Genomic DNA, 144,179 nt, shown 5'->3' on the forward strand with positions numbered 1-144,179 from the left:
CTCTGGTAATCAAAAAGGAATATTGATATCTTGTGACCCTACTAATAATGGGTGAAGCATTGGTTCTAGACTAAGAAAATGTATTTGCTTTTGCAAGGACTCTGGTGTAACATGTGGCCATGAAAGCAAGCTAACGTTTCCTCTAGAGAAGCTACCAAAATACTTCCAAGTACTGATTTTTATGGTCTATTGAAATGCAAATATTTGAATTATGGCAACCTTTAATATGCCATGCCCATGTCTTTATCAATGTTGACATTTCATATCCTCTCAAAATGAATAAATGAGATGAAATACAACACCTATTCATTTATTTGGAAAAAGAGGCACACTTTAAAATAGATATAATGCAAATTGTGCTAAGAAGTTAATTTTAGAATGGCCAGACCACAACAGAGTAGATTGGAGTGAAGTGAAGATTATCATAGATTCAGTTGATCACAATAACATTCATATTATACAGTATATGTGGAAACAAACAGGTTTTCTTATTGAATACAGTATAAATTAGCATCTCAGTGGGCGGCAGGGAGGAGGGGTGTGTGTGGTGGGGGAAAAGCAGGATATCCCAGATGGTATTGCAGCTCTGGCAAGATTGGCATCATGGAGATGGATTTTGATTTCCCAGTAGCATGAATGCGCAAATTAAACTGGGAAGATTTTATTTGTTAGGATATGAATGACCCCCGCATGCAGATCGTTTGTTTTGGAAGCGTCGCTGATGCTGACAGTAATCCACAAATTCAAATTTTTACCTACCTATAATTAGCCAGATATTCCAATAGTTCAAAGACCAAAGGAATATTTAAGTCTGATGTATGTGCTGTCTCTGCAAGAGCAGTAAATCATAGTGATGAAACTTGAGGGTCCAAGTAACTGTTTAAAGAGATGCAACAATTCTGTGCAAAATCCAATCCATAAAATTAGATTAATCTCTGACAACTAGTTTGGAAGTTTCCTTATCTACTCCATTTAAAGAACAACTATTTGACTTCATGGGCTTAGACAATTCTTTAGGCGAGTTCTGGTAGTTTGCCAAACAGGAAGAGGTTGTGACAATGGTAGAGAGCAAGTGAAATAATGGGCTCACCTTATCAAAACTAATACAAGTTTTTCAGGTCTTCATTCAAATACTTTCAATGCATTGCCTAGCTTTCCCTTGTGTCCTTCCTGTGCTAAAACTAAATTAGGATAGACAATATTAAAGATCCATGCAGCCACGTTATTTGGAAATGTAAAGTTTGGCTATTTTCTGCTCTCTAATTCAATACCTTATGCCTGCTGATGACTTGCATCTATCATTCAGAGCAAAAGTTCCTCTCTATTTGTTATTCTGAAGATAACGAATGAATCCTACATGCATAGACTCTGCTACAGGTAGGTCAGGTGGAACTTGACAGCTGTGGTGACTGGGTTGTTGTATGCCTGGTCAAGGTGTCATAGCACAGCACCTTCCAGCCTACTAAGTCTATGACGAACTCCAGCCTGTCACAGTATGCGCTCGCAGGACTGGACCCGAGTGCGGAGGAACGGCAGACTCACTCTGTCACGGTGGACACTGGCACCGACTCAGCCCAGGAGCAGATTCCCAGCCGACTCCCCATGAAGAGACGGAAACAAGAGGATAGACATAGGAATACCCTGAGATCATCAGAGGCACAACCGAGCGACACTGCGAGACGAAACATTCCCCAACACACAGTAGGATTCTGCAAAAAAAGCTAAACAAGAGTCCCCTTTAAATAATTATAGAATGCGGGAAACATATACCAATTGCAATTAGCTTGACAAGGTAAAGCTGCAAGCAGCTAGGCCTAACAGGTCAAACCATAGTAAATACATAAGCTCGAGGAACCCAGAAGGCCAGGTGCTCTACAGAAAGCTGCAAAGGCCTTCAGTGCTCATGACAACAACCACCTTATTACATTAATTTTACATTAATCCCATTCATGTTATTCTCCCTTCTTGCTTGTCTGCTCCCATCGGCTTCTACCATACAGCTACAGGCTAAGATCAATTCACAGGGGCAATTAATTTCTCTTCCAGCACATTTGTTTTTGCACATCGGGGTAACTAAAACATCTGGAGGAAGGTGGTCACATGTAGAACTTGAAAGTCCTCCTTTTTGAAAATGTGGAATAACTAAAATGCACAGACCAAACTCCAGTAAGGAAGGACTGAAATTATTTTGACCACACGGTAAGTGGTAAATACAAAAAGGACACAAAACCTGCAGATACTGGAAACTGGATCAAAAGAAACTGCTCCAATTGCTGGAGGAACTCAGCGAGTCGAACAGCTTCTATGGAGGCAAGAAGTGGTCACGTTTTTGTACTTGTTTTTGAATACAGTCAGCACACATCTTTCTTTGTTTATTATACCAGTGAATTATTACGATCTCTTACAATGAATCAAAATCATTCCTGATTCCTCCTTTAACAATGCTTTCATGTGGTGTTTGAGAGGCTGCTACATTAGGGTTCTCTCGGGGAATAACTTGAATTAATATGGTGACATTGTAAAGAGCTTCACAGAACACAAGACTGATGTGCAGTGGTTGTCATTACATAGGCAAATGTGGTAACAATTTTTGTAGCACAATTCTATAAATACCGAGGAAATGAATGATTGTTTAAGCTTTTTATGTTAATTCTGATTGAGGCAGAAATGTTGGACAGGACCAATGAAAGAAAAATACTAAATGCTTGCTATTTTTCCTTTAAATAACAACATGATGGTGAAATGCTTTTGTGAGCCCTGAAAGGTTAAATCCAATACTGTCACTATTTAAATGACATTTACATTCCTCACTGTACTTAAAAATGCTTTCTTTACTCACTTTAATGATTCTGCATACCTAGTGAGTGGAACGGAACTAAATTCTATCCTCATAAAGAAGTCTTGTGCAGTATTGAGAAACACTGCCACTTCTTTGCTGAGGAACTGAAGTAAGCTGAGCCATGGAAAGAACAGATTCCTAAAAGTCTGACCTGCTGAATTCCTTCAGCATTTTGTACATATTGCTTTGGATTACCAGCATCTGCAGTATATCTTGTGTTGCTAAAAGTCTGCTTTTTTAATGGTTAAAGCTGATTTCCTTTCACACGAAAGGAAATTCGGACCAGGCAGTAACTTTTTAGGCTATGCTTGCCCTCCAGCTTAATTATTTTATAAAGTTTCCTCCTTATGACAGAAAGTTTGCTGCATTGTTTTCATTTATTTCATTAATTAATGGCTCCTCATTTTTAGTTTGTTAGTTCTTTCCATCCTATTGTTGGAGGAAAGACTTTACTTTATTGCCACCAAACAATTGATACTAGAGCATACAATCATCACAGTGATATTTGTTTCTGCTCTTCGTGCTCCCTTAAGTACAAATCAAAGTAAATATAATAAAAATTTAAATTATAAATCATAATTAGAAAATAGAAAAGGGAAAGTAAGGTAGTGCAAGTCAGGTCCAGATATTTGGACGGTACGGTCCAGATCTGGGTCAGGATCCATTCAGCAGTCTTATCACAGTTGGAAAGAAGCTGTTCCCAAATCTGGCCGTACGAATCTTCATGCTCCTGAACCTTGTCCCGGAGGGAAGAGGGACAAAAAGTGTGTTGGCTGGGTGGGTCATGTCCTTGATTATCCTGGCAGCACTGCTCCGACAGCGTGTAGTGTAAAGTGAGTCCAAGGATGGAAGATTGGTTTGTGTGATCTGCTGGGACAAAAAAAAAATTAATGCACTGAGGTTTTAATCAACTATTTTATCAAAATAAATTTCTTTGTTCGACACACATTCTATACTGTTCTTTACATCTGTAAAGATCAGCCCTTGTTCAAACAGTCTGTCTTCCAGACATGTTACTTGCAGAATTTTGTGATGGGACAACAGGATGTGAAAGAAATTAAGTATTTAGCACAACCTAATGTCAGATCTAAATAGTCAGACGATCCAAGGTCATCGGCTGTCAGCTGAAGTGCCAACAGAGGTTGTCACATAGCAGATAGGAACTGGTGGATAAGTGGGGATATAGCTCAACTATTATTTTGGATACTTGACTTAAACAAGGTTAGAGTAAATGTTGAATTACTGATGACCCCTGGGCCCTGTGAGCCTGAACAGTACTTGGATGTTCGCTGTGCTTTCAAATTATTGTTGGCCTATTCCATTCAGCAATAATGCATCATCTGCAAAGTGAGATCAAGCACATTTAAACCAAATAGACAGACCACCCAGTAAAAATCACACCCACCCCAACCCCCTGAGCATGGAAGAAAAATAGTTAGCTGACTGTGAGAGAATGCTTGATCATTTTGATCGTTTCTTTCAACTTTTTAAAAAAATATGGAATAAACTTGTTAATGAGTTAGTGAAGGTACAGAACAATTCTGTTCTTCACTTTGGACGTGGTTGAGTCAAGATGGAAGTGGCAAATTAATCATTAACTGAAAAAAGCATAGTGAGTACAAAATTATTACATAAACATGTTTGCCAATGTGTGTCTTGTGTTACTTTGTTTAAAATGAACTCTAAAATATCCTTCAGCACAGCTCACAAAGGATTTTATTGAAACCTGATATCACACACTGCAAACAGATTGAGGTGTGTTCTCCAGTAGATTTCATTCTGATATGAGAATTGTGCTAAGAAGTTGGGAAACAGATTTAGAAGTTGAATAATGAGTTTACAGCCTCGGGCTCTTCCAAAGAATAACCCACAGCATTTCACATTTTTGACAGAGCAGAACAAAACAAACAGATACAGTGCTATGTTTCATTGTTTATCTCTGTATCCCTACACTTCTGTTACATCCCGGATAAGAAGATGAATATACATTATTGCACTATTTAGAACTAAATCTCTCTAACAAATGCTCAACTGGGCAAAATCCTGTCCAATCCAATAAATATCACAGAAGCCTCTGAAAAAGGATCAGAAGGGAATGTGATTTGAGAACAGAACCATCTGACTTAAGACATATCATTTTATCATGAATATTTACATTTCACCTAGTATGATACTTCATTTTCTTTCTGTTTTATTTCTGGATCAACCAAATGCTATTTTTATAGTTTCCTTCGAGATCCGGAATTTGCAGCTTTTTTGACTTACATTCATTTATTTATTTTTTGTTGATCATGATCTGTCCAGTGTGATGTCAGCTGTATCCTGGGCTGTTGTGAAAGTAGGTAGCAAGTGAGTACTCTCCACTGGTAATTAACAGTACTATAAAAACAGAAGTTATTTTCTTTTTCTGATACAATGAATACCGTTCAGCTTAGGGTCAGCTAATGAAAACACTCATTTTTTTGATCCAGCTGAGAATTCCAATCTTGACACTCTGGCATATTTATACAACCTCTGGCCAGTGAAGTGAAGTCATTGCTTAATATAAGGAGAGCTGGAGCTCTAACTCTAGAGAGGATGGACCATGAGGTGTGCACTGTACATGGATGAGCTTCTTTGAGTATACCTTTTAGCACGTTTGTCTGCGTCTGAGGCATTGCCAAAGCTATGGGACTTTGTTGGGTAAACTTTGGTTTTTAAAAAGTTATATTTGTAGTATCAAACTTTAAGTCCAAGATCCCCAAACTGCATGGAATCACATTCTTCACATTCATCATGTGAACATAAGACAATTCTACACTGGAGTCTTCTTTTAGTTCTTTCTATTTTGTGCTTTCTTCATCTATTTTCATACGGGTTGTTAAACCCAGTAATTCATCTATCTTCTCAAATAGAGGGAATTCTGGTGACCTTTTTTTTCAGGAAGTCTTCCAGCATCCATCCCCTAAACTATCACACTGCGTTATCCCTCGACCATTTCTGGGATCTCACTGGGCATAAATTAACTGCTGCCTTCTCTAACTCTTTGCAAAGCTTCTCACTGGCTGTGAAGATTGTTGGAATGTCCTGATATCAGGAAAGATTCTGAATAAATGAAATCCTTTGTCACTTTATGAATTCCAAAACTAACAATGTTAATTCTCTCTACAGTTAACATAGAAATGGGTAAGTCTGACACAATAGAATGATTCATTAAAATGACACCCTCTGTGTGATCACTGCATGCAAATACATCTGAAGACAAAGCAAATTGAAATGATGCTTAATAAGAACTTGATAGAACTTGGTTTCCAGATGAGCTAAAGAGCTTTCTGTGAAGTATGTGGTCTGACAAATGGCAAGCAGATTTAAAGTTTTACCAAAGAGTCAATTGGCTATTGCAGACAAATGAGACCATATTTTTAGTTTAGGATTAAATAAAATGCAGACATTCATTTCAACTATACATCTGGTAGTTCCGAGATTATGCATGCAATCCACTGTTCTCGCTCAAGAATCAATATTTACAGATGATAAACAAAAGTTTAGAATTGAGATGTTGATGCCTTATGAAATGTTGAAGAACATGAAGTTTCACAAGGAAAGGAATTTACAAGAATGGAATAAATGCGTCACTTCTATCTTGTAACATTTTATAACCTTGGCTATATATTTGAGTGTGCCAACTCTTTCTGTCTTTTAACAATGTTATGTGCTTAGAATTAACATTTTGATCTATGACATTTTTTAAAATACCCTTTGTTCTTCTGTCTATTACATCCTGTTTGTAGGCAGAAAAACAACAGGAATATTACAAAAATGACATTCCAATGCAGAAGAAAATTGGTTGCATAATTTTCAGATAGAAAGAATCTGCACAACTAATAGTCTAACATTGTCCATTTATTTCCCTCCATAAGTACTGCCTGACCTGCTCTGTTCCTCCATGAAATTCGTTGAAGCAAGCAGTCATAGGGTGAATATGCAAATTCCCTCGAACAGCATCTAAGTTTTAATTTTGTACCTGGGTTCCTGGAACTGCGAGGTAGCATCTCCATCTGCATTAATTGCTGTATTGCTGTGCCTTCCTCAAGCACTTTTGCTCTGCAAGATTAATTGTACACATTCTACTATCTCATCAATTGCTGCAGTCAGCCAAGCATCTTCTGAGAACTTCCTAAGATGTCACCTCTTTTTTCAATATGAGACACATTGTTCTGACCTCACATAATCTGGGTTGTGGTTTGTATTGAGCCACAATTGTCTTCTGCTACAGTATATCTGGTGTGAACCTCACCTTTACTTTGTCCACAACATTTAACTGTGGCAGGACTCTAAGCACCTCTATTGAAAACTATTTCTGTCTTTTAAGCATCTCCAGTTGGCCTCATAAACTTTTTATGCACGTCTATTTCAAACAACCTTTTTATTGTTGGGATAGAGCTGTAGCTTGGCTATTCATGGATCTGCAAGGGCCTGTTTGTCACCCTGTGGTAGTGCATTGTAGAAAGCTAGAATAATCAAATGAAGACCTAACTGGAAAGATTTGTCCTTCATCATTTCTGAGGCCACCCTCACAGCATTTCCTACCATTCTGATGTTCTATAGGAAGGTAGGAAATGCTGCCTGGTGGTTGAAGTCGTTTCAGAACATAACAAAGTTGTCTGCTCTGAACTGTGGTCAATTACTCATAATCAGAAGCTCACAGATGATGCACCTAACAATCTGCCCTTTGAATTTGTGAATGAGAAGTGTTTTTTTTAAAGAAATCTATCTCCAAATACCTTGAAAATATTTACCTGTCATCAGACATATTTTCTTATTGATGTGAAAGAGATTTGATCTGCCATTTTCACAAGGTCCTGATGACAGAGAAACACTTGCTTTGGTTGGCACCATTCTGGAGATTTGTGGGTCTTGCGTTCTGCATGTGCTTCCTGAGCTCTCCATTTGTCCTTAGCCAGTAGGTACGTTCTCCCACTCGGTGGAGTCAACTATTCAGGGAAACATTGCTTGCCTCTACCATTTTGTTATCAGCACTTTAGCCTGAGACCTTCACTACTCATTGCATGGACAGCACAGTGGAGTCTCTTGAAGTTGGAGAGGGGGTAGTTGGGGTTGAGGGAATTTACCCCTAACATTCTGGTAGCTGGGTACATTCCACCCCTGGCCCAAGTCAGGCAGGCACTGTGGGAACAGAGCACTGTGATCAGCAGTCACAAAACAGCATAACTTCCTGATCACTGCGGGGGATTTCAACCAGTCCAGCTTGAAGAAGTCTCTGAAAAACTGCCATCAACATATCACCTGTAGAATCAAAGCCAACCAACTTGACCACCGTTATACTACCTTCAGAAACACTTACTTAGCCATCCCACGTCTGCCCTTTTGCAAGAATGATCACCTAGTATACTTAAGCTTCCAGCATACAGGCAGAGTCTGAAGACTGCAGCTCCAGTAGTGAGGACCATGAGGTATGGTCAAGGAAAGTGAGGGAGTGCTTACAGGAATGCCTCGAATCAGTTGGCTGGACAATATTCAGGGATTCATCCTTGAATTTGAGTGAATATGCCACAGTTATCACTGACATCATCAAGACCTCGTAGATGAGTGTGTGGCTTCAAGAACGTACTGGACATACCCAAACCAAGACCTGTGAATGAACTCGGAGATTTATAGTCTGCTGAGGGCTGGAACTGAGGCATTCAAGACTAAAGATCCAGACAATGCAAGAAGTCCAGGTGCAATCTACTGAAGGCTATTTTAAGAGCAAGAAAACAATTCCATTTGAAGCTAGAAATGGAATCAGATGCACATCTGCTCTTGCAGAGTTTGCAAGCCACTACTTCCTACAAGGTGAAACCTAACATCATGAATGGCTGTGATGCTTCACTCCCAGCTGAGCTCAGCGCCTTTTATGGGTGCTTTGAAAGGGAGAATAAAACTGCACTGGTGCGAATCCCTGCAGCCTCTGGCAATCCTGTGATCTCTGTCTTGCAGGCTGACATTGGAACATCTTTCAAGAAGGTGAACCAGTGAAGGGCTCGGAAAACCTGTGCCAACCAACTGACGGTAATGTTCAAGGACACCTTCAGTCTCTCACTGCAGCAGTCAGATGTTCCCAACTGCCTCAATCATATCAATGCCCAAGAAAAGCAGGGTGAGTTGACACAATGATATTTGCTCATATCTTCTGTGATGAAGTGCTTTGAGAAGTTGGTCAAGTCCAAAATTAATTCCTGTCTAAGCAAGGAGCCAGCCCCCCTGCAATCTGCCAATTGCCACAATAGCTCTACAGTGGATGCAACCTCACTGGCTCTTCACTTGGCTTTGGACCACCTGTATAACAGGCTACTGTTTTTTTTATCACAGCTCAGCTTTCAAAACCGTCATACCCTCAGTACTAATAAACAAGCTTTAAAACATGGACCTTGTTACCTCCCTCTGCAACTGGATCCTTAACGTCCTCATCAGGAAGAATAGAATAATATAGAAATAATATCTTCTCCTCACTGACAATCAACACAAGCACACTTCAAGGATGCCTGCTTATCTCACTGCTCTACTCTTTCTACATCCAGGACAGTGTGGCTAGGGACAGCTGGAGTGCCTTCTGTAAATTTGCCGATGACACCAGTGTTGTCAGAATTACAAATGGTGATGAGGAGGCCTACAGGAGTGAACTAATCAGCTGGCTGAGAGATGTTGCAACAACGACCTTGCACTCAATGAGAGTAAGACTAAGGAATTGACTATGAACTTCAGGAAGGAGAAGTCAAAGGGACACATTCCAGTCCTCATTGAGAGATCGGCAATTGAAAGGGTGAGCAGTTTCAAGTTCCTGGGTGTTAACATCTCTGAAGATCTATCCCGGGCCTAACATATTGATACAATTACAAAGAAAGCACAACGCTGGCTAGATTTCATTAGGATTTTGAGGAGATTTGGTATGTCACCAAATACCCTAGCAAATTTCTACAGATGTACCATGGAGAGCATTCTATCTGAGTCCATCACCGTCTGACATAATGGGGAGACTGCACAGGATTGGAAAAAGTTGCGGAGGGTTGCAAACTCAGCCAGCTCGATCAAAGGCCCTAGCCTCTCCAGCATTGAGGACCTCTTCAAAAGGCGGTGGCTCAACAAGGTACATCCATCATTAAGGACCCCCATCACCTAGGACATGCCCTCTTCCCATTGCTACCATCAGGGAGGAGATACAGGAGCCTGAAGACACACACTCAATATTTCAGGAACAATTTCTTCCTTCCACCATTAGATTTTTGAATGGATAATGAATGAACCAACCAACACTATGTTTCACTCTCATTTTGCACTACCAATTTATTTTAAAAAATATGTGCACACTGTATATTTCTTGTAATTTATAGTTTTTTTACGTATTGCACTGTACTACTGCTTCAGAACAACAAATTTCATGACATATGCCAATGGTATTAAACCTAATTCTGATCGTGATTCTGATTCTGATCCCATTCACTTCTAGATTTAAGAAGGGAAAACATTTTCTCCTGCTCTTCTTTCATAGTCCTGGAATAATTAAGTTTTTTCTTCTTGGAAGATCAAGCAGGAAATACAGAAGGCAGGAAGGATGTACCTTCACGTCCAAGGGCACAAAGACTATTGTTCTAAGAGTATTGATTGGTACCCTACAAGGACAAGATAGATTCTTGTCTTCTCAGTCTACCACAATTTGAACTTATGAGGTGATTGCTTATATTGAATCAATATAATATGGCAGAAGACCAAAGCTGGGCTTCCAAGAAGATGAGCAGGGCTGGAGATGGGAGAATGGGTTATCAGTGTGGGGAGGGTAATTCTCGTCAAAGAAGTAGGCTGAGGGATGGCTGTGATGGAAGAAGAGCTGGGTGTCGTGACAGGAATGGAACTCACTGAGGTGTGGACACAGGGGTACAAAGGTAAAGCCTTTGACAAGGACACAATGTCCCACTTGTTAATAACCAGCACTCTGAGTTGCACCCTATCCCAGCTACTGCACAGATCATCTCACCCCCTCTATGGACTTTCAATGTCCATTTCGCTGTGCATCAGTTCTCGGAATAATTTTCCAAGTGACATTGTGTCCTATCTTTCTCACATGTATTTTACATGTATTAGTCCACAATATCATCGAAAAGTTGGACTTCTTATCCCTCTCTGCCTTATCTCTCACACTTCATGGCAAGTACTTCTTTCCGTTGGTGACCCGACATTGCTAGTTTAGTGTTCCGTGTTCATGAGTTAAACCTGTCTAACTCCAACATTATTGGATTCCTGTGTTTGACTAACAATCCAACCTGTGAGCAGATCCTTCAAATATACGTAAGTGCTATTATCTGTCAACATTCTTTGCTCTGTTACGAGAGTACCAAAGGATTCGCCCTGTTTCAGGTTGCATGTAGAAACCTGGAAACAATCAACTGTTTTATTTATGGATGGCTTGTAATGTGTTTGAAATGCATTTAGTGCGTTCCCTCGGGGTTCATTTGAGGATGTTCTGCTATGGTCCAGTTCTCTGCTTAAGTGACTCCTGAGATACAATAATATCATTACGCTTTTTTTTGCTCTGTTTCGTCTATCATAGTCAACTCAGTGTGAATTCTTTCTTTCACTCCCTCCATTATTTAAGCAGGTTACTTGCCAAGAAATCCAGTGGAATGGGCGTCTTTCATTTGTACATTTGTTCTCCATCTCGTTCAAATCACATAACTTGCTGTCTCTTGATGCATGTCCACGTGTTCTCTATTGGGAGGCATCAAGTGTGAAGTCCAGTATTCTGATTCCAGGAGGAACATTCAAATTACATAATTTCATTACCTGGTATAACTGAAAGTACCTCCATTATTCACTCTCCGAGATACTGGAAATAGCTAGCAATTTGTTCTATCAGGAAAAGTTCTTTATGCACGCAGCATCTAATGAGGCTAATTGGCACTGTACAGCTGCATTCTTTCCAATAGCTTCCCTCTGTAACGCTCTTCACCAATAACTGTTACAACACAAGCCAGAGGAGAGTCACAAAAAACAATCCATAGAGGCGTGGCAGTATTAACAAATTAACTATTGTCATGGGCTGATGCTATCCATAAAACACATGTTACAAAAGCAGTTGTCATAAAACACTTGAAGTTTAGCAGGGTACGGAGTTTGAAATCTAATTTTATTTTGCTTTAATACTCGCTTTACTTCGGAGTATTCTTTGCGATTCTGGAGAACCGCGGGGGGGAGGTAATCTTGGTCGAAATATATTAATTTATCCTCTAAAAGCACTCTCTTCTTACCCCAGGCCCTTCATAGAATCTCCGCCTTGGTGCTGTACCAAAAGAATTTAATTATTATTGAGCGTGGCTTCCTATCCTGGGTAGGATTTGGGACTAACACGTGGTGGTCCCACTAACACTGCTAATATATAATAGCAGTTGTCCTGCTATTTATCCCAGATACAACACTGTGTATTAATAAAAACTTATCTGCAAATTGTTCAGAATGAAAAGTTTATGTGAATTCCCCTTGTCCAAGTTTCCCTCAATTAGCATATGCTGGGCGCTTACTCATTGACTGGATACAGTAAACATTCTAATGATAGTCAAGGGGCCCAAATCAGTCTGCAAAATTTTAACATAGAAACACGGGAACATAGAAAACCTATAGCACAATACAGGACCTTCGGCCCACAAAGCTGTGCTGAACACATTCTTACCTTAGAAATTATCTAGGGTTGAGGTTCTGGTGACGTCATCATCGAGAATGGCAGTTTAAGTCACTAGCTCCTCCAGAAAAATGCGTATTAAGCCCCATTAACCCGTCAAATATAATATTTTTTGAAAAATATTTGAACTGAAAAGAGGGGCAAGAATGGGGAGAAGAAATGGAAATAAAAAAAGTGACACTGCGGAGCCTGCGTCTGAGAGGAGTGCAGTGAGCGGCTCTCCAACCTGACCACGTGCGAGTGAGGCGGCTGCTGGGCCTCGTTCAGACGAAGTGGCAAATGTCTTCGAAATCCTGAAAGAAATAATGGAGGTCCAGAAAGATATAAAGCAGCAGCTCTGTGATATTAAGGCAGAGCTCGCCAGCGTTAATCAAAAGATAGCGGTGGCAGAGACTTGCATTGAGAAGATGGAAGATCGCGTTCAAAATGTGGAACGGATACTGAGCAAGACAATAAAAATAATACATTACTAAGAAGGTAAACTGCTTGACCTGGAGGGAAGATCACAGCGGAAAAATATCAGAATCTACAACGTTCCCGAAGGAACGGAGGGCTCATCTATGACGGAGTTTGTCGGAAAGTTACTGCGGTACGCGTTGGATCTTCCCCCAGCTATGAAGCTGGAAGTCGAAAGAGCCCACCGTGCGTTAGTCCCAAAACCTACCCAGGATAGAAAGCCACGCTCAATAATAATTAAATTCCTTCGGTACAGCACCAACGTGGAGATTTTACGAAGGGCCTGGGGTAAGAAGAGAGTGTTTTTAGAGGATAAATTAATATATTTCGACCAAGATTACCCCCCCCCCCCGCGGTCCTCCAGAAACGCAAAGAATACTCCGAAGTAAAGCGAGTATTAAAGCAAAATAAGATTAGATTTCAAACTCCGTACCCTGCTAAACTTCAAGTGTTTTATGACAACGGGACGCGGTTGTACCAGACAATGGAAGAGGTGACTACAGACATGAAGGCCAGAGGGTTGCCCGTCAGCGTGACCAAAACAAAGGAAAGCCTGGCTGAGGAATTGTCCCACTCCGCTTGGGAAATAGTGCGAGAATCGAGAAAGCAGGAGACGGGAGGAGGTCGAGGGAAACATATCAGGAAGAGACCAGGAGTTTTCCAAAGACAGTCCTCACCCCCTTCAGAAGAGCCATAAGGTTTGGCTAACTTTAAAAATGTTGAAAAGCTAAAGAGAAGCAAAAGTACACGGTGATATACCTATCTTGAGAAATACTTATTATAATGTGGATTTTATATTACTTAGTTGTTATTCTTTATTTGCTCACTTACTCCTTTTTCCCCACCAAAATGAGAATACATATATATATGGGTGTGTGTGTGTGTGTGTGTGTGTGTGTGTGTATATGTATGTATATATATATGTTTATATAGGAAGAGTACACAGGGAAATCTTTTCTGTGTAATGGATTTGTTCGCTAACTTTTATGAATATTGCAATGGGGGCTCTCAACTCACAAATAGGAGGGATTATCCCCCACAGCTAGACATTTCCTTTAGCTCAACGCAGGGTCATTTACTAGAGACCTCAGCCTTGGAATCACATGTTTGTTGCCATTTTTGTTATTATTTGAGTTTCTTGGTTCTTATTTGTTCAGGGAGTAGATCAATTAAGTTTTATTCTAATTTCAATGATACATTGACAGATAAATACAGATGTCTAAGAACAAGGTAAAATTCATTTCTTTTAATGTAAATGGGCTATTAAATCTAATCAAACGTAAGAGAATTTTATCTAAAATGAAAAAAGAACAAGCCCATGTAGTATATTTACAGGAAACTCATTTAAGTGATAATGAGCATAAAAAACTAAAGAGAATGGGCTTCACTAATCTGTTTTTCTCCTCATATAAATCAGGACATAGGAGAGGAGTTGCTATTCTTATCTCAACTAAGCTAAATTTTGATATATTCTGGTAAGGGGAAAATAGATGGCAATTCAGTTACTCTATTGAATATATACACACCCCCGGGAAGTGATATTGGTTTCTTTCAGAAAATTACTGATATTATGGTAACGGAAACAGAAGGTCTCCTGATATGTGGGGGAGACTTAAATTTACAATTACAACCAAACTTAGACTCTGCCAATAGAAAAACCTATGAAACAAAATCTTTACATAAGAAAGTTAATACACTTTTTGAGGATGTTGGTTTAATTGATATATGGAGGGACCTTTTCCCTGACAGAAGGGATTACACTCACTATTCTGCTTCACATTCTGTATATACAAGAATAGACTATTTCATAACATTTGGAAAAGACGAAGACACAATAAACACCTGTGGAATTGGGACAATAGATGTAAGTGACCATGCACCTATATATTTATCTGTTGATTTTGACCAACAACCAAAGAATACTATTTGGAAACTAAATTCAAGTCTACTCAATGATCCGTACTTTAAGGAAGAATTTAAAAAAGAAATTGGTCTCTACTTAGAGTTTAATGATAATGGACAGGTTTCACCTCCCATTTTATGGGATACGCTGAAGGCGGTCTTAAGAGGGAAAATTATAGCGATATCTTCATATAAGAAAAAATAAGGAATAAGACGTTAGAGGAATTACAAAATAGGCTGAAGGAACTAGAGAAAAAACACAAATTGAATTTGGCACAGGATACATTAAGGGAAATTAAAAGAATTAGGAATGAAATAAATAATTTGGCTACGCAAGAAATCAGGAAAAATTTAATGTTTCTGAAACAGAGACATTATGAAAGTGGATCAAAATCTATGAAAATACTGGTGTGAAAACAGAAAGAAAAGATAGCAGAAAATAAAATTCATAGAATTAGGGACCCAAGAACGAAAATGATAAAAAATAAGCTAAGTGAAATTCAAGAAGCTTTTGAAGTGTTTTACAAAATGCTATATTCCAAAGTTCCAGGGGGAAGCATAACCCAAATTGACACCTTCTTGAATTCTCTAGAGTTACCCACTTTAAGCAAAGAACTAAATAGAAGGATGACTGCTGACATAACTGAAGTTGAATTAAAAGCTGCAATTAGCAGGCTTAAATTAAGCAAGTCACTAGGATCAGATGGTTATACAGCAGAGTGGTACAAAGAATTTAAAAATGAGTTAATTCCTGTTTTACTCCCCACGCTGAACTGGGCTCTAAAAAAGGCACAAATGCCACCCAGTTGGAAGGAAACAATAATCTCAGCTATACCGAAAGAAGGCAAGGATAAAATGGAATGCGGGTCATTTAGACCAATATCCGTTCTTAATGTAGATTATAGGTTATTTACCTCCAGCATGGCCAAACAATTAGACGAGTTTCTACCCATACTGATACGGAATGATCAGACAGGTTTTATACGACAATGCCAGACTCAAGACAATATACGAAGGACACTTCACATTATGGATCATATACAAAAAAATAAAATCAAAGCAATAGTGATAAGCGTGGACGCTGAAAAAGCATTTGATTCGGTTAATTGGAATTTTCTTTATAGAGTTTTACATAGATTTGGTTTCCAAGACACAATTATTAAAACTATACAGACACTATATGACAATCCTACTGCTAGGATTAAAATCAATGGATATTTATCAAATAGTCTTACCCTAGAAAGGGGCATGAGACAGGGTTGTGCATGGTCACCACTACTCTTCACGCTATATCTGGAACATCAGACAAAATGAAGATATCAGGGGAATTACTATTAAAGGGACAGAGCATAAATTGGCTTGTTATGCGGATGATATTTTGATCTGTCTAGGTCAACCAACATACTCTTTACCTAAATTGATGCAATCCTTTGAACAATATGGTCAATTATCAGGATAGAAGATCAACATAGATAAAACCCAATTACTTTCATATTACTATAGCCCACCAAGAGAAATTGAAAGTCAATACCCCTGGGCATGGCACACAGAGTCTTTCAAATATTTGGGCATCAATATGCCAAAAGATTTGGCAAAATTATCAGAATGTAATTATCAGCCACTATATAAAAAAATTAAGGAAGATGTGGCAAGATGGAGCCTGATTCCTTTTTTCAGTCTCAGTTCAAGGATTGAGTCTATTAAAATGAATATACTGCCCAGGCTGTTACTGTTATATCTCTTTCAGACCCTACCAATAGAGATTAATCAAAATCAATTCAATGAATGGAACAAGATGCTATCAAGGTATATTTGGCAGGGTAAAAGGCCTAGAGTTCGTCTCAAAACTTTGCAATTGGCAAAGGAAAAGGGGGGATGGGGCTTGCCTTCTCTTAGAGATTATTATTTTGCAGCACAGTTCAGAGCTGTGATATGTTGGTGCAACCCATCATATGACGCTCAATTGAAAAACATTGAGGAGCGGGTACTTCCCATCCCCATACAAGCAATTTTGGCTGATAACAACCTGCAAAGGTACATAAATACTATTGATAACCCATGGGTGAAATTGACTCTTAAAATATGGAAAACTACTATAAAAGAATATAATCTAGAGGGAGATATTGCAATTCTTAAATGGTGTGAATATGACTCTGATTTTACACCAAATAATTTGGATGCTAGATTTAAGGACTGGACAGCTAAAGGAATAACAGTTCTTTGCAACATAATGAAAGAAGGAACACTGTTCAGTTTTGAAATGCTTAAAGAGAAACACTTATTAGAAAAACAAGATTTTTATCGGTATTTACAGATGCGACAATATGTTAATAAGACTCTTAAAAATGTAACCAAGGCAAATACATGCTTGATAGAGCTCTTTAGAAAAGCATTTAATTCAGATAATGGTAGTAGAATCATTTCAAGGGGTTGTCAAATCTTAAAACACATTCGACTTCATACATTAAAACAAAATGGGAGAAGGAGGGATAATTATATCTGAGGAAGAATGGACAACAATATGGAGATATCAATGGAAGTGTACCAGTTCACAGAAATGGAGGGAGCTTGGATGGAAAAACTTGATAAGATATTTTATTACACCCTCTCAGAAATCCCATTATGATAGTAACCTCCCTGTTTGCTGGAGAAATTGTGGAAATCAAAATGCAAATCATTATCATATTTTTTGTGTCTGCCCTGTTATCAAAAACTATTGGAGGGGGATACACAATGCCCTACAAGACATCTTTAAATGTGAAATACCCTTGGAGAGTAAGACCATATATTTTGGATATATACCTCAAGAATGGTTGAAAAGAGATAAATATTTAATGAATATACTGTTGGTGGCTGGTAAAAAGACTCTTACTAGGAAATGGTTAGCCCAACTTTAAATACATGGATGGAAATTACAATGGACATTTACAAAATGGAGAAGATAACAGCCTCTGTTAATCATAAGCTGGAACAATTTGATTCATACTGGGAAAAATGGTTTAACTACATAATGCCTCATAGGCCTGATTTTATTCTCACAAATCAATGAATCTGTTGTTAAAAAAAGATCACTCCCTACTTGTCAATAGTTCTTTCCTTTTGCTTGTTTTTTCTTTCCAATCTTTTCTATAAGTGTATACCCCAGATAAATACTTTGTGGAGATTTTGTGATATATATGATTATATGATATATATGTACAATGTCTGAAATACATCTTATGGAAATGTTTGTTTGATGAACTTCAATAAAAAAATAAATTACAAAAAAAAGAAATTACCTAGTGTTTCCCATAGCCCGCTGATTTTCTGAGCTCTGTGTACCTGTCTAGGAGTCTCTTAAAAGATCCTGTCCTATCTGCCTCCACCACCATCACTGGCAGCCCATTCCATGCACTCACCACTCTCTGTGTAAAAAACTTACCTCTGACATCTCCTCTGTACCTCCTTCCAAGCACATTAAATCCGCCATTCAGGGCCCCAAACAGTCCTTCCAGGTGAGGCAACACTTCACTTGTGAGTCTGTTGGGGTAATCTATTGCATCCAGTGCTCCTGGTGCGTCCTCCTCTACATCAGCGAGACCCGATGCAGATTGGGAGACCACTTTGTCGAGCACCTCCGCTCCATCCGCCACAACAGACAGGATCTCCCGGTTGCCACCCACTTGAACTCTCCTTCACATTCCCATTCGGATATGTCCATACATGGCCTCCTCTACTGCCATGATGAGGCCAAACTCAGGTTGGAGGAGCAACACCTCATCTACCGTCTGGGTAGTCTCCAGCCCCTTGGTATGAACATCGAATTCTCCAACTTCCAGTAATCCCCTCCCTCTCCCTTCCCCTATCACACTTTCACTCTGCCTCCTCTTCTAGCTGCCTATTATCTCTCTCATGATTCTGCCTTCTTCTACTACCCATAGTGCTTTCCCCTTGCATTCCTTTTTCACCTCTCTGGCCTATCCCCTCTCTGCTTCTCCTCCCCCACCCCTTGATCTTTCCTCTGATTGGTTTTTCACCTGCACCTTCCCCCTCCCCCCACCTTCTTTATAGGGCCCCTGCCCCCTCCTTCTTCAGTCCTGACGAAGGCTCTCAGCCCAAAATGTTGAATGCTCCTTTCAATAGATGCTGCCCGACCTGCTGAGTTCATCCAGCTTGTTCGTACATTAAAACTGTGTCCTCTTGTGCTAGCCATTTCAGCCATGGGGAAAAGCCTTGGACTATCTACACGTTTAAAGCTTCTCATCATCTTATACAGCTCTATCAGGTCACCTGTCCTCCTCCATCACTCCAAGGAAAAAAGGCCAAGTTCACTCAACCTATTCTCATAAGGCATTCCCCTCAATCCAGACAATGTCCTTGTAAATCTCCTCTGCACCCTTTCTATGGTTTCCACATCCTTCCTGTAGCGAGGCGACCAGAACTGAGCACAGTACTCCAAGTGGGATCTGACTAGGGTCCTATATAGCTGCAACATTACCTCTCGACTCCTAAACTCAATCCCACGATTGATGAAGGCCTATGCACTGTATGCTTTCTTAACCACAGAGTCAACCTGCGTAGCAGCTTTGAGTGTCCTATGGACTTGGACACCAAGATCCCTCTGATCCTCCACACTGCCAAGAGTCTTACCATTAATATTATATTCTGCCATCATATGTAACCTGCCAAACTGAACCACCTCACACTTATCTGGGTTGAACTCCATCTGCCACTTTGCAGCCCAGTTTTGCACCATATTAATGTCCCACTGTAACCTCTGACAGCTCTCCACATTATCCACAACACCTCCAACCTTTGTGTCATCAGCAAATTTACTAACCCATCCCTCCACTTCCTCATGCAGGTCATTAAAAAAAAATCACAAAGAGTAGTGGTCCCAGAACAGATCCCTGAGGCACACCACCGGTCACCAATCTCCATGCAGAATATGACCTGTCTACAACCACTCATTGCCTTCTGTGGGCAAGCCAGTTCTGGATACACAAAGCAATGTCCCATTGGATCCCATGCCTCCTTACTTTCTCAATAAGCCTTACATCTACAGCTCTACCCTCATCAGTATGTTTAGCCACATTCTCAAAAAATTCAATCAGGCTTGTAAGGCACGACCTGCCTTTGACAAAACCATGGTGACTATTCCTAATCATAATATGCCTCACCAAATGTTCATAAATCCTTCTTCTCAGGATATTCTCCATCAACTTACCAACCACTGAAGTAAAATTCACTGGTCTATAGTTTCCCGGGTTATCTCTACTCCCTTTCTTGAATAAGGGAACAACTTCCGCAACCCTCCAATCCTCCGGAACATCTCCCGACCCTATTGATGATGCAAAGATCATCGCCAGAGGCTCAACATTCTCCTCCCTTACCCCCCACAGTAGCCTGGGGTACATCTCGTCCGGTCCCAGCGACTTATCCAACTTGATACTTTCCAAAAGCTCCAGCACATCCTCTTTCTTAATACCTACTTGCTCAAGTTTTTTAGACTGCTGTAAGTCATCCCTACAATCGCCAAGATCCTTTTCCGTAGTGAATACTGAAGCAAAGTACTCATTAGGTACCTCTGCTATCTCCTTTGGTGCCATACACATTTTTCCACTGTCACACTTGATTGGACCTATCCTCTCACGTCTTATCCTCTTGCTTTTCACATACTTGTAGAATGCCTTGGGGTTTTCCTTAATCCTGTCTGCCAAGGCCTTCTCATGGCCCCTTCTGGCTCTCCTAATTTCTTTCTCAAGCTCCTTCCTGCTAGCATTATAATGTTTTAGATCTCTATCATTATCTAGTTTTTTTTTGAACCTTTCATAAGCTCTTATCTTCTTCTTGACTGGATTTACAACAGCCTTTGTACACCACGGTTCCTGTACCCTACCATCCTTTCCCTGTCTCATTGGAATGAACCTATGCAGAAACCCACACAAATATCCCCTGAATATTTGTCACGTTTCTTCCATACATTTCCCTGAGAACATCTGTTACCTATTTATGCTTCCAAGTTCCTGCCTGATAGCCTCATACTTCCCCTTACTCCAATTAAATGCTTTCTTTACTTTTCTGTTCCTATCCCTCTCCAATGCTATGGTAAAGGAGATAGAATTGTAATCACTATCTCCAAAATGTCCTCCAACTGAGAGATTTGACACCTGACCAGGTTCATTTCCCAATACTAGATCAAGTAGAGCCTCTCTTCTTGTTGGCTTATCTACATATTGTGTTAAGAAACCTTCCTGAACACCATAACAAACTCCACACCATCTAAGCCCCTTGCTCTAGGGACATTCCAATCGATATTTGGGAAATTAAAGTCTACCACCTTGACAACCCTGTTATTATTACACCTTTCCAGAATCTGTCTCCCTAACTGCTCCTTGATATCCCTGTTAGTATTGGGTGGTCTTTAAAAAACACCCAGTAGAGTTATTGACCCCTTCCTGTTCCTAACTTCCACCCACAGAGACTCCGTAGACAATCCTTTCATGTCTTCCTCCTTTCCTGCAGCCCTGACACTATCTCTGATCAACAGTGGCACGCCCCCAACTCTTTTGCCTCCATCCTTGTCCTTTCTGAATCATCTAAAGCCTGGCACTAAAGTAACCATTCCTGCCCTGAGCCATCCAAGTTTCTGTAATGGTCACCACCTATAGATTCAAATTACATTTAGCAGCTTGAGCATGCAATTGAAGTTGGTACTCGTTTGCTGCAGTACTAGAAGGCACATCTTTAAGAATGCAATGATATGGAGAAATATCATTAAAGTTTTAGAGCTGGCTGACATAATTAGGCATTCTCTTAACATCAAAGACAGCTTTGATTCCTTAACATTAAATTACAATATTAGTTGTCCATTTCATTAACTATATATGTTATGTTTTTTGCAATGTTGATGTTATATTTGTCACTAATGATTGTGCGAAATATTTTAGGCATCTTGAGGGTGCAAAATGTGCTCAATAATTCTTTGCTATTTTTGCTTGGCTTTGGACCACCTGGACAACACAATCACCTATGTTGGGATGCTGTTCATCAAATATAGTTCAGCATTGAATATCATCATTCCCACAATCCTGATTGAGAAGGTGCAGAACCTGGGCCTCTGTACCTCCCTCTGCAATTGGATCCTCGCCTTCCTAACCAGAAGACCACAATCTGTGCAGATTGGTGATAGTATATCTTCCTCGCCGATGATCAACATTGGCACACCTCACGGGCGTGTGCTTAGCTCACTGCTCTACTCTCTATATACACATGACTGTGTGACTCAGCATAGCTCAAATACCATCTACAAATTTGTTGATGATACATCCATTGTTGGAAGAATCTCAGGTGGTGACGAGAGGGCATACAGGAGTGAGATATGCCAACTAGTTGAGTGGTGTCACAGTAACAACCTGGCACTCAACGTCAGTACTATGAAAGAGCTGCTTCCGGAAGGGTAAGACAAGGAACACATGTCAATCCTCATAGAGGGATCTGAATTGGAGAGAGTGAGTAGTTTCAAGTTCCTAGGTGTCAAGATCTCTGAGGATCTAACCTGGTCCCAACATAGTGATGCAGTTATAAAGAAGGCAAAACAACGTCTATGGTTTATTAGGAGTTTGAAGAGATTTGGTATGTCAACAAATACACCCAAAAAATTCTATAGATGTACCGTGGAGAACATTCTGACAGGCTGCATCACTGTTTGGTATGGTGGGGGGGCACTACTGCACAGGACCGAAAGAAGCTGCAGAGGGTTGTGAATTTAGTCGGCACATCTTGGGTACTAACCTACAAAGTACTCAGGACATCTTCAAAGAGCGGTGTCTCAGAAAGGCAGTGTCCATTATTAAGGACCCCCAGCACCCAGGGCATGCCCTTTTCTCACTGTTTGCATCAGGTAGGAGGTACAGAAGCCTGAAGGCACACACTCAGAGATTCAGGAACAGCTTCTTCCCTTCTGCCATCCGATTACTAAATGGACATTGAACCCTTGGACACAAACTCACTTTTTAAAAAATATATAGTATTTCTGGTTTTTGCATGATTTTTAATCTATTCAATATACATGTACAGTAATTGATTAACTTATTTATTATTATTATTTTATTTTGTGAGTTTTTTCTGTATTATGTATTGAATTGAACTGCTGCTGCTAAGTTAACAAATTTCACGTTACATGCCGGTGATAATAAACCTGATTCTGATTCTGATTCTTTAACATAACATAAGAAATAGGAGCAGGATTCAGCCATCTGGCCCGTCAACATGGCTGATCTGACCATGTACTCATTTCCATCTACCTGCCTTTTCCCCATAACCCTTAATTCCCCTACAATGCAAAAATCTATCCAAACTTGTCTTAAATATATCTGCTGAAGTAGCCTCCGCTCATTCATTGGGCTGAGAATTCCACAGATTCAGCACTTTTTGGGAAAATCAGTTCTTCCTCATCTCCATCCTTAATTTACTCCCCCGAATCTTGAGGCTATGTCCACTAGTTCTAGTCTCACCTACCAGTGGAAACAACTTTCCTGCCTCTACTTTAACTATCCCTTTCATAATTTTATATGTTTCTATAAGATCCCCTCTCATTCTTCTGAGTTCCAGTGAGTATAGTCCCAGACAACCAATTGATCTCTGGAAATCAGCCTAGTGAACCTCCTCTGCACTGTCTCCAAAGCCAGTATATCATTCCTCAAGTAAGGAGACCAGAATTGCACACAGTACTCCAGATGTGGCCTCATCAGTATCCTGTACAGTTGCAGCATAACCTCCCTGCTCTTAAATTCAATCTTTCTAGCAATGAAGGCCAACATCCCATTCAGCCTCTTGATAGCCTCCTGCACCTGCAAATCAAGTTTCCTTTCTTGATCTCTCCCCACTCTCAAGGTACAACTAAAATGATCAGATTGAGCTATGGCCTGAATGTTGATTTCTATGGCTTCATCCCACTGAAGTCACATAGATGTAGAATTGTATTACCTGCAGCAAGTCCACAGAGAATTCTACTATTTTCTTTGCTTGATTTCTAATTGTTCCTTGATCCCAAGATAAAACCCTTCAAAACTCTCAACTACATATCCCTCCATAGCTTTCTTCCTTCCCACTTCTGCAACTTCTCTACATGTACACCTTTTTCACTTTTTGTGTCAGCTTCCATTTTCCTTCAACAGCAAAGCTTTTCCCTGCTCAATACAGACACTTTGTAACTCTGCTGTCATATTTTTGCCCCATCCCAGTCCTCAAAGGGTTCTGGAAACCTTACTTCTTTAACCGAGGTTTCAAACAACTTTTTCCTACTTTTTCTTCTTGGTCATGTTCAGCTTTAAACCTGACCATCTGACATCTTAAGGATGGTTGGCTATTAATTGTAATGCACATTTTAAGTAGCTTGTACCTGCTTGGCACGAGTCAAAGATTAACTAAAAGGCATGTCATCATTGCCACTTTCCCGTTGCTCATGATTTTATATTGCATAAGTAAGTGCACACCTTGTCTATTTACAAGAATTTATGAAAAATTTATTTAATGATTTCTTATCTGAAAAGCAAATAGAAACAAAATTATTATTTTTGGTGGATAATCATTCCATTGTGTGTCGTTTTTCAATGTCCAAGCTAATTCTATCAGACCAGAGCTTGAGGTAATTCCATGCCAGATGAGGTATTATTCACTTTTCCTTCTTAAATTAGATGGCTTAAAAGTTTGCAAAGGTTGTTTGATTTAAATTATTGTTGCCTTATTGGTAGGTAAGTCCAAAATCTGTGAGTATGAATAAATGATTTTTGCAAATTACAAAATCTTTGTATGTGACTGCCCCATTATTGAGATGTTCCTCACAGTCCATGATCTAACTTTAAGTACTCGTAATCTCATTATCTCATGTTCTTGCTATTTACTGCTATTAATATTTGCGTTTGTACAGTATGTTGTCTTCGGTTGATCTTTTGCCAATGCTGTAGTAGCGTAGATTTGCTGAGTCTGCCCACAGAGAAATGAATCACAGAGTTGTATATGGTGACATATATTTACTCTGATAATAAAATTTACTTTGAACTTTGAACTTTAATGATGTCAGGAACAGACTCTGTGGATCTGAAGACCCCTGGTTTACTATATGACTGACTAAGATGCTATTATAGACATCAAAGAAACTTTATGACATAGTAGGAGGCTATTTATCCCCATAGTGCATAAGTTAAAGGAACGTTACTCAACATATCTTAACTTCTATCTTAGGTTCAAGCTTAATTGCTCTTCAACCATACACATCAATACAGCTTGAACAAAGCAGCGGTCTTCCTGGGCCAAGATGCAAAACACAGTGCTTCCAGTACTTGATCATGGCCTGTGGGTCGAGTGTCTTCAAATTCATATTCAGGGACATTATTGTTGGAGCAAGACATATATTTGCCACCCTTTCAATAACTGAGTTCTAAACACTCACTAACCTCCCAAGTAAAATATCAGCACACCTCTAATCCTTCTACTAGTCACCTTAATCTAAACTCCCATGTTTTCTCAACTCCGCCCTCCTCCCACTGCTAACCCCCAACTAAGGGAAGCAAGTCCTTTCTATTTTCCACTGAACCTTCATAATTTCCTGTCCCTCAATTAAACCTCCCTTCAGTCTCTTCTGTTGCTAAGAAGACAACGAGAACTTTGAAAATTCAATCTGTGCACATGGGAAGAATTTTCCAGTCTTGACAAGATCTTTGTAATTCTCCTCAGAACTTTCTTAAGTACATGAAATGGTAATTAACTGTAATTAGTTGTCTTAAATTAATTATTTGTGTTGTGATGCTAAAAGTAAAGCAGCCCATAATCTTAATCTCATAATTGCAATTGGGAGCTATTCAAATGCTTTTCTGAAGAGGCATTCTGCTGTTGGCTGAGGGTTGAGATTGTTAGAAATGTACTATTGAGAACTACTACTAGAAATAATTTAAACAAAAGAATAAGTTATTTAAACTTCCTATTTATGAACAGGAAACTGTAGGAAATTGCATTACTGAATGGCTTCAAACTCTCTCATTAAGTTTATGTCCACATACTCAGCAAATGGTTTATTAAAGCAATACTTCTTTGTTCCAGAAAATATACTTGTGAATGATTTATCAAAAAAATCTACATGATTCAGTTGGTCTTGTTGTTATTTCAGGCAGTCACCCACAAGCACAGGTAGGGAAGGAACAGATTTTATGCCTCCGATGCTTGTCATGTACGAAGTATCATTAGAGCTAAACTCAGAACAAACACCTTGAAAAACCAGGTCAAAAGTGTTCAAGTCAAAAGGCAAATTAATTCTTCTCAGAGTATAGAATGCAACACTACTTTTGACAACTGGCTTGGGGCCCGTTCAGTAACTTCTGTGACCTTTGGGTCAATTGTTCATAGAGTTTAATGCAAGTATTATTTGTATAATTTATATGAGAAATGGAAATGTCTGAAGCAATGATTCTCTGTACATGAACACCAATTGACAGCATAATTGTCATTTCTAGTTCCAATTCCTTATCTGGACTGTAAATACAAAAAGGGCTCCCAATGTAATTCAGGAGCTTAATTAATGGAGCATAAAATTTATGTCAAGCCAGATGGAAAGTCAACCTTTTTTTCTGTACTTGTGAAGTTGATGGGTTAATTTGAAGAGACAAATGCCCTTGCTATGATGCCAGTGCATCTTCTGCATCCATCTGAGAACACTGAGAAGTATTTTTAAACAGCTTCTTTCATTCCCACCTGGAACTCTGGCATTTGCTTTCACAGACGTTGGCCCTTCATCAAATCATAGTAGTGTGTGTAGCCCTCCGTTAGTCTCAATAGTCCATGGATTTGCAGCTTGGAAAGTTTCCAGGGCACAAGCCTGGGCAAGGTTTTTTTTTATGGAAAACCGGCAGTTGCCCAAGCTGCAAGTCTCCCCTCTCCACGCCACCGATGTTGTCCAAGGGAACGTCATTAGGACCCATACAGCTTGGCACCGGTGTCGTCGCAGAGCAATGTGTGGTTAAGTGCCTTACTCAAGGATACACATGCAAGCCTCAGCCAAGGCTTGAGCTAGCGACCTTCAGATAACTAGACAGATGCTAGACAACTAGACAAATCATAGAAATATATGGTTAAAAAAAAAGAGGATATCTGGCTCATCATACTGTGGTATCTAACATGAATTTTAGGTTAATCCTGCACAGCAAACCTTGGGCCATAAACCCTCTATGTTATCTCTTAATCTATATTATATTATTATATCAATCTCTTTAAAATACACAATGGATGAACACTTAAGATGTTTTTGATTCATTCCGAAATAATCTGTCCTCCAGCATCAGATCAGAATCCAGTTTAATATCACCAGCATATGTCGTGAAATTTGTTGTTTTTGCTGCAGCAGTATATTGCAATACATAATAATAAAAACATCAGGCAGTAATAAATCAAGGCAGCTGGACTTGCTGTGTTGTCTAGAAGATGTTTCATCACTCATCTGAGAGGCTTCTTCAGTTCTGATCCATGGTGGGTAGTTTCCGGCTATGAGTCGTTCAAAGGTATAGCAATCACATAAGGGATGGGCTCCACCAGGTTTCAGATGCCCAAGACATGCCGCATGATAAGCACACCAAAAAGCAACTTCACACCAGATTGGTCGCAGCCCGGGTTACCAATGACCACGCTATCCGTCTGACGCCAGGGCGGATGCCGCGATAAATGTGCTACTGGTGATACGACACCGAAGACCTGTGGCAGAGAGAACGTCACAATCGCCACATGGAATGTAAGAACACTGAACCAAGCAGGGAAGCTCAAGGAACTCATGCAGAAAGATACAACTGGCACCTCCTCGGGCTCTGTGAAGCTAGATGGAAGAACGCTGGAGAAGTGTATACTGAGGAAGGACATGTACTCTATTATAGCGGAGAAGAGAACAGACATGAAAATGGCGTGGGGTTCCCAGTCAACAAATCCATTAACAACGCTGTCCTAGGATGCCAACCAGTGTGAAGCAGGCTCATGACCATCCGCCTGCGAGTAAAGCCATTCAACATCACAGTGGCACAAGTCTACGCCCCAACAACAGACTACGACGATAAAAACATTGAAGAATTTTATAAGAAACTACAAGATGTCATCGACAAGGTGCACAAAAAAGGTATTTTGATCGTTCAAGGTGACTAGAATGCCAAGGTGGGTAGAGACACACAAGTTGATTGGGGGGATCTCATTGGCCCCTCATGTAATGACATCTCCAATGAGAGGGGACTATGCCTGCTGGAATTTGCCAGTTATAACAACATGGTGCTATTGAACACACTTGGAGAGCACAAAGCATCCCGAAGATGGACTGGTATGCCCCCAGTAGTTAACATCACCAGATTCACTACATCCTAGTGCAAAGACAGCACAAATCCGGTGTGAACAGACCGAAGGCCAGAACATTCCCAGGAGCGGACGTGGGCAGTGACCATGACCTTTTCATGATGAACATCAGAGTGCGCTTGAGGAGAATCAATAAGCCAAAAAACAGCCGGCTGAGATTTGACCTTGAGAAACTGAATGACCCCACCATCTCTGAAAAATTTCAGGCAGCAATTGGGGGGAAGTTTGCACCAATACTCTTCCTTGACGGGGACCTGGAAACCACCACAAATAACTTTAAGACAGTGATGACGGAAACAGCAAGCAAGATTCTGGAGAAAAGCTGCGGCAAGTCCAAACCATGGGTCACTAACAAGATACTGGATATATGTGACACAAGAAGGAAATTAAAAAAAGATAAAAGCGCAGCAGAGGGAAGAACAGAATACAGGAAAATCCACAAGGAAATCAGGAGGGAAATGAAGGAAGCAAAGCAAGGATGGATAGCTGAACAATATGCAGACATTGAAGACAGCCTCCTCAACTACAACACAAAGAAGGCATTCCAACTGGTGAAAGATCTTACCAAAGAAAAACAAGCCAAAGTGAACACCATCCAAGACAAAAATGGCAAAAGCCTCACAGAAGAAAAGGAAATAATGGAAAGGTGGACAGAGTACAGTTCAGAACAGTACAACTACCAGAGCAAAGGGGATCCAAGCATGCTGAATGTAAAGGAATCTTCCAGTGAGGATGACTATCCAATCATGTGCGAAGAAGTTGAAGCTGCAATACGATCACTGAAGTGCGGGAAGTCAGCAGGGGTTGACAACATCCCTGCTGAACTGCTGAAGCATGGAGGAGAGCCACGATAGACACGCTTACCATCTTCTGCAATAAGATCTGGCAGACAGGTGAATGGCTGACACCTTAGACTCAATTGCTGATCATTGTGCTTCCCAAGAAAGGCAATCTCCAATGTTGCCAGAATTACCATACCATCAGTTTGATCAGCCATGTGAGCAAGGTAACGCTCAGAATCATCCTGAACAGACTGAGACCTCAGGCAGAAGACATCATTGCCGAGGAACAAGCTGGCTTCTGTAAGGGCAGAAGTACCACTGAGCAGATTTTCAACCTCTGTGAGAAACACGTTCAGCATCAGAGAGAGTTCTAACACGTCTTCATAGACTTCAAGAAGGCGTTTGACAGAGTCTGGCATGAAGCCTTATGGGCCACCATGAAGAAATTCAACATGGGGCAGAAGCTGACAAACAATCCATCAGCTTTACACCAAGGCAACCAGAGAAGTATTCACTCAAGGCACCATTGGGGAGTGGGTCCATACCTCTGTAGGAGTCCATCAGGGAGCTCCTCTTCCTCATCTCTTCAACGTCTTCCTGGAATGGATCATGAGTGTTGCCCTTGAAGATCATGCAGGCACAGTCAGCATCGGAGGGAGGAACATCACAAACCTAAGATGATGACATTGATGGGCTTGCAGAAAAAGAGGATGAACTGGCTGACCTGGTCAGCCATCTTGACAGAGACTCCACAAAGTTTGGAATGGAAATAAGTGCCGAAAAAACCAAGCTCATGGCAAATGCCAATGGTGCCATCACAACAAACATCTCAGTCCATGGTCAGAAACTTGAGACAGTGCAGCAGTTCAAATACCTGGGGGCAATCATCAGTGATGAAAGATCAAGACCAGAAGTCCTGGCAAGAACCACACAGACAATGGCTGCACTATCCAAACTCAATACAATATGGATGGACAGCAACATCACCATGAAGTACAAGATCAGATTCCTGCGTGCATTGGTATTCTCCATCTTCCTGTATGAAGGCGAGACATGGACCCTCAGAGCAGAGCTACAGAGGAAGATACAGGCTTTGGAAATGAGATGCTATCGCAACATCTTGGGCATCTCATACTTGGACCACATCACAAATGAGCAGGTCTGCAAGACCATCCAGCACCACATTAGCCCCCATGAAGACCATCTCACAACAGTGAAGAAAAGAAAGCTGAGATGGTATGGCCAAGTAAGATCCAGTGGCCTTGCAAAGACCATTCTACAAGGAACTGTGGAGTGGAAAAGAAGGAGAGGCAGACAGAGGAAAAGATGGACGGACAACATTAAAGAATGGACAGGGAAAACATTTGCAGTGACCCAGGTCCTGGCACACAATCGTGACAGATGGAACAGACTGGTGCAAAGCTTGGCATGATGGTTCCCTGACGAGTCCACCAGGAGATAAAGGCGCAATAAGAAGAAGAATCACATGAGGGTCATTAAGAGTCATAGAAGTAATGAGAGGGTTATTAGCCTTAGCTTTGCATGAATGGAGTAGTGAACTGTTGTGGAGATGCTGAGGTAGAGATGTTTGGACTGCATTGTAAGTAGCTGATAGGTGGTGTCATACCTCAACCCCTTTATTCAGGGATGGGTTTTCCAGTTTGACAAAGATGTTTTCTTTAACCCCTCTTTCAAACCACTTGTCCATCCTGTCCAAAATGTGCACATTGTTATCATCAAAGGCATCTCCCTTGTCCTTTAGGTGCTGATGTACAGCCGAGTCTTGACCTGACACCATGACGAAGCGTCTCGAATGAGTGGCAAAACATCTTCTCGACAACACAGCAAGTCCATTTGCCTTGATTTACTACTGCTTGATATACAATAACCTGGATGACTGAGAACCTTCATAGACATAATAATAAAAACTGTGAATTATGGTATTATATTATATTCATAATATACTTATATATAATAGCTAAATTAAATAAGTAGTGGAAAAAAAATAGCGAGGCAGTGTTCACGGGTTCGATGCCTGCCAATGGATGGGAAGAGGCTGTTCTTGAATTGTTGAGTATGTGCCTTTAGGCTCCTATAAAACCTTCTTGATAGTAGCAATGGGTGATGGGAGTCCTTAATAATGGATGCTGCCTTTTTGAGGCATTGTTCCTTGAAGATGTCCTAGATGCTACGGAGGCAAGTGCCTATGATGGAGTTGACTGAGTTTACAACTTCCTGCAGCTTCTTTCGACCCTGTGCAGTAGCCCACCCCCATGAACGATACTTGATTTGTTAAAGATGAATAGTTAGCAAGAACACAATGTGCTCATAAGTGTAAGTTTTCAATATCATCAGTGCAAGGGTAACATTCTCACATATCCGAGGAGAATGTTATTCTGTGTAGAAACCTGTCTTCAAACCTCTTTTCAAATGCATAACCAGAAGGTACTTTGTAAAGAATGTTAACTTGAGAAGTAATGGGTATTACCTTCTCAAAAATCAAATGTTATTGATGTTGGAAGGTAGATCATAATGCATGGAATCAAAAACATCTTACAGACCATGGACCTGGCTCTATTCAACACTGCTGCATGGTTTTTAGTGACTCCTGCCATGAAAAAGAAATAGTACCCTGTAGTTATGGCTTAAATCAGGAAGATGCATCAAAATTCCACATCTGAATAGTGTGGCTAATCTGCCAGTTATTTGTACAACCCAGAGGTTAATCTAGCATTTTATCTGCTTCCAACATCAAACCAGGCTCAGGTAACAAGTCGTGCTCATCGACTACATCGTCGCATAGCTACAGAAATTCAAATGGCTCGTTCATAACCATCTCTGTAAACAAATTGTTTCCCCAATTAAACCTGCATTAAGAGTTGAGAGAGATCTACAAAAGTCTGCTTTACTGAGGAGTTGAAAGCCTTATCACCTGAAATAGAACACCATTAATTAAAGCCAAGAATCTGTTAGCTCATTCATTTAATTATATGTTAGTTCAGTCCAATCTTCCAGTTAATGGGATGGTATGGCTATGGTTGTTCATTCATTGCCATTGCTGCAGTACTAAGATACTGTAAGCTAAGATGCCTCTCAGGTAAATTGATGTTGATTTGTTATTGTTATGTTTTGTAACTCCACAACATAAAACCTAATTGGAAGGACAACATGGAGTCAGGAATAACACGTGTACGTTCAGACAGACAGACAGACATACTTTATTGATCCCGAGGGAAACTGGTTTTCTTTACAGCCGCACCAACCAAGAATAGTGAAGAAATATAGCAATATAAAACCCATAAATAATTAAATAATAATAAGTTAATCATGCCAAGTGCAAATAAGTCCAGGACCAGCCTATTGGTGCAGGGTGTCTGACACTCTGAGGTAGGAGTTGTAAAGTTTGCTTGCCACAAGCAGGAACTTAGTTTTACTTTTAGTGAGATGTGTATCGATGATATGGTGGCGTGATGATGTATGCCATTCATGCACTATTACATATAACCAGTAATTAATTTTTAAACAAGCAAAGGATGCTTAATCAAACAACAGATTTAAAACACACAAAATGCTGGAGGAACTCAGCAGGCCAGGCAGCATCCATGGAAGAAAGTACAGTTGACGTTTAATGCTGAGACCCTTTGGCAGGACTGGAGTAAAGAAGATGAGGAGTAGATATAAAAGGTGGGGATACGGAGAGAGAAACACAAGGCAAAAGTTGAGTCCATGACCTCCTCCACTGTTGCAATGAGGCTGCACTCAGTTTGGAGGAAAAGCACCTTGTATTCCAACTGGGACAGCATGAACATCGATTTCTCGAACATTCGGTATTGCCCCCCTCTCCTTCACCAGTCCCCATCCCCTTTTCCCTCCTGACCTCATCTCTTTGCCTGGACATTTCCTCCCTCTGGTGTTCCTCCCCCCCTGTTTCTTTCTTCCATGGCCTTCTGTCCTTTTCTATCAGACTCCCCTTTCTCCAGCCCTGTATCTCTTTCACCAAACAACTTCCCAGCTCCTTACTTCATCGTGTCCCCTCCCAGTTTCACCCATCACCTTGTATTCCACTCTCCCCACCTCTACCTTTTAAATCTACTCCTCAGCTTTTTTTTCTCCAGTCCTGCCGAGGGGTCTCGACTTGACACATCAACTTTTGTACTTTTTTCCATAAATGCTGCCTGGCTGGCTGAGTTCCTCCAGCATTTTGTGTGTATTGGTTGGATTTCCAGCATCTGCAGATTTTCTCTTGTCTGTGAACATATTTAAAATATAACTCAAATCCCACTGCAATATTAGATACTAATATTAGATAATTCAACTAATATATAGACATCCACAGCATGGTAAATTTTAAATTGACCAATTCAAGCCTAAAGTTTTAATTGCTGTGGAAGATTAGCTACTCCATCTGCTGATCAATCCCAGGCCACCTTACAAAGCTTCGAGCCAACGCTTTCACTTTGACCGTGCTCAGGTGACTGGCATGTAGATTCTCCAAGACTTTCATTCTCAGCTTGCATGGTACAACAGCTCTCAATCTCCACATGTGGTATCCGCTGTAAGGGGAAGTCCAACTCAGTGCTGGTAAAAATGGAGGAACTGAAGTTTCTGCTGCACATTCCAGCCATTTTGGGTTGTTACGTAGAACTGAAACAGTCTGGGGTCTTTTCATGTTTCCCTTTGGATCATCTCTGTCACAATAGGGAGACTTTAGATTTGAGTTAGGGCAAAAAGGTCAAGAGGGGTGTCCTCTTTTGTAAACTTTTCAGGTATTTTCTTTCAAGCATAAACAGTGCAATCAATCAGTATTTCCATGATTAGTCATCCTTGAATTTGATCTTGTAATTATGTTCTCCAAGAAACAGAGCCCATCTCGGCACTGGTGCTGCTGCTGTTCATAGAACACTCTTCTGCGCATTGAAAATGGGCACCAGTGGCTGATGATCAGTAATGAGGATAAATACTGTCCCATACAATGAAATGTTTTAAACCCCAAACCAGACTCGAGGCCTCCCTGTCAAGCTGTACATTATTTTTCTCTGCAGCGTTAAGGGGACATGATGCAAAGGCTATGGGGTGTTAACTTCTATCATTTATAACACGTGACATGACTGCATCTAAACCATAAGGCGTGGCATCACAGGCAAGCTTCACTGGATGACTTGGATCATAATGTGCGAGTACAGTGTCTGCCATCACCATTTCCTTTTCTTTTTTGAAAGAGTCTATTACTGTTTGTTCCTGATCTGTCCGAATCAGAATCAGGTTCAATATCATCGGCATGTGTCGTGAGTTTTGTTATCTGTAGTAAGCAGTTCAGGGGGTGTAACACAGCAGCCAGATTTGGGAGGAACCTGTTATAGTAATTGACAAATACTGAGAAGGACCTCAACTGTGACACGTTCTTTGGCCTTGGGGCATCCACTTGCTTGGTTTCTCAGCACACTTGTGTAATGCTTGTGCGTCAATGTAAGTGATGCTTGGTTTAAAGAATTCACACTTGTTGCATTATGCTCTGAGCCCATCATCTTCGAATCTTTTTAACACTGTCTTGAGGTTTTGGAGATGTTGCTTGTCCTCCTTACTGATAACAATGATGTCATCAAGGTAACGCTGAAAACCTGGGCAACTTGAGGCACCTGGTCTACAGCTATCTACCATAGTGCAGATTCAGATGCTACTCCACAAATAAGCCTATTAAATTGATATAGGCTTTTGTGAGTGCTTATGATGAGAAACACTTCAGACATTTCCTTGATCTCCATCTGTAGGTAGGCCTCAGCTAAGTCCACTTTGCTGAAGTATTTTCCTCCTGAAAGGGTTGCAAAAATATCTTCTATTCTGCCAGACCCAGTCTTCTTTGCTACTGGGACCATTGGCATTGCCCATGGGCACCACTCAAACTTAGAAAGCATTCCTTCAACCTCCATGTGATCCACGGACTACCTTGTCATGGATGATATAAGGAACCAGAAGGGCTTTGCAAAACTTGATATGTTTGAGTTTTCCATCACCATGCTTGAACAGCGCTGTGGCATCATCCAGTACCTTTCTTAATTCGCTTTCAGTTAACTCTTTTGCAGGGATGTGGCATGCAAACGGTGGACAGATCTCTAATCAAGTTGTAGTGGTCTCAGCCAGTCATGCCCCCCATAATGCTAGCCCTGCTGTTTTTGCTACATACAGTGCTTTCTTGTAAGATGCCACAAACTAAGTGATCTCAGTGCATCATTAAGCTCATTACAGAACTGACAATGCTCAGAAAATCTCTTCAATTCAGGGCGTACAGTAAAATGGACTCCCCTTCCTTTTGATTCTACTTATGAAATCAAGAATGGTTTCAGTTCTAAATGTTCCAGCATTTCTTTCACAATATCAACAAAGCTTATTACAGCTGGTCTGGTTGGAGCAGTCAACCTTCTAAGCAAACTGTATGCTTTTAAACCCAATGCACTCTGCAAAATTGGCACTTGTTTCTCATTTGCTATTCCATTTACTTTAAAACATTGCTCAATCTGCTCTGTATACAAAATCCAGTTATCTCTTCTGCAATCAAACACATCAATCTTTCTAATGTAGCTAACCATTTCTGTTCTTTTTCTTATTTATGATTATTATTATTATCCGGTACTCACTGTCTATGCACCCATGAATTCTTACAGTTTCTGCCTTCTTTTTAACATGATAGTCTTTCCTTTTGTGAAGAAAACTTGCTGCTCTGAAGAAAAAAAACCCTGTTGCACATTTTTTAAAATTTGATCATTTCTTGCTGCGCTTGAAAAGGTAGGCAGTCTTCCTGGGTTTGTTTAAGACTTCCTTGTTACCAATATTATGTTTAGTAACTCCAAAACATAACAACTAGTGAAAGCAAAGCATGGAGCTGGTCATAATTTGTGTGCATTCTCAGTCTTATTTCTAGTGGGACACATATGAAAGACGTGATAACATGATAATACATGCATATACTATTACATATAACCTAAATTATTTAAACAAAGAAAGGATGATTAATCAAACAGTATATGTACAATATTACTCAAATACCACTGACATATTAAATACACAACTATTGTTACATGTGCTGCGATAGATGTGCAAAGATAGATGTGCAAAGATTAGTCTGGCAATGCCATCCAGACTGATCATGCCATGCTTAATTACATCATGGTAGTGAAAAGAGACTGAATTGCAGAATATCGTGTAGCAGTTGCAGGGGAAGTTCAGTGCAGGGAGATAAACAAAAGGCAAGGGGAATGATGAGATCAAGAGTACGAGAGTTTGCCTTTCAGCATAGAGAAACCTGTTTGAGAGTCTGATAACATTGAGATAGGAACTGTCTTTGAATCTGGCTCTCAGACTTCTGTGTCTTTGGCAGGAGAGATTGTCTGGGAGGGGGAAGTGCCTCGATTATGGTAGAATCAGAATTGGGTTTATATGTGTTAATATGTCATGAAATTTGGTAGCTGCTACCCCAAGGCAGTGTGGGAAGCAAAGACTGAACCAATGGGGGAGAGGCTGGTTTGAGTGATGGACTGGGCTGTGTTCACAGCTCTCTGCAGTTTTTTGCCAAACCGAGATGAGATGCATCTATACAAGATGGTGCATCTATAAAGAATGGTGTAAAGTGTAAAGTATGCTTTTTACCTCTTGGTATTTGTAAGATAGAAACATAGTATGGTGTAGAACTTTGAAACAATATTAAATATACAGTACATAAACAAACCAACTGTGTGTGAATGAAACTGAAATGTATTTCAAGCACCTCCACAGCCTGTGGCAGTTAACACTAGCAATATTTGGGACTCATTTAAAGGATGGAATCTGTGTTCTTCTTGAATGAATGTTTGAGTGTTATTAGGATGTACCTGTCAATTCTTCACTAGTTTTGTTTGATTCTTTAAATGATTGAAGATGTGAGTTCCTCATACAGTATAATGTTAAAAGAAACTGGAAAGGTTTAAAATGGGATTTTCCCCATGAAAATCAGGAAAATTAGCAATGTCTACACTGCAAAGTGGGAGTATTCATTTGAAAACGTAGTTTGTAAATCATGAGGAGTATTATTTTTTCTTTTGAAACTTCTCTGGAAATATCTTCCTAAATCACCTCTGCTTTCCCCTTTATTCCGTAGGCCGCCTTTAAGATACAAATCTTTGGCAAAGGTTTTGGTCACAGTTCCAGATACCTGGTTTGATTTGGTTTACCTCCTTTATGAAATGTCTTGAGAGATTTAGTATAAGTTGTTGTCACGATAAAATAGTTGTGTACCATCTAATTCATTGATCTAATTTGTGTCATATATCCTTAAATATTTTTGGAGTTAACTTTGTGAATTTTCTCTAATGATACTTGTCTATTTTAATATTTTACATGCTGTAACTTTTCTATTCTGTCTTAATTGACCAAAACTCTGGTCAATTATCACAACAGTCATTTTTGTTTTAATTACTTCTCTACATTTAAAAGGACATTTTAATTTTAAATCTCACAGCCATTTACTCAGTTTAAAATGAAGGACATTTGTTGAATACAGATGTTCCAAAAATGATGCTTTATTCATCCTCAATGTTAAACTTTACTAGAATTAAATCAAACTCTAAATGGTAATATGGATTCAATAGTTGGTAGATGATTCAGATTTTAGTAGCGTGTCTGTCTTTACAAAGATTAATTATTAAATTATAGAAGATTAATACTGAAAACCCTTTTAGAAAACTTCTGAAATTCTTTCATCAAATTAAGCGAAATCAGCAGAGATGTGAGTCATTCAGTTGAAAAGAAGCAAAATTAAATTTCTTATGGTCATTTGCAAAGGATTGGCATTCAGTTCCCTCAATAATGGCATACAAAATATTCAGAAGCAATCAATATAAGATGGTGGGTGAAAATTGTTAACTTTGTTTCTTTTTCACAGCCATTAGATTTTTTTTGTGATAAATAGAGGCCTAAGCTCCTTCCTTTGGATTCTCAGAGAGAATCGACACAGCTGTAAAATTCTCCAAGGCACAAAAGGAAAGGATCAGAAGTAAACACAACAATGGAGGTTAATGGGGTCCAGGAAGCATTTTGTTCAAACTTGATGGACAATGCGTGGTGTCAATGAAAGGATTAATGATAGAAAATTCAATCAGCTCTTCTCGCATAGGTCGGTCATTTGTGCTGTATTTTTCCTTCACCAGCAGTTCCACAGCATCTTATTAAAAATGTAGAGCGTTGGCAAATCTCAAGCCATATACATCTGACCATAATGTCTCAGTCAGAATAGGACACAGAAGAGTCTTTTTTGTTGGTGGTTGAATAACATCAAGACACAGCCACCAAAAGTAACCCTGGTATGCATGATGATATGCATTGTTTGGACTGAATTGTGCAATGAACTAAATGTTAATGGAAACACAAGAGGAATAAATAGGGGATAATGTTGAGGAGTGAGCTCCAAGGTAGTGATGAGTTACATACCAAGTAAACCTGAGCTACATTTAAAAGCCAAAATTTCTTTCAGATTTACTGCTGGAACATAATATGGTTGTGTTAGTCTTGTTAGAAGTGGTTCTTAAGAGATCTTCTTAATCTTTCTTATTAAATTATATTGGATACTTGGAAAGCTATAGAGTAACATATATGTAAGGTTTTGGTGATTGTGGGGTAAGGGGGTTCCTCCATTGTTTTAAATGAAGGAATATTGACTGCTTTATAATCCAATTAGTTTAGCTTTAACCAAAATGACTTCGATTTTCAAAGAAAAATTAACCATGCATAATCTGAAGTTATGTATCAAGTACTGTAGTAATCTGAGGCTCCTAAAGGAGAAAAATGGAGTACAGAACCTGTAGGATACATTAGTTGTGCCACAGTAATTCAAGGAATTATCCAACAACTCGTTAAAATAATAAATGTTAATTCCAATTGTCAAATGCAGCGATGATACCAAAATACTTAATGAGGAGCAATGTATTTCTTAATGTTGCAAATTGATTTCAAAATTATCAACCAAATATGCAGCACCATTAGTGTAGCTCAGTAATAGCTACTATTAAAAGATGGCAGGAAGTTTTACAACTTTGATTGCCTTTCTGTCCTGGATATGCCAGATCTAGCTAAATAATGCTGGCTGCCTCAATAGTCCTTGAGTTAGGAAGATGGATTTCAATCAGCATTTTTATCTGAGTTTATATGTGTGTGTGGAAAAACAAATGGAGATAAGAAAATGCAAAGAATGCAGCCTAGCTTAATAAATTGCTGGCACTTGTTACTGGGACTCACTCATGAATAATGGCCACTTGAAATAGATGTCTGAGCCACAATATTTTATGGGTGAGTGCTAAAAGAGCTGTTGTTTATTTAGCTTTGCCAAAGATATACCACAGCACAACAGAAGGAAAAACAATTAAAATGAATCAGGAAATGTTTTCTGGTATATGAGTTCCACAAATCCTCACCCTCTGCCTGAAAAAATTCCTCCTCATCACTGTTCGAAATGGTCATTCCTCTATACTGAGGCTGTGCACTCTGTCCTAGACTCACCCACTATAGGAAACGTCCTTTCCACATCCACTCTCTCCTGGCCTTTCAATGTCCAATAAGTTTTAATGAGATCCCTCCTCATTCTTCTAAACTTCAGTTAAGTCAGGCCCAGAGCCATCAAGCGCTTCTCATATGTTAACTCTTTCATTCCAGAAATTATTCTTGTAAACCTCCTCTGGATCCTTTCTAATGCCAGCACACTTCTCTTAAATTAGAGGCCCAAAACGGCTCACAGTTTTCAAGTGAAATCTGAGCATTTCCTTATAAAGCCTCAGCATTACATCCTTGCTCTTATATTCTAGTGCTCTTGAAATGAATGCTAACATTGCATTTCCCTTGCTTACCATCGACTCAAACTGTAACTTAACCTCTAGGGAATCCCGCACAAGGATTCCCAAGTCTCTTTGTACCTCTGATTTTTGAATTTTCTCCCCACTTAGAAAATAATCTATGTCTTTATTCCTTCTACCAAAAGGTGCATGACAATACACTTTCCTACACTATATTCCATCTGCCACTTTGCCTATTCTCCCAATCTGTCTAAGTCCTTCTACAGACTCCCTGCTTCCTCAACATTAGCTGACTCCCCACTTTTCTTTGGATCATCTGCAAACTCCACTCGCTACCTCTTTTCTACTCTATATATATTTTTTAAAAAACCTTTGGTATTCTCTTTTATATTATTGGCTAGTTTACCTTCATATTTCATTTTTCTCTCCTTACGGCCTTTTTAGTTGTCTCCTGTTGGTTTTTAGAAGATTTTCAATCCTCTAACTTCCCACTAATTTTTTGCCCTCTCTTTTGGTTTTATACTGTCTTAGACTTTTCTTGTCAGCCACAGTTGCCTCATCCTCCCTATAGAATACTTCCTCATCTTTGTGATGAATCTACCCTGTGCTTTTCGAATTGCCGCCAGAAACTCCAACTGATGCTGTTCTGCAATCATCCCTGATAGTGTCCTCTTCCAATCAACTTTAGCCAGCTCCTCTCTAATGCCTCTCTAATTCCTGTTACTCTATTGTAACACTGCTGCATCTGACTTTATCTTCTCTCTCTCTCAAACTGAAGGATGAATTCTGTCATATTATGATTACTGTCTCTTAAACGTTCTTTTACTTTAGTCCCTAATCAAATCTGAGTCAGTACATAACACCCAATCCAAAATTACCATTCTCCTAGTGGGCTCAATGACAAGCTGCTCTAAAGAGCCATTTGGTAGGCATTCTATAAATTCCCTCTCTTGGGATCCAGCTTCAACCTGATTTTCTCAATCTACCTGCATATTGAAATCCTCCATCATTATTGTAACATTACCCTTTTTATGTGCCTTTTCTATCCCCAGTTGTAACTTGTACCTTATATCCTGTCAAAGGACTTGCTAAAGTCCATGTAGACCATGTCCACTGCCTTTCCTTCATCAGTTTTCCTTTTAACCTCCTCAACAATCCCTAAATGATTGGTTTACACACAACCTACCATGCACTAAGCCAAGTTGACTACCCTGAAATAGGCCCTATCTATCCAAATACTTATATGTCCTGTCCCTTAAAATACCTCCCAAATATGTAAATATAAATATCTAAACAGCCAATCATATGGTGGCAACTCAATGCAAAAGTCAAGCAGACATGGTCAAGAGGTTCTGTTGTTGCTCAGGTCAAACATCAGAATAGGGAAGAAATGTGATCTAAGTGACTTTGACCTTGGAAGGATAGTTAGTGCAGATGGTATGGTTCGAGTATCTCAGAAGCTGCAGATCAGCTCGGATTTTCATGAACAACAGTCTCTAGAGTTTACGGAGAAAGGTGTGAAAAACAAAAAAAAACATCCTGAGAGCAGCAGTTCCATGGGCCAAAATGGCTTGCTGTTGAGAGAGGTCAGAGGAGAATGGCCAGCTTCAACCTGAGAGGAAGGTGACAGTAACTCAAACAACCGTATGCTACCACAGCTTTTGCAGAAGAGAATCTCTGAATACAGAACATGTTGAACCCTTCAATGGATGGACTACAGCAGCGAAGACTACACTGGGTTCCACTTCTGTACCTAATAAGGTGGCTACTGAGTGTACATTGTGAAATTTGTTTTTTTGTGGCAGCAGTAGAGTGCAAGACCTAAAAGTTACTATAGGTTAAAAAACATAAACAAATAGTGCAAAACAGGAATAGTATTTGTAGTGTCATGAGTACATGGACAGTACAGTTACCTACTACCTCCATGCTAAAAAGCATGAGCTCCAATCTCCACTTAAAGTCATGTGCAAGGTAAGGGTTCAAAACAACAAAAAGCTTCACTTTTCATGCAACGACCCTCAGGAAGGCCTGTAGTTTCCCAATGTGTTTTGTTGTGCATGTCAAGCCTTCCTAGTCTGTTCCCTATCCCAATGAAGTTGTCACCTGGGAATCATTGTGAGCAGTACCTGCGTGCAAACACATCCTCCAGGTGCTGGTACCTAGCTTAGCCTCTCCTCCTCTCCTAACTGAAGTTCACTAGTGTCCCATGACACAAGCAACTCATTTTCTGTTTGCAAACCACTAGGATCTGAGCTGATAGCTGCAAGTGTCAGATTAAGTGTTCTCTTCATTGTAGTGCTTTTGCCCAGCTGGTGTCCTTGGCCAGCTGTGGGAGTTTTTAAATGTATTCTTTCACAGGATATTGACATCTCTGACAAAGCCAGGAGCTAATGCCCATTCCTAATTGCTCCCTGAACTGCATGGCTTGCTGGGCCATTTCAAAGTGCAGTTAAGTGTCAACAATGCTTTCAAGGCTGAAATCACATATAGCTCTGACCTGCCATGGAGGGCATTTATGAAACAGATTTTTTTATATATATATATATATATATATGACAATCCAGTAGATTTATGGACACATTACTTAGGCTACCTATTTATTCTAGAATAATCTAATTATGTAGATTTGAATTCCCCAATTGCTCTGGCGGGATTTGAACTCAATATCTCTCAATCGATGGCATTGGTTGCTGGGTACTTGTTCAGCAGATTACACATAATTGTGAAAAAGCAGTGATTTGAAGAAATAAAGATCTCAGGGTAGGTCCATGGGACAATAAGAAATACAAGTTAGATGGCCTCCATTTTGTAAATCGGATAAGAACGTGGGAAGGAGAAGGAGGATTAGGCAAAGTATACTGTGATCTCTAAAGCTCCCTGTGCCACCAGTGGTCATAAGCTACTGTACGTGGTATTCTGCACCATTTATTGTCATTGTATCCCCCCCGTCTATCAAAGGCAAACTCCTCCCCATTATTAAGCATATTTACAAGGATCATTGCCTCAAGAGAGCAACATGCATCATCAAGGACCCTACCATCCAGACAATCCTCGCATCCTATTATTACCATAGGGTAGGGTTCTGAAGCCTTAGATCCTCCACCACCAGGATCAGGAACAGTTATTACCCTACAACTATCTGGCTCCTGAACTGGCATGAATAACTTCACTCACTACAATTGAACAGTTTCTACTACCTACAGAATCACTTTCAAGGACTCTACAACTCATGATCTCAGTATTAATTATTCTTTATTTGCATAATTTTTTCTTCTTTTGTGCATTGATAGTTATTTTTTATTTATGTAGTTTTTTTCATAAATTCTATTGTATTTCCTATAAATGCCTACAAAAATTAATCTCAAGTTAATCTATGGTAATATACGCATACTTTAATAATAAATTTACTTTGACTTTGACTCTACCAGAGAGCTTAAGATCATAGACATGCTCCCACTCTGATAATCTCCTGCCACATGCACCATTTAGGAACTGTTTCTTATGTAGAAGGTATCAGAGTTTGTGTGTGAGAGAGTTGGAATGCCTCCAGAGGCTGAATATTTGCCAATATGTTTAAACTGAGATGTGGGGTAATGCAGAGCAGGTATTCAGAAGAAACGTTAACTGAAGGAAATTGTTGTTAGCCGATTGAGGCCAGTAAGCAAAGCTGGGGTGCAGTTGTTGGGAGAAAGAATTTGATAATGTTTTCACTAATCTTGCAATGAGTGTAAAGTTATATACCTTTGCATCATGATCATGTAGAGTATATTTGAGGTTGTATTCCTGTCATTGATCTCAGCTGGAGTCTCCTCCTTCTGTAGTTTGACTCCAGATCTGGAGGGCTCCTGAGTCATAGATAACCCCTCTCCTTTTCTTCACCTTTTGCAGCAGGACATTGAAAGTTGTGCTCCATTATCAACGTGCCTGCTCTCACTGGTGTCGGTGCTAAATGGTATCTGTAGCTTTTGGATGACTGAGTTTAGAGTAGCATTTGGAGGTTGAATTGTGATGTTGTCAAGTGAGGAGCTGATATTACCACTAATGGAATGAGAATGTTGCTTGAACAGGTGACTATGTTAAGGATTCCCCCAGTGCTAGTCTGGAATTTGCTCAGGGAGGTCCCTTTAATGTTGTTAAGTTTGAAGACCTGGTTGAATATCAGTAGTAGGTAGCCCTGGATGGGGCAATCATACAATATGGGAAAGTAGAATTTAAATGTGTCTTGAGTTTGGTTGGATGCAGCAGTGCATGTCCAAGACATCCATCTATTATGTATCACTTTGCACAGAGAACACTGGAATAAAAAACATAAACTTTATTTCCTCAAGCTAACACCAAGATTTTCATTTAAATTTACTTGAAATTGGAACCCATGGAGTACAAAAATGAGGCAATATGTGACCAATTTGCTGTTAACACTCTTTAAACTAGAGGCAACAAACCACATCCTTCTAACTTGTATTTATCCAAATAATTTTCATTGAAATATTTCCATTGTATTTTTCTTTCTGCTCTTTACAAATTTACCAAAGCCTTGACTGCATAGTGACCTTAAAGCTATTGCAGAAACCACTTCAGTTCCAGAACTGTGAGTCACTGCAAATATGAGTAAATATTGAAAAGTTTAAAGACAAACACAGACCAAAAATGGATGTGAGGTTACTCAAGTTCTTTTGCAGCTGAAAGCATATGTTGAAATTTTGAATTTTCATTCCATGTAAATATCCTCAGGGCCGGTAAGATTTCTCATTCTCTTCACTTTTTTCCTTTGGGATTTTGTGAAGCTCACTGGCAAAAAAAAATATAATATTCTTTTTTGATTTTTGGTGATATTGCTGGTTTCTAAAGTCTATTAAATGCCTCAGGTCTCTATACCTAATTATACAGTGAGCAGTCATCCGAAGCACTCAAATGCATTAGGACCTACCCTTACATTATTAGGACCATTGTGTCAGAGTGCTGAGTTAAACAGATGATTTGGACATAATCAGTAAAATCGTTGAAACACTAGAAATGTTAAAATAAAGCAGTACTGTTAATGTCTGCTCATTTGATGCCAACAACAAAGGTCTACTCACTCAACACCAGCCACGACCATGCACAATATTGCATTAAAGATGTGATGAAGAAATCTAATCAGAAATTCTTTTCTTTCTAATAAGTTAAAGCTTTGTATTCCATTTACTGCCATTCATTACTTAAATCCTATCTTTATTAAGTGAGCCCTTACATAAAATAAGAATGTTTCCACTATGGCAGAGAAGAGGAACAACACAATAGGGTCAATCTGTTCATCACATTTAGGAAAGCAGCATAAACATGTTGATAATAATATTGATGCTGTTTACAGGGCATAAAGTTGGTTTATCTTGGCTAATAATTAATTGACCTTTCTTACTTACTAGTTAAAGAAAGAACAGTAATAATCCAAACGAAGATTCACGTGATCTATTTTGGCGCCTCACCTGACTTATCAAACGCAAACACGAGGAAATCTGCAGATGCTGGAAATTCAAGCAACACACACAAAATGTTGGTGGAATGCAACAGGCGAGGCAGCATCTATAGATTATAGACTATAGATGCTGCCTGGCCTGCTGCGTTCTACCAGCATTTTGTCTGTGTTGCTGACTTATCAAATCCTTGTTTCCACCTGAAAGGCTCGATTTTGGAACCCGATGGAATACTTTGCACTATCTTGATGGACGTAGGTAAGAGAGCCAGTATCATCATCCTATCCTCGGACAATGTTCCCAGCATAAATGAAATGCATAAATAGTTGATGAATTTGGGGGATTTTAGGCCAGACCGTGTTGGGGCAGACACCATTGCTTTGATATGTCTGCTGTATGCTGTCCATGCCTCAGAAGCCTCCAAACCATGAAGTATGTGCAAGATTTGAGGTCTTGATCTTCAAGCTCCCTTTTCCTCAGATGGTCAGAGCCTTTGTGAAGGTACTGAAGTTAGAGGTGATTTTTTTCCTCGGTGTCTGACTTTCCTGAGGAGTTGCATCCAAGATCTGATAAGTGATGGACGTCTTGCAGGGTGCCATTATGTATTTTTCTGTGGAGGATGGTTGGGGGGAGATTGACAGAAGAGATTTGTCTTAAGCATGTTTCACGTAGGGCCTATTCTGTAGGCTTCCATCAAGATGCCAATGATGAGCTACAGCTCAGCCCCTGAGTGTGCATGAATCTACGAACCATCTGCAGACTGGCCAATTAGATCCCCTCCTTTGGGGATAACAGCTGAGGTGACGTGTTATATTGTTGCAAGGAAGGTAGAGAATTAAAAATGACACTGCTTTACTTGATCTCACTCTGTCCTGAAATTGAATCTGTGATGAGCTGAGCTCTGGTCAGGAAAATGGATTGTCATGTTATTGTGGAACAGGTGGAAGATGAGGGCCACTGAATTTGAGGAGAGTTTCCCACAATCCCTTTCAGCTGACCTAGCCGAAGGCTTTTGTGGTTGAGGCTACTTCTTGCATTTTCCTTGGAGTTGTTGATGGTGAATGTCATTTCCAAAGTACCTCTTGATGGACAGAATCTGTGTTGCAACTAAGGAAGGTACTGCTTGGTCACTGGAAAGAAGCAAGTATGGAGGATACTTTAGATGACCCACCATGTGTCAGACAGCAGGTAGAATCTTCTATAGTCATTGCAATCTGACTTGTTACTCTTTCTGAAGATACATCTTTGAGCTCCCCTACAGTGTTCACCTCATTATCCAGCTAAAAATCTACTCTCTACAACACTGGTCTAATTGTATCGGAAATTTTAATAGCCTTGCAACATACCAAAACTTGTGAATAAACAAAACACAACCTATACACCTCAACTTCAGAATAAAGTTCAAATTGCTCAACCTTAAATCAACAGGTTGACAACAAGGCTTCTTATCCAATTAATTTTGTTAAGGCAAAGTTTGCATGTGAAACTGCCTTTCAAAATTCTTCACCTCACATCTTAAAAAGCAAACAAAACCACATAAGAAATGCCACTTCCTCTGGGCATGTTTGATTATTTTCACTGCCCTTTTTATTCCAAAACCCTAGAGCTAATAGTCGTGGTAAATGTACTGTTTATGTTTATACCTCTAAGAAAAGTAAAGGTCAATAGATCACCACAGTCTTGCTGTTATTCTACAGCCATATCTTTCTCTCTCTCTCTAAAGATACAGAGTGGTAGTGTTAAGGACAGTTGTGTCTCAGACTTTTGTTGTGTAGCCTGCTTGATTCTTCATTCCATTGAAGTTATTGAAAAAGTGAATTGGGTAAGGTGAATAGTGATCCACTTCTGCTTGAAATCTTTACTGAGATTTACTAAGATTTCTATGGATGCACCGAGCATTCTAAATGGCTGCATTACCATCTGGTATGGTGGTGGGGGTGGGGGGGGGGGGGTGCGCGGGCAACTCCACAAGATTGAAGGAAGCCACAGAGAGTTGTAAAATTAGCCAGCTGCATCACTGGCAGCAGCCTCCATAGCATCCAGGTCATCATCAAGGAGCAGTGCCTCAGAAAGGCAATGTCTGTCATTGAAGACCTCTACCAACCAGGACATGCCCTCTTCTCATTGCTACCATCAGGAAGGAGATACAGAAGCCTGAAGGCACACACTCTATGATTCAGGAACAGCTTCTTCCCCTCTGCCATTTGATTTCTGAATGGATATTGAGCCCATGACACTATCTTGCTACTTCTTTAAAATTTCCTATTTTTGCACATATATTCACTGTATTTCACATTTTTCTTTTTCTCCCTGTTATTACGTATTTCACTGTACTGCTGCCGCAAAGCTAACAAATTTCACGACATATGCCAGTGATATCAAACCTGATTCCAATTCTCATTTGATCTAAATATTTCATAACAGTTGAATGATTGTTGAAGTTGTATCATAGCACTGCTTTTGATTACACCTACTCACGGTAGCAGGATATAGGATGCATGACCTCGAACTGACATCCATCTTGTGTTTGCCAGTGTAAGGATGAGAGGAGTGTAATGGAAGGTGTTGAGTGTTCGCTGGGAACCAAGTTCCCATTGCTCTGATTGCCTAGCAGTGAACAAGAGTTTCACCATACTCCTTTTATGTAAAAGAAGACTGCTCCAGGGATTTTCATAGCATTATCCATGTAGGTACACTTGAACAAGAAAAAAAGTATTATTCCTTCAATAATGTATTTCAGTATTATATAATAAATTGAAGGGTTGGTCACAAAACTAAGTAGTGTGGTCTATTAACTTGAAGTGACCTCATTACAATAAAATGCAGACCCATCACTGCGATGAAAGTGACCCTTTCTACTGCAAGTGTCCTGTTCTGATGTGGATCCATATATTTTTTTCTTTGAAAGTAAGCCTGGCCTCTGAAGTTCCCGCCAGCAGGGTAAGATGAGGCCTTTATAAATCATTTCCGTCACACTGCAAGAGAATGTCAGCCCCAGGCTTGAATTACCGCAAATTCATCAGCAGAAAATCTGCCATGAAATTGCGTGGCTCCTGGGAAGTGACTACCATCTGCTTTTCCCCTTTCACTTGCCACTCCACTTTCCCATCAATCCTAATTTTTACAGCTTCTTAGTAAACTGCACAGGATGAATTCATCGTCCCGTGCTCTCCTGGAGAAATCTGCTTCGTCCAAGGTTTTTTTGTTTTGTTTTGTTTCCTCAGAGCTTTTGTGTATTTTAGACTTAATATTTCACTGCATATAGAGGGACTGATTGGTCATGGTGCTCTCTATATACAGGGAAACTGGATTCCACTTGTTACCGAGTCTTATGGTTGCACCTGTCAATCAGAACAGTAGCTTGGGCTCATGCTCCACCTCAGAGGTGTCACTGGAATCTGTTCTGCCCTCATTCAAGCACAGAGACTTGAGTCAGGAGAGCAGAGGGAAGCGAGGGCTGACAGCTGACTTAAACTGAAATAGGGCAGCCTGAATGAATCAGAAATCACTAATTAACTTCTTAATTGACATATTGTGTCTTGTGAAAAAGAGGCATTGCATTGAGAATGAGCCCATTCACTTTTTCCTGTACGAGTCAAGAAATGGTTGGTGGTTACAGGTGACCCTTTATCACTAATGCTGAATTTTGCATGTTGATTAGCCTCTAACAGAACCAGAGTAAATTTGCTTATTGAACTTTCAGATGGAATCTAGGTGTCAACAGTTCTGCAGGTGTAGCCATCACATCTCAGGAACCATGTACAAATGTTTCATAGAACATAGAACATAGAATAGTACAGCACATTACAGGCCCTTTGGTCCACAATGTTGTGCCGACCCTCAAACCCTGCTTCCCATATACCCCCCCCATATACCCACCTGCTTCCCATATACCCCCCCATATACCCCCCCCTTAAATTCCTCCATATACCTGTCTAGTAGTCTCTAAAATTTCCCAGCGATTGGTTTAACCAAGCAGTCTACACTCTATATTGAGGAATAGTAAAAATGAATAAAGAAAGGAACGATTTGTTTCATAATGTTTGAACTGCCACTGATTCTCAGCCTGCCTGTGAATTTCTGGCCGGTACCATTATCTTGTCTTTTGGTAAGATTTCTAACCATTACATGAAAATGAAAATAAAAATGACACTTAATTGTGTCTGCTGTCTGATTTCAGTTCAGCCCTTCTCCTAGTACATCCCGCATTTCGGAGGAAATGTTGAGTTCTTTTCTCTCAGTGGAAATTCAGTACAGGTGGACCCTAGGGTATTCCATTCAGACCGGACCTAATCTAATATTATAATTAATTACAAAATCAGTTCTGTTATCCAGATTACAGTGTAATCAGTTTAAAGGAGTGAACTTTCTTTTATGTTACTGTCTTCCCTTTCTGAAAGGATCAGTCACCTGTTGCTCCAGTTTCATACATTCCAGTTGCTCTCGGCACCTTGCTCACAAGAGTCCATCAATCAACCAGAACTCGAGCTAAGGTGTCACAATTCACTGCCCAGCAGCTTGTCCGCAGCATCAAGGGTATGCACTGCTTTCATCTTATCAGGCAAACAAACATTCAAGCATCATAATGCCATTGCTGCCTTCATTGCCTAACATCAACCAACTCTAGTACCAGCCATTCAGTAAGGTGGAAGATTCAACTATGGTAATGTATGTATTGCATTGGTCAGTTCTATGTACGTCACGCAATGCACCTGTTCCCTCAGCAATTTGGGAAGCTTCAAATGAGATACTATAGTTCCAAAGTGATCTGAAGCCTGCACTGTTTAGATACATTTTGATGTGCTCATGTTTTGGCTGGTCATTTTAATATTACGGTTTGCTGTGTATACTCTGTATTTCCGATCTGCATTTCTTTGCTCTTCTGTCCGTGTTCATCGTACAGTACTATTTCATACTCTGTTGCTTTATTGGATTGATATCGACTTTTTGGCCATATTAATTTTGATATAAGACTATAAGATATACAAGATATTAAGAGGAATAGATAGTGTGGACAGCCAGGGCCTCTTCCCCAGGGCACCATTGCTCAATCCAAGAGGCCATGGCTTTAAGGTAAGGGGTGGGAAGTTCAAGGGGGATATTAGAGGAAAAGTTTTCACTCAGAGAGTGGTTGGTGCATGGAATGCACTGCCTGAGTCAGTGGTGGAGGCAGATACACTAGAGAAATTTAAGAGACTACTAGACAGGTATATGGAGGAATTTAAGGTGGGGGGGTATATGGGAGGAAGGGTTTAAGGGTCGGCACAACATTGTGGACCAAAGGGCCTGTACTGTGCTGTACTGTTCTATGTTCTATTAAGACATAGAAGCAATTTAGGCCCTTTGGCCTATTGAGTCTGCACAGCCATTCCATCATGGCTGATTTGTTGTCCCACACAAACCCATTCTCTTGCCTGCTCCCCGTAAGCTTTGACTCCCTTATTAATCAAGAACCTATCAACCTCCACTTTAAATACACCCAATGACTTGGTCTCCATGGGTTTTTGTGGCAATGAATTCCACAGTTTCACCACCTTCCTTTCCGGCTAAAGAAATTCCTCCTCATATCTGTTCTACAGGGATGTCCTTCTATTCTGAGGTTGTTCCCTCCAGTTCTAGTCTCCCCTACTATAGGAAGCAGCTTCTCCACAATCATTCTATCTTGGCCTTTCAATATTCAATAGATTTCAAAGATATCCCCCTCTATCTTCCAAACTCCAGCAAATTACAGGCCCAGAGCCATCAAATTCTCCTCGTACATTAACCCTTTCGTTCCCAGGATCATTCCTGTGAACCTCCTCTGGACCCTCTCCAATACCAGCATACCCTTTCTTAGATAATGAGCAATGCTAACATTGCATTTGTCTTCCTTAACTTGTGAGTTCAAGTTAACCTTTTGGACTCCCAAGTCCCTTTGCACTTCTGATTCCTGAGTTTTCTCCTCATTTAGAAACCTTTATTCCTTTTACCAAAGTGGATGACCGAAGTATGAATGCTTTTCAATTGAGCTTTCAAAATGAGATAATTTAGAACTTATCAATATATAAGAAAAGTGCTTTATTCCAAGCAATAATCTCTAAGTAGTATTGTTTTTCAATTAATTCATTGCTCTGCTGAGAAAACTAGACCCAATACAAAATGCTGATGTAGGAAAAATTAAGGTATTCTTTCCACTTCTTATTGCTAATATGCTCTTGTTTTGATCCATGAATTGAGGTGGTAGGGTCCAGGCTCCAGAGTGCATCATGACAATTGTTGATTTAGGCACCGGGCCAGATTGAAAAGATCAGGGTGTCAGGGCTCAAGGCAAAGGATGGGCCATTTCAGCTTACTGCTCCATGACATTTAGTCGTCTCTGCACTGAACTATGGGTTTTGGATTCTCTTTGTGGAATTCGGTTCAGAATGGTATTTGCTTGCAGTTATTGTTTGCATGGTTTGTTCCTTTTTCTCTTCTCATTGGGTGTTTGACATCTCTTTTTTATAGGTTCTTTTGGGTTTCTTTGTTTCATGGCTGCCTGACAGGGATGAATCTCAAGGTTGTATAATGCATGCATACTTTGATAATCAATGCACTTTGAATTTTTGAATAATAAAGTAACCACTATTGAGCAATTATGTTGTTAATAATTAGATGATAATCAGAAGGCCTTATTGGTATTGGTTTATTATTGTCACATGTCCCAAGATACAGTGAAAACCTTGTCTTGCATACTGTTTATACAGATCAAATCATTACACGGTGCATTGAGCTAGAAAAAGGTAAAATCAGAAACAATGCAGAGTAAAGTGCAAAAGCTATTGAAAAATTGCAGTGCAGGTAAATTATTAAGTGCATGCTTACAATGGGATAATGTGATGCCAAGAATCTCTCATATGTTACAAGAGGCCTGTTCAGAAATCTGATAACAATGTATTAGAAGCTGTCATTGAGCCTGGTGGTGCATGGTTTTGGGTCTTTGTATTTTCTGCCCAATGGGATGGGGAGAAGAGAGAATGTCCATGGCGAGTGGGGTCTTTAGTTATGCTGACAGTTTTACTGAGGTAGCGAGAAGTCTAGAGGAAGTCCACAGAGGGGAAGTGTTTTCCCATGATCTGCTGAGCTTTACATGCAAATCGGTTGTGATATCAAGCCATACCAAGCCATGGCAGGATACCTGGTAGTGTGGAGGAGCAGAGGGATCTGGGGGTACATGTCCATGGATCCCTGAAAGTTGCCTCACAGGTAGATAGGGTAGTTAAGAAAGCTTATGGGGTGTTAGCTTTCATAAGTCAAGAGATAGAGTTTAAGAGACGCGATGTAATGATGCAGCTCTATAAAACTCTAGTTAGGCCACACTTGGAGTACTGTATCCAGTTCTGGTCGCCTCACGATAGGAAGGATGAGGAAGCATTGGAAAGGGTACAGAGGAGATTTACCAGGATGCTGCCTGGTTTAGAGAGTATGGATTATGATCAGAGATTAAGGGAGCTAGGGCTTTGCTCTTTGGAGAGAAAGAGGATGAGAGGAGACATGATAGAGGTGTACAAGATATTAAGAGGAATTGACAGAGTGGACAGCCAGCGCCTCTTCCCCAGGGCACCACTGCTCAGTACAAGAGGACATGGCTTTAAGTTGAGGGGAGGGAAGTTCAAGGGGGATATTAGAGGAAGGTTTTTCACTCAGAGAGTGGTTGGTGCGTGGAATGCACTGCCTGAGTCAGTGGTGGAGGCAGACACACCAGTGAAGTTTAAGAGACTACTAGACAAGTATATGGAGGAATTTAAGGTGGGGGTTTATATGGGAGGCAGGGTTTGAGGGTCGGCACAACTATGTTCTATGTTCTATTATGCACCCAGCCAGAATGCTTTCCATGTGCATCAATGAAGATTGGTAAGAGTCAGTGGGGATATGTCCAATTTCATCAATAGTAGAGGTGCTGGTGAGCGTTCTTGGCCATGGCATCAACATGGTTGGACAAGGACAGGTTATTGGTGATGTTCGTGCCTAGGTATTTGAAGCTATCAACACTCTCAGACTCAGCATTGATGATGTAGGCAGGAGCATGTGCATCACTTCCACCCCCACCCCACCCTAGGAACAGACAATTAAGTGTTAAGTGTCCATAGTATGCTGGCTTCCAATCTGCTCATTTCCGTAACTTAGACAGGTGCAATAGATTTTATGCCATTATTTAAAGAAAAGCTAGCCTGTCAAAGTTCCATTCCAACCAAACCATTTATAACTATCAGTAGCACTCCTGAATACCACTGTTAAACATATTTTACATCTGCTTACCTACTGTAACTGCACATCTCATGTCAAAAGGTTTCGGAAGAGTGTGAATTGTATTGACGGGAGAGGCACAATTTTCCCTCCTTCTCACTGGCTGTTTGTCCCACTCCCAGCAGAGAAAAGGCTGTGTAGCATCCACACCAGGACCACAGAATTAAAAGCAGTTACTTACCCCAAGAAGTAAGACTGATCATTACTTCCAGTCTCTAACCAACCCCTCCACAACCCCACCACCACTACCTTATCATTTCCTGTCTAGCATCACTTTATGTACTTACAAACAACCTTGACTAATCTATTGGAGTTTTTCGAGGATGTAACCAGGAAGTTAGACGGGGGAGATCCAGTGGATGTAGTGTACCTCGATTTTCAGAAGGCATTTGATAAGGTCCCACATAGGAGATTGGTGGGTAAAATCAGAGCTCATGGCATTGGGGAGAAGATATTGACATGGGTAGAAAACTGGTTGGCAGATAGAAAGCAAAGGGTAACGGTGAATGGGTGTTTCTCGGAATGGCAGGTGGTGACTAGTGGGGTGCCACAGGGCTCGGTATTGGGACCACAGCTGTTTACGATTTACATCAATGATTTAGATGAAGGCATTGAGAATAACATCAGCAAGTTTGCTGATGATACTAAGCTGGGTGGCAGTGTGACATGTGATGAGGATGTCAGGAGAATTCAGGATGACTTGGATAGGCTGGGTGTGTGGGCAGATACTTGGCACTTGACGTTTAATGTGAATAAGTGTGAGGTTATCCACTTTGGGAGTAAGAACAGGAAGGCAGATTATTATCTGAATGGTGTAGAGTTAGGTAAGGGAGAAATACAAAGAGATCCAGGAGTCCTTGTTCATCAGTCACTGAAGGTGAATAAGCAAGTGCAGCAGGCAGTGAAGAAGGCTAATGGAATGTTGGCCTTTATTACAAAGGGAATTGAGTACAAGAACAAGGAAACCCTTATGCATTTGTACAGGGCCCTGGTGAGACCACACCTGGAGTATTGTGTACAGTTTTGGTCTCCAGGGTTAAGGAAGAACATCCTGGCTATAGAGGAAGTGCAGCGTAGATTCACAAGGTTAATTCCTGGGATGTCTGGACTGTCTTACGCAGAGAAGTTAGAGAGACTGGGCTTGTACACGCTGGAATTAAGGAGATTGAGAGGGGATCTGATTGCAACATATAAGATTATTAAGGGATTGGAGAAGATAGAGGCAGGAAATATGTTCCAGATGCTGGGAGAGTCCAGTACCAGAGGGCATGGTTTGAGAATAAGGGGTAGGTCATTTAGGACAGAGTTAAGGAAAAACTTCTTCTCCCAGAGAGTTGTGGGGGTCTGGAATGCACTGCCTCGGAAGGCAGTGGAGGCCAATTCTCTGGATGCTTTCAAGAAGGAGCTAGATAGGTATCTTATGGATAGGAGAATCAAGGGATATGGGGACAAGGCAGGAACCGGGTATTGATAGTAGATGATCAGCCATGATCTCAAAATGGTGGTGCAGGCTCGAAGGGCCGAATGGTCTACTTCTGCACCTATTGTCTATTGTCTATATGTGCAGTATATAGGCTATCTATGTGCTTATATTTACTGTGCTTAATTTTATTACTGTGTTCTTTATCTTATTGTGATCTTTATATTGCATCAGACCTGGAATAACAATATTTTATTCCTCTATCCTCATTTAAACCACAAATGACATTAAACATTATCGAATCCTGAGGTGCAGATTTTAATGATGTTCAATAATGCAGTTACTGCTGTAGATCCTATTACATTTTATTCAGTAGGCAGTGGATTAGCCAGCATGGTTTATATGCTGGTAATCTGTGACCATAAAATAAACCTGTTAACACCATAATATAACATGGAAGTTCACATATTCAGCATTCTATTCTTCAATGTAACATCAATTCCTACAATACGTTTTGCTCTTAGTTAATACCTAATTACTATTTAACAATTTAAAAATGCTGGTTGAAATGTGGAATTTTTTTCTTAAGTGTGGAAATTCACAAAATATTTTCTTTTCCATAGATTTCAGTATTCATATCCTTTCCGGTATTGAAACATTCTCCCGTCTACGACAAAGCCAGCCAGCAGAGGCTGAATAAAAACAGACCAAGAAGATTTTCCTTCTTTGATTCCCTCTCTGTGAAAGTGAAGGGTGCGTACAAAATGGCTGTTGCATTCTCCCATGAATTGCAGAGATCTCTAAAATAATTCAAGCATGTGAAGATCTTTGGGGCATCATCATATGAATATGAATATTTTTCTCAGCAGTGTGTGTGTGTGAGAGAGAGAGAGAGAGAGAGAGAGAAAGAGAGAAAAACCAAACACTTTCTTCATGAGTGGATGTTTTAGGCTATATTTTAAATGTATCATATTATAATGAAAATTAATGATACATCCTCTGTCTGTGATATTGACCTTATAATTAGGCTAAGTCATTCATGGACAATTTTAGCAGAACAGAAGGTATACAATCTCAAACTAATATTTTATATCCACAGAGTTTATCAGAAAGCTCTTATAAATAACAAACTTGTGGTATTTTAAAATAGGATTATTTCACACTTGTTGAAGTCCGACTAACATGACTAAATTTGACAAGTAGTTCTGACCTAAAGAGAAAGGGCAGACATTCCTTACATGCATTCAAAGAATCTCTGCTTCAAAACATAAGGAATCATTTTGATAATCTCTCCCTCAACTTGCTTCATTTCAGATCTTAAAAGTACATCCACTGCCACACTGGTACACATTTTTATCCTCACTTATATTGTGGTTATTGTGATGTGGAACCATTGAAAACAACCAAACCAATTTGTCTAAGGATCTGTTTAGGTGACAGAGGGACTAGCCCCAGATTTACTGGTAATTGAGAACATATTTCAAACTTGATGTTGTGTGAAAGGTGAACAATGTTTTGTTGACAGAGTCTAGAGGGAATTTTACTATTTGATATTCATTGAACAAATAAATCCAAATTTACAGTATTTGCAAAACTAGACAGGTTAATATAACTTGATTTTCCTAGATAGTTTATCTTTAATATACAATATATTTCTAACTAACTTTAGGAGCATTCAGTCTCAGATTTTCAAAATATAATATTTCATGATATAGTTTCCAATAAAGATATCATCTCAATTTATTTCTACCATATTGTAGTAAGCGTCCCTTGTTTTTCATTCTTGTTCCTCATTTTATTTATTTTACAAAGGTTCATTTGGCTCTTAGAGATGCATTAGTTATAAGTTTAATCTCACCCCCGCAGAAATACTCAAATTCTGCTTCGGTAGTACTGAGGAATATCGTAAAAATGAACTGATTTTTGGATGTGATATTAAACTGAGACATATAAATCCCCTCGTCATTTAGGTATGAAAAACCCTGGACATTATTTGAAGAACAAATAAATTACCAGTATATATATTTGTTAACATTCCTCCCTTAAGCAAGACATTAATGAAAAGATTATTCAGTAATTCATTCATTTGCTGTTGTGGGACTTTGCTGTGTAAAAACTGACAGCTGTACTTGTCTTCTGAACAACAGGTAATTATCGATTCAAGACATACCTTTAGTAAATGTTTTGGAGAGACACGAGAAGATGAAAGATGTTCTGTAACTGCAAACTTATTTTTCCTGCAAGTTCATCTTTGTGCATAAAATTAGATTTGCTTTTACTTTCCAGCTTCCAGTACTATTGCTAAACACGTTTAAATTTTTTTTCAAGTTCTCTACCATTTAGTACAACATATTGTTTTGCTGCAACAAGTTTACTCAGAATTTCAATGATTAAAGTTCAATTTTACAAGCAAACCAACATTTTGCAAAATACAAAGTACACATCAAGACTCCACAGTGTACACATTAAACAGTCGGCCACTGTGTACACTACTTGCAATTGCAACACTCTTTGAAATACTACTGCTTTATCTCCAGGACTTGCAGCTGTGATTTTTACTTAGTTTTCATAAACAGTATGTTTGAAAAATGAAAATAAAATTCAAAAAGCATTTATTTCCAGAGGCTTGTAAATAAAATGTATAAGACCATAAGGCCTTCTTATGGATAACCACCCTGCTGCTGCTGTCTTGGCATCTATGTGTGTGAAATAAAACAATTGGTAGCAGAATTGTGCATTAGTCTGTGACTAATTTTCAACTATTTTGTCTAATGTAGCAATAAGATACTACTAGTTTTCAAGGCTATATCATCTGTTCTGGCACAGTTTGATTCATTTCACTTTAAATTAAACTGATAATGTTTCTGAAAATATATGAAAGCAAATCTTGAGCAGACAGATTTAAAGAACCAAGTTTGTTGTTTAGTTATTCCATCAGAATATTTATTTTTTGTCATCATAACATTGCATTAGGCATGAGTTTGTTTTACAATATCTGATACATTATTATAAATTCATCAGTGTAATTAAGCTAAAAAATCATTAACCTCAGTGAAGCATTTCACATTTCTGAAATAATGGCCTGAAGGATTTAACTAGTTCAAAGAGAGAAAATGTGGACAGCAGCAGCAATTGTAACATTACATTCAAAATAATTTTAATAAATGCTTATTAGGAATGAGTAACTTGTGCTATCTAATGTTATAAGTTTATAATGGTCTTTATCCATCAAATAGAGGGCCAGCAGCTTCTAAATATTCACAATGTGTTATACTGACAGAAGTTTTGCTGTAATATATTTCAGGAGCTGCTGACAGAAAACCCACTCTAATCACTTTACAAGCAGAGTTTGTACGACAGTATGACTTACTTTTATGGAACTTACATATATTTGTGTTTTGCCATAGATGCATGGCCTTTAATTTAAAAAAAAATAACCCGGGAATCTTTAGTGTACAAAATTCCACTGAGGGAGATAAAGTTGGGAACAGGATAGAATGAAGAGGAACACCCTGGACCCTGAATGCATATCGTATTATAATGCAGTCTTTGACACATTTTTAACCCTGGTTGACATGAGACAAACAATGACGTTACAATTCATTCATGCTACGCTGGTGTTTCCAGCACTACAATGTGAACACAGACCTAACATAAATTGCAATAATGCAGAAATTGTGAACTTTGCAATATTGTGCCTCTGTCGCAATGTTCTCCCGTTGTTGGGTGGGGGGCGGTGTAGGGAGGCCTCAGACCTTCATCCCAGCTGTTCCCAAGGTCTCTGACCTTCTACCCAGCTGTGCCTGGGGCTTGCCATTTACATGGGCAGTCACAGACCCCCATTTTCACCTGTTTAAGCAGCTGACCCTGCAAACCAAACTAATCACATTCCTGGATGGGAGCAATGAACCGCAGGGCTCCAACGGCGTGTACTGAAAATAAACCAATAATTACTGAGGTAAAACATTTATCAACATGATTTAATCTCCACAACATTTGAGCTAAGCCAAAATCCTGTCTTTTTTCTTAAAATACATGTGTCAATTGACAGTTTTCAAATTACTGTAACTAATTAAAGCAAATATTACTTGCCCACAGTTTTGTCTGAACTGTTAATAACTCGGCCACAATCTTCGAAGATTCGCCTCTCCAGTTAGGTAAGGTCTGAAGCAAGAATGAAACTGAATTAACTTACCCAAGTGAAACTATATTAACTTAACCACCGGGATTGTCAATCTGAAACATAACTTTGACTAACTTTCTATTGGCCTGAATGTGTCATTTATGAAATACAATTATGCTGGTTGGTTTCACTGGTTGTTTCAGTCTTCTAATTTAAGAGGAACTTATTTTTTTTAAAAAATGCTTGCATACCTGTACCTTTGGAGGAATATGGGTCAAATGCAGGGAAATGAGACCAGCCATGTTTGTCAGCATGGATGATTTGGGCAGAAGGACATGCTTCCATGCTGTGTTATTCTCTGACTCAATGACTTGCCAGTGGGCACTTGAAGAACATTGCTCCTGTGCTGGGAAAGTGCCCCTTCTAACACAGAGAGATTCCCCTTCTTATTTCCCTAGTTACCTAGTTGGTTACTTCCCATTGGTTACCTAGTCCTTCAACTCCACCTGACACATCAAATACGAGCTTCAGTTAGCTCCTACTCCAACTCACTGATCTCAGCCCCAAACGTATGCAGCGCCCTCCTGAAATTGATTGGACAGGCCCAAACAGAAAGAACTTACAGGCACTGGTGGTCACATGCACCTTGTTCTTCCAGATGGCAGAGGTTACGTGATTAGGAAGGGCTATGGGAGTAACTGCAGAGTGTTTAGTACGTGGTGCATACTGTAGTGGAAGGAGGATGGACTTAGCAATGGTAAATCCATTGAATGGTAAAGTAGTTGGTTAATCTCCTTGTTAGAGATGATTTTTCCCTGGCAGTTCTGTTGAATGGGCATTACTTGTGCTGCGTACTATTTGTCAGTACATGCCTGTATATTGCCTGTGTGCACGTACTTCATTTTTTGAGGAGTTGTGAACAGAAGCTATTTCTGACACAATGTAAGGCAGGTCTTTGGTGAAGAAGCCCAAGATGGTTTGGTCTAGGACACAGCCCTGAGGAACTCCTGCATTAACACCTCGGGGTGTGGTTATTGACCTTCAAAAACTGCAACAATTTACATTTGTGTAAGTGGCAACTCAAACCATTGTGACATTTTTCCATCAATGCCCATCAAATTTGGTCTAAATAGTGCTTCCCCATGTCACACTTGGTCGATGCTGCTCGAACATCAAGGGCAATCCACAGCCAGCGTACTCTAAGATACAGTAGTAATGATATCACTGAGTTAAATTTTACTCCTCATGGAAATGAAGGATGTAAGTAATAAAGTCAATTCAATTCAATTGATGGCATTATCTTGAAATCATCACTTCAGTGTAAGGCTGAATATTTTTTGGTCCTTAGCTAAAACTTAAATAACTCATTGACAATTCTTCAATTAGTCTGTAGCAACTTTGTAAATGTCTATGTCCAGGTCTTCATTAATCTCTCTTCAATGGAATTTGAGAATGATCTCATCCAGCTCTGGATCTCAAAAGCCTCACCATGATCTGCATGTCTCATTGTTGATGTTCAACCAGGATACAGGTGGAGCCTGGTTGTTTTCCATAGAGAGAGATGAGAGTGAAACAATTATTCTTCTTGGAGCCACTGCCACCCCGGAATGGCACCGAAGAAACCTAGTAATCTGTTAAAGCATTAACTGCTAGATGGTGAGCTGCTTTAGATACTGCCATCTCTGGGCACACTGGCTGCAGTCTGAGCTTGAGCTGAGAAGATGGATTCCAAGTTGATCTAAATAAGCTTCTGGAAATCTGAAACAAAAAATAAAAGCTGACAGATAAACGCAGCAGATCAGGCAGCCTCTGTGGTTTCGTCTTGGCACGAGTGCTGCCTGAATGCTGATTACTGCAACATTTTCTGTTTTTCTTCCTTCAAGTTGTGATCTTGCTCCTTGAAATTAAAATCTGAATTCTAGATCCTTCCTAATTTACCAAACGTGTACGTTCGGTGAGCTACCTCCAGTTCTGAAGTTTTCTTAGCTTCAGTAGATGTTGCTGCCATATGCTGTTGCCGTCATTATGGTGTAGCTCTTTCTGAACTAATGTCCATGTATATGAAATTTCAAATGACAACACGTCTTCAATATCATTCTTTCTTTTTCCATGGACTGCCTTGTGAGACTACACTTCTTCAGGTAGAAAAGGAGTAAGTGTAAGGGACAGTGAAAAGTTAAGAGGTGCATATTTGGTGCACCCTACTGCTGAATATCAAAAAGGATGATGGGATAAGGGGAAGTGTTTATTTTGAGAGAGGACTGCGTATGTCAATACCTCATCTTCAGCACTATCACTAACCACCACGTTAGCAAGGACTGGCATTGTTTTCCATGGACTTCAGGCATATAGGTTCTCCTGATCAGTTCCCACTACTCTTGGTTGGTGCCAATTTGACTTGCAGGAAAACAAAAGTGCATTATTGATTGTTGTGTTGTGTTGAGGTGATGTGGCTGTTTTACACAAAAACTTGCAATGTATGTAATTTGTCAGATGCCTATGGGTGTCTATGGGGGGGAAGATGCTTGTATATATGATGAGCATGTGAAAGTCTGACAGAGCATGTGAATAATAGTGGGTGATTGACGGGAATGTTATCTGAAGATAATGGTACAGTTGATCGGATGTAAAATTTGATGATGCATTCACTGATAGCGAGACCATTGACGTTTTGTGGCATGGCATCCAGATCATAATGCCTGAGTCCTGGTGTTCTCTATAGCTGCTTGTTTCCAATGGCTTCTATGTAGCCTAAGGATATCTTGGCCCTCTCAGGATATAAGGTATGCGTCAATGTAGTATCAGAAAGCTATGGGTCTGATGCACCATCAATAACTCTCGGAGATGGGAGGCGAATGATAGGCTTTTATTATCTGCAAGAGACCACCACACAACATCCTGGAGACTGAGGAAGGAGCAGTGCCTCCAATCGCCTTTATACAGGGGTCTGTGGGAGGAGACACAGGAGCAGTCAGCAGGGGGGTCTGTGGGAGGAGCCACAGGAGCAGTCAGCGGGGGTCTGTGGGAGGAGCCACAGGAGCAGTCAGCGGGGGTCTGTGGGAGGAGCCACAGGAGCAGTCAGCAGGGTCTGTGGGAGGAGCCACAGGAGCAGTCAGCACAGGGGGCGTGTCCAGACAGGTATATGTAGCTCACCACAGGGTCCAACTTGCTCCCATGTTGTACAATAATCCTTCAGTGTTTCTTAGATTGGATTCATTTGTAAAATGACTGCAAACACCTGCTACTGCCACAAAGCATTTCCCATTACAATGTAAGAGTCATAAGTCTGACCAGCTTGCTTTAATTTGAAGTAATCACTCATGATATCGGCTGGCTGCTGAAACAACCAACAAATGTGCAAAATCTTGACTTCATGCTGGATCCTGCTGCCATGAAAATACATGAAGATGGTATGGTATCTGCATTACATCAATGGTGCTGGTTAACCATGTTGATCCCTGTGCCTGCTTCCCCCCCCTCCCCCCCCCCCCCCCCAATGGCTATCCAGTTTCACATCTACAACTCCTAGCACTGTACCATTACAAGATTAAAGTATTATACAGATGCCGTCTGTGGTCACTGTTTAAATAAAGGTATGCATTGAAACAAAACTAGCCAATAGCTTGTCAAAACAAATTAAAATTTATATAACCTATTCAATCTTTAGAAAGGTGGCCTTCTTTTAATGATGTGAGTTCAGAGAAGAAACATTTGTAATTCCTGACAGATTTCCACCAGACGTCGTTAATGTGATGAAGGCATCACCCAAGACCCTGATTTTTAAAAATGCCTGTCACATTCAGTGCACTGAATTACTCATACCATTATGGTTAAAGTTTAGTTTGGAGCAAATTCTATCAATGTTATCTCGAAGGACATTAAAAGCTTCCATAAAGTGGAGGATAAAAAGAACAAACTGCCAAGCCTGTGTCACTCTCAATGTGACTCAGTTGTTTTTAAGTTAAGTATGTTAAGTATGTATATATTCATTTTACCCTTTACCACACTGATAAAACTGGGCACAAAATCATCAAACCTGTAAAATACTATAATTGAGATCAGTCTTATACTTCTTGTATATCACTATGTGGAAGTATGTATTAGGAGATAGTTTCTACCCTTAATTTTAAATATGGTGCTGTGGATTTTAAATATGGTGCTTATTCATAGGCATTCCAGAATCTGACCAAGTCCTACCATTCTGGTTTGCTCTGTCTTTAATTGCCAAGCAATATATAGACCAATTTGATTTTAAAAGGCTTACTGACACTGTTCAGCCATTAGAGATTTCTATTTTGTTGGGATCCACGGGAATTTGTTGATTCTTAATTTTCCAGGATCTGTGGGTGATTCATGGAAGAAGGCATTTTTCAAAAACAGAGGGAGTCTGACATAACGGTTCCTCTGACACAAAGAATAATGATTAACATTTACGTTCTCTTGTTTCCCACCCTTCAAGGTTCTCCCCTATTCTTCCCTCTGCTTCCTAAAGGCAGTAATTCATTGGCGCGATATGTTTCCACAGACACTGACAGTCCTTTATCTTCGGCAACTGGCCATTCATCATGTGCGACCTCTAGACAGCGAGAGTCAGCAAGTTATTTGACTGTGGCAACATCACAGCCGAGCCTAATCAGGTCCATTACTGATGTGCATTTGTTACAAACTGGGGTTACTAGAAAGTGATTCCAGCAAGAACACTACCTTATTTTTAATGTTATCAATTTTGCCTGTTTTTAACTAATCTTAGTGTCTCAAAATAAATTGATTTAGAAATGGACTTGGCTGTGCAGTTTAGTATCATGGATTCTGTGCATGAACAATAAGAATCAAGGAGGCCTTCTTGATTCACTAGATGTATCTTTCCTGTTATGAGAGCATACAAGAGTCAACAATTTATTCCAGAGGAGTACAGTGTAAAAATGAGAATGAACTGAATTATTATTGAATCAGTTAACTGTGTTTCCTCTCATGGTCACGGTCAATGGGATTGATGCCTGTTTTCACTATCACCCATGTACAGGGTAATCATGCAACACAGATATAACTTATGGAAATCGGCGGTCACTTCATCAGTCCATTGAACTGCTGTCAAGAAGTTTTCATGGGCTGATTATGTGCAGTGCACCTACTAGTAGCCCAATGAATAGCCTAAGTAGTGGTGCTCTTAAAAAAAAATTATTCTTGGAGAGCCATTAAAAATGAAATTTTAGTTCTAGGAAATTCTGCAAAATTTTGAAATTGTGTCTGTTCTGATTTTTCAACTTTATTGTTCTCCCCTTCCCTCTCTGAAGCTGAAAGGAGGAGCAACCAGTCCCCTTGACAGCTGGTGAAAATAATCACCTGGATCCTCGTCAGAGATAATTATTCATGAACAGTTAGCAGGAATCCTGCAAAAGCATCTGTACATTGAAACTCCACCTACAGCTAATACCAAGACACACTTCCCTTACAATTCTTTGCCTTTCTCCCAATATTAAAAGGCAATGATAATCTGTGTTATTTTGGATATGATAAGCACGTCAAGTACTATGGTACTTCCATCTTTCTCACAATTTTCACTTCAGGAATATCTTTTCCTTTCCTCATGCTCCTAAATTAGTCAGACTTCTGAGAGACCAATGAGACAACTGAGAGCCTTAAAGTCATATAGCACCGAAACAGGCCTTTTGATTGAACCTAATGATGTCCGTCAACATGTCCATGAAATCTAGGCCCATTTAGCTAATATCTTTCTAAATCTTTCCTATGCTTGTATCTGCCTATGTTTCTTTCAAATGTTGTTTACGTACCTGGCTCAAACATTCTACATGCAGCCCAGCCTCAAGGAAAAAACATTCCCCCTCAGGTTCCTTTTAAATCTCACCTTAGACTTCTGGCCTCCAGTTCTTGATTCCACGACCCTGGGAAAAAAGAGCTGAGCTGGTTCTTTTTTGAATATGTCACAGGGTATAAAGTAGCCTTTAATGCTCTTGAGCATAGATCCAAGGTTCCATTCGTTTTCGTATCTAAGCAGCCTTTCACTGTTCTCCTCTCCTCTCCTCTCCGCCAAGCAAGTCTGGATGAAATTTTGCATGATTGCCAAGAACACAGATTGCTCAAAAGAAAGCAACTCTCTGAGGACAATATTGAGAAACACTTGACCATTTGCACAATGATCTTCAACACATATTATGTGGCAAATTACTTTATATATTGGCCGAAGAGATTTCAACACGCTTTGTGATATAAAATGAAAGGCAATTGAGCACTGATGATTTGTGTATGCAAACAATGTAGCTATACTACACTATATTTGTTCAATATACCGTACAGCAGAGAGGGGAATGATCTGTCTTGCTTTGCATCAATTGATTGAGGGAGAAATGCTGACAGGGTTATCTGGGAGAGCTGATTGGTCATATTCTTGGCAGTAGAAACTTGTGTTGGTGTCGCAACCAAATGAGCATGCCTCTGGCAAAATATATTCAGCATTCCCTGAATCAAGTGCTTTTATAATGAGCAAGAGGCTGAAATCTGCAGATATTGCAAATGAGTCATTGAGGTTTCAATAAGTCAATGATTTTCATCTTTTGTGCCCTGCAATAAATGTCACAACTTAATCAACCATGGCCAGCGCAAGTCCCAGGCTCTGCTCAAGCTGAATTGAGCGGGCAAAGCTCTTCCTCCAATTCTTTAGCCACCTGTGAAAAGGCTTGCTCACTTAAAAAGGCGGCCAATTGTAATCCAGAATTCTACTAGCATTTTAAATAACTAATGCAGTTAACACCATCTAATTTATTGAGCTACAGGTTTTATAGTGGGTTGTTGAGCTTCTCTGACCTGTTAGGAAGCTGAAAAATGAAGAGAAAAGCACATAGCTTTGTGGAGAAGCTTCGTGCCTTAACTGCATTGGTCTGATTTAATGATACAATCAGGCTATTTAGGTTCTGGTCAAAGGTCAAATTTTAAAAAAATCTGATTCTGACTTTCGTCTATCACCAATCCATTTACTTCAGTGTGTTGGGCAGAGGGGAAAAGAGAATGGCAGCCAATCTTATTCCGAGTTCTGCTAGCATTGTAAATAACTAATGAAGTTAACAATATCTAATTTATTGAGGTACAGGTTTAAGAGTGAGAGTCTGTGTTGATCTCTAAACTCTAAGAAAATAGGTAAGTGAAGAGTGAACCACTTTATGGAGAAGCTTAGTGACTTAACTGCATTACTTGTGGCCCTGGAAAAGCATGGATGCTCCCTAAAGCCAACATTCTCACACACATCATATTAGACACCATGCAAAGATTGCTGGCAGTCAACCCTTCCAAAACCAACCCTGACAAAGGGAAGCAAACTACATTCTCATTGACTAGAGATTGTCAATCAGACAGGCTTCCAGGCAGAAAAATCAATCAGGCACCTAGAATTAAAATTCCACAGCATTCAGGAGAACACAATCTATGAATAATCTGGAGACATAAGAGACTGCAGAATCTGGAGCAATACACAGATCACTGGGGGAGGCAGTTTCTGTGGAGTGAAATGGACAGTAGAAATTTCAAGTCGAGACCGTTGAACTGGACCAATTGCCTGCCTGATACTCTACTCATCTGTTTGTGGACACTATTCACCAAGCCTTTGTTATTTCCCCTTGAGTTACAGTGTTTTCCGATCTAATACAAACTTACTGTACATTATTTTATGATGGCTAAATTTAGTGCATTACTATGCTATGCAAATGTGGGATTAGTAATTTAACTTGTAGTACACCTGCAATGATTTCCATCCTGATTATAATAAAGGGCAGAGCGGATGGAGGGAAATATTGTACTGTGTTGTATACATATAAAATAGAAATTCAAGCACATTACAGGCCTTCGACCCAAAATGTTGTGCTGACCAGGTAACCTACTAGAAACTGCCTAGAATTTCCCTACTGCATAGCCCTCTATTTTTCCAAGCCCCATGCACCCATCTAAGAGTTTGTTAAAAGACCCTAATGTGTCCACCTCCACCACCATCACCAGCAGTGCATTCCACACACCCACCATTCTCTGTGTGAAAAAACATACCCCCGACGTCCCCTCGGTACCTATTTCCAAGCACCCTAAAACTATGCTCCCTTGTGTTAGCCATCTCAGCCCTGGGAAAATAATCAGAAACCAAACTTTTACGATTTATAATCATCTAAATGGTCAGAATCCAAATCTCTGGATGTCTGCTGGCTCAGGAATGCCTCTTACTGTGCAATGAACTCTGTATCATAAAGACAACAAACAAATGTCACTGAAACATATTCCATTAATAGCAGTTTCCCAATAGTTCCATTGTTCACCAATTAACAAATGAAATGCTGTGGTATACAAGTTCCCATTAAGATTTACTTTGGGTAGTCTCCACAAATTCATAATATTTAAGATTGATTGTAACCTCCTCCTTGTTGCATGTCCAACTGCCTGTAATTATACTTGATAAATGTCCCCTTTGATACTTAATCCATTGCTACAAGGTTTTTTAAAGTGATTGAGGTAGAAATCCATCCTCTATGTGCTAAATGTATGACAATAATAACACATCCACAATGAACGCTGTTTTTGAATTTCAAATGCAGTATTCAACAGGTGAGTAGGTTTTGTGGGGTATGATCATGTTAAATAATACAAGGATTCAACTGTATGATTTCTGAAAAAGATAAATGCCACTCGCACTGCGTCTTTAATCAGATTTTCCAGAAGATGTGAATTAAGTCAGAAAGGAAGGTTGGCTGGATTTGTGAATCTAATGCCATGTGCTTGTCACTTGGATCATTCATTATCCAGCAGAACTATAGACATTACCTGGGTGCATTTCATTACAAGCAACACACGTGCACACATGTTACTATGGCTTTTCTCAGCAACTCTTTAATGCACTGCAGCAATTTGCAATAAATCTGCTGAATTACTAATATTCTAGATCTCTGTATGCTACTTTAATGAAATGCATTTTTTATAAGAAGTAACCCAACATTCATCTTCAGAGGAGAGAAAGGCAGCTCTCCCTAGAACTTCAAAAAGAATCGCTGGACAAAAATATTGGACATGTTAATTATCTGTGATTTGGACATTTAGAAAACATTAGTGCTTAGGTCTATTTCATTATTTTTGTCCATGTTTTAGAAGCTTTAGAAGAAAAAAAAGTGGAAAAATGGCATGATGTTGATCTTTGTTCATGAATGGACAAATTCATAATTGATGTATGTTTATAGTGCAGAAAAGGGTCATTTGAATAATTGTGTTCAGTACAATAATTTGAAACTAATCCTATCACCATGCTCTGTCCCAAAGGCACTGTGATTTACCCTTCTTTAAATTTTTTTTACATCAGCTATTTCCTCTGGCCAAGAATCCCACAATCTAATTATTTTTTTACATAAACAATTTTCTCTTAACCTCTCTCCTCATTCCTCTTGGTCATCAAGCTAAATTAATCACAGATTACTAAATTTCCAACAAGAGCAAAAAGTCTTTCACTTTTGCTATCAACATCTTTGGAAAATTAAAACTTGTCACTGCTTTATGTTGTACCAGTGGGAGTAGTCCTGTTTTTTAAACTTTTTCTCAGAATGTGTTTTCTCATCGCTCTCATCATTCATCCCGTTGGACTCTTGCAAAACATATCTAAGGCACGAACATCATTCTGCAATATTAAGACCCAAGCCACACTCATGCTGCTGCTTAACCATTCCTTGTCTGCCCGTGTCCTTTCAATCTCTGGTGAAAGGTGATTACTTACATCTCAAACTTTCTGTGGTTCACCTCCAAGAAGTTTCATTTATACTCAGTGCATTGAACTGAATATACTGGCTGTGTCTACTCATCGATGTTCTTCAGAACTTCCTATTGCATGTTTATGCCCATTCTTCTTTTTATCTCCCAGTTGCATCAACACCACAACTTTGAATTCCCTTGATATTTGGTTGCTTACCTGTCCAACCCATAAGTTCATGACAGAAGTTGTTTCTTGCAACAGTAGTGAAAGGTGATAAGGAAAATTTCAAGTTACTCTGAAAGATTGGCTGGATGCTTGCCACCAGAAGTCTTTTTGGCTATGCTGATAGAATTTCACACCTGCACAGATATGTATGAAGCCATTCATGTAGAATACTCATTTTAGAATATTGAAAGGGAACTGTGTGGGTGCTGGGAATCACCTTTGCTGAGCACTCATGTGAGAGAATTTCTTAATCACTCAGTGACAAACTGTGCAATCTACTAAATTAGTAGATTATTAAGCATCAAGTAAAATACTGGCCTCTTCTGTTACAGGTTTCATAATCCCATTCTCACCTCTATGGCCAGTAAATTCTTGAATTTGGCTGTGGACCTGGCACAGTCTCAGTTGCAAAATTTGCAACAAACAGCTGGTCTGTAGCAATCTGGGCGTGGGCCTCAATCACAGCTGCGGTTTGATGTAAAGTCACTGCATTCAAACAATCTTTGCCTCACTATACATTACCATAGCCTAAGGATACAACAGAATTTTTAACCATAAAATTTTCTGATCTTTCTCAAAGATTCCCATTATATGTTGTATCAGCAACAAATTTTGATTTCAATTAGGTTTTGGATAGAGACAGGAAGTATTTAATACGCAAGTACAAATCGTCGTTGAGAATAATTGTGGACTGTGCACAATTCTGTGGATATACCAATAGCTGACATTTCTGTAAAGCAAACAACACTCATTTCAGGCTATATTTCCCAGTTCTCATTCAGTGTTCTACCCATGCTTCATTCTCTTGCAGGACCCATTAATGGAACCATGGAGTACTTGTGGCTAAAAATAAACTTCTCCCCCATGAAATTTCCAAAGCTTGTTCTAAGTTAGCAGACAAATAGATTTATATGTTGAGGCCTTCAGTCACTATTTGAACAGAAAGTTTCGAACAGAAATCTATTACGAAATATGATCAGTAAAGTTTTTACTATCTGGATACCTCCTCCCTCAACCCAGAGCAATGTCAAGAATGTTATGACAGTGACCTAAGTTATGTTGTTACTGAAGGATTGAGAAATAACGTCAATGTCCCTTTCTTGGTATTTTGCTCAATATTGAGGTTAATAGGAGTTGAGAAGACAAACATTCCATCCAAAGAAATGAGCATTATGGGTGTTGCATAATAGGAAATATGGATTTTTAAGCCATGTCCTGCTTGCATTGATTAAATATTTTTTTCTATAATGAGAAATTCACAGAGCTAATTCACCACCTGTAGATAACCCAATGCTACATTAATAAAATGGATTTAACAAATATAAACCTACTTTATAGGTAGTTTGGGGTATGTTAGAAAGTTCCTTAGAAGACTAAAACTATACCTTTGTAAATATAGCTTAGTTTCTTGTGTCCAAAGATTCCATCTCATTTTTGGAAGCTCCCTGAAGGCCTGTGAATGAATACAACTAGGAAAAGCTGATTATTTCTCTTTGACCAGGCAGGACCAGTTTGTGGATGGGACTTAACTGCAACAATGAGATTCTGAAACAGTGCAAATGTTTGTGAAAACTCACTTTGTACTGAATGGAATTTGTGGTTAAAATTAGGTGATATTTTGTGCCGGTATCATTAATATCATGGAATTATGTGTAAATGGAATCGACAGAAACTGAAAGCTAGTTTATTTCCCGTGCAAAAATCAAAGATAGAAATTTGGAATGTAATTTGGGAGCTAAGATCAAGATGATTTCAAAATGAAAGGGATGGAGATCTAAGTCTCAAGGGAACTTCAGTCACTTTGCTATGGGGTCTGATAGGTCTTCAGATTACACAAAGCCATGAATCCTCCTAGCAGGATTATGTTGGGTGTTGCAGAACATCCAGATGCCAATCGCCAACATTTCATTTATGATCAAATATAATGAAGCATGAAATTGTCTGAGAATAAAAATAAATTTCAATCTCAACCTACATTTCATTCTGTCCAATTCAATGGATAACACTCTTTCAGTTTCCATCTCGCCAAGCTAAACCCATGTAAGTGCACTTCTTTTAGGTTTCAACTCTCTCCCTTTTCCCCAATCATAACTATATATTAGATTCCACAAATTGCTTTCTTGTTCCTACAAAACTTGATTCTCTGTATGGGTCTTGAGGACACCAACAGCCCTAACTGCAACAGATTGTAACAGCATTCATGTTTCACTATATCGAAAAGCATCATTCATCAGCCACCTAATTAGGTACACCTGTACTGCTGCTTGTTAATGCAAATATCTAATCATTCAATCAGGTGGCAACAACTCAATGCATAAAAGTATGTAGACATGGTCAAGAGGTTCAGTTATTGTTCATGCCAAACACTAGAATAGGGAACAAATGTGATCCGAGTAACTTTGATCATGAAATTATTGTCGGTGTCAGACAGGATGGTTTGAGTATCTCAGAGACTGTGGTATCCTGGGATTTTCACAAACAGCAGTCTCAAGAGTTTATGAAGAATGGCACGAGAAAGAAAAAAAAAACATTCAGTGAGCGGCAGTTCTGTGATTGCAACACCTTGTTAATCAGAGAGGTCAGAGCAGACCGGCCAGGCTGGTTCAAGCTGACAGGAAGGTGGCAGTAGCTCAAATAACAATGTGGTGTGCAGAAGAGTGTCTCTGAATGTACAGCACATTGAACCTTGAAGTATATGGGCTACAGCAGCAGAAGGTCATGAACATAGAGGAGGTACCTAATAAAGTGGCCACTGAGTGTATAAATAGTTAGAATAAAATATGTTAAGTTAGAATGAAGACTGTGACTGTGACTTCAGCAGAGTTTCATCACTTCTCAGTGAAGCTGCATTTATTATTTCAATGCATATATATAAATCTGCATATACACTTAAATTTATTGGCTTCAATTGACTTTATTACTTACATCCTTCATATACCTGAGGAGTAAAGATCTTTATGTTACATCTCCATCTAAGTGTGCAATGTGCAACTTATAATAAATACTATGTACAGCAGGATAGTCAGTATAACATCGAAAAACAGTTGCGTCAGCATGAATTAAGCAGTCTGTTGGCCTGGTGGAAGAAGCTGTCCCGGAGCCTGTTGGTCTGGCTTTTGTGCTGTGGTACCATTTCCCAGATGGCAGCAACTGGAACAGTTTGTGGTTGGGGTGACTCAGGTCCCCAATGATCATTCGGGCCCTTTTTACACAAACGTCTTTGTAACTGTCCTGGATAGTGGGAAGTTCACATCTACAGATGCAATGGGCTGTCCGCAGCACTCTCTGCAGAGTCCTGCGAATAAGGGAGGTACAGTTCCCATACCAGGCAGTGATGCAGCCAGTCAGGATGCTCTCAATTGTGTCCCTGTAGAAAGTTCTTAGGATTTGGGGGCCCGTAACAAACTTCTTCAACTGCTTGAGGTGAAAGAGGCACAGTTTTGCCTTTTTTACTACACAGCCGGTATGTACAGACCACGTGAGACCCTCGGTGATGTGTATGCCGAGGAACTTAAAGCTGTTCACCCTCTCAACCCCAGATCCATTGATGTCAATAGGGGTTAGTCCGGCTACATTTCTCCTGCTCCTGTAGTCCGCAACCAGCTCCTTTGTTTTTGCGGCATTGAGGGAGAGGTTGTTTTCTTGACACCACTGTGTCAGAGTGATTACTTCCTCTCTGTAGGCTGCCTCATTATTGTTTGAGATTAGGCCAATCAGTGTAGTGTCATCAGCAAATTTAATTAGCAGATTGGAGCTGTGGGTGGAGACACATTCACGGGTATACAGAGAGGAAAGGAGGGGGCTTAGTAGACAGCCCTGAGGGGCACCTGTGATGAAGGAAAGAGGGGCAGAGGTGAAGGAGCCCACTCTTACCAACTGCCAGTGATCTGACAGGAAGTCCAGGATCCAGCTACACAAGGCAGGATGAAGGCTGAGGTCTCTGAGCTTCTTGTCAAGCCTGGAGGGAATTTTGGTGTTGAATGCTGAACTGTAGGTCAAATATGATGGCAGGATATCACATTAATAGCAAGACTCTTGGCAGTGTTGAGGATCAGAGGGATCTTGGGGTTCGAGTCCATAGAACACTCAAAGCTGCTATGCAGGTTGGCTCTGTGGTTAAGAAGGCATATGGTGCATTGGCGTTCATCAATGGTGGGACTGAGTTTAAGAGCCAAGAGGTAATTTTGCAGCTATATCGGACCCTGGTCAGACCCCACTTGGAGTACTGTGCTCAGTTCTGGTCGTCTCACTACAGAAAGGATGTGGAAGCCATAGAAAGGGTGCAGAGGAGATTTATGAGGATGTTGCCTGGATTGGGGAGCATGCCTTATGAGAATAGGTTGAGTGAACTTGGCCTTTTCTCCTTGGAGTGACGGAGGATGAGAGGCGACCTGATAGAGGTGTATAAGATAATGAGAGGCATTAATGGTGTGGATAGTCAGAGGCTTTTCCCCAGGGCTGAAATGGTTTTTTACGCAGAGAGTGGTGAGTGCGTGGAATGGGTTGCTGCCGTCGGCGGTGGAGGCGGAAATGATAGGGCCTTTTAAGAGACTCCTGGATGGATGCATGGAGCTTACAAAAATAGAGGGCTATGGGTACGCCTAGGTAGGTGTAAAGTTTGGCACAGCTTTGTGGGCAGAAGGGCCTGTATTGTGCTGTAGATTTTCTATGTTTCTAACAGTATTCTCACATAAGCGTCCCTCTTCTCCAGATGTGTAAGGATAATGTGTAGAGCTGTGGCTATTGCATCATCTGTCGATTGGTTGTGTCAGTAGGTGAATTGTAGGGGGTCCATTATGGGTGGTAGCACGCTGCAGATGTAATCCTTGACCAGCTTCTCGAAGCGTTTGCTTATTACTGAAGTGAGTGCGACAGGACGCCAGTCGTTCAGACATGTTACTTTGGTCTTTTTAGTTGCTGGAACAATGGTGGATGTTTTGAAGCAGGAGGGCACTCTGCACTGGGAGAGGGAGAGATTAAAAATGTCTGTAAACACACCAGCTAGTTGTGCTGCGCACACCCTAAATACTCTTCCTGGGGATGCCATCCGGTCCCGCGGCCTTGTGACTGTCTGCTCGTTGGAAACACCTGCGTGCTTTGGCCTGAGATGACCAAGCTGCCGGTCGTATCATCTGCAGATCTCCTCAAGGGCTCGGTATTTAGATTTTAAAAGAAATTATTTTCTGATTATTCATTGTCGGGATAAATTCATGTTTATTCCTTGTCAGAAAGACTTTTCTCAATGTCATTCAAATACAATTTTGAACCTGTACCAGCTCAAGCATTTTAAAGATGATTTTTCTTTAAAATTTCCTCTTTCTGGAGGCTGCTCCATTGTTTTCTTCAAGGATTCTGATCTAATTCCTCAGCTTCCAGATTGCAGAGTGGGTCGACTGGAAACATATGGTAATAAAGGAAGGCAGATGTGGGATATTGCTTCCAATTGGAGGACATTCATATGATGGTAAAAAAAATTGGGCATTTTGAGTGATAACATATTGAGATCCCTCTCCTGAGTAGTCAGACACTAGTTCATCTTGGGATTATTCTTTACAATAGAGTCTGGACTCAGTGGGGCTGTCTACAGGCTACCAGAAGAAACTAAAGATGCATGGCAAAGCTCCTTAGTTTCATTATATGCCCTTTCTTCTGATGATATGGTTTGGAAGTACTACGAGTAAATCATAATTGTTATTAAAAACTGGTTTAATGCCTCCCCTTTTCCATCAATTTAGAACTAACACGTAATGATCTCAATGAAATTTTATTTAAAGATGTAAAATAATGTCAACACATTCAAAGACAGAATTAATAAAGGACAGAAACAAAACAGTACTACATTGGCTAATTGGGTGTGAGTTGGCCAATGGATAACTGCTGCAATCACTTGTCCAGACTTTTATCTGCGCTTTGATAACAAAATTTGATGGCAAAAGAAATACAATTTCCCTTGAGACAATACACACAAAATGCTGGAGGAGCTCAGCATTGAAGGTAGAAGAGTACAGCAGAGGCACAGGCCATTCAACCCACAATGTTTTGCTGAACCAGCTAAAAATCAAATGAAAGACACCCAAACACTAATCCCTCCTACCTGTACCATATCCATATCCTCCATCCTCCTTATATCCATGAGCCCATCCAAACATCTCTTAAAAGCCTCTAATGTATTTGCCTCTGTCAGGGTGCTGAAACAGGGATCCAGTCGCAGACCCAGTACAGTGATATTAAATGAGTTACAAATCTCAAGGTGCAAACGAAGACGGCATCAAAGTTCAGGCAGAGATCAAAACATCCAGAGAAATCCAAAAATCAGAATCAGGAAACAGGCAGAGTGGATATTCAGATGGACAGAGTACAGATACAAATTCTGGAAAGGCTCATGAAAATTCACTGGCACAATCTGGCAACAAACAGCTGAAAATGCAGGACTGAAATACACTGAGCAATAAACAGAGAGGCAGATGATAGGTGGAGCCCAATGAGACAGAAGTGGCAGCAAAACAGATAATAATGAGAAACAGGTGAGAGGCAGAGTACTCAGTAATACAGGGGCCAGAGCAGAGTAGGCGCAGGGACAGGAGCACATGGGAATACAAATCCACAGACTGAGTGCAACTGGAGGTACTGACAGCCTCTAAGATCATGCCAGGCAGCGCATTCCAGGCATCCATGACTCACTGATTTAAAAAACTTCTGAAGCTTTACATATTTCTCCTTTTCTGTTCTGTTCTGAGATCCAGCAGGATCCATGGGAGATGATCACCGTACTTGCTGGAGTTTTTTTGTCGTGTGGGGTGGTGGGAAATCCATAATAGTACCTACTCTTGATGGGAGGGGTTTCACACTTACAGCGGAGATGCGATGGCTGAGACAGTCAATGGTTGACGAGCCAGACTGGCATTCCGCAGGGTTAATAATCAACCCGGCTTGGCTTAAATTGCTCAAAAAATGGGTGGAAATGATTTATGTGTTTGAATTTGGATGCATTGGTGACAAGTATGTCATCCAAGTAAACAAAAAGTCTAAATCTTCTAGTACAGAATCCATCAGCCTGTTGGAAAGTCTGTGCTGCATTTTTCAGCCCAAACCGCATGTGCAGAAACTCAAAGAGGCCAAACCGAGTTATCACCACCCTTTTGGGAATGTCCTCTGAGGACACAAGCACCTGATGGTAACCCCTAACTAAGCTGAATTTGGAAAATTAACTTTCATGCTTAACGTGCCAAAAAGTCTTGGATGTGAGACTGGTAGAGATTGGGGGTGGTGACCTTGTTAAGGCATCAGCAAACACCATTAGACTTTGGGACCATATGGAGTGGCAAAGCCCAAGGGCTATTCAACCAGTGTGCAATGCCAAGTCTTTCCACGTCGACAAATGTATCCTTTGCATTTGCCAGCCTTTCAGAGCCTAGTCTATGTGCATGGGCCTGGACTGGCAGGTCAGTTGTGGAAATGTAGTGCTCAACCCCTTGTTTTATGAGCAGAAATCTAGCCACTTTTGCCAGGATGAAGTCTAGTGTGTAATGTTGCCCATGGAAGCAGAGCGTCAGCCATCATGTCTTGCAAGTCTGGATCCTGCTGACCTCCAGTGAGATTTCATCGCTCATTGCCTTCTCAACAATAGGCGAGGCTAGAACGACACTCACTTGAGCACCCATGTCACATAGGATGCGTTGTCCTGGAAGGATGTCCATAATGAACACTAGACAATGCTGGCAGCTGGAACCCACGGCGTTCAGAGACCTCTGATATCCCGATGCGCTGGCACTGTTGAAGCCTCAAGGCGTAGGCACTCCCTAGTGTTCGTACCAAAGCGAGTGTGTTAAAACAGAGACACAGCATTGTCTGTTTGGAGGCCTTGCTGAGCAGGTTATTGAGGCAGGGAAAGGAGAAGGAATTATGCAATTCTGACTGGCTGTTTGTATACTATCAGCAACTTTAGCAAGTTAGATGTAGTTCTTCATGGGTGCATTAGAGAGTGCTTTGCAAACTTGATCAGGCTTTTGTTGCATGAAGGGTTCTTTAAAAATAAAACAAGAATGGTGATTTCCAAGGAGAGACAGCATGCGGTCCATTACCTCTGACAGCTTAGCTTCAGTGAGGACGAGTAAGGGGAGCAACTGTTTGGAGCCTTCAGACTCTGATAGTCCAAAAGTCTGTAAAAGGTGAGTTTTCAGCAATCAGCATTTATAGTGTTCAGATGGGTGTTCAATTAGACTCACCACTCTTGTAGCCATGGAGTTGCTGAGTGACACCGCCACATCAAAATATTTGGTGTTTCTCACAGCGCAAATTGTACAAATCAAGCAAAAGCATCTTGCTCTCAAAATTTTGGCAGCTTCAAATGTTCAATAACTCGGGAATCATCTTGGAGCATTGTGGTCACCAATGCAGGGTTTCGCAAATAAAACAACGTGAGGTGTTTTATGTTTAAGAAAAGCCATTACAACTCATTTAATGTACTCCAAAACCTGAACACAAAGCGCAGTAAGCAAACTTCACGTAATTACGTCATCACGTCAGACCAGCCTCTCAAAGTGAACCCCAACTCAGGGTCGGTGGATCTGTGGATCATGGACACTTGCCCAGCTTCAGAGACCACGTCCCCTGTCCCCTATTTTAGGGTGCACAAGTTCTTGTAAATGGTGATTCATTGTATAGGCCTTTGAGGATAACCACAGCCCAGACTGCAACAGATTGTTAACATCTGAAGAGTAAAATAGAACTATCTCCCAAAAGGAATTAATATTAAGTAACTATCTAGTAAAGTTTAATACTAAAAGTTAACAAAAGAATGTACCAGCTTAGTTTGGGGTAAATTGTAGCTGTGGGTTTTTTTGAATTTTCCAGCTGCTTTTCTCCTATTCAGCAAAGCACACTTAGTGTGACTCACTGGAATAGTAAAATGTCTTCACATTGTCTTTGTCCTTACAGATTCAAGTAATTTGATTTAAACAACTAGATCCTTGTTGCATTCCACTGTAAATGTTATGTGCTACTGAGTGTCTCCTGATCCTTTAACAGCAATGTAAACTAAAATCATCAGTCCACCAAATTTTCCACCTGGTTTCAAAACACTACAATGTGACTGAAGAATTACCCTTGTGATTTGCTGCAACATGTCTTGTGAAATTCTTTTTCTTTCCCAGTTTTGCTGTGAATGCAGTTAATGGTATCAGTTTAGACTAAATAGGAGCCATTATCACGCCCACATAATGTGGAGGATGGTATCTCCAATATGTCTGGCCTTGTTCATGATGCATTGAATCTAGTTGATTTCTGACATGACACCATTCAAAAATCTCAAGAATTCTTATTAATGGTCACAATGAATTGAACAGCTCCAAGATTTGTTTAGGATATCTTAAAGCTCCATTTCAATAACCAACTTTCAGAGAATCCTTGATGGCTCAATGGGTTAAAATAAATGGTTTCTTGTAGGACTTTTAACTTCAAGGAAATTAATGGATTGAATTTCTTTACTTGAATTTTCAAATCATTGTTGATATTGTACTTTACCTTATTTTTCAACATTCTTACAGCTAAAGGATAACCATTAAGCCTGGTCTTTGGCGAATGGCCTGCAAGTGCTCCCATTAATTCTTGCGTAGACTAGACACAACCACACTTTTCATACACAGCTGGGTGACGTCGTGGTTAGAATCCATCAAACAAAACTCATCATCATTCTGATCCATCTTGGAGAAGAGAAACTGGCATTGTTATTTAAAAACTGTGAGAAGGCATTAATACGTTAAAACAAAATTAAAAGTTACAGCCGGACATCAATAAGATAATTTAACTTCATTTTCAAAGATCAGAAGTTCTGATTAAACTGTTGATTTTAAAATACGGGTGCACAAGGAAGATTCCAGATGATGTACACTGTATAAAAACAAGGGTATCATTCAAAGCACAGAACACACCCAACACCCTGTCAAAGCTCACAAATAAAGGAGGCTTTCATCAGTAAATTGCTGGAAGGTGCCCACCATCTGTGAAACTGAATCTTGGTGAGTGGGAAGAGAAAATAAAATGAACGAGGATCAAAAAAATCATGGCTACTGTTACTGCTGGCTCACCTGTTCTTTGCAACTGCTGTGCAGATGGCTGCTTCCATTGACGTTCTTTCAGATTTCCCAGCTTTAGTGTAAGCAACCTCTAGGTGGTCCCCTTCAAAGACCATTGCCCTCTGTTTGCTTTTCAAAACGTATTTCTTAGAGAAACAGCTGATTGCTGATGATCACAAAGAGGTGTCTCTTGGTAAGTCAATGTTAATTTATTATTTCCTTGGATTTTTGATTTGCAATTCAGGGAAGTTCTAGAGAAAATAGATATCTATTAGCCCAGTAGATGCTGGCAATCAAAAAGAGGGAAATGGTCTGCATTAGTTTTTCTTCGACCCTGAGAGTTTGGAGAGATTTAATGCATTCACTTCAGTGCTTTCACACATATGATAGTCTGAATTGAATTGAATTGACTTTATTTCTTACATCCGTCACATACATGAGGAGTAAAAATTTTCACATTACATCTCCATCTAAATGTGCAATGTGCAAATTATAGTAATTTGTAATAAATAGCTTGTACAATAAGATATACAACAGAACAGTCAATATAGCTTAGAAATACAATTGTGTCAGTGTGAATTAATCAGCCTAATGGCCTGGTGGAAGAAGCAGTCCTGGAGCCTGTTGGTCCTGGGCTTTTATTCTGCGGTACCATTTCCCGGATGGTAGCAGCTGGACAGTTTGTGGTTGGGGTGACTCGAGTCCCCAATGATCCTTTAGGCCCTTTTTACGCGTCTGTCACTATGAATGTCCTAAGTAGTGGGAAGTTCACATCCACAGATGTAGTGGGCTGTCCACACCACTCTCTGCAGAGTCCTGCGATTGAGGGGAGTACAGTTCCTGTACCAGACATTGATACAGCCAGTCAGGATGCTCTCAATTGTGCCCCTGTAGAAAGTCCTTAGGATTTGGGGACTCATGTCGAACTTCTTCAACTGTCTGAGGTGAAAGCAGCACTGTTGTACTTTTTTCACCACACAGCCACTATGTACAGACAAAGTGAGGTCCTCGGTAATGTATATACCAAGGAATTTGAAGCTGTTCACCCTCTCAACCCCAGATCCATTGATGTTAATAGGGGTGAGCCTGTCTCCGTTCCTCCTGTAGTCCACAACCAGCTTTGTTTTTGTGACAGTGAGGGAGAGGTTGTTTTCTTGACACCCCTGAGCCAGTGTCAGAACTTCCAACTTTCCTGCTCATCTTTTTATTCTGTATGACTTCTTGGACAGCTACGTTGGAGGGATTACTGCGAATGGTGAATTATCGGTTATATTCTCTGACCGTTGCTTCATGCTGGTGTATTTTTTAGGTTGCAGTGTCATTGTAGCTGGGTATTAGTGTGTTGTGCAGATGCAGCCTTTTTACGACTCTCTCTTTGTTTTCCCTACCGAGCTCCGATGGGTTTTGCTTTTGCAGCAGAAATCACCTGGGTTAGGTACTTTCCCACAGTTGTAAAAAGAATTCCAGTGGAGGAGAGAAAAGGAAACCTAACTGAGTCTCACTCAGTGGTTTCAGAGTCCAGTATTGTCATCATTAACGTCCATTTGGCAAGTTCCTGAATGAGCATAAGAAATCGAAGTAGGAGTAGGCCATCTGCTCCTTCAGACCTGCACTGCCAATTCTCAACGTCATGGCTGAACTTCTCCCTTAATACAGTATTCCTGCACTTCTCCTATATGTCTCAATACCTAGAGAATGAACTCATTAACTGAGCATCCACATCTCTGTGGGGTAGAGAATTCCAGAAATAAATCACCTCATGTGTAACGAGGCCCTTGTGGTCTGCATTGGAAGATTATGCTGATGGCATGCCTGAGGGGACCAATTCAAGCCCAGAGGGCCAGGCAACGTCTCAGCTGCAGCACGGAAGTGCTCTGGAACCTTCTACACGTCTAGTCAAGCAGTTACGGCACAGATATAGCGTTGGCATCTACCTGGTAATTCGTAAAATTGTCCAGGTCTGTCCTGTTCACAGAGAGCCAGACAAATCCAATCCAGCCGACTACCAGCCAAAGCCAGTCTGATCTTGATTATCCACAAAATGATGGGAGTGGTGGTCAAGAGTGCAATTAAGTCGTTTGATAACCGCCTTGATAATAGCCCGTTTGTACTTCACTGGGACCACCTTACTACAGGCTTTACCACAGGCTTGGACTGAAGGACTGAAATGGAAGAGTGATGTGACAGTGACTGCCCTTAATGTTAGGACAACATTTGACCAAACATGGCGCCAAGGTGATCTGGGAAAATTGAGGTCAATAGGCATCATAGGGAAAATATTCCGATGATTGTTCATTACTGGTATGAACGAAGCTGATTGTGGTTGTTCACATCAATTCCCAGTCCTGCAAGTGTACCCTAGGGCATTGTCATAAATCTGACTATATTCAGCTATTTCATCATAGATCATAGAATATGAAGCAGACAGCACAACAACAGGCCCTTCAGCCCACAATGTTGTGGCAAAAACAATCAAATGGGCAACTGAACTAACCCCTTCTCAAAGTTCAAAGTACGTTTATTATCAAAATATGTATAAATTATACAACCTTGTGATTCGTCTCCTTACAGGCAGCCACAAAACAAGAAACCTGAAAGAACCCATTAAAAAAAAACAACAACAAAAACATAATGCACGGAGAGAGAGAGAGAGAGAGAGAAAAAGACAAATCGGGCAAGTATTAAAAGCGGGCAGCAGCATTCAGAGCTAAAGTGAGTCCACAGCAGCTGGAGCAGGCCGCAGCCTCAGTGTGCAGAGTTGGAGTAAATGTTGCAGAGCAGCCAGCGGAACTCTCACCTCTGGTGCCGACACACTGCCTTTTCAATCCATCCAGCCCGGCATTTAGATTACCCAAACATCGGGTAATTCCCTGCACGAGGACCTGGACCCCGTGGCATTGGTACACTCATGGTCTGTAATGTCTGTGCCCTGCCACCACGTTCCACATTCTGCACACACTGTATTACCTTCACATGCGTATCTAAATGTCTCGCAAAAGTCCCTTATGCATCTGACTACCACCGCTCTCTGTGTAAAAATAACTTGCCTCTTGCATCTCCTTTGAACTTACCCTCTCTCACCTTAAATGCATGGCCTCTGGTATTAGACATTTAAATCCAGGAAAATAGATGCCGTCTCTGCCTCTCATAAACTTGTGAAACTCCATCAGATGTCCCCTCAGCCTCCGCCACTCCAGTGGAGACAACCCAAGTTTGTCCAACCTTTCGTTGTAGCCCATGCCCGCTAATCCAGCCAGCATCCTGGCAAACTTCTTCTGCACCCTCGCCAAAGCCTTGACATCTTTCCTATAACGGAGCGACCAGGAGTGTATGCAATACTCCAGATGTGGCCGAACTAGAACAAAATGCAACATAACTTCCAGACTTTTGAACTCAGCATCTCAACTAATAAAGGCAAGCACGCCTTCTTAACCGCCCTATCAACCTGCATAGCCACTTTCAGGGAGTTTTCAATTTGGACCCCAAGATCCCACTGCTCATCCACACTCTTAAGGGTCTTGCCTTACCAGTGTACTGTCTCTTTATATTTGACCTACCAAGATGAAACACTTCACATTTTGCTGAGTTAAACTCCATCTGCAATTTCTCTGCCCATACCTGCAACTGATCTACCGTATATTCTTTGCCAGTGTTCTATGCTATCCACAGCACCACGTACCTTTGTTTCATCCTGTACACATCTGACTTCCAATATAACTCGGAGTCCTGCCATATGCAGAAGTTCGCTGATGACACGGCCATAGTGGGGTGTGTCAGGAATGGACAGGAGGAGGAGTATAGGAAACTGATACAGGACTTTGTGATATGGTGCAACTCAAACTACCTGCGTCTCAATGTCACCAAGACCAAGGAGATGGTGGTGGACTTTAGGAGATCTAGGCCTCATATGGAGCCAGTGATCATTAATGGAGAATGTGTGGAGCAGGTTAAGACCTACAAGTATCTGGGAGTACAGTTAGACGAGAAGCTAGACTGGACTGCCAACACAGATGCCTTGTGCAGGAAGGCACAGAGTCGACTGTACTTCCTTAGAAGGTTGGCGTCATTCAATGTCTGCAGTGAGATGCTGAAGATGTTCTATAGGTCAGTTGTTGAGAGCGCCCTCTTCTTTGTGGTGGCGTGTTGGGGAGGAAGCATTAAGAAGAAGGACGCCTCACGTCTTAATAAGCTGATAAGGAAGGCGGGCTCTGTCGTGGGCAAAGTACTGGAGAGTTTAACATCGGTAGCTGAGCGAAGGGCGCTGAGTAGGCTACGGTCAATTATGGAAAACCCTGAACATCCTCTACATAGCACCATCCAGAGACAGAGAAGCAGTTTCAGCGACAGGTTACTGTCGATGCAATGCTCATCAGACAGGATGAAGAGGTCAATACTCCCCAATGCCATTAGGCTTTACAATTCAACTGCCAGGACTTAAGAACTTTTTTTAAAGCTATTATTAATGCTTTTTGAGTTAGTGATTTAGATGCATATCATATTATTACTGAGTTAAGTATTGTATGTAATGAGTTTTTGCTACAACAAGTGTATGGGACATTGGAAAAAAATGTTGAATTTCCCCATGAGGATGAATAAAGTATCTATCTATCTATCTATCTATCTATCTATCTATCTATCTATCTATCTATCTATCTATCTTCATCTGCAAACTTATTACCCCACCCGTCTACATTTTCATCCAGGTCATCGACATACATATCAGGAATATATATAAATGAGCTGGATGAAAATGCAGACCTGCATTTAAATGCAGAGGTCCCTGTACAAATCCCTTGAACATGACTGCACATAGACCCCCAGCTAGAATAAGTCCCATTGACCACTGCACTCTGTTTTCTATGGGCAAACCAGCTCTGGATCTAATTGACCATGAATCCTATGTATTTTAATCTTCTGGATGAGCTCCCATAACAGACCTTGTCAAACACTTTACTAAAATCCATGTGGGCAACACCCACAGTTCTACCTTCATCGGTCACCCTCGTCACCTCATCAAAAAACTCAATCAACTTACATGGTATAAAGCATGCTGGCTCTCCCTAAATAGACCATGGTTTTCTAAATTCTCAGAAATTCTATCCCTAGAATTCTCTCCAGTAACTTCCTGAACACTGAAGTGAGGTTCACCAGTCTATAGTTTCCAGAATTATTGGCGGTTTCCTTCTTGTATAGTGGAACAACATTAGCTTACTTGCCAATCTCTGGGACTTTGCCTGTAGCTAGTGAGGACACAAAGATATTGGTCAAGGTCCCAGCAATCTCATCTCTTGCTTCTCTCAATAATCTAGGGTATATCCCATCAGGCCCTGGGGACTTAACCACATTAATCCTCTTTAAAAGACTCAACACCACCTCCTCTTTTAGCTCAAAATGCCCTAGTGTATCAATACGTTCAGCACTGCTCTCCTTATCCTCCACGTCCTTCTTCTTGGTAAATACTGATGTAAAGTACACATTAAAGACCTCAGCCATGTCCAAGTAAATGTTCACCCCTTAACCTTTGAGTGGTTCTACCTTCTCCCTAGTTATCCTATTGCTCTTCATGTGGAAATGGGACCCCGCTCTTGGGGCCTCACGATCAGCTGCTTTTCAACATGCCAAGGACGTGGCCTGGAAGACCAGTGTGCCTTCAGGGTGCCAGATTGATGTGCCGTGGGAGTACACAGAATATCGAAAGCAGTGAGCTGGCTGCTGGCTGTGTGCCCAAAGACCCGAGTTCTTTGGGCACAGAGCTCGGAAAAAGCGAAGCAACGGACTTTTTATACCACAAATTGGTGAGTTGTTTTGTTATGTCTCCCTTCTCGCTGTGGGATCAGAAGTGGAGAGAGTGAGCAGCTTCAGGTTCCTCGGTGTCAAGATCTCTGAGGATCCAACCTGGTCCCAATATATCGATGTAGTTATAAAGAAGGCAAGACAGCGGCTATACTTTATTAGGAGTTTGAAGGGATTTGGCATGATAACAAGTACACTCAAAAACTTCTATAGTTGTACCGTGGAGAGCATTCTGAAAAGCTGTATCACTGTCTGGTATGAAGGGGCTACTGCACAGGACTGAAAGAAGCTGTAGCAGGTTGTAAATCTAGTCAGCTCCATCTTGGGCATTACCCTACGAAGTATCCAGGACATCGTCAAGGAGCGGTGTCTCAGAAAGGCAGCATCCATTATTAAGGACCTTCAGCACCCAAGGCATGCCCTTTATTCACCTCCACCATCAGGTAGAAGGTACCGAAGCCTGAAGGCACACGCTCAGAGATTCAGGAACAGCTTCTTCCCCTCTGCCACCCGATTCCTAAATGGACTGTGAACACTACCTCACTTTTTTAATATACAGTATTTCTGGTTTTGCACATTTTCAAAATCTATTCAATATACATAATTGATTTACTTGTTTATTCATTATGTTTTATTTTATTTTTTTCTCTCTCTCTGCTAGATTATGTATTGCATTGAACTGCTGCTACTAAGTTAACAAATTTCACGTCACATGCCGATGATAATAAACCTGATTCTGATTCTGAAATGGGGACACCTCTTTTTCCCTTATTAGGGAGAGAATTCTGTGGTATGTTGAATCACCAGTTTTTTGGGGTACTGCAAGGCTGTGTCTTTATTGATGCTTTGCTGCATGCTTGAGTGCTCGGTGGGGGGTGCAGATGCTTTTTGGCTGGTGGGGGTGGTGATCGTCACTTTGCTGCTGCTTATGTGCGGGGTGAGCTGGGGGGGCTTTGGGGTTCTAACATTTAACTGTCATTTATTTTTGGGGCACCCCTCTGTTTTCATGGATGTTTGCGAAGAAAAAGAATCTCAGGATGTATATTGTATACACTTCTCTGACAGTAAATGTACCTTTGAAACCTATTGAACAGAATTAAGATTCTCTTTAATACTACTTGCTAAGAACTTTGCATGTCCCTTCCTGGTTTACCCATTTCCCTTCTTGAGTTTTTTTCTGGTCTTTTTATAATCCTCAAGGGCTCTGTTTGATTCCAGTTCCTAAGCATTATGTACTTTTCCTTTTCAGTCTTGACGAAATTCATCACCTCTCTCAACATCCAAGGTTCTCTTACCTTGCCATCCTTTTCCTTCCTTCTCATTGGAACATACCTGTTCTGTACTCTGTGAGTTGGTCTTTAAATACCCTCCAATGTCAGATGGTGACTTGCCCAAAAACAACTATTCCCAACAACTCCCTAGTTCCTGCCTAATGCTCTCATAATTTCCCCTGCTCCAATTTAATATTCTCCCACAAGGTCCATACTTATCCTTATCTATAGTTATCTTAAAACTTAAGAAGTTGTGGTCACTGTTCCCTAACTGCACAGCCACTGAAAGTTTGGTCACCTGATCAGTCTCATTACCCAACAACCAGGTCCAGTACAGCCCCTCTTCTTATTGATTTAAGAACCCCCTGGATGCACCTAACACATTCTGTCCCATCTAAACCTTTTGCACTTAAGGAGGATCCGGTTTATCTGAGAGATGTTGAAGTCCTCCATAACAACAGCCCTATTGTTTTTACATCTTTCCTTAATCTGCCTGCATAATCTGTTCCTCAATGTCCCCATGGCTGTTGGGGAGCAGTGTGGTCTGTAGTACAATCCTATCAGATTGAGTGCATCCTTCCTATTTTTGAGTTTTACCCATCTGGACTTATTGACCTTTCTTCTATCAGCAGATCAATGCAGGGGATGCTCACTGGTGATTACACATTGTTAATTACCATTCACAAATAAATCAGTCCATACTCCAAATCCCAGACAACATTCAACCATGGGCTAAAAACTAGCAAATAATCCTCATGCCACAGAAGTTGAGCAATAATAATCACCTCCAACAAGGGAAGGTCTAATCATCTACTCTTGACCTTTGATGGTATGACTATTAAAGAGACCTACATCATAAATATTCTGGGACACACCATTGAATAGAAACTGAACTAACTGGCCCTGCCACATACATACCATGGCTACCAGAGCAAAGCAGGGGTTGATGACTTGAAAGTAACTCACCTCCTGACACCTCAAGAATTTTCCACTCTCTGTTATCAGCACACACAGCAGAAGCATGCCTAAATGTTCTCCATTTGTCTGGGTGAGTGCATTCTGGATAAATCTCAGGAAGTTTGACACAATCCAGCTCAAAGCAGCTAGGTTGCTTGGCATTCCATTAGTCACCCTAAATTTATATTAGGTCCAACAGTGGTGCACAGTAATTATGTCTGCCTCTATGAAATGTGCTGCCGTTGCTCATTTAGGTCATTCCCAACCCATGATGTCTAATTCAAAATCAAAGTAGCTCAACATCATTGTCATATGCACAAGTATATGTTTGCCCAGATGCAATGAAAAACTTGCAGCAGTATCACAGGCACAAGGCATTATATAAGCAAAGTTCACAAGCTAAACATAGATTAAATACAACTGATGCACAATTTTTACAAGAAAATACAGAACAGAAAAAGGATTGCCTACCACAAAGAAGGACAAATGAAACAGGTATATGGGTATCCCAGCGCCATTATAGGTTCCCTTCTAAGTTGCATGACATTCTAATTTGGCAATGAGGTATATCACAGCTCCTTCCTTGCTGCTGGGTCGAACTACTGGAATTGTCTACCCACAACATGGAAGTACATTCAACCCAAGGCATCTTACCACAAATTTGTCAATGGCTGCTTGGTATGGGCAATAAATAGGGACCATGCCAATGATGACCACAAACAAGTATTTTTGAAAAATGAATTTGTTGCAGCAAAATCCAGAATGGAAACAGGTCCTCAGGCCCTTCTGCTTATTGACTGTGCTAACCACCAAGCACCTATTTACATTCATCCTACACTAATTCTATTTTATTCTCCTCACATTCCTTGGTATATTCCTTGGAAAGCAGAGCACATGGACACAGAGATAATGTGCAAGCTCCGCAGAGGGAGGAGAGGATATTAGGATTGACCCCGTACAGATGGGGCTGTGGACCCACAGCTCCACCAACCAAGTCACTGCATTGTGACCTGCTGAACAAATATAACAAGTAGCATCCAAGCTACACCTTATCTCCCACAGCTGATCAACTCTTCCACTTAGTGTCTTGTTGGACAACCAACCACAATAAAATACCAAAATAGCAATCATTTGCAAAGGTATATAAACACTGGCGCTCATGGGAGAAGTTCCTTGAATCCTTTCATGTTTAATGCTATTCACATCAAGAGAAGGGTTGGTGTATTGGTTGCAAAAGGCAGATGACACAGACAGTACATTTTCCATTTCTCTCTAATTTCCTCTTTTTCCCTACTTGCTGCAATTTAGTTCTACAGTTGGCAGGTGCCAACTGCCAATCCACCAGTATTAGGGTTTTTATCTGAGACCCTGGGTGGGTGCTTGGCTCTTGTAGGAACAAACTGAAAGACCACACGGAGATGATATTTGAAATAATGGATGATTTATTAAAAACTGCTATGCACCAGGAGACCAATCAAAGCTGATCTACCTGAGAATGAATTTGGTAAAGCTATTACATTCCCGGTTGGTGAGACTACCAGTAAAACTACATTTTGAAAATAGAATGGTGGCTACAGAAGGACTTAATCAGGTAACATCTTGGTCCTGATTTGAGTAGAATGTTTGTCCACAGGTCTAATGTAAGTCTGATTTTCTATTACAACAATGGGTGCACGCTATAACATAATCAACAAAACTCCTGAATCTTGGACATCATCACTGCTGCATTTCATGTCTCTACTTCTAGACTTTGTCTGCAGTTCACTGATACGTGTTATCTCAATCCACATCCCTGTTTACTAGTTACTAGCCCTCACTATTCTTTCCCCTACGACAGGGATTACCAACCTTTTTTGCACCGCAGAACGGTTTAATATTGACAATATTCTTGCAGATCGGCTGATGGGGAGGTGGGGGTGTTAATCATGACCGGAATATAGGTGATAAGTCAATTATATGTCACTTATAAGTGGCTAATACACTCAATTTCGTTTCTAAAAGGGTTTATCTAACAAATTTAATATTAAACACAGTACCTATTTTCCTCACATGAATATAGTGATGTTAATTATAACTCACTTATAAGTCAATAGCATCATAACATTTTAAGTAACGTTTGGATATTAAACACACAGCACATATTTTCCTCGTATGAACATATGAAATCATTGCAACACACCAGTGAGAGGACATGGTAAGGGCCGGAGGTCCCCGTACCGGGGCCGCGGCAGTCGCATTCCGGACAGAGTGACCAACCGAGTGAGGAGTGTGACAGTGTGCGTGCCTGCCCCCCTTGTAGGTAGGTAGGATCTATCGGCTGACAAAAGTTTGGCTCGAGGGATGACTTTCAGTAGATTGTAGTGAGGTAGCTGCTCTGCTACTTATGAAACCCTGAGGCCGAATTAGGTCGTCTGTGAATAATTTAGCACCGGGTTCCCCATGAACATTCGGTGTGCTAAACAAGTTTCGAGGTGGCGCCCATCTGTCCGTGCTGCAGGCCAGTAGCAATGGTGCATGGCGGCCGGTTACCCGAGACCAACCAGTGATCCCTGGCACGAGGGTATCACTGCATTTAGGCGACCGATGACCTTGCGTGGACAATGGCTTCACGTGCATAATAACCTCACGTGCATTCAAGTTTAACAGGGAATGAAGAAAGGTGCAGCTGATTCATATCGTTTCATATTGCCAAATCATATTGTTTCCTCGCAGTCCGGTAGCACATGCTTTGCGGACCAGTACCGGTCCGCGGCCCTACGACAGATCTGAATCCGACATTGTCTTCTCAAGGTGTACATCCACATGCACATCTCATAGAAACAGTTGTATGGTGATCAACCTGGTCATTTGTTTGCTCCCCATGACTGGACACTCTTCAGGTTTCTATAGTCAGAGACTAAAACTTCATCTACAACTTATTCAGATGCCCCATGCGATCAAGGTTTAAAAATCCTGGGGCCAGACCTCCCTCTTCATTAGCTTTAGCATAAATGCTTCAAACAAATGCTTCTTAATATCATCTCAATTATCCTATTTTTGACCTCATAATCTCATTAGTTTTCAATTCTTAATTTTACTGTCCATCTTTACTGCAGACCTGCCTTTGGGTAGGAACTATATCTGGCTGCATGGAGAAGTCACAACCAACCAACATGCAATATTTTCTAAGAGGAAGCAGCCTCAATGGAAGTGACAGTGGGACCTCAATCCTCAGTACATTTCTCCTGAGATGCAGCCTACCTCTGGCACAGCACAAGTAAACTGAATGAAGTGATGGAATTAACACACACACAAAATGCTGGAGGAACTCAGCAGGTCAAGCAGCACCCATGGAAAAGAATAAAGAGTCAAACTTTTCAGGCCGAGACCCTTCATCGTGACTGATGTAATTGCCAAGAAATAATAATAATAACTAACCATTATGATCTTTAACTGGTTCTGATCTCTAACGTCATTAGATACATGAGTTTCATTCTTTTCTGGTGGATTGCTGGTGATTCACAACGATGAATGGTGTTGAAATTATTACTAAGAGTGCATCATGTAATTGTCGCCAGTAATGAAGGGTGATAGCTGGGAAGCTGTAATTTATATTTGGTTTGAAGGGAACATTATTGTCTGAATAATGTTTTATACAGAGGTTTCATTGTTCTCTGCTGAAATGTTATAGGATCCTCACTGGACTTCTGGTTTTATTTGTTGGCTATCTCTCTTGGTGGTGCACAGTCATCCTGCCAATCATTTCCTTCCTTTGTAAGGTCATTGCTGAATTATCACATATTGGAAGATAGGGATTGAAAATAGAGTCCAGCTATTCATGTATTGGTAATTTCTTCAGTCAGGATCAACTCTGAATGATCGCAGCAGACCACTTGCTCCGGAGTTTTGGAGCTTGCTACACAGACTTTAACCACTGACCAAGTGGATTTATAGAGACAGTAATCCACTGCGGAGGAATGAAATTGACATGACCTGAGGACCTTAATGGCAGAGTTGAAGTAGTGGTAGAATCTGAGAGACAAAAAAATTCTCTGATGTTGAAAATCTGAAATAAAACACAAACTGCTGGAACTATTTGGCAGGTCAGGTGGCATTGGCAGAGCGAAAGAAAGGATACGCATTTCAGGTTGATTATTTGAATGGAACGTCTTGACCTGAAATATTGAATATGTTTTCCTCTTCTTTGATATAAGCTGATTTGCTGAGTATTTCCAGAATATTCGATGCTAAGATACATCCTAGGATGTATGAGGACATATAATCAGTGATGTAACTGGGTGTTACTGGGGCGTTTTGGGCTGTTCAACATCAGATACCCTCACCAAGGTGACCCAGCCAGAGTTGATCAGGCCCTGGCGTGTCCAAGTACCACTGGTCCATCAGTCACACCTCGTGATCCATAGCCATCTGGAGGCTTGGTCAGCAGCCTCTGTGATGGTCTTGATGACTGTTCTTTGCAGTCCCCATAATACCAAAGAGAGAGGAGGTTCTGCAGAGCGAGCAGCTAGAAAAACCTCTAGACCCCACCTTGACAGGCTCCCATTGTGCCCTCCACCCCGTCTCCAGTATTTCTCTAACAGCTCGATGCTTCAGACTATGTCCTCCTCAAACTGCAGCCACTCCCTCCGATGGATTTCTGGAGGCCGCGTAACCTGCTAGTGTTCTGCCACTCTGCTTGGAGTGGGAGTTCCTGAGGCTTGGAGGGGTTGGGCACTGTGTGGTGACTCCGGGCTGGGCTGCTCCTGCAGCTCACCAGCTGGGTTACGCTCTCCTGACCCACTCATTTCATCCTGGCCTGATGTACTTTTAGACCACGCGTGTTCCTGCAGACCTTGATACCAATGACTTTCTCACTTGTATTTGATGATCCATTCGCAAAGCTTGACATTCTTAGGTTCATCCTGGTGGGGTGGATATCCTCCCCCCAACCCACCAACCCCACCCCTCCCTAGCTCCCCTGGGTGTATGTTTCTGAAAGTCTGTCTGTGTATTCTACTTATATTTTAGAAATTGTGGCAGCTCTTGTGGAAATTTGCACACACACACACACACACACACACACACACACACACACACACACACACACACACACACACACACACACACACACACACACACACACACACACACACACACACACACACACACACACACACACACACATCTCACAGCTTCTGGATTAAGATCAACATAATCACTGGCAACATCTTGGAAGCAGGCTATCCATAATGTTTTTATGCCGGGTAATGATATACAGCATTGGGAAATTAAGGTGAGAAGTTCAAAAAGAATCTTTCAGTACTTGTTACATGCTTCGAATTGTGGAAGGCGGTTACATTGTGAATCAAATTTCAAAGTCCATTTAATGTTCCAAATTATGTTCAAAAGGCTCCTTTCCTTCTGATCAAGGCAATAATTCTTATTTGGCAATTTGTGATAATTAACATCTAAAAGGAAGGGAAGATTATAAAGTGAAATTCTTAATATTGGTTTTAACATTTATTAGGATGGAATTATATTTAACTAGATGTAACATATATCGGTGGTATTATTTCACAAAATCAGCCATTGATTAATAGCAATAATCTTTACAAGGACAATAAGGACATAGCCATCCAGTAACTTAAGTTTTAAATAAAAGGCAGTCTCAAAATAGAACAAAGCTAGCCCAAGGAACTTCATGACAGACATTATGTTTAAAAAAAAGATTACCTTATAATGTTTTCAAAGCTGAAAGCTTAATGTAGATCAGATGACACTTACAAAGGTCTTAATGATATAACTCTCAGGTATCTATGACTCTAAGTTTGCCAGTACAAAATGAAGTTAAAATAACACTAAATTCAGAAAGTGGTAAATGTCTCTGAATAGGGTTATGAACGTCGCATAAAAATGATTCTGTAACTTTCCCTTTGTTCACTTAGACTATAAACTATTAAATAAGAATTATTAGCTTTTAGACCAGATTAGAAAGTATGCAATGGGTAAAGAAGTTTTTAAACATAATTTTGGTTATTAAGTGGAATATGAAACTCGATTCACAATGTAGCTGCCTGTTAATGTATACAGCATGTCACAGGTACTGAGAGATACCCATTGAACTTCTCACCTTTTTGTTCCCATTTACAGTCTTTTGAGATTTGACTCCCATTTTTAAGCATCAAAGTAGCATGTTAATCAATATATGTCAACTTTCATGCCATGGTGTTGTTGCTAAAATAGTCTAGAATGCATGACTTCATTTAAAACCTTACATGAATATAAATCTGCCTTTGAAGTTTGAGATTTTTTTTTTCTTTCACAATTTCTCAATGCTGACAGATACATAGCTACACCTTGTGCCTTAGGCAGATGTTCCCAAGAGGGTGGATCGATGGATTTGTATTGTGAAATACCCAACAGTATTATAATGAATACATTTTGAAGTTCCTTTCCGAGAATATCAAAAGGGCGAAGGATTGTATACATGATGAGGCACAAACTGTGCCAGGAAGGAATGCGACATTTTTTATTCATTATTGAATGCTGGGACAGGATATTAGTGGAGGAGTGACTCACTTTGCTCTGAATTGGGTGGTGAATGTAGTGATTGAAGTCTCTTCTGAAATGGCTCTTGATAGCTTTCACGTTATTACTGATCAGTCCAAAATACATGAAAGCAATATCATTTTAAGGATGGTGATGTTTTTTCAATACTGAATGGTTATTTACAATAATGTTTTTATGAAGTTTTGCAGTTAAATTGTGAAGATTTCAGACACTTCAATTAGACTGTAATACAGAGACCTTTTCTGATGGTGTTTGATAGAGAATTTGTTGATACATTTGAGCATTCAAACTTTTAGACGTAACTGTACAGAAATACATTATCATTTGGTAGTGCAATATATAGTATGATCTTTCCATCGCATCCCTGAAGTTTAGCATTATAGGCGTTCAAAGCGAAGTATAATGGACATTTAGCTATTACATATCATGACTGGTGTTAGCAACTGAGGAGATTTCTGAGGTTAAATTTCTCTACCAGTATATCTTTTATTGTGGTATTCACAACTTGGTCTTTCACTGGCCAAATATTGCACTGACAGCTCCCTGCTTTGGTCTACTTAGTTTAGTAATAGCTCAGTTCTCTGCATTGAATCCAAGGGAAGAACAAAGCTTCTCAGATTTCATAGCACTTACAAAACTTTGATTCATTGAACTTAACCTGGTGGGAAGATATGGCCATGGAGAGTGCAGTATGTCACATGATGGGTTAAAGAGCCAGAAGAAATAGAAAACACCGTGGAGTCTGGTATTGCTATAAGCTAATGCTATTTACTTGTAACTATGCAGTACAGTAATATAAATGCAGATATATCAAACAGGTTAGCAATGATTTTATATATATATATGTGTGTGTGTGTGGAAATACGAAAACCAAGCTTCTTCAAGCCTAGGGGTATATGGATACAGTCTTACGATGATGAGAGAAGTTCAGTTCAGTTCATGGTATTGAGTTGAGTACTGATGGAGAGAAAAAGAGGGAGAGTTTCAAGTCTTCAGGTAAGCTGACGCCATCGATCGCCCCGTTGTCCTCCGAAACCCTTTGGAAGTCACCGACTGTGACCACACACAAAGGGGTGCATTCTTCTGTGATGGAATTATTAACCCAGGCGAGGGTTGGACACACGAATAACTCCCCGCCAGTCACACCCTTTTCACACTGCGAGAGCCACTGATCGATTCTCCTGATCGTTCCTCCAAAACCCACCTTTTCTGTGGGCACAACAAAGCTCATCCAGTGTCCAAAACCATGTGTCTGTAGGTCCATCAGCAGACCTCCTATTTATCTCACCGTGCTGAACACCAGCTGTCCATCAAAAAGCTCCTCCCTTCTCTCTCTCTGTAAGAATACAGAAGCTGACGGTGTTCTTGTGAAAGTGTAAATATGCTTGCAGAGAAACCGTAACACCGTCTCTGAGCAGCCTTTGCCTGTCCCTCTCTCTTAATAACAATGTGTCCGGTGTTGAACAACAACTCCCTCTCTCTTTTCAAAAACACAGTTCAGAGGGGTAATTCAGGGCCCCGTCACAAGTATACATGGATTACTTTCCTTTCTCCTTGATTTAATTAAATGGAGAGAGTCATAGATTCAATGGAGCTCAGAAACTTTTGGCCCAACTCATCCATGCCAATTGAATTGCCTAGTGAGCTTCTCTCATCTGCCTGCATTTGGCCCTTCTGCTAACTTCTACTAACCATACACTGTCTAGGTGTGCAATTAGCCTTAAGCATTATGCCTGCCTCAAGCACTGTTTCTGTCAGCTCATTTGAACTAGGCCCTATCCTTTGCATAAAGAGCGGCCCCTGATGGCCCTTTTAAATCTCTTGCCTCTGATTTTCAAACAGTGCCCTTTTGTTTTTAGCACATTTCCCTGGGAAAATAGACTATGCACCTCACCCTGTCTACATTCCTAATGATCTTGTATACCTCTACCAGGTCACCCATCAATTTCCTAAATTCCAGGGAATAACTTCATAGTCTATGCTATTTTACGTTACTACTATTAAAATAAAAATAATATTTTTTCATTCTTTGATCATTTCTGAGTGTTTTAAAAGGTCTTTGAATGACAAAGATGCTCATACACATTCAACATAAAAAGGAGCTGGGGAAACTGGCTTTGTAGGCCAGTCAGGAGCGAGAGCTGCTGAGAAGTAGCTTCCCACCGAAAGACCACACTTGGGGCTTCAAGGTGGAACGGGCATTTGAGAGATTTCCAACTTGCTTGGCGGTGAATGACTTGATGAGGTAGCTATATTATTTCTATTTCCAAACTTGACAATACCTTTTAAGATCAAACTAACCTTATGAAATATGTGAAGGTCCAAAGTGGATAATACATGAGTGTTTTCAATGTCTCCCTTCCTCTCTCTTTCTCTCACTTTCTCACTCTTTCTCTCTTTGTCTCTCTCTCTCTCCCTCTCTCTGTTTCTGGTCCTCTCTCTGTCTCTTTATCCCTTTCTCCCTTTTTCTGTCTCTTTATAACTTTCTGTGTTTTTCTCATCACAGTTGGGTCCCCTGAATACCAATGTTCACTTTAACTAGAAAAAATACAAAACTTTTTGTTTTACTTCTGAGTAAAGTAGCAATCATTAAAAGTTTCCCTCACGTTGCTGTCATTGTTTTTGCTTTCAAACTTTGTAAAATTCTCAACACTAGAGGCAGAATTCAGTTCCTAGTTCAAGTATTATTATCTAGGTTAACCCTACCTTCCTCTCAGTGCTTTGAACTGTTTCAGACAACTTAATTCAATGTTACACATCAATAACTTAATAATCTACTTTGTATTTTAAATGAACAGCCAGAGGCATCAAGAAAAATAATAGTCTTTCATAGTAGAATTGCGAAGGTATCCTCTTGGGATTGTCACTAAAAACAATTTTTAAATCAATATTAAAATATTTTGTTGACCATTGGACCTATTCTAGTTATTGCCAATGCCCTAATCATTTCCAGTTGAATATTTTTTATTCAGCACACAACCCACACAATATTGATGAGTGACACATTGAATGAGACAGAGGTCAGAGCTGGCACAACAAGCATACTCCCTTCCACAGCCTCCACAATAGACAGTGCACTGAAACAATCTTGGCTTCGATGCCTTTTGCAACAAGATAAGTTGGATACTTGGTGGAAATGTAAGAGGATGGAATAAATAAAATGATTAACTGCAGGATAACATATATTGCAAGTGCACTATAGTCTTACGGGAAAGGTGATAAAATTTTATTCTGGGGGAAAATTCATTTACATATTTCTCCTAGACATTTCACTTAGGAGAAAATTTTTTCAGTTTCACTTCAGAAATACTGAGCTCTTTTCATGTCACAAGAGCTAAATATTTCTGGAAACAGGTGGACAGTTTGGAGTTCAGTGGTTGATGTGCAACTCTTTGTTTATGACCGTAGATTACTGGCATATAATGTGGCAATTCCAAAGGAAAGAAAGAGGCATTCATTCTCAACCATATTTTGCCAGATGTTGGCTGGAGGTCTACTCTCACCACGCTCACTATCAAATTCAAACACGGCCAGGCATATACAAACTCTGTCACTGTGATTCCACCTGACCAATGAGACTCTAAAGGAAGCATCTGTATTAGTCCAGACACTGACCACAAACAACAATCAGTCACCCACCACCTTCTATTATTGCTAGGTTAAGAATGACAAGGGGCAATGAGCATAAAGTTTATTTTGTGTGCTTATCCTAAACTTTGGAAAAGGCTGATATTACCCAAAGTGATTGGTGAAAATATGCCAGGATAAATTGTACCTTGATCCAAAAAAATTCAATTTCAGTTATTTTTTGAATGGGATCTCCCAGCTACTTAAACCAAAGGACTATTTTCCTAAAGGTTTAAAAAGTATTAACACTCCTTTAATATTTAAGGTTCTAACTCAAGTAAAGACAGGAACGCAATGAGCTGCATTTAAGGGTATAATTGCTGTTATTCTGATTGTAGTGATGTAGTATAATTCTAAAACACGCTGTCAAAGCTTGTTGGAGTCTTGCACCCATATAAGATTACAAGATGCAGCTATTTCACCTTTGCAGAAGTTTTAAAGGAAATTTTGCAACAAATCCACAGTTTTGAAACTGAAGTCTGATGAGGATCCTGAACTCACTTGTCTGGAGAGTGTTGGAAAGTTCAGCTGCACACCTGGAGTTCTAACTACTGGTTTGAACGAGTGCAAATTCCACAGCAGTGTGATAAATGTGAAAAAAATGATAGATAATTTGAGTTGCATGCATTTACGCTTCCACATTCTAAATAATTTCATTTACATCTATACTTGAATATTTGAATAATGTGCACCAAATCTCAATATTTTCTTTCTTATATTATAAATAATTTAATTACGTCTCCTTGGGTTTCATTGAGGTTTGCCCTCCTCTATACAGGAGCAAGTACATGCATTCTGTTCAGTGAGTTGGTGAGTAATTGCCTTCAGCTAGTGAGCACTTCAGGCCAACTTGGAACAACACGAATGGCTTACTGTAATTTCCTACCTAATGTACTGGACATGTCTGAACTTTATTAACTGCAGCCACAAAGCCACACGTGAAATCCTTTGAATTAACCAATCACTTCCTACACTGTTGGAGCATGGTAAAATTAGCTTTGATCAGCAAAATCTATTATGACAAGTACATCCCAGTCATTTCAGATTTTGCAACATCTGGATATATTGATAATGAATGAGACACCTAAGATAATTCACCTCAGTTAGTTTCAATTAAAGTCTGTTTTGGATGTCTCCATGCAGCAGCAAATTTGCCAAAATCAGCTGATATATCACTTCAACCAATTCATCCATCTCAGTTACTTCTTTTAACATATCACACCCTCAGTAGTCACAATTACTGATAAGCAGAGAAGCTAACAAGTTCTATATGTCCTGGAGTACTGTCTGAAATTAATTTACTCTCCATTTAATAAATGAGTAATACAAGGGCTGATTTATAGAACAAGCTTTGAATTGCGGAGTGAGTGGTGGAAGCAAGAGCAGCTCCTTCTTCCTGAACCTCACCATGTGGTGCTATTGGCTTGCACTTGTTCGACCAATGACGTGAAGACGTGTTTCCTTTTGCACTAATTAGGGAACACAGTGTGTCAGATGCAATTCCCTTCCATTGCTTAATAATAAAGAATAACTTAAACTGATATGTTTATCTGACTGAAGTACTGGGGATAGGCGAGTGAGAATTGCACGCCTGTCAACGTTACCATATGGGTCTACTTTTTTGTGAAAAGGTTACCGTAGTGTTTCCATTGCAATTGATTTCCTGCTGTGGGTTAGATCTCAGCGAACAAGTTGCTAAAAAAAAAATTCAGAAAACTTATTAAAACTTCAGCTGAAGATCAAGTTAATGTTGGGGCTGATGCTATGCCTTTGGCAAAGTTAATAGTTATTCTGTGATTCTTTCTAAAATTCAGCTTAGTAAAGAAAATATGATTCATGGTGTAGTAGGAATTTAACCATGTAACAGGTTATGTAGCAGTGCACTTTTAAGGGGAAGCATGGTCCATTTAATTTCCAATTCAAACTCTTTAACTGGTCAAAATAATATTGTAGTTTAAGCTTACCATCTTCATATTTAGTTTCTGCATAATTATAAAAATTCAGTAAAAGCTATGTTATGTCCATTGCCACAAATTTTTACATTTCTTAAAGTATCATTTTTGAAACCAGTAATGACATCAGAGGGGAGGACGAGGTGACAACCTCTCTCTAGACTCTGACATTACCATCAGTAACCGGGAGATTTGAGAGAATACTGCAAATTTCTTTTGCCTCAAATATTTTATGTCTTCCCTGCTTTCCTCCAGGATGGCATTTGAATTCCCCTCTCTATTTCCCAGATGCAAAGAGCAAGATTAGTCTGACATTATTTAGGGGAGCAACAGGGAGCGGGTGAGATCCATTGTTCTCAGAACGCAGTTTGAAGCAGCCATTAAATAGCTTTTATATGAAGACTTTTGTGATAGTTACCAGTCAGATTAAATTGAGCATTACGTTACACCAAACCAGAGAGCTCAATGGAGAGAAAGCATCATTATAAAAGATGCCTCTGTCACAGACACAGCTTTAGGCAGGGTGATCTCAATCATTACACAGAGGACCTCTACTGCTGAACATAGCTGTAGGCAGGAGATCTTTGTGACTGAATGCATCATTACACCTCATTACACTAGAGATCTCCCTCACTGGACAGGGTATTAGGTGAGTGAATCTTTTCTACTGAATGTATCATTATACAGAAGATTTGAACAAATGAGCTAGGAATTCCAGACTCCCTGGGAATTCACTCCACGGCAGCTTCAAAGGCACGAAGCTACAGAGTCTGAAATACTTTAATTTGCATGAAATTTCTCAAGGGGAGAAAAATGATCATGACTTCATGTGACTATTCATAGTTATGCAGAATGTCTATGTCCATTTAACTCATCTTTTTAATAGCATGGGACAAAGATAAGCCTGAGGCTGTGAAAAATGTTTCCAACACTGTGAGTTAGATCCTGATTCTTAGTGTAGAAGGGTGAAGATCCAAAGGTGAGGTGCCCTCAAAAAGCTTGGCTGCTGAATATTTTGGCCCGAATTAGCCTGATGCAGCCACTGTCACCTCAAGGTAATGGATTTGGTATATTGTAGTTTCTTGCTGGATTCTTGACTGTGGGTCTACATGTCTTTCAAACCTTTCCTCCTGATGCCTGTGCCAAATACGTTCAACTTTAGGATGTACACTGCTGAAGCGTGGCATCTCCCTGCAGAGAAAGGAAAGGTGCATCAAAGTAACTTAACTGACCTGTCCCAGGCTATCAACCCAAGTTGGAATTATCTGAAAGTAAAATTCTGTCATTAAATATTTGGTACAAAGGCACAAAATCTCCTTGTTTTACATTATCCAAAGGAGATGCACATTTTAGCAGTGCAGAACAGTGAGCAATGTCCCCCTTCAATTAAGTATGAAGCCTTGCTGCATTGTCCCGACGTTTATTGTGTATAATAGCTGCAGATGCTCAGTGCTTGCAGCATTCCATAACTTAGACCATAAACAACGAAAGGTACTTGAAGGACACACACAAAGTTCAGCAGGTGAGGCAGCATCCATGGAGAGGAATAAAGAGGTGATGTTTCATGCCAAGCCTCTTCAGCAGATAAAAGTGCTTGAATTACGTGAGATTTAAATTTCATCACCTTGAAATACTGTCAATTACCTGTGATGAACTTGTTGCCAAAAAGTCACATTAATTATGGTTTTGGCATGCATTTCTTTCTTGAGCATTAATTTCATCATAAATTTTAATTCATGATTAAAATACCTATTATTTTGAAAGGTGATCCATCCCAGCTATCTTCAATGAGTTTAAGTACTGCTGTTAGAAATTATCTTTATTAATAAGTCATGAGATATAATAAAACCTGCTCTAAACAAGTTCTGTACACTTTGTTTCAATTTATATTGGCTTGGAATGTCTGTAGTACTGACTAATGTTGCTTTTCAAACTGTTGCCTTGTTTCACATTTATGAAAGCCTAGATTTGTACACTGACAGAAATCTACAATACTGCTCTAATACCGTGGTAAGATTTATATTTCACATTTGTGATTGGTTAATGAAAAACATAAATCTACCAAAAATAGTGTGAAAAATGCATTAAAAGTTAGTGTAAGTTAAACACTCCATAATTTCTGGCTGTATTAGGCTGTTTGAGGCTTTAAAGTCAAGTGTTTTATTTATCATGGAAAAAAGAATGTAGGCAACCTCTTCCATAAATGTCAGAAGAGTGTAAACTGATAAGAACCAGACCAAATACTCTCCCCAAAAGTACATTACTGGCGTCTGTTCTTGTGCTGTGACCTGGGAGCTTTGAGAAGCAACACTGACTTGCAGTCGAGCTGAAAGACAAGGTCTCTGAAATAAGTTTGAGGGCAAAGACATTAACTCCTATGTGCCACTATTTCTTCATCCGCAATAATTAACAAAACTGAAAAGAAATCTCAATCCAGAAACAATCCCTGCTTCAGATCAGGGTAGTTTGAACCTCATAATTTATTTAGTTGCTTGTGGCTTTGGTGTTCAATGTTGATTAAACACATTCATCTGGATCAGGAAACAAATTGTTCATTTGGCACTAATTTCTGTGAATGCTTATACTGTTGAAACTGAAAGTGTAAAGATAAACTGTGCTCTTATTTTATTTACATTAGTATCTAGATTCTTTGTGTAAATGTGGAAATTATATTCTGTTTCTTACACAATGGCCAGAAACTGTTCGGCAATATATTGAAATATAACAAAGGTGCAATAAGTCCAGGTTGCAAACAAAACTCTTTTAGCAGTATTATAACATTGCTACACTGAAATAAATATAAAATCAGCTTGAATTTTCAATTAGTCTAATATCATGTTTATGGGAAACCAAGTTGAAAAGGTAAGGGCCAAGTTATGGGTGCATCTGATATTGAACTTAAAGAAAGAACTGAAATGAAATTAAAGTGTATTTTAGTTGGCACAAGGTTGCATTTGGTCAAACCAGATTAAAATGAGGAAAAGACTATCAAGAAGAGAAGTTTCTACAGTTGAGATTTGCAGGAAGGATTGAGCTTGGCGAGATTTTCTAATTGTGTGCTGTATCAAATTTAATGGACAGTAAGCAAATTATATTCCATTGAATATATAATGGACCAGACTATACCATAATCATGATAATAAATTATGAGCTCATATAATTTGAATCCAAATCCCACAATGAGAAGTGTTAAACATCGCATTTTTGGAGCTAGTACCAAAAACGTTGGCTGTCAAAAGCTTCCATTAAAATTCCAATTGTTTTGCTAATGTCCATCAGGAAATAGATTCTGCCACCTCATCTATTCCAGCATGAGTAGCACTGGATGATTCTTTTTGTCCTCTGAGATGCCCGAGCATATTGAAAGTAGTGGACTTTCGATGTCCTCTTGAAAGGAAGAAGATCCACTGCCGTTATTTCAGGGTAAATTTGGTCAGTGGTTAGCTAGACCAAATGATACTGCTAGATTTGTCATATTTCAAGAGTTTTTTCTTATAGCTTTCCTTAATGCTTTAAACTCACTTCGGATTTTAAAAAAAATTCAGCTGAGGTTAATTATATTTCACTAAAATAAAGTGTTTACTAATTGAATGTAATTTTGCCTGGTTTATATTCCACTTATTCCCCAATACAAATCTGTGCATATATAATTATACACATCATGTTTCAGTCATACATCAGGCATGTTTGCAGAAGCATTTGATCTAAATCATGTATAATTGAAAGACATTAAGCAGAAAAATTTTATAGCTTTCAAATATTCAATGACCGAAGCAGTAATTAAAATCACACTCCAGGAAAATGGCTCTGGTGAATGAGAATAAAATTGGCTGAGGTCAAAAACAGACTGATGATCACATTCGAACAGTTTTTAATTGTATGAGTGAGTTACAATTATCCCAATGTTTTCCTATCTTTTAAAATCAGGTCATATATTTACGTATTTATTCTGTTACTCCTTTGATTTTAGATGGCCACAAGATGTTCTTCCACCACAGTTTCCTTGTTCGGGTTTTATCAGGAATTTTGAAAAATACTTGGTCAAGAAGTTGGTGAGATTTAGCCAGTTGAAGTTAAGACTGAAGGGTGCTTGATGTGCAAGGGCCTTAAAGAATATGGAACCAAAATAGTTAAGTTAACAGGCAAGCATATACGATCTAATCGAAAGGTGGAATGGAACAGATTTAGAGAGTAAGTGACTTATTCTTACAGTTCAGTTCAATTCTCTTATGTGTACTTACAATATACATATATTTACTTCGAATTGATGCATTTCATGGTGATCTATAGATATTAGATCTATGTAAAATGTATAACCACAGACAACTGACAGATTCAAACTCAAATTCATTTATATATCACATGTACATGGAAACATACAGTGAAATTCATCATTTGTGTAACAAGCAACACAGCCTAAGGATGTGCTAGGGACAGCCCACTAGTGTCACTACATATTCTACATATTGTGGTATCAACATGGCATGACCACAAAGTGCATAAGACTTTAAAACACTGGAGCAGAATTAGGCCATTTAGCCCAACAAGTCTGCCATTCTTTCATAGTTGATTTATGATCCCTCTCAACCCCACTCTTCTGCCTTCTTCCTGTTACCTTAATGCCCTGACTAATCATGAACCTATCAACCTCCACTTGAAATATATCCAGTGACTTGGCCTTCACAACTGTCTGTAGCAATAAATTTCATAGATTCACTACCCTTCTCATCTCTGTTCCTTCCCAATTCCTTCTCATCTCTATTCTAAATGGATGTTCCTCTTTTCTGAGGCTGTGTCTTCTGGTCCTAGACTCCCCCACTATAGGAAACAACTCAGTATTCAATTGATTTCAATGAGATCACCTCTCAGTCTTCTAGACTCCTGTGCGTACAAGCCCAGAGCCATAAAATGGTCCTATGCATTAACTCTTTCATTCATGGAAACATTTTTGTCAACCTCCTCTGGACTCTCTGCGATGCCAGCAAATATTTTCTTAAATAAGGGGCCCAAAACTGTTCACACTACTCCAAGTGCTGTCTGACCAATGCCTTATAAAGCTTCAGCTTTACATCCTTGCTTTTATATTCTAGTCCTTTTGAAATAAATGCTAAAATTGCATTTGTCTTCCTTACCATTGACTCAACCTTTAGGAAATCCTGCACGAGGACTCCAAGTTGCTCTGCACTTCTGATCTCTGAACTTTCTCACTGTCTTAAAAGTAGTCCATGCCTTTATTCCTTCAACCAATGTGCATGATCATACACTTCCCTACACTATATTCCATCTGCCACTTCTTTGCCCATTCTCCAATTCTGTCTGTCCCTTTGTAGACTCCCTGTTTCCTTTACAATCCCTGCCGCTCCACATTTTATATCTTTGTATTATCTTCAAATTTGGCCACAAGCCATCAATTTCATCATCTAAATCATTGGTATACGGTATACATGACAAAGGCCTTCTGAAAATCCAAGTAAACAACATCCAGTGACTCTATTTTGTCTATTCTGCTTGTTATTTCCTCAAAGAGTTCCAATAGATTTGTCAGGCAAGATTTCCCCCTAAAGAAAGCATGCTGATTTGGCCTATTTTATCATATGCCTTTAAGTACCTCAAAACCGCATCCTTATCAATGGAGTCCAATGTCTTCCCAACCTCCGAAGTCAAGCTAAAGGCCTATAATTTCCTTTATTCTGCCTTCCTCTCTTCTTAAAGACTGGAGTGACATTTGCAATTTTCCAGTCTTCTGGAACTATTTTAGATTTTGGTGATGCTTGAAAGATCATTACTAATGCCTCCATGGGTCTCTTCAGTTACCTCTTTCAGAACCCAGTCCACTTGGTCCAGGTGACTAACTATCAGACTATGAACTTCATGCCTGGAATACCAGACTTGCCAGCTTGCAAACTAGGGTTCACTGGCCTAAATGCTTCCTGCCCACAAGGACCTCCACCGTTCCTGATCTGTGGGCTGGGGTGGGGGGGGGGGGGAAGTCACTGACCGGGGGGAATGCCACCGGCCGTTATCCTCACTGGTCTTCATCACCATACTTGCTAGCTTGACACTAGTCCACTGGGATTGCTGACGTTCGACTGCAAAGCACGTAGAGTAGTCCGAAACCGCAGCCTGACCTCTAAGTCCCCACACCTCTGTCCTTAAAACCCAACCTGACTCCTAACTCTCCTTTCTGCTCCCAAAACCATCCCTGAGACAGGCCTAGATGGAGACTGCAGCATGGCACAACCTTGGACGGAATTTCTTGGTATCTTGTTAATTACTTCTTCTCAGTCAGATTGCTTGACAACATTGGCCTACATTTTCTGTGGACAATCCAGTAGTCCAATACTTGTTTGCTTGTATTTACCTCAGTCACTTTGTGTAAGTGCAAATCAGAAATCTTAAGGTTTCTCACACCTGTATCACCCTGTATTTTCTTTATTGATATGCTAGAAAATTTCCAGCTATACCTACATAGCTCCCACTGGTCTGAAACAAAATCTTCTTCCAAGTTCCACAAATCACTCATGAAATTAATCATATTTAGATCTATAATGCATCATTAAATTAATATTTCATTTACAATTGTAATGTGATGATCTGCCAGCTCCAAATTGATGACAACAAATAAAGAGCACCAAATTTCTTGGTGTTCACCTGGCGGAGAATCTCACCTGGTCCCTCAACACCAGCTCCATAGCAAAGAAAGCCCAGCAGCGTCTCTACTTTCTGCGAAGGCTGAGGAAAGTCCATCTCCCACCCCCCCCCCATCCTCATCACATTCTACAGGGGTTGTATTGAGAGCATCCTGAGCAGCTGCATTACTGCCTGGTTCGGAAATTGCACCACCTCAGATTGCAACACCCTGCAGCCGAAAGTGAAGTCAGCTGAGAATATCATTGGGGTCTCTCTTCCTGCCATTACGGACATTTACACTACACGCTGCATCCGCAAAGCAAGCAGCATTATGAAGGACCCCACGCACCCCTCATACAAACTCTTCTCCCTCCTGCCGTCTGGGAAAAGGCACCGAAGCATTCAGGCTCTCACGACCAGACTACGTAACAGTTTCTTCCCCCAAGCTATCAGACTCCTCAATACCCAGAGCCTGGACTGACACCTTGCCTTATTGTCCTGTTTATTATTTATTGTAGTGCCTGCACTGTTTTGTGCACTTTATGCAATCGTGAGTAGGTCTGTAGTCTAGTGTAGTTTTTTTCTGTGTTGTTTTTTGCGTAGTTCAGTCTAGTTTTTGTACTGTGTCATGTAACACCATGGTCCTGAAAAAACGTCTCATTTTTACTATGCACTGTACCAGCAGTTTTGGTTGAAATGACAATAAAAAGTGACTTGACTTCAATTGATGTGACACTGTGGGAGGCATTTTATATCACATAACTGCTCAGTAGAATCCAATATAATCGTCGTGGCTATCCCTCGAGGTCGAGGATGATGGTCTTCGTTCTGTTTCCACAGAGCGAAGACGCCTGTGCGTGTATTTGTTTAACGTCTACTTTGATGTTGCACTCCAAGAAGCACACGATACTTCACAAATCAACCAACTTTTTCCAATGACATGGAAACCACGATGATTGGAGCTGAGGGGTTTGTTGCAGCCTTCATCCGCCTTCACAGCCGTTGAGTTCCAAGTAACTTTGTTCGAACTAACTTCGTCCACCTGTTCCACCGTTAAGGTCTTTGTCAGGGACCTCACCCTCGACCTTACCGCCATGGGTGACCCTACCAGGAGCATAGCTCCAGACGGCATCGCTCTCGGGATCTCAGGACCACACAAGCTTCTCCACCTCGACAAGGTGACAATCCACAGAGAAGTTCCAATATAATATTTAATGCAGATCAGTTATTTTATTGGAGATTATTTGGTGCACAGCCTCATGTTCTGGGATTTATATCAGATTCCAATTAAATGAGTTTGGGAATTCTCAATCCAATTCACATTGGTTTCAAATTATCTGGCACCAAATCTGCCCATGATTCAGTCCTAATTAGCACAGTATTTTTAGTCTCACTTAATGATGATAAGATTGGTTGTCATGTGCTGCACTGTAGTTCTGCTGCTGATGTGAGAGCACATGTGTTCACCATGCAGTGTGGAAGTGTTTAGGTCACAGCACTCAAATGCCAAACACAGGACTGAAACTTTACATATAGGAATGATTTTGTAACATAAACCTGCCACCACACCCTTCCTTTGTATCTTTGAACACCTTTCAGATCTCATTGCATACCTGTGGATAGATTTATTACATTTAGCAAATTCTTTTGGAATAAAAGATGGGTATTGGAACCAAAATTTGTGGGTATTGAAGTGTGACTTCATACAAGAAACAGAGATACAGTTATTTGATACATACATAATGCATTTTTGATATTACTTCTTAAAGTTTGTTTCTCCGAATTTTCCTTCCATCTGCTGACTATTTCTCCTCATTGTGCTTTACAGCCAAAAAAAGATTGCATTTCAGCTGGGAGAGGATGTAAGTGCACCATTGAAATATGCTGATATAGGTAGTACATATCACACTTCACACACGGGAAGATATAACTAGCTCTGTCTTAGCATTCATTAATTGCATCTTGGGAAGAGACAAGGCCACCTTGACAAAAACTGCATCCCCCATACTGCCGGGATCTGAAAAGTGTTTCAGTACATTGTTGATGCAGATCTGATGGAGTCACATCAGGTGTGGAGAACTGCTGGCAATTTGCAGTGGGACACAAGTACTTCTGTGCAAATATTCTGCGGCAAGAAAATATGGAATGAACTGGAGTTGTGACAATCTGGTCTCCTGCTCCACCTCCGGACTCACCTTTGTCACGACCTACTCCGAGAGGGGCTGGACAGAACTTTTTAGCTTCATGCCAGCCTTAGCTGGGACATCTAACCTGCCCCATTTATTTCAATGGATTTGCCCACTTTAACGAAATGGAACGTTTTTCATGCATTATTTCAATTAAACTCAACTTTTAATTAATTCACATTAATTAAATGTTAATGAAATGAATTTCTTATAATTAATTACTTTTAATTTATTTACATTTTTTGCAAATATTTTCATTCATTCATAAAAGGCCTTCTGTCACCGTAAGGGCAGTCTATGGTCACCTTATCCCCTCCCAGTTGTAACCACAATCGTCCTTACGCTCTCTCAATCACAATGGAATTGGTTGTTTTTTTTACAAAATCATATTGGTTTTCAGTGTCTCCCTAAGCCCTTTGTGTTAATACATGTGAAAACCTTCTAACCACCAGAGCAATCTGTAATTCTTTATTTATTTTGCCTTGTATTAAACATTCATTCATTGATATATTTAAGAATAGAATCTGATGTAGTTTTACTAAAACAGCTGGAAATAATTCATTTACAAAAGCTAAGTTAATCTTTGTAAGTTTATATGGTTGACATGTGTGTGATAGACTGATTTTAAGTTGCCAGAATCTATATTAAAAATCTACATTTAATCATTCATATGTCTTATTTACATAAATTGGTTACTTTTTTATTAATACAGTTTTAAAATATTTTAGAACATATTCACTAGTACAGCGTTTACAAACTGGATTTAATGAATGGCCGTGATTAGCCGCAAATGGTGGTGATTGCATGAAACTCAACATGTTTGTTATTTCAATCAGATGCTTTGGCCAATTTTGCAGAGGGCACTGGCTTTCAGCAGGATGTATTTTAAACTAACAAAGAAGACTGTGGAATCTTGATACGGATTTGAAATAGCCTACAGTACAGGCATTTGTTATTGTAAGTTTGGATGATATCATGGGAATTGCACAAGTATCAATGCAGCAGGCCTATGAATTCCTTGTGTTGATAATAGACTCCACAGGAGATCAGTGAGAAAATTCACTGGAATAGTAACAAGATCAACAAAAGACTGCAAATGACCAAAATAAAGCAAACTATAGAAAACAGAAATCAGAGGTAAAAGCAGAAAACATAGGAAACACTCAGCAGATCAGGCAGCATCTTGAAAAGACTATCAGAATGACTGTTTCAGCTTGAAGACCCTTTACCAGATGTGAGAAAGCGAGGGAAAAATGTATCATTTTAAATTGCAGAGGAAATGCTAGAAGGTGGTGATAGGATAAACAGAATAGCTGCAATAGAACGAGACTTGATCAAATAGGTTAATGGGGGTTTTAGGACCTGATTAGACTTCTTTGTCTGTAATGTGTGTTGCTGTAGCAGGGTTATGAACATCCAACGAGATGGGCTATGCTGATGCAGAGAGGAAAACCAACCCCAGATCACAGATGATTCGCAGAAATGTCAACTTCTGCTAATGCTGATCTGTTACTCCTTCCTGACCTGATGAATGCTTCAAACTTTTTCTGGATTTTGTTTAAAAGAAGTCATCTACATTATGTCCTTTTAAAAAAAAATTGTACAATATCAACATTTTCTCGTATAACTCTTTTATTGGTGCCATCATAAAAATGGAAGAGACTTTCAGGAAGTACAACGGAAGCAAGACTATTGGGTTCTTTTAAGAAATAATTGGGTGCTAAATCGGTGGAACTTTAAGATTTAACTGAGTAGTAATTCTCAGATGGATTTTCAGCTTAAATGAAGTCTTTTATAGCACCAGGGCGTAAAACTAATCAGTCAGCTGAGGACAAAAGAAATCTATCTTTGGAGGGAGTTCTAATCATGAAGAGAATTAAAGATTAAAACTAGTTGTTGGACTGTACTTGATGTTCATTTCTGTATCAAAGTTAAAACATTGCCCAATTACCATTCACGATGTACAGATTTAGTGGGATTGTAGCCAAGTCCATTCACTCCAGGGAAGAAAATAAAATCCTCTTAACCTCTGGTATCATTGATCAACACAGATTAATATCATAGTTAACAGTTCAGCAGAAATTGAGATTGAAAATAACCTGCTGGAGCAGGAATGATCAAAGAAGCAGAATTCAAGGCTGAAACAAACACCAATGTGTAACTGAGACAAACGATTTAGACACAATTTTCAAATAATTCTTTAAAGTACTTGTTGTCACTTCTGTAGATTTTATGCAGGATCTGTCAAAGATGTAATTTACGCAGAATCAAATAGAAAATCTGTCTGGCACAAGTGGTGGACTTGAACTGCATATTATATAACAGTTTCTGTATATGGGACAGCAGAATAAACATAAGAGAAATGGAGAGGGGAGTTGGTAATGTAACACAGTAACTTATTTTACTACATGGTGGAGTAGGTGGCATAAGCTGGGGGTGGGGTATTGGGGAAAAGAGGACGATTCTGGTCAATGCAGATGGTGACATTGTAATCTTACTCAAATAGATTTATACCGACCAAAGTTATTTTCCCTATGGTCAAACTATCACTAACTTTCAGCAGTTGAAAAACAATGAAGACCTACATTTTTCCCTTTGATTTGAACAGAACTCACCAGATAATATATTAATAGAGCTGCCGGTATTTTATGAATAAATTATTTGAAGCGGTTGGAGATAAATATGCCCATTAGCTCCATAATTGTACCATTTTAAATGCAGTCTTGAACAACGCTTTTTAAAAATAAGGTTTTTAGAGTGCTATTTGAAGTCACTAGTGATCTGCTTTGTATAATTGATTTGGTTCAGTCTACAGAAGGACAGTTGAATAAACTTTTACTGTGTGCTCTTGTCTTTAGTTTCCAAAAATGACTTCTTTTGGGACGTCTCACAATGCATTCCATAACACAGCTCTACGCTGGTTGAGAGGAGTTGCCATTTTATTCTCGGCTTTCCAATAGGATTAACCACACTATGTAACTATATAAAGTGTAATTAATTGCACTCTGTGAACAAAGACAATCTTCGTGATGGCAAAGTAGAAATCTGAGACGCTAATAACCCTTCGGCAGCTGAGGAGTATATTCTGTGCCCAGATCCACGAGATACCGATCTGATAGAACATTCTCGATCACGTTCTTTACTGTATTTGGATATCGCAAGCTTTTTGATTTTTGATTGGTGCAACTGGCGCACAAAAAGGACTTAAAAAGGCAACGATGTGTTGCTGGCAATAATAGCCAATCATCCCGGTTCACGAGACTCATGAGACAACATCCGATTTTGTCAAGGTTACACTGTTGATAGCAGTTATTCATACCGTTCCCAAATAAGGGAGACAATCTGTAGATATTTATGAAGGAACAATAATAAGCACACATTAAACAAGCAGACTCGAGGATAAAATGCAAAGGTTTTGCACTTCATTCATAATAGGCATTTTACCTCAGCCAGTTTTCGTTAAAGTAGTAGCAAGTTAAAAATAAAATTTCAGGTATGACTTTTTGTTTATCATATAGCATTTTATAATGATTTATGCTGGAGTTGATCACTGGAAGTTATTTAAATTGATTTTGTGGGTGGTTAAATAAAAGCAGCATCAGATTAACTCTCTGAGTACGAAGCACATTTTACAACAACATTCAGTTTTCATGTTTCTTATCATAACATCTACAAAATATGATCTTCAAGGAGTTCTAACAGGGAATATAATAAAGCAAGGGGAAAGAACTACTGAACCTTAATTTATAGTGATGCATGGATGAATCAAGCTTCTGTTCTGATTGCCTGACATTTATTTTAAGTAAATACATTTCAATCAAAAGATTTGTTAAATTCCTGAAGATACAATTTACCATGTTGACTACTAATTAATGCATAATATAAAATTAACTTCATGTCCAACGAAAGAAAACCAGAAGATAAATCTAAAATACTTAACCTGCAGTGTGCACTGAAGAACATTGTGAATAGTATTGCATGTTTTTTGTTTGAAGGGGGAACCTTGAGTTAATTAAAGCATTCAGATCTCATCTAGTACTTTAATTAGTTCTCTGTTTCTTATTCCTGCATTAATCCTACTGGATTATTCACTGAAGGCTCGGTATTCTCTAAATAAATGAGTAAAGAAATTGGCCTCTTACCATTTTTAATTTGTTGCAGAAATGCTGCTTCAGCCAGCCCTCAAAAGGTTAATAGATGGATATGAACCCCTTTGAAAGGCCAACCTTGCTGCTACTGAGCAACAGCTAGACAAGCACTCCACTGTTATCGGCCATGACCTATCTATACATTTTAAGGAGAAGTGTAAGGAATTGTTGTATGATAAAATGTGAACTTTAGGGTATATACAATGAATGATGTGCATTTATCTTTATAACAGTGTACTTTGTCAGCAGTTTGTCTTTGTCACTGGTATAACCACTTCTATTTAATGCAGAGGGCATGTGAGGGTGATGTGTGGCCATTGAATTCCTTTTCAGCTTGCCCACTTCATAATGCTAGGACTGTGTTTTTATCATGGTCAATTTAGAGGCTTCATATGAACATTTTAAACATAGTTACCAGCTGTACGTTTACATTGCTTCAAACATCCAAAAGAGCATTAAGAAAATTGCTCAAAATTGACTTATGAATCTTTTGCCTCAGTTTTTAATGTTTTTTTTCCCAATTGATTCATGAAATACAGTTGTTTGACAAGGTTTCACTTTCATATTTTAATCATCTGATTTATGAAAAGTCAGCCCATGAAGATAAACAAAATCAAAATTTTTCATTTACACTGTAATATTTTATATCGATGTCATTGTAGCTTGCAATTGAGCACAGCTACAAACAATGCAGCCTTTTTAAAACATGCTTTTGAGGACTCAGTCAGTTCTGAAAAATGTTTATCTGTTACCAGTTAATATATTTCCTAGGTCATCACCTTGATAATTAGGTACAATCTCACCCAGTAATATGACCTACAAATGTTCTTCATTTATTTATACATGTCGATTGTTCATATAATTAATTTGCAATCTTCTGAAGCATAGATTTTCCTTTGAGTCATGTTCGGCACTTGCTAGTCAGTCGGCCAGTGATCAAGGCATGTTGACATTTTTGTTCTCTGTTGATCCAATGATATTTTATCGCATGAAACCTATTTTTTCTGCCAGAGATCTTCTGGAAGAGAAGAAAAAATTGTATTGGAAATACAAATCTCTCCACTTAACAAAATAAAATGAATAATGATTTCTCCTTGAATAATCTGTTCTCACTCCCTGCTTTAAAGCAGGAGAAGGTAAACTTTAGGCCTCTTGAGCATATTTACCCATTATTAAGTCACAATTGTTTAGTTGTAACTTCCATCTCTGCACCTTGGTTCTATGCCTCGTCTAACAAAGATCAATTGATCATAGTTTCAAAACTTTCAGCTGATGAAGTTCCTATTGCTATCTGAAAGACAACGTTTTATATTTTCACAAACTTTTTAATGAAAAAGTGCAACATCTCTAATGCTGAGACTGTGCCGCCTTAATCTGGGCACCACCAGCATAGAAAGCAGTTCTCAATTTATCCTTTCAGATCATTTAAAAATCTTAAACAACTTAAATAGAATTTGAACAAGAATGCCAGAAACTAAGCTGCCAATGAAACTACACAAATAATTGTAACTTCAGTTTTGCAAACATAAAATTTATTGTGTTACAATGCTTGTTCCACAACACCATGCTTTCAAATCTCTCTTTCCATAATTTGTCAATCTAAAAGTCATTTGAAACTGTTTTTGGAAGTACAGCACAGGTGATACAATATTTTGCAGTTAATCATCAAATTTAGGACAAAGTTCACCTCCAAATCATCAACAGGTATTTTGACAATTCCAAAATAAAATGATAGAATATATTAGTAATTTCAGAGACTCTGAGTCAATATTAACATGTGAAAAGTCTTGGACAACACTTACTGGATTTACAAAACACAATGCAAGTAAATAGAAAGAAGTTAATTTTGACATGCAATGTCTTTAGACATTAAAAGGCAAAGTAACATCTTCACATATACTTTCAACATAAAGATTTCAACGATACATATAAAATAAATGTGAAAATGATAATTTGCCTACTTAATTGACATTTACTTGAAAGTATTTCTGTTAGCAAAAATCATATTATTTCAGTTAGAATGTAAACAATAAAGATATTGGCTTATAAAGTAGAAAATGTTTTAAAATTGTACAGTAAATTGGTGCTGGGAAAAGCCCACAGCCAGTAATATTCTAAAGTGTACATGCTCACAGCATCATGTGTAGTTGATCAGAAGCCCAGGGAAGGCAGGGACAATTTCTAAAGCATAATTCAACCGTTGCTATTCTCACCTCTTGTCTGCCAAGTACAACTTTGCATGAGCTACAGTATGTATGAATAAGAGTGCATGCCCAGTGTTTTCTGACTCAATTTCAGGATGTACACTGACTGCCTGGTTGGGTTTCAGAATCAATATGTTCTTAGGCAATAGAAGGAGGCAAGTTAATCCAGCAGTGCATGTCCCCAACTAGATTAGTTCTGCTGCACTTTCCACATTGCTCAGCAAGTTATTCTCTCAGCAAGTTTCAATCAAGGTTTTTTTCATGTCTGATCATGTGCTGAGAGCAATGCTGAATGATAAGGCCACTTGTCTTTGGGCAGTGAATTTACATTGATATACAGCAACTCAGCTACTTATTGGTTCTTTGTTGTCTGACCATATTTTATAAGTGAGCTTCGTGTGTCATGAAAATTACAAAGCAGTGGCATCAATGCTGATCCTGTTCTCATGTTCATTCTAAATGCTGTGCAGACTAGTATACAGCAAGGATTGAATGGCTTGTCATATGAAGAGTGTTTGATGGCTCCAAGCCTGTATTCACCAGAACTCAGAAGAATGAGGGATGACCTCATTGAAACCTATCGAATGGTGAAAGGCCTTGATAGAGTGGATATGGAAATGCTATTTCTTACGGTGGGAGAATGTAAGACCAGAGGACACAGCCTTGGAATAGAGGCTGTGTCCTCTTAGAATGGAGATGAGGAGGAATTTCTTTAGCCAGAGAGTGGTGAATCTGTGGAATTTTTTGCCACAGGCAGTTGTGGAGGCCAAGTCTTTATGTATATTTAAGGCAGAGGTTGATAAATTCTTGATTGGTCAGGGCTTGAAGGGATATGCAGAGAAGATAGGAGATTGGGGCTGAGAGGAATATTGGATCTTGATGAAATGGTGGAGCAGACTAATGAGACAAATGGCTTAATTCTACTCCAATATGGTCTGATGGGAAGGAGACCCATATGGGAGTCCTGATTCATTTTCCTTTTATGAGCTTAGACTTGCTGAGGCCAACTAAACCAGCCCACCATCTCCTTCTCCATTAGCAGTTAATGCAGATGGACCATTGGTTAAATACAGTATGTCTGTCTAGATGACTTGGCTGCTCGTGACATAAATCCCAGGAACCATAGCTGTGACAATAGCTCAAAAGTAGTTCAAAATTCCAAAGTAAATTTATGATCAAAGTACACACACATCACCATACACAACTTTGGGATTCATTTTCTTGCGGGCATTCACAGTAAGTACTATAAACCCGATAGAATCGATGAAAGTACACCCAACAGGACAAACAAGCAATGTGTAAAAGATAACAACTGAGCAAACGCAAAAAGGAAGAAAAAAAAGAAATAATGATAATAATAATGTATACAAGCAATAAATATTGAGAACATGAGATGAAGTCCATGGGTTGTAGGTACCGTTCAGTGATCCCCTCTGGTTCAAAAAGCCAAGTGCCTGATGGTTGAAGGATAATAACTGTTCCTAAACCGGGTGATGTGGATCCTGAGGTTCCTGTGCCTCCTTCTGATGGCAGCATGGCCTGGATGGTGGTGGTTCTTGATGACGGATGCTGCTTTCCTGCGACTGTGCTCTATGTAGATGTGCTCAGTGGTGGGAAGGGATTATCTATCATTGTCTATACTTCAGGCACAAAAATGGGCTACTCCAACATTACCAGTTAAATTACCTTTCGTTCCATCTGTAAAAATGCTTAACAACTTGACATGATTAGTAACGATTGATGGTTAACATATCATAAAAATTTTCCTTAATATACTGATGAGACAACAGATTCTCCGGCGAACAGAATATTTACATTGCATTAAACTGTTCAACCTTAAATCGACTAATGTGATTGGGGGAAAAAAAAAAACAAAGTAGAGTTACTGAGAACAAGACACTTGGACATATTGCATAATCCATTAGACCCATACTCCAAGTGTGAAAATATCATTAATCATATTATTAAATAATAAAGGGTTACAAATGCTGTCTTGTGCGGTCCCTTTCGCTATCTCATACACGCCAGGATATATCTTTCCCACCCTTACTTGCAGGGACCTTCCAAATGACAAAAAAAAATCAGAAAAAAATGCTGCAATCTTCCCTCTCCTAATTTCCAAAAGTCCTTCCTCCCATAAATATCACATGCCTTTTCAATATCAAAAGATGGACTCGGCTGTATCTACTACTTTTTGTAGGCTTTTCCGTTCAAGGTATTGGTGGGCCGTGATGCAGCCAGTTGATATACTCTCCACTGCACTTCTGTAGGAATTTGTCGAAGTTTCAGATGACATGCCAAATCTTCACAAACGTCTAAGAAAGTAGAGGCACTGCTGTACTTTCTTCATAATAGCACTTACATACTGAACAGCTCTATTTCAGTTCTAGATACAGATAACTCCAACAACTTAAAATAAGTCAAGTCATTTTTATTGTCATTTCGACCATAGCTGCTGGTACGGTGCATAGTAAAAATGAGACAACGTTTTTCAGGACCATGGTGTTACATGACACAGTACAAAAAACTAGACTGAACTAAGTAATAAAAAAACAACACCGAGAAAGCTACACTAGGCTACAGACCTACACAGGACTGCATAAAGTGCACAAAAAAAGTGCAGGCATTTACAATAAATAATAAACAGGACAGTAGGGCAAGGTGTCAGTCCAGGCTTCGGGTATTGAGGAGTCTGATAGCTTGGGGGAAGAAACTGTTACATAGTCTGGTTGTGACAGCCCGAATGCTTCAGAGCCTTTTCCTAGATGGCAGGAGGGAGAAGAGATTGTATGAAGGGTGCGTGGGTGTCCTTCCTAATGCTGTTTCCTCTGCGGATGCAGCGTGTAGTGTAAATGTCCGTGATGGCTTGAAGAGAGACCCCGATGATCTTCTCAGCTGACCTCACTATCCGCTGCAGGGTCTTGCGATCCGAGATGGTGTAATCTTTCTTTTTTTGAATTCTAACAAATTGGAGTACTTTTAGCAATTTCTGTTTTTACCTCAGATACTTTTTCAGTTTGTTTTTAATTTCTGGACAAATGCTACTGATACTAGTCCAAGGTGAGTATGGGAAAGATTCCCAAATTTGATTTGGCTTTTTGAAACTGAGGTCCAAGAACATTATTATTGTTTTTGACTCCTTTTTGAAGGCAGTTGCTTTAGAGTTGACAAAATTCACAATGCCACTATGGACACTTTCATTATGAATAGGCCACTAGGTTATTTGAAGCATTTAGAAAATACAATATTTTTTTCTGACCAGAAGTAAAACAAACACATTGGATGATCCGATCTTAATCTCTACAAACCCTGGCAACAGTGACGAAGTGACAACGGGCGCCTGCAGGGTTCGGGTCTGCTGTTTGGAGAATTTGTGATGGGATACAGGAAATGTAAGGCAAATGAAGCTATGAGAAACTCTTGGTATGGGTGACTACAGGGAGTATGTGCTTTCCTTCTTCTTGACATCAGCAATACATGATTTCTGAATGATTAATGCATTTGCAAGAATATACAGAACAGCTCCTTTCATAATCTTTCAAAGGTAACACTCTGACAAAGGCTATCTGTGGCTCAGTAAAGGAGCAGAATTCCATGAATCCAGGGAGAACTGTTCAGTGAAACTTAACTTGAAGATAAACATAACACTTTTAAAATGCACCAGTGCTGTGCTCTGGAATAATCAGCCTGGAACAAAAGTCCAGACACATCAGCCCTCAAATCACTGTAAACAATTACTGTTTCTGTCTTTAGAATCAGAAAGCTTGTTTGTAAATGTAAGCAAGTTAAACCACTATTTTGGACACATGGGAAAATGTACATAATATGATACTTAGATTGGTAAAATAGCATACCGCGACAACATTTCTAGACCATATTATTAAGACCCTGAAATTGTGCTGCATGATTGTAATGTGGTTGAGGTGAGATAAGTTAGAGGCTATGTCTCTGCTTTTTATATCAATATCACTGACAGATACCGCCAAGGACAAAGCAGGAGCTATAGTGAACACTTGAAGTTATTAGATTTAAGACCAGAAGGTTGCTTAAAAAGATAAAGCTCTGTTTCTGGAGCCCACTTTGACTTCCTTTAAAAGCCAAAGATAAAGAGCATAGAATAAAAGAATTCTTAACACAAATAGGTGTCTTTTTTTCTGAAGATGCCACTTCATAGATACGTGTATGATTTTGTGTTAACTCAATAAAGATCAGAGAGAAGTTACAATAGGAACAGCAGTTTATAGGAGAATCCATGATGAAATTTCAGACAACTTGACCACAAAGGGAAAACTAGCTTTGATTCCCAAGTCACAGGCTGTCCTGGCTTGGAAATACATAACTATTACTTTGCTGTGGGGGTCTAAATCCCACAAATCTGTCTCCAACAGCATATCAGATTCAGTTTATTGTCATTTAGAATCCACAAATGCAATGCAGTTAAAAAATGAGACAACGTTCTCCGGAATGATATCACAAAAAGACACACGACAAAACAGACCACATGAGGAAAACCACATAACGTTTGGTAATTCCCAATCCAGAGTCCAGAGAGGCTGCTGCGTATCGATATCACGCTACCATCTTCGCACATTCCCTGGAAAGGAACTTCAAACCCATCAGACAAAACAAGACTACCCAGACACACCAAGTCAAGAGACCAGCACTACCACCCAACAAACCAAAAACCTACACAAAACCACATAGTTATAGTTAACATTTAGTTGCAACAGTGCAGACAATACCATAATTGATAAAAGACTAACTGACAAAAACCACATAATTATAACATATAGTTCTCATATAGCATATGAGAGTATGTTTCCAGGACTCAGGCTTTCTAGAAGGTGGGTGACCACGACTTTCTCAAGGGCAATTAGATATGGGCCTTACCAGTGATTATAGCATCTGGTTCTGAGAGAAGTTCACAAATGAAGCATAGACAGGATGAACTCAAGAAAAGGAAGCTCATGTTGAGGGCACTTCTTGTAATCCTCTTCCTCCTCTGCTCTTCTGTTTGCCAGAGCTCTCCTTATACTTTACGTCATTGTCTCCAAAACTCACATGTGTCCTGATATTTTCATTCTTACACATGACACCCTTACAGCACTTTTTTAAGATCTCCAAACTTTGGGATCACTTGGAAGCTGAAGCTACAAGAAAAGCCAACAAGAAAAAAATGGAAAAGGACTATTTTGTAAAATCCTAACAAAAAAAAATGTAACACCGCTCTACTGAAAAAGTTTTCAATTGTGGAACATTTATCAAAAACACCAGAATCTTATAAAGCATGAAGCCATTATATAATTCATTGGCATAACATTTGTGAAAATAATCCATCATCAAATAAGGCTTGTAAGGCTTGTAAAAATTCAGAGCAATACATAGCCGCACACACAAAATGCTGGAGGAACTCAGCAGGTCAGATAGCATCTATGGAAAAGAGATGAAGGGTCTCAGCCTGAAACATTGACTGTTTACTCTCTTCCATAAATACTGCTTGGCCTGCTCCAGCATTTTGTGTGTATTGCTTGGATTTCCAGCATTTGCAGATTTCCTCTGTTTGTGAATATACAACCACAACCTGAATCATTCAGAACTAAACTTTTTCAGAATGTAGTAAAGATAATTAGAAAAGAAACATAATTTATATTTATTCGGAGATTAATGGACATGAGATTTATTACTTGGTTCACTTACAGCAGTGGAACTCAACTCAGTGGATAGCTTCTTTGTGCTTAGTGATATTTTCACTTTGAAAAGTACATCACATGCAAATACACAATACATAATTTCACTAACAATGGAAGTAACTTTAAATATAAAATAGGAACTTTCAAGAAAATTTAAGATGAGATGTGGCAAAAAGTGTGACCAAGGAGGTAAATCTGTAGTCTTCAAGGTGGGAAAGGAACTAGCAAGAAATATAAAAGGGAAGAATTCTAATTTGCAGAAAACTGACGGCAATATAATAGCATGGGAGGAGTTTGAGACGAGGAAATTATTTGTTGGAATGGCGCATGATAAAAGTAGAAACATGATTCCTACTAAATTTACAGGATTATACTTCATGCTGAGAGCCACAACGGTTTCATTTGAGAGACTATGACTGTATTGTTGTGATTTGGATTACCACTGCTGAATTCTTAGCACACTATATTCTAAAAGGTTGCTCTTTTGTAGTAAAGCATATCACTATTTATGTAAACAAAAGTCACTCCTTTTTCCTCCATTTTAGTTGACCAGCCAATTTTCTATTAATAGAACATAGCATGAGCTGTATAATCACAGGAAGCAAAGAAAAGCTATAAAATTCCGTGAAAGTCGACTAAGGCTCATAAGTTAACATAATTTGACACAACCCACCCACTGGAATAATTGTAAGCTGTGCTTAAATGCCACATCATTGTAAATCAAAATATTCTGCTGCTGTGCATTCCAAATTCGTGAGGAAAGTACTTTCGAAAGAAAGTAACTAGCAAGGATTGGTACTGACATTAGAAGGCTAAAAGACAATGATCCACAAAATACAAACTCCTTCAGTTTGAGTTATTGGAAAATATTCAATCAGAAACCATGTAAAGAAAATGTAAAGGTAGAAACAAAAATGCAACAGAATATTTAAAAAAATCAAAAGCTAACAGATTAAAACTATAAGGATAATTTTTAGCCTATTATTGAGCAAAACTGGTCCAAGCACCAGTGAAGCAGACACAAGATCCTGGAAGAACTCAGCAGATCAGGCAGCATCTATGGAAATGAATAAACAGTAGATGTTCTTGGCCCGAAATATCGACTGTTTATTCATTTCCATAGATGCTGCCTGACCTCCTGAGTTCCTCCAGCATTTTGTGTGTGTTGCTTGGATTTCTACAGACTTTCTGCTGTTTAGGAGTTGCAAGCACCAGTGATTCCAATGTAACGATGAATGTCATGCTCTGTAATTTTATTGTCTAATAGAGGCATGTTCAAAGCATTTTTAGCTTCAGATATTTTGCTTTTCATATCTGCATTTGATTCCCTGCAGCCCACAATATTTGAGTTTAAGATGCTGACAACATTACAAAAATTTCATCAGTTTAAATTATTTCAAGTTGCCTGACATACACAGAAAATCTTAATCCCAATTATTTTTAGTTTCATCATTGCATTCTTAGCAACAGTTATTAGAATATCAGTATAAGAGGATAAAGATTAAAATATATAGTAGGTGACAAGTTGCACAGTTAAATGAATATTTAATAGTTAAGTTCTAGTAAAATAATACAGAACATTTATATTCTAGGAAGGCATGTACAAGCAATAAACACCCAACGCAGATTAAGAAGGAAGAATTTCTGAATGGAATAATAAGAAGGCTCTAAGATAATAAAGGGTTACATTCGTCGTTGTGTCTATCCCTCAAGATCGAGGATGATGGTCTTCATTCCGTTGATTTATCACAGAGCGAAGGCGCCTGTGCGTGTATTTGTTTAATGTGTACTTGATGTTGCATTCCAAGCAGCGCACGATACTTCACATATCAACCAGCTGATTCCAATGGCATGAAAACCACGATGACTGGAGCTGATGGATTTGCTGCAGCCTTCATTGACCTTCACAGCCGTTGAGTTCCAAGTAACTTAAAGGGTTCCATTAACAAATGATTTAAGGTAGTACTGATTGTTCAGTAGATCTTTAGAAAGGAGATGAGCAATTTTGAAAGAGCAGAAGCAGAAATAATATTATCATATTGATGAGAGCTCGTTTGGCAAAATTCCTTCACTTGGAGGGAATCTAACAGCAACTAAATGCTTGAAATAAGTTCACAGATTTGAATTTCTGCAATGAGATAATTTTATTGGTCCTGGGCTCCCACCAGTGATTAGTAACCAAAATCAGCTTGTGTTATTTCAGGGGTCCCCAACCTGGGTCCACAGACCCCTCAGTTAGTCGTAGAGGTCCAGGGCATAAAAAAGATTGAGAACACCCTGGGTTAGTTGGAGCAAATGACGAAATGATATTGCTCGAGTTCTCTAGGGGCATCAGGATTGGTGACTATATTTCCCTTGAATTTATCATGAATGACACCAAATACACTGTTAGTTAGAAAGTTTTCTTTTGTTAGCATTAGATTTAAAAAGAAAGTTTGTTATATACTGTGTGAGTCAAGACAACTCTCAAAATTTGATTGTGGAGTTATTTCCAAAAAGTGGTTCTCCTTAAATCTAATGGAATGTGCAGAAGGGAAACTCATATGAATATGACAGGGAAAAGCATTTTGTGAAGATATTCACAATTTATCTAAATTAAGATTTAAAAAAATCAAATAGTATAAATGCAACTCTAAGATTTCTGTTTATATTTCTTCAGTGCAAAACCACCTGATCTCAAGATGCAAGTGCCAAACATATAGATGTATTTTTCACTTCATCTGTATTTTAGCCAAGTACCATGGGTATTCAGTAATTAGAAAGATATGTGAAAATGCGAAAACCAACAGGGAAATGAATAATAGTATGTGGTAGATGTACATAACAGATGCTTGTCAAGCAATTCAGTTGCATAATGCTGTAATACATACAGATTGGAGGGGAGGGGTGAAATGTGATAACGACCAATTCTGATTTGTTTTCTATCACTGAACGTTTGAACAAATACTCTTGGCTTTGAACAATGGAAAGTACACAATTTGCATTTAAGGTGCATGGGAATGACGTTATTCCATTTGCAATATTGCTTTTGGAGCAATGCAAGGAAACTTGGATACAAACCATAAAACCATCCTTGGACATAGGAGTAAAATTATGCCATTTTCCCATCCAGTTCTCTCTGTTATTCCATGGCTGATATACTATCTGTGTCAATTTTGTTCTCCTGCTTTCTCCCTATAACCTTTGACACCCTTTCTAATTAAAAACCTATCAGCCTCCACTTTAGACCCACCCAATGATTTGGCTTCCATGGTCAGTTGGGGCAATGAATTTCACAGATTCACCACTCTCTCACTAAAGACATTCCTCCTCATCTTTGTTCAAAAGGGATGTCCTTGTATTCTGAGGCCATGCCCTCTAATCCTAGACTTCTGGAATCATCCTCTCCAATATAGGCTATTCAATATTTGATAGGTTTCAAAGAGGTCCACCCCCCCACCCCAATTTCTATAAACTCCGGCCCAGAGTTTAGAGTATAGGCCCAGAGGCATCAAATGCCACTCCTTACGAGTTAACCCTTTCATTCCTGTAAACATTCTCATGAACCTCCTCTGGACCCTGCCAGCAATGATAGTGGAACATATGGGGTAGGGCATGGTGGTTGGTGGGATTTACTGACAGAGATTTAGCAGCAGAACTTTCTTAGTCGCTGGCATTAGGCTCACCCAGGACTTCAAAATTCAATGGATTGGAACAATATCCACATATGTGAACAATACGTCCTCATTGCAATAGAATGAAATACTGGCAACACAATATGGATCCCACTGGCTCTAGGAGTCACTTAAAGTTCCAAACCATCATTGACTCCTAAGCTGTACTAATAGTCCATCCTCCGGGATCTACTTGAACACCTAGATCCTCACAAGTAATGCAATTTGCCATTTCCAAAATTTGCTGAATATAAATTGTTTTCAGATTGGAAATAGAGAGAAAAAAATCCTAGGGTGATGTTGAAGATGATATTGGCTAAACTTTAAAGACATCCTCTGTCAGCTGGTATGAAAATTGAATGTGTTATAGCAATTTTTGAGTTTAGCACATTTATGTTTAGCAAACAACTTCAGCCATCAATCTTCAAATCTGAACTTAGATTGATTTTATTTAAAATGCAACTCCGAACAATAGGTTCCTAATTGCTTGATTCACAGACCAGAACATGCTGATTAAAATTCATTTAGATGTCTGTGGTGTGGGTGCGATTTGGGAGGTGTGAAATTTGTGTGTAGTTTCAAATAAATCATTACAGATGAATTGTTAGTATGAAATTGTTCTTTGACATTTAGCATATAAAATATCGCACCCCAAGTTGGACCAGCTAGACATTTCCACCAAAAACATCCCCATATGATGCCAGCTGTATCTTGTTTTGTTGAATAAAGGGGCTGCTTCATATCTATCAGTACTTTTCTCTGATGATTTCATTCACGCAATAACATTGAAAAACTTATCTCTGCCTACTGTACGATTTAGTCACTTCTTGGATGACCTTGAATTTGGGGCAACATTGAAACTTACAAGATCATTCAAAGATGCTAAATGAATTGTTACTTTTAGTATTATATTACTACAGTAAAAGTTGAGAGTATGCAATTGTGAATGCTATTTTTATTAAAATTCCTCGCTATGAGTATTTTATGTTGTAATAATTATGTAATGGACAATAAATCGATGCCATAAAAGTATTTAAACAAATATAATTTTGCTGCAGGGTTAGCTGCTAAATAACTATTATGTTCACGTGATTGAAACAAAGCAAGACACATATTCAGCCAATATTTTGGTTAAAAACACTGCAGTACTGAATTTTCCTCCGGTGACTCCAAGTCAGTTGAGTAACTGCAATTTGATGTTGCTGTTCTTTCTTGTCAATATTCCCACTGTCAAGTGTCCAATATATTTTCTGCTCTCTTAATCAAAAATAGGAAATATCATTTCCATTGAATCTCATGTCCTATCCAGACCAGACATCATATGTCAAACTTGACAATCTGATTATAGCAAAGAGATCTTGTTGAAGGTGATCTAGATTTGGATGCACTGATTAATTATGAAAGTGTGTCCGATTTACTGAGGTCACGTTTAAATAGACTGTCAGATAACAAAGCTAAAATTCTCTAAAAGATAGGCTGGCTCTAAAATTCTAATGTTAAAAAATCTCAATAAAGTTTAATGACATCATAACCAGGGAATATAATAAATTAATTAGTTTATACTTTAGAGAGATTTCTACTTCATTTAAAAGGAAATCTCTGTTAATTTATAAAATACAACAACTGATCAGTTGTCCAGAAATCACTAATGCATTATCAAAATAAAACTGCCGGGAATTTTCTAATGAAACTTCATTTCAGAAATTCCTGTATTTCAGGAATAATTTTTCACATACTTTAGGGTACAATGCAAACCTTTTGCTTCACAGATCTGTGATTTATAAGAGGTAATTATTTTTCAAATAATGCTTACATTTGAAAAGAAAGTCTCTTCATGATTTGAAATGTTTGTCTTTGTCCTTGCTCATAAAACTTGGGATATGATGCATTCACAGAATTGAAAAAAAAGCACCATAAATGCAAATCAGTGCATCCACAAAATATGCCGGAAATGTACAATGCAAATCTTTAGAAAATCATGCCTCAGGACTATAATCCTTATTTCCTTCTGAGGTTAATCTGTAATAGGCAATTCAATAAAGAAAGATTAAAGTCAAAGGGGGCATTGCCTTCTCATTAAGCTGAATGTGGGCCAACAAAATGCATGTCGAAGTTCTCTCCATTTAATTCTTCATTTCCAGATGGTTTAGAGGACCAGGATCAGACATGTGTTTCTCTTTGTGTACAGCGGGAGATTTCCTGTTTGTTTTATTTGATGTTACAGGTTTACAGAAAGTCATTTACTTTTAGATTTAAGAAAATGACAGAGTAGGACACAGGGCCGGAACTACTAATGAAGCCTCAAGGAAGAAGTCTGCATGTACAATAGATTACAGTGTGATTGGGTTGCACTTAATTATTCCAGTATTTAGCAAATTGCACCTATTAGACTACACATCTGGTATCATTATTCAACAATTGGATGGGCTGCTTTCAAATGCTGGAATGGTTGTGTTATATCATTGCCTTAACTGTAATGTATTGTAAAAGCCATGACCTTCTCCAATATTACAATTAATCTCTTTACAAATAATCTTTCTTCAATAAAATATTATTTTTGCTTATTAGTAGTGGTTTCTTAAGAGGAAGTTGGCAAGTAATATTGCTACTGTGAATGGATTCTATTACATTCTTTGAACTACAGTGGAAATCCTCCCGTTAAGCATTTCAGCTTCGTTCAACTGAGCTCTCTCTAAATGTGATTAATCGAACATAGAGCAAGTGGGATGGGAAAGAAACAAATAAATGCATCAAAATATATCAGCCCAAAACAAATTAATTGCCACAAAGTCAGTAATGTGCTACGTGTTGAATTATTTTCTGATTATCTTTAAATGTCATATTATTAACATTACCATGTTATTAAAGATTAAGTGGGATAGCTTGATTAATGGTGCAGAACATATAATGGGATGGTAATGTCTGATCATGCTCATTTGAGGCCACACATATTTATGCTGCAATCATATTTTCATAATTTTCAATCATCTCAAACCTTGCCATTAGCTCCCTTAGTCTTTAAGCGTACAGCCCAATTTTGTGAGTGACTAGCTAAAGATCGTGGATTATCAGGGCAGCATGGTAGTGTAGTGGTTAGTACAACGCTTTACAGTACAGGCGACCGGGGTTCAATTCCCACCACTGCCTGTAAGGAGTCTGTATGTTCTCCCCGTGTGAACAGACATGTGTTTCCTCGCACAGTCCGAAGATGTACCAGTTAGTAGGTTAATTGGTCATTGTAAATTGTCCTGTAATTAGGCTCAAATTAAAATGGGGGTGTGCTGGGCGGTGAGCCTCGAAGGCCCAGAAGGACTTATTCCACATTGTATCTCAATAGATAAATAAAGCCAGCCTGAATATCTGATAGTAGAGCAAAAATCAAACTGCTGGAGGAACTCAACAGGTTACATAGCATCTGTTGCAAGCAATGTTGAAAATGAACAAGGTTCACCCCTCCATAAGGAGAACTTCCAGAAACATCTCAATCTCAAATGGCTGTCACTAATCCTGTCAATATTTCCTTTAATTTGAACTTCTCCCACTGGCAAAAACATCTTGACTTGCTCCTGGTCATGTTCCCTCAGAGGTCAGAGGCAAAAGCAGGCCCACAGATTTTCATCTGCCTCTGATGGCCTTGGTAAAGGAGGTGAAAGGGAAAAATTAATTTAAAAGGCAGCTGCCAGGATTCAAAGGCAGGAGTCTTATGGAGAGTTTGGGCAGACCAAGACCAAGACCCTTGGAAAATAGGTATTGAGGGTGATCTTATTGGGTATATAAAATCAGGAGGGCTGTAAATAAATGGAATATACATAATAACCCACACAAAATGCTGGGAGAACTAACTCAGCAGGTCAAGCAGCATCCGTAGACAGTCACTGTTTCGGGCCAAGACCCTTCTTCAGGACTGGAAAGGATGGGGGAGGGGGAAGAGGCTGGCTGGAAGGTGATAGGTGAAACTAGGTGGGTGGGAAAGGTCAAAGGCTGGAGGAAAAATCTGATAGGAGAGGAGAGTGGACCAGAGGCGAATGGGAAAGAGGAGGGGCAACAGAGGTAAGTAATACATAGGTGAGAAGAGGTAAGTAATACATAGGTGAGAAATATCAGAATGGGGAACAGAGGAAGGAGAAATCAATGTTCATGCCAACAGGTTGGAAGCTACCCAGATGGAATATAAGGTGTTCCTTTTCTACCCTGAGGGTGGCCCCTTCTTGGCTAAAGAAGAGGTCATGGACTGACATGTCAGAAGAAAAATGGGAATCAGAATTAAAATGGTTGTCCACTGGGAAGTCCTTCTGCTGGTGGATGGTGCAAAGGTGCTTGACAAAGCAGTCCCACAATTTACGACGGGTCTCACGTGTCTGGGGGAGGCCAGGTCGGGAGTACTGGACACAATAGATGACCCCAGCAGATTTGCAAGTGGATTTGTTGCCAGCAAACACACATATACACAGTCCTTTTTTCCCCAGGGAAGGAGAAATTAAAACTAAGGTCATAGGTTTAATTTGAGAGGTGAAAGATTTAAAAGGAATCTGAGGGGAAACCTCTTCACACAGAGTGTTGTGTGTCTATGGAATGATCTGCTAGAGAAAATGTTTGAGGCAGGTACACTAACAAAAACTCAGATACTGACCCTTAACCTACTGTAGAGGTATATTATGAAGGGTGTATGCGTGTAATGGCTGATTGAAATGAGTGACTTATAGCTGGGGCAGATGTTCCAATATGAGTTGAATTCCAGAGGACTAAATGAAAAAGCAGAGAAACGATGGCTGGAAAGCAGGCACAATAAATGGCTCCTTCAATTGTAAGGAGTCTCTGACAGTTTAGCTGTGCAGGATTTCCACTGCGTTTGGTCCTCACTCTGCTGAGCACAGAAAAGCCGAACAGTTCCTCCTCAAGCCTTGTTACCAAATCATCAAGGAGAAAATGGTAGCGTGTTGAATGTTTATTTGACAATGTCAATAGGTTGTTGAGATGCCACCCCTGGAGTGGCCCTTATCCCTGCATGGAGTAGATATCTATTCCCGGATGGCAACATTCATATTCTCTCCATAGATACTGTTTCCATAGCTGCCTGACGTGATGAGTTCAAAGTTCAAAGTAAATTTATTATCAAATCAAACTATTTACCACCCTTGAGAATCACAGTAGAATACAGAATTGCAATAGAATCAATGACAAACTACACACAAAAAATGACAAAAAAATGTGCAAAAGAAGGCAAACTGTGCAAATAATAAAAGCAAATATATAACTGATGAGAACACGTAAAGTCCTCAAGAGTGACTGCATTGATTGTGGAACCAGTTTGGCTTTGAGGTGAGTGAAGTTATCCACGCTGGTTCAGGAGCCTGATGGGAAGGTAATAACTGTTCCTGAACCTGGTGATGTGGTACCGAAAGCTCCTGTACATCCTTCCTGATGGCAGCGACAAGAAGAGACCATGGCCAGGATGGTGGAGGTCCTTGATGATGGATGCTGCTTTCTTGCAGCAGCACTCTTTATAGACGTGTTCGGTGGTGGAGAGGACTTTTCATGTGATGGACGGGGTTGTATCCACCACTCCTTCAAGGCTTTCCCATTCCTGGGCTTTGGTGTTGCCGTACCAGCCCATCAGAATCAGAACCAGGTTTAATATCACTGGCATATGTTATCAAATTTGTTAACTTTGTGGCAGCAGTACAATGCAATACACGATAAATATAGAAAAAACTGAATACAATAAAAAATGTGTGTATATTAAATAGTTAAATTAAGATAAATAGTACAAAAACTGAGATTTTAAAAAAGTAGTGAGGATGTATTTATGGGTTGAATGTCCATTTAGAAATTGGATGGCGGAGTGGAAGAAGCTGTTCCTGAATCATTGAGTGTGTGTCTTCAAGCTTCCATACCTCCTTCCTGATGGTAACAATGAGAAGTGGGCATGACCTTGGTGCTGCAACAGATCAGAATACTCTCCACTGTGCATCTATAGAACTTTGTCGAAGTTTTAGATGACGTGCTGAATCTGCAGAAAGTTTTCTTTAATGAAAGTAACTCCATCATTTTGTGTGTGTCTTCATATTCTCTCTTTTTCAGGTCTACCTGTGCATTGGAGCATTGACCCTGGAAAGGGCACGTGGAAGGCAAGTACTTGGAAACCTGGGCAAGGGTGATGAGTTGATGTATATCTGGCATTTGTAAGAGCTTAATGTACGAAAGTGATTGAAATTATTCTCTTTAGGTTATTTTATTCTTCCATTGTGGAAGCTACGAAGATTGGCACAAGAGATTAGATGTAAACTACATTCATTACTCAGTGTTAAGATAAAATGACTGTAGCTTGCACAAGCAACTGCCAAGACATTCTACTTGTTATTGGAATCATTCTGTTTTTAACAGATACAATGTTGGACTTGTTTCCAACATCATTAACAGCCTGTTCATTTCTGACAATTTGATTGCTAATGGTACTGATTGTCTGAATGACATCATTGTATCTGGAGACATGATTCCATTGTTGCTACTTGATACCAAAGTGAAAAATGCAATGCTATGGGGATAAATATTCCAACGTCTTATAAATTAAAAAAAAAATACATTCTTACAATGAAATAGAATTTTGCTCACTACAAACAAACTAAATCATGTTTTGGAATCTGTAAGAATATTCAAATCAAGGTATGATTCCAAATGGGAGTTTTTGAGACACCAATTATCATTAACGAGGACTAATAACTCAGACAGAGCACTATGCATGCAAAAAGAATTTGCTGGGTGTTCATAATGAAATGTTGTAATCTAAATTGAAAACAATGGTCTAGCTAATGCAATATACATTGGACATTCCAAACTGTAGTCTCCGGGGACGAGGAGTAAGGTTCTTGACTGAAAGTGTGAAATTGAAAAATTACCCTTTCAATGTTTATATAATGGGAATAGGGAACAGAGAAGCCTTTGAATTGGAGCCAGAGAATTCCAAACAGACATTTTGTTCTCAGTTATTTACAATTATCTTGTTATCAGGTGCCATTGATGCTTAAAATGTGGGTTAATAATCTACAGCCTTCATATATTTGTAGGATTATTGTGCCCTAGATGCAGATAGGAAATAAACTTTCATAGTCTGAAAACTGTACCTAAACAAAACAATACAATGTACATAAAATACCTGTTTTATGATTTAAAAAAACCTAAATAACCAAGATGGCGAATTGCAACAACAGATCCTCTAGGGTCTATAAGAACAGAAGTGAGTGGGACTGAAAACTATCATTCCAATCTGTTATTGTTTGAGGCTATTTATTTTCTCATTAAGACTTTTGTTAACATTTCTGTTTAAATTAATCCAGAACACATGTAGAGAGCTCATCGACTGTGCTATTGAAAGTTTTATTTTCACTTTTCTGTTAGCTGATTTATTTTCCGGATAATGCTACGATTTTCTTGTTTAGAGATTACTCCAAAAGGAATCCACTCTGGAAGGGATGAGTTTATTGGCAGGCAATAGTGGACAGAGGTAGATCATGGCATGAATGTATGGGATGAAAGTAACTCCCCATAATGAGAGTTAAATCATGGTTCCCAAAGTAAACAGAATATCCCTCTCCTCACTCCAATTATTAGCACCAACACTGCACTGTATACCAAGAGTCAGGCTGGGGAGTTGATGCTTAATATTTTTTGGCATGCTGCTTTGCAGGCCCACTTGCATGGAGTATAAGATGTTACCGCCTTAAAGGGCTTATTACAACTGTTTTGCGTTGTCTGCAGCTTATGCTGACAGATTTTTTTTTGTGAGGACATCAACTTACTTGTGGATTGTTCAACTAAATGGGAACTCCTGCATCCACCGTTCCTCTTGCCACATTCTTCTTATATGGTTCATTCAGGTCCACTTGCCCCACTCCCTCCTCCATATTGAATTATGTTTCCATGGCCATATTTCCCCTTGAATGTATGTGGGAGCCGTGGCCCTCAACACTCCAGCTTCTGAGGAAGGTATTGTAGGTCCTCCTCCTTGCTGAGAACTGTGTGCTTGAGGGGAAATGATTTCACAGCAAATTGAATATGGTGCAATTATGACCTGTTTTGGTGCAACCTAGCCTCCTTTTCAAATGTCCTAAGTGCAATTTTGATTATTCTTTTCTGGAGTAATACAGTGGACCTGAATACTAAAAGGAATGATGACTTGCCAAAACAAAACAGCACAAAGAAATGGTTAAATCCTATTTCTTTAGTTTTTAATTTGGGCCACTTCTCTAAGCCTAACCTAAACTCTTTCTCCCAGGGCGCTGCCTATTGTTGACCATTTTCCAGGTAAATCACTGAGTGTATTTGCTACGCTGAGCCTTTTTGTTTTGTTCAGCACCTTGAAGAGAAATGTAGAAGATGTAAAGTTTACTCTAACACCACCTTCAGAATTCCGGTTGAAAGCATACCATTGCCGCAGCAAAGATTTTCAATAAGCCTTAGTTATCAATGCAGTTAGCTGGGCATGAGTGCTGGATGGAGTTCTGTGCTGATCACAGGTTTATCCTGGGGCTAAACTAAATTCACTTTGATATACATTTTTATGAAAATTCTTTATTAATCTTTGGTTAATAGAGACAGAAAGTAGATTTATATCAGCATATTGTAACCCTTTATGTTGTGAATTTAATATTTTAGTAACATTTGTGTAATATTGTAAATATATTGTTTGATTTGAGCATTCCTTGCATGTTTACACAATTCATTACAGGTTATATGTAAGAAGTACATGACATTTCAAATTGTGGTCTTTTTTTAGGATTTGTCGATTACTATAACAGGTTCCTGACAAACGAGTTCCACTCCATGAACTCATTGCTACAGATCAGTAAGAAATGGCAACAGATGAAGCAGTGTGAGGTGACTTTCCAGAAAAGAAAGGAAATCGTGATGTCAAATTCTGTACTCACATATTATAATCCACATCATCCAGTAAAGCTTGCCTGTCACGCCTCGCCTTATGGTAAAGGTGCAGTCATGTCACGTGTTAAGAGTGATGGAAGTGAATGCAGATTGCAGAGAAAAATTACCACAGATTGACAGAGAGACCATGAATCTGGGCTGGGGTGTTAAACAGTTCAACCAGTACCAGTATGGGTGAGAGCTTACCCTCATTATTCTGGTGGCCATTTTCAATCCACAGATGGGTGGCCCACTAACAGCAGCCACACAAATGCGGAGATGGGCTCATTTTTGGAGGATGCAATTACAAGATCAAAGTAAAGAGGACAGCTAATCCTGGACTCTGACAGATCCCCCCGCTGACACTTGGAAAAGGAAATACCTGAAAATTTACAAAAGAGGACACTTCTTGTGACATATTTTCCCTAAAGCAAGTTGATGGTCTCCTTATTACAGCTGAGATGATCCAAAGGGAAATTAGAAAAGACCCCACACTGTGTCAGATCTACACGGCAAACCAAAATGGCTGGAATGTGCAGCAGAAACCCCAGATTCCCCATTTTTACCAGCGCTGAGATAAACTTGACAGGAGTTGTTTGAAGCTTTTCCAGTGGCCTGAGATACCTTGGCAGGTCAGGCAGCTCGCCGTGCACTGTTCAGAATGCCAGCAAGTCCAGAAGATGCTAAGAGCAGACTTCATCATCCCTGGGAATAGCCTGCATTGCCCTGGCAGAGGATTTTGCCAGGCTATTCATAGGCACAAATTTCTTGCTGGCAGTGGATGCAGCTACAAAGTGGCCAGAAGTTTTCCCAGTAACCTCCACTGCAGCCTCACACATTGTTGACGTGTCTCTTCTCCAGAACACGTAGTCAGTGATAATGGACCACAGTTTGTTGTGGAGCAGATTCAGTCATTCCAGAAAATGAATGGGAGAAGTTACTTTACAACAGCACTGTACCACTGAGCTTCCAGTGGTTTGGGGAAAGGTTTGCCCAGAGTCTAAAGAACTCACTGCAAACAATAGCAGCAGAACACTGATACTGAATCAGAAACTCAACAATTTCCTCCTTACATCTCACATTGCAGCAAACTCCACAACCAACATCTCACTAGCCATGCTGTTCCCGATTCATCCTTTGCACTCACAGCCGATTCTCCTCAAACCCAAGCTCCGAGGGAGTTTGCAGGACAAACAGCTGAAAGAAATCGAGGGCTCCTCAAACAAGGAGGTTCGATGTTTCACTCCTGCACTCGCAAGATGGCAAGGCACACAGGTGATCAAAAAGGGGTACTTGGAGAGATTAAGGACAGAGCTGGCTCACTGTCCCACACAGTGGAGATTAACCCAGATGTCATCTGGAGATGACACGTTGATTAGATGAGGAGAGCGGAATCAACTGTTAGGAAAGAAAGGTGGCCAAGACTCCCAGAACAGCTTCCTGCAGTCCCAGAGTCAACTCTGACAAGTACCACAGAGCAGGACCCAGAACCTCAGATTGTTTCACAGCCACCAGTCTCACATGCCAAGCGTAGTAACATCCCCCACCCCAGGTCAGGAACAATGTTAGCCCACAAGAGTAAGAAATCCTCCACAGTGGTTAAATCTTAAGGCTTGAACAGGACAACTTAAAATTTACTATGCTGTGGATGTCTATATAGTATCTGTATTATATAGTACACTCTGTGTGTGTGTATGTATACATAGGCAGAGACTACAGAGCAATAAGTTACACATTTGAGTTGAGATACATTCTATATTGAGCTAAGCAGGGAGGTGAGTTGTTTATTTAATATTTCAGTAATATTTGAGTAATATTGCAAATATATTGCTTGATTAAGCATTCTTTGTATACGCAATTTATACGTAATTCAGATGTAAGAAGTATGTGAATGGCATACGCCATTATGCCACCACGTCACATGTGCATGCCTCATTAAAGTAAAACTAAGTACTGTACATGAGTATCCTTGGTGCCCCTGTGTTTTTCTTTTCATTAGTTTCTGGAGTTACAAAACATAAACACTTTATATTAATAAAAGAGAAAATAAAATAGTCTTTCGATATATATTAACTCTAAAATAAAAACAGATGACTGATGTCAAACAAATAAATACCTACAGTTGTTCAGTTATAGAGCATAGAACATAAAATAGTACAGCACAATACAGGCCCTTTGGCCCACAATGTTGTGCCGACCCTTAAACCCTGCCTCCCATAATGGAACACAGAATAGTTCTATTATCTGTTAATTATGTTGTCATAATTTGTTAATTAAGACAACAAATTAATCCTAATCTACTTCCTAATATGTACCTGATGTATTTACTGTTGTTAATTATCTTCATGTACTGTTACTTAAGAAGTCTGAGAGAGAATACCTTTGCTTCGGGGTCACGTTCATTGCTCACTCTAGATTTGTTATTACCACTGGCGCCACTGCGACTCTACAAAAGATCTTTCACCACAGCTGGGAAGTCATACTCCATGTAGAGACATTGACTATTCGCTATGATATTGACTGCCGATGAATATATCAACAGTGACTTACATTGAAAATATTTTCCTTTTTCTTCATATCTAAGGCACCCATCAAAAAGGCCTTAAAGTTTACCACAAACACAAGAAAATCTGCAGATGCAGGAAATCCAAAGCAACACACGCAAAGCTCAAAGCAATGACACTTGGCCTGCGAGTCTGCTTGGACCATCTATTGTATCTGATGCTCTCAGTGTGGTCTCCTGTATGTTGCTGAGACCCGACATATAGTGGGAGCAGTTTCATCAAGCACCTTTGCTCTGTCCGCCACAAGAAGCGGGATTTCCCAGTGGCCACCCATTTCAGTTCAACTTCTCCTTCCCATTCTGACATGTCAGTCCATGGTCTTCTCTACTGCCATGATGAGGCCACGCTCAGGTTAGCGGATCAACAACACTTTATAGTCTGTCTGGGAGGCCTCCAACCTGATGGTATGAACTTCAATTTCTTGAAATTCTGGTAATTACCCCTCCCACCCCCTTCTCCCCTTCACCATTCCCCATTCTTGCTTCCCTCTCACACCTTAACTTACCTGTCCATCACCTGCCTCTGGTGCTCCTCCCCTTTCCCTTTCTTCAATGGTTTTCTGTCCTCTCCTATCAGGCCCCCCCACCCTCCAGTCCTTTATCTGTTTCACCAATCAACTTCCCAGCTCTTTACTTCACCCCTCCTCCTCTCCCAGTTTCACCTGTCAGCTACCAGCTTGTATTTCTTCCTCCCCTCCCCCCCCCCACCTTCTTATGCTGACTTCTTTCCCCTTTTCTTTCCAGTCCTGATGAAGGGTCTCAGCCTGAAATGTTGACCGTTCACTCTTTTCCATAGATGCTGCTTGACCTGCTGAGTTCATCCAGTATTTTGTGTGTGCTGCTTAAAGTTTCATGCTTCATTCTTGACAAAAGACTTGACCAGTTCCCCTCCACCACCACCCTCCTCCCCCTGGTGGAACTGGTCTTCACTCCTAACAATTTCTCTTTCAGCTTCTCTCACTTTCTCCAAACTCAAGGTGTAGCCATGGGTACCCACATGGGCCTCCAGCTATGCCTGCCTTTTCAGTGGTTATATGGAACAGCCCCCATGTTCCAAGCTTTCCCTGGTAATGTGCCCCAAACCTTTCTGTGCCACTTTGCTGACTGCATTAGTGCTGCTTCTTGAACTTGTGCTGATCTCGCCAAGTCATCAACTTTGTGTCTCTCTTCCATCCTGCTCTTAAATTCACTTGGTCCATTTCTAACACTACTTTCCCGTTTCTAGATCTATCTGCCTCCATCTCTAGAGACAAAGTCAACCAATACCTGTTATCAGCCTATTGATTCCCAAGGCTCTCTTGACTATGCCTCCTCCCACCCTGTCTCCTATAAAAAGTCTATTCACTTTTCCTGTTTCCTTCAACTCCATCACATCTGTTCCCAGGACAAGGCTTTCCATTCCACAGCATCAGAGATATCCTCCTACTTCAAAGAATGGGGTCTCTCATTCTCCACCATAGAGGCTTCCCTCACCTGCATTGCCTCCATTTCTCTGACATCTACACTCATCCTTTCCTGCTGCCACCTTAACAGGGTTAGAAGTCCTGTTGTCCTCACTTACAATCTCATTTTTAATGGGATCCTACTACCAAACCCATCTTTACCTCACTCCAACTCTCAAGTTTCCAGTGATCATTCCCATTGTATTCCCCTTGTCAATTTATCATTCCTCTCTAATCTCTTTCCTGGCACATATCCCTGCGAACAACAGAAATGCTACACCTGCCCATTCACCTTCTCACTCACCTCCATTTGGGGCCCCAAATAATCCTTCCAGGTGAGGCAACAATTTAACTGTGAATCTGTTGGGGCTATCTGCTGGATCCGATGCTTCTGAAGTGGCTTGCACTATATTGATGAGACTTGGCATAAACTGGTGGACAGCTTTGTTGAACACCTCCCCTCTGTCCATAAGAAGTGGAATTTCCTGGTGGCTAACCATTTTATTTCCTACGCCATCCTTATTCCGATGTGTTGGTACATGTCCTCCTCTTCTGCCACAATGATGTCACTCTCGGGGTTGGAGGAGCAACAGCTCATATTCCATCTCAGTAGTTTCCAACCCGATGGCATGAATATCAATTTCTCCTTCTGGTGATTTTTTGCCTCTGCCTTTGGTCTTCTACTATTCTCCACTCTGGCCTCTTACCTCTACACCTGCCTGTCGCCTCCCCCGGTGCCCTTCCTTCCCTTCTTCCATGGTTCACTCTCATCTCCTATCAGATTCCTTCTTTTCCAGACTTTTACCGTTTCCAATTATCACCTTGTTGGCCCGTGGCCTAGTGGATAAGGCATTGGTCTAGCGATCTGAAGGTCACTAGTTCGAGCCTCAGCTGAGCCAACATGTCATGACCTTGAGCAAGGCATTTAACAACACATTGCTCTGCGACACCGGTGCCAAGCTGCTTGGGTCCTAGCGCCCTTCCCTTGGACAACATCGGTGGCATGGAGAGGGGAGACTTGCAGCTTGGGCAACTGCCAGTCTCCCATAAAAAACCCTGCCCAGGCCTGCACCCCACAAAGGCGCAAATCCATGGTCTCACGAGACTAACAGATGCCTATAATAATTTTTATAATTAATTATCACCTCCCAGCTTCTTTCTCCAATTTTACTTCTGCACCCATCTGGCTCTACCTAGCACTTTCTCGCTTGTCCTCATTTCCCTCGCCCCTACCTACTCATTCTGGCATCTTCCCCCTTTCTTTCCAGTCCTGGTGAAGAGTCCCCGTCTGAATCAACTGTTGATTCATTTCCATCAATGCCCCTGAACTGCTGAGTCCCTTCAGCATTTTGTGTGTGATATTCATTGATAACCGAAGGAATTGATGTAAAATCAAATACAGTGTATTTGTAAGGAAGAAGAGAATAAATAGTCCACAGTATCACATAAAATTATGATTTATTGAGCTATGTTGGATGAGAAATAAAGACTCCTTTCTGAAATATTGTCTCTATTATTCTATTTATTTGTTTGTTGATGCAATTTCATTTCTCCACATTGCCAAGGAGGGTATTGAATAGCTATGCCATCTAATGACAGGAATTAATGAGCCTGCTTCACCAACAGCAATGGTGCTTCTTGCAGAAGATCACTTCTATGTTTAATGCAATGTGTATAAAGCCATTCAGCTCCCCTCAACTGCACCCAATAAGTGAGGAGCTATTTTTTTACTGGAATGGATAAGTTCCTTAACTTCTCTGAAATTTACAGATAATAAATTTTTCCCCGAGTTAGTAGGGCTCCCAACACTGAAAAAGTCACAGACAACTCCATGCGATTAGAAAGCTCTCCCACTGCCATCTCTACTATCCTATATTTGTGCTCGTTCCATTTCAAATGTTACCTCCTCATGCACGTTGGGATACGTGTACACACCTGAACACATTGCAGAGGCATTGCAATTTGCGATGGACAACTGGTATTGCTGACAAGTTGTTCTTCACAGAAAAGGTGAAAATAAGAGAGAATGCTGACTCTCTGTCCACATGGATGTTACTAGATGTTGGTTCTGTAAATCCCTGTGACAGTGTATGACTAGTAGAGTAAGACAGAAGATTTAAATCTGCTTCTGCCTTGCCTCCATCCTCTGTCTTCTGACATGATGATTAATGTTGGTTCTAAATGACTGAAATTACTTTTCAGTTTAAATCATTAAAATAATTTAAAGTTTGAATATGATTACAGGAATTTTGTTCTCATTTTAAACGGATTATTGTAACTGTGATTTGCTAGAATGGATTCATGTTATCTCAGCTTAATATGTTCAAAAGCTATCCGATATTTTCAAATAGTATGTCCATTTTTTAGACCTAACCGAAGAAGTATTGCTGGATTATTAATTTGTGGGGGGGGGGTGTCTGTTGCTTAAGTGTTGTGATTTACAAAAGGTGCCAGAATTTACCCACAGTCTAAATCACAGAGGACAATAATTACAAAACATCTCAATAAGCATTCCATGGCCTTTGCCAAACTCTGTACTTAAGAAGGGTGAGAGGAACACTTTGGAGAACCCTTCTTTTTGTGCAATTGAGTTCAAAAGCACATGATGACTACCTGTCAATAAGCTTTTCATTTTCTGAAATCAAAGGGGCAGCAGGGATTATAAACCCAAAGGAAAGACCAATTTTGTAATTCCTCTGTTGATGCGGAGATGAGCATTTAGATAGTCTGTTGGTTAATCTTAACATAATGAATTGGTTTATATTAAATAATATATTCTTAGTTTAGGTAATTGGAACAGATAATTAAATTTACAACATTTATTGCTTTAAACATTAAGTATGTTGAATTTAAATGGCATAATTCAATAAAATCTTCCATGTGCATCTTAGTGGCTGAAATGTTTTTATTTAAACTGCCGAGGTTGATAAATTATATTTCAAACCATTCAATTTTTCCAGTATGGACTGAGAAAGACCTTGTCTCAGTTTCATTAAAAAAACTTAAATACGAGGAAATTCTGTTCATTTATGAGCAGTGCTTTATTACAAGAGATCATCTGTGTGACATTTGGATTCCCTTCTGAAATGTTACCTATTATGTTTTTTAATTCAAAAACTAATCAAAAGAAAAACATGGGAGACTAAGGAAAACGTATTTACTTCTTAGTTTTGTTTTTACTTGAAGCAAGCCGTGTGCATATGATGTGGTGATGTGAGGATGTACACCATTCCCATACTTTTACATATAGCCCATAATGAATTATGCAAACAACAAAGAATGCTTAATCAAGTCATATATTTGCAATATTACTCAAGTAATACTGTAATAGGGGCTCTTTTAGAAACATAGAAAACCCACAGTACAATACAGGCCCTTTGGCCCATAATGATGTGCTGAACATGTACTTACTTTAGAAATTACCTAGGGTTACCCATAGCCCTCTATTTTTCGAAGTTCCATGTACCTATCCAGGAGTCTCTTAAAAAACCCTATCGTATCCGCCTCCACCACCATCGCCCATTCCACACACTCACCACTCTCTGCGTAAAAAAAATACCCCTGACATCTCCTTTGTACCTACTTCCAAGCATCTTAAAACTATGCCCTCTCATGTCAGCCATTTGAGCCCTGGAAAAAAGCCCCTGATTATCCACATGATCGATGCCTCTCATCATCTTATACAGCTCTATCAGGTCACCTCTCATCCTCCACTGCTCCAAGGAGAAAAGCTCAAGTTCACTCAACCTATTCTCATAAGGCATGCTCCCAATCCAGGCCACATCCTTGTAAATCTCCTCTGTACCCTTTCTATAGTTTCCAAGTCCTTCCTGTAGTGAGGTGACCAGAACTGAGCACAGTACTCCAAGTGGGGTCTAAGCAGGGTCCTATAAAGCTGTAACATTACCTCTCAGCTCTCAAACTCAATCCCACAGTTGATGAAGGCCAATGCACTGTATGCACAGAGTCAACCTGTGCAGCAGCTTTGAGTGTCCTATGGACTCGGACCCCAAGATCCCTCTGATCCTCCATGTTGCCAAGAGTCTTACCATTAATATTATATTCTGTCATCATATTTTGATTTGTTTTGGAGAGAATATGTCAAGAGAAGTGTCCTCTTTTGTAAAATTTTCTGGTATTTACCTTTCCAAGGATAAATGGGACAATCCATCAGCATTTTCATGGTTAGCTGTCCTCTTGAATTTGATCTTGTAATTGTGTCCTCCAAGAAATAGAGGCCCTGTCTACATTCATGCTGCCATTGTTGGTGGAAAATCCTTCCATGGATTGAAAACCGACACTAGTGGTTGATGATCGGTAATGAGGCTAAGCTGTCTCCCACACAAGTGCTGATTGAAATCTTCTGCTTCCCAAACCAAAATCAAGGTCTTTCTGTCAAACTGTGAATAATTTTTCTCTGATGTGAATTTTTCTCTCCATCACCCATAACATATGACATGAATACACCTATACCATCAGGTGAGGTGCCACAGGCAAGCTTTGCTGGATAATGCGGATTATAATGTCTGATGTTACCTTTCTTTTGCCTTTTGGAAAGCCACCTCATACTGCTTTATTCATTGCCAAATCTTCCTGATCTGTGGTGATGAGCACAACGTGTAGAGCACAGTAGCCAGGCTTAGCCAGGTTTAATTGAGAAATCCTAAAAAGGACCACAACTTGAAATGTCCTTTGGCCTTGGGGCATTCACCACTGCTTGAATTTTTTAAGCACATTTGTGTAGTGCTTGTGCCTCAAAGGTGTGACTACTGTAACTGATGCTTGGTTTAAAGAATTCCCACTTGTTGTGTTGTACTCTGAGTCCATAATCTTCTAATCTTTTCAACATGGTCTTGAAAATTTGGAGATGTTTCTTATCTTCCTCACCAGTCACAATCTTGTCATTCAGGTAACACTGACTGCCTGGGCAGACATGCAACACCTGGTCTATAGATGTCTGTCAGAGTGCAGATGTAAATACTACTTCAAAAATAAGCCTATTTTAGTGGTAAAGCCCTTTGTGAGTGTTTATGGTGAGAAACACCCTGGACTCTTCTTCCTGCAGGTAGGCATCAGCTGTCCACTTGGCTCCAGTGTTATCCTCCAGAAAAGTATGGAAAGATACCTTCCATCCTGGGCAGAGGGTATTGATCTACATTCAGTGCCGGGTTGATGGTGACCTCAGTCTAAATTCAAGGTCATTTATCCACATCACTGCTGAATGTATTGTGCTTCACATCACCCCCATCCAATGTGTTAAAATCGTATCTTTGCCCTCATCTACAAATGCTTCCATTGTCTTCGTCTGCCATAATGTTGCAAAGCTGTTTCCTCTCAACTGTGTCGCTGTGCATCAAGTGATTGTTGCAATTGCAGCACATTTCTCTTTCCTAGCCCAGCAATGACACCGCCATTGTAGCTGTCCGTGCGCCAGTAGTCAGATAAATTAACACAGTATGGAAGTTGTCCTGGTCCAGCTCTTACATAATCATACTGTTAGGAGATGGATTTATATATTTTCAAAAGGGTAAATGACTGGTTGGTTCGTTTAATAATTGAACTAACCACAACTTGTTGATTTCAGACTGACTAAAATATCAAGTTAGAGGCTGCATATTATGAGTACCTATTTCAGAATGGCGAAATACTTAATTGAGAAGACTGCCACTCGTTCACTGGCACCTGTACAATGTTACAGCAAAGAATGCCAACTCGATCCTAACTTTAAATGAACATTTCATTTACTTTCAACCATTCCAGGACTTTACCTAATCCCTTTAATCTAAGAAAATCCAAAATCTCCTGTGAATCGAGTCCTGATGGGGTTTGATTTACAGATCAGTCGGCATCACACAGACGGCGGTTGTGTCAGATTACACCTATAATGAAGCTGTCTCTTGCAAGACTGTGTCATTGAAGGCTGCAGGGCCGCCCTCCTGAGATGGCTTTGGGTACTTAGAGTGCAATCAGTAGCAGTGCTTGGATCTGTTTCCCTCAAGACAGCATCAGGGGAGTTGGTGGGAGGTGGAGCAGACTGAACTGCACAACGTCAAACAGCAAATAGGCTTATCTGTTTTATTGGAGCCTGATTGATCCTGATCCTGGAAACATTATGCGAAGGCATTTAAGCAGAATTGGCTGCAGATTATCCTCAGTCCTTCATGTACACACGGGATATCCCAGCAGCAACATTGTGCTATAGATTTCCGTGCTAATGAGCTACAACTCCCCTGTTGGCAGAAAAAAATGATGATCATTTTTAACATATGTGGCACAAGAGTTTTTGCTACATTTCACTGGTATGATTTTTCACTTGGCCTCTGCACAGTTCTTGTTAATACCATAAAAGTGTAGCTTGATTCTGATGTGTAATTAACCTGAGATCCTTAGTGCAATGTTGGTTCCTGGTATATGTCCATTTGAATGACTTGTGCATTCAGACTGTTTGTCCACTGACTGGATGCCTTGACAGGGAGTCGATTTTGTGAGTCATTTGTATCAACCAGAACTAGCCTGCTCTGCTTAAAACTTGCACCACCTATAACAGGGAAGGTGCATAGTGGTTGAAGGAAGTTCGAGCAATGGTGCAGGTAGAGAATGTAATCTGGGAAACAATATGCAGGCAACTCCTGAATTGTCGGCCAAGGAAAAATATTGCCTGAAAGTTGAGGTGTCGAGCAGGAGAAACGTTTGCTACCGAAAGTGAACCACAAAGTCCTGGTGAGACATTTGATCAGGTTCATCACTGACAGAGCCAAGGTTGGCAGGGAAGAAGTCTAAATGGGAATGCAGAAAATGAATCTTTAGGGACATGTTGCTTTTCATGGTTTTGGATACTTGAAGCATGATGTCAACCAACAGCACGTAATCTGGAGCTCTGTTAGTTGCCAACACCCTTGAGTGCCTTTCTAAAGCCTGTCCTGCCATGCAGCATCTGCCCTGCCTAAGCATACCCAGACATGCCTGGACAGGACAGAGAACTTTTTAGGTTAAATTGTTGGCAACATTTTAATTGATTTTAATTATGAACTCAAATAACAAATATAGGTGATCTTTTTTAAATGATGTGCACTAGGGAAATTTCATGGTGATTTTCATGATTAGCAGCCCAACACTCATAAGATGAACCCAAAAGTATTCTGAAAGCAAAATCTCTGTAGTCCGGAATTATCAGTACTTTGGTCAAAAGCATGTGATCAGGTCTTGGTTAATCTGATACTAGATATTGCTATCAATGACAAATTCTTTTACTTTAATTATGGTTGGGATTAGTCTGATTACATAATAATTAAATGGACTGTTTTTATTCTTTGTGCGTGGAAATAACTTGGACAATTTTCCCAATATCAGGTAGATTCAAAACAAATATTATGAATCAGTATTTTCTATGATATAATTTTTATGACTAATCTTTGAGTTTGATTATTTAATATTCAAAGAATGTCATGAATTGT

General features: G+C 39.8%; 2 long non-coding RNA genes across 4 annotated transcripts; one reads left to right on the top strand and one right to left on the bottom strand.

Annotated features, from left to right (window-relative positions):
- Positions 1 to 289: 289 nt before the first annotated feature.
- Positions 290 to 57,412, bottom strand: LOC140714595 (uncharacterized). The gene is made up of 2 exons (XR_012095946.1): positions 57,167 to 57,412; positions 290 to 3,706 (listed from the first exon to the last, which is right to left on the bottom strand). It is a non-coding gene; the product is annotated as an uncharacterized lncRNA (long non-coding RNA).
- On the top strand, positions 45,378 to 63,856 carry LOC140714594 (uncharacterized). Of its 3 annotated transcripts, none has more exons than XR_012095943.1 (5): positions 45,378 to 45,569; positions 51,798 to 51,849; positions 55,620 to 55,749; positions 59,095 to 59,153; positions 63,579 to 63,856. It is a non-coding gene; the product is annotated as an uncharacterized lncRNA (long non-coding RNA). The 3 variants fall into 3 exon arrangements; XR_012095944.1 differs by having other exon boundaries at positions 63,645 to 63,856; XR_012095945.1 differs by lacking the exons at positions 59,095 to 59,153; positions 63,579 to 63,856 and adding an exon at positions 57,144 to 57,726.
- Positions 63,857 to 144,179: the final 80,323 nt, after the last annotated feature.

This window comes from Hemitrygon akajei, chromosome 22, assembly GCF_048418815.1.
Source record: "Hemitrygon akajei chromosome 22, sHemAka1.3, whole genome shotgun sequence".
Taxonomy (NCBI): domain Eukaryota; kingdom Metazoa; phylum Chordata; class Chondrichthyes; order Myliobatiformes; family Dasyatidae; genus Hemitrygon; species Hemitrygon akajei.